Here is a 124,961-nt window from a genome sequence, read left to right as displayed (position 1 = left end):
GGGCATCAGGGAACTAAAATGGACGGGAATGGAATGGGCAAATTCAGTTCATATCTACTACTGTGGGCAAGAATCCCGTAAAAGAAATGGAGTGGCCCTCACAGTCAACAAAAGAGTGGCGAAAGCTGTACTGGGATGCAATCTCAAAAATGATAGAATGATCTCGATACGAATCCAAGGCAGACCTTTTAACATCACAGTAATCCAAGTTTATGCACCAACCACTGGTGCTGAAGAAACTGAAATTGACCAATTCTATGAAGACTTACAACACCTTCTAGAAATGACACCAAAGAAGGATGTTCTTCTCATTATAGGGGATTGGAATGCTAAAGTAGGGAGGCAAGAGATAAAAGGAACAACTGGCAAGTTTGGCCTTGGAGATCAAAACGAAGCAGGGCAAAGGCTAATAGAGTTCTGTCAAGAGAACAAGCTGGTCATCACAAACACGCTTTTCCAACAACACAAGAGACGACTCTACAGATGGACATCACCAGATGGGCAGCATCGAAATCAGATTGATTATATTCTCTGCAGCCAAAGATGGAGAAGCTCTATACAGTCAGCAAAAACAAGACCTGGAGCTGACTGTGGCTCAGATCATCAGCTTCTTATAGCAAAATTCAAGCTTAAACTGAAGAAAGTAGGAAAAACCACTGGGCCGGTAAGATACAATCTAAGTCAAATCCCTTATGAATACACAGTGGAAGTGAGGAACAGGTTTAAGGATTTAGATTTGGTGGACAGAGTGCCTGAAGAACTATGGATGGAGGCTCGTAACATTATACAGGAGGCAGCAACTAAAACCATCCCAATTAAAAGGAAATGCAAGAAAGCAAAGTGGCTGTCCAACGAGGCCTTACAAACAGCGGGGGAGAGAAGGCAAGCAAAATGCGAGGGAGATAGTGAAAGATACAGGAAATTGAATGCAGATTTCCAAAAAATAGCAAGGAGAGACAAGGCGGCCTTCTTAAACGAGCAATGCAAAGTAATAGAGGAAAGCAATAGAATGGGAAGAACCAGAGATCTGTTCAAGAAAATTGGAGATATGAAAGGAACATTTTGTACAAAGATTTCCATAATAAAGGACAAAAGTGGAAAGGACCTAACAGAAGCAGAAGACATCAAGAAGAGGTGGCAAGAATGCACAGAGGAATTATACCAGAAAGAAATGGATGTCTCGTACACCCCAGGTAGTGTGGTTGCTGACCTTGAGCCAGACATCCTGGAGAGTGAAGTCAAATGGGCCTTAGAAAGCACTGCAAATAACAAGGCCAGTGGAAGTGATGATATTCCAGCTGAACTATTTAAAATTTTAAACAATGATGCTGTTAAGGTGCTACACTCAATATGCCAGCAAGTTTGGAAAACTCAGCAGTGGCCAGAGGATTGGAGAAGATCAGTCTACATCCCAATCCCAAAGAAGGGCAGTGCCAAAGAATGCTCCAACTACCGCACAATTGCACTCATTTCACACGCTAGCAAGGTTATGCTTAAAATTTTACAAGGAAGGCTCAAGCAGTATATGGACCGAGAACTCCCAGAAGTGCAAGCTGGATTTAGAAGAGGCAGAGGAACCAGAGACCAAATTGCAAACATGCGCTGGATTGTGGAGAAAGTTAGAGAGTTCCAGAAAGACATCTACTTCTGCTTCATTGACTATGCAAAAGCCTCTGACTGCGCCGACCACAGCAAACTATGGCAAGTTCTTAAAGAAATGGGAGTGCCTGATCACCTCATCTGTCTCCTGAGAAATCTCTATGTGGGACAAGAAGCTACAGTTAGAACTGGATATGGAACAACTGATTGGTTCAAAATTGGGAAAGGAGTACGACAAGGCTGTATTTTGTCTCCCTGCTTATTTAACTTATATGCAGAATTCATCATGCGAAAGGCTGGGCTGGATGAATCCCAAGCCGGAAGTAAGAATGCCGGAAGAAATATCAACAACCTCAGATATGCAGATGACACAACCTTGATAGCAGAAAGTGAGGAGGAATTAAAGAACCTTTTAATGAGGGTGAAAGAGGAGAGCGCAAAATATGGTCTGAAGCTCAACATCAAAAAAACGAAGATCATGGCCACTGGGCCCATCACCTCCTGGCAAATAGAAGGGGAAGAAATGGAGGCAGTGAGAGATTTTACTTTCTTGGGCTCCATGATCACTGCAGATGGTGACAGCAGCCACAAAATTAAAAGACGCCTGCTCCTTGGGAGAAAGGCAATGGCAAACCTAGACAGCATCTTAAAAAGTAGAGACATCACCTTGCCAACAAAGGTCCGTATAGTTCAAGCTATGGTTTTCCCAGCAGTGGTGTATGGAAGTGAGAGCTGGACCATAAAGAAGGCTGATCGCCGAAGAATTGATGCTTTTGAATTATAGTGCTGGAGGAAACTCTTTAGAGTCCCATGGTTTGCAAGAAGATCAAATCTATCCACTCTGAAGGAAATCAGCCCTGAGTGCTCACTGGAAGGACAGATCCTGAAGCTGAAGCTCCAAGACTTTGGCCTCCTCATGAGAAGAGAAGACTCCCTGATGTTGGGAAAGATGGAGGGCGCAAGGAGAAGGGGACGACAGAGGGCGAGATGGTGGGACATGTTCTCGAAGCTACCAGCATGAGTTTGACCAAACTGCGGGAGGCAGTGGAAGACAGGAGGGCCTGGTGTGCTCTGGTACAGGGGGTCACAAAGAGGCGGACATGACTAAACAACAACAATAATAAAATGTTACACCGTTCTCTTTACAACTAGGACCTCAGTGGGGCTCTTGATGTTCTGATCCCCTATTTTAGTTCTCTTTTCCCAAAGCATGTGAAAGACCTAGAGGAGAGACGTGAAGTCTCATATTGATTCTAGCTCAACTCAATCTTTCACAAAACATCATCTGCCCTTCTGGGGTCAGATAAGGATGGAAGCTGTCGGCAATATACACATCACAGCTTTACACAGTGCAGGAGGGTGGACTGAGGGTTACAAAATGCAGGCATACAAAAATCACGCCTAATACATTCTATCTAAAATGTTAAATGCAATTAATACTTGGACACTTCGAACAAAATCAAAATCTATAATATTTAGATTTAGAGCCAGTGTGGTGTAGTGGTGAAGTGCGGTAGTCTCGTAATCTGGTGAACCAGGTTCGCTTCCCTCCTCCTCCACCTGCAGCTGCTGGGTGACCTTGGGCCAGTCACACTTCTTTGAAGTCTCTCAGCCCCACTCACCTCACAGAGTGTTTGTTGTGGGGGAGGAAGGGACAGGAGAATGTCAGCCGCTTTGAGACTCCTTAAAGGGAGTGAAAGGCGGGATATCAAATCCAAACTCTTCTTCTTCTTCTTCTTAATCTTCAATCAGCTATCACAATTTTTACACCAAGTCCTTCCTAGGAAAGTTCAGCATGGACAGCAACCTCATCAGTGTCGCCCAATCACTCTTATCCCTCTCCCCAGGCATGATGTGAAGAAGCTATTGAAGGAATGAATAAATCCTAATTTGCAGCAACCACCAGCCATAGCAATAAAATAACAATACGATATACAAAGAATAAAAATAAAAAGTCAGTTATATAAAATACATTTCAGGGTTTTGAGTCAAGAGTCAAACGGTGGATCTTATTTAGTTGCCCCAGATGAAAACCTTGCAACCTTTGCTGTCACCTGCTCATCTTGATCTGTCAAGAGAACGGACACTGTGAAGAAGATATTAAAAACCTTGGCCAAGGACTTGCAAGTCCCAGCTCTGGGTACGTAGTAGGAATTGCTATTGGGCACCAGATGTGGCAAAGAACCCGGCTGCAAACCTCACCCTCATATTATTTAAAGTCTCCTAAAATTAAATCTGTATACAGCCACTACTACAGTTTGCCGCCAATGTGAATTATTTGATGGGAAGCAAGACAGGCCCTGTGAGTGAAGCTCTTTCCACATTCCAAGCACTGAAATCACTTTCCCCAGCTGTGAATTTTTGATGGATTTTGAGTTTGGCCTTCTCAGTGAATCTCTTTTCATATTCCAAGCACTGATACGGTTTCTCCCCTGTATGAATTATCCAATGGGAAGTGAGATGGGCACTCTGAGTGAAGTTCTTTCCACATTCGAAGCACTGATAGGGCTTTTCTCCTGAATGAATTCTTTGATGGAAAGCGGGAGATGTACTCTGATTGAAGCTCTTTCCACTGATATGGTTTCTCCCCTTGTATTAATTGTTTGATGGACGGTGAGCTGGATTTTGGTTCTGAAGTTCTTTCCACATTCCAAGCACTGATATGGTTTCTCCCCTGTATGAATTATATGATGGAAAGTGAGACATGCACTCGGATTGAAGCTCTGTCCACTGATAAGGTATCTCCCCTCTATGAATTTGCAGATGGGAAGTGAAACTGTCCTTTCTTCTGAAGTTCTTGCCACACTCTTGGCACTCAAAGGATTCCTCCCCTCTGTGAATTCTTTGATGGACGGTGACCTGGCTTTTGGTTCTGAAGCTCTTTCCACATTCTGAGCACTGATAGGGTTTCTCCCCACTATGAATTCTGTGATGGGGATTGAGTTGGCTGCTGCGACTGAAGCTCTTTCCACATTCCAAACACTGATATGGTTTCTCCCCTGTATGAATTTGCAGATGAAAAGTGAAGCTGTCCTTCCGACTGAAGCTCTTGTCACACTCTTGGCATTGATAGGGTTTCTCTCCTGTATGAATTCTTTGATGGCCCATGAGGTGATGCCGTTGAACAAAGCTCTTTCCACATTCTAAGCATTGATATGGTTTTTCCCCTGTATGAATTCTCTGATGGACAGTAAACTTGCTTTTGCTAACGAAGCTCTTTCCACATTCCAAGCACAGATGGGGTTTCTCCCCTGTGTGAATTCTCTGATGGTCAGTGAGCTGGGGTCTTTCAATGAAGCTCTTTCCACATTCCAAGCATTGATATGGTTTCTCCCCTGAATGAATTCTCTGATGGTCATTCAGCTGGCGTCTTTCAATGAAGCTCTTTCCACATTCCAAGCACTGATAGGGTTTCTCCCCTGTATGAATTCTCTGATGGATTGTGAGATGGGTGCTCTGAGTAAATTTCTTTCCACATTCCAAGCACTGGTAGGGTTTCTCCCCTGTATGAATTCTTTGATGGACAGTGAGCTGGCCTTTTTGACTGAAGCTCTTTCCACATTCCAAGCAATGATATGGTGTCTCCCCTGTATGAATTCTCTGATGTCTAGTGAAAAGGTCCTTTCGACTGAAGCTCTTTCCACATTCCAAGCACCGATATGGTTTTTCCCCTGTATGATTTCTTTGATGGAAAGTGAAACTGTCCTTTCGATTGAAGCTCTTTCCACATTCCAAGCACTGATAGGTATTATTCCAGATGGGATTAATTTGATGGAAAGTGGAATGAGAGCTCTGACTGAAGCTCTCTCCGCACTCTGAATATGGATATGGCTCCTCCACTGTGTGGATTTCGATGTGGTCTCCCTCACTCTTCATTTCCAATTCATCACCACCTGAAACTGAGAGACAAACAGATTAGAGCCTCAGGAATAAATGCAGCCCCAACTAACGGAGTAATGCCAATTAAAGCTTGTGACAAAGAAAGAACTGAAGGGAATTATATAGTAACAGTAATAGTAATAGTAATTTTATTATTTACACCCCACCCATCTGGCTGGCTTTCCCCACTCACTCTGGGCATCTTAGAGCATATATAAAAGCATAGTAAAACATCAAGAATTAAAAACTTCCTGATACAGGGCTGCCTTCTGTCTTCTAATATTTGTGTCCTTGACATCTGAATGGGGGGGGGGGGTCCACAGCTTCCATCAAGATGGGAGGTCTTCCTACAGGTTCACTGCCTGAGATTCAAAAAGCCTGGCTCTTTTCTGGGATGGATTTTATTAGGCCCAACCATGGAAACTTTGCCAACTCCAATGCCAATCCTATCTTTGGTCAACCAAAGACAGAAAGAAGCAAGAACAGAAACAAAAACCCTGACAGAACCCACTTCTACTTCCCAAACCATTCTGAAGCCTACATTTAAGAAGGCCTGGGCAGTTCAGAGGAGCCTGTCCATGTTTCGCAAAGGCAGAATAGAAGGAAGAGTATTCACAGGGGAAACAATCAGTAGCTATTCATCCAAGGTTTGCTGTGGGAGTGTTAGCATCCCAGGTGCTGTGGGTGGCGCTGTTGAGCCCCATCAAAATATCAGAGGTTCATCACATAGAGAGATTGAATTACAAAGCAGAAAAGATGATCCAATAGGGAGCCTTACCGAGTGAGTCCAAGATCGCACGATTCTCCTCCATGACTTCCTTATGGAGAGCTCTCTGGTCAGGATCCAGCAACACCCACTCCTCGTCTGTGATATAGACAGCTACATCTTCAAAGCACACTGGACCCTAACAGAAAAAGAAAAAGGTTGTCCTCTTAGACCTAATAAAAGTGATCTGTTACACTTTACTCTGTTGTTTTCTGCCTCTTAATTGCTGTTCTGTTTTAATGGGTTTGTTTTGCTGCACATTTTGATTATGGGTGCATATTTTAATGTCTTAATATCTTCCATTCCTGGGTAAGGTGATTGAGAGAGCAGTTGCTGAACAGCTTGGCAGGTTTCTGGATGAAACATCGGCTCTGGATCCATTCCAGTCCGGCTTCCGTGCTGGTCATGGGACCGAGACGGCTCTGGTCGCCCTGACAGATGATCTCCGCGGGAAGCTGGATCGAGGCGGGTTGGGGCTGCTGATTCTTCTAGACCTGTCAGCAGCCTTCGACATGGTCGATCACGAACTCCTGGACCACTGCCTTGCCGACGTGGGGATCCAGGGCACAGTCCTTCAATGGCTGCGCTCGTTTCTCTCTGGTCGGGGACAGAGGGTGGCGCTTGGGGGGGAATTGTCATCGCGCCACTCCTTGGTGTGTGGAGTGCCTCAGGGTGCAATACTCTCCCCGATGCTTTTCAACATCTTTATGTGCCCCCTCGCCCAGCTTGTCCAGAGTTTTTGGCTGGGTTGCCATCAGTATGCCGAAGACACCCAACTCTATCTGTTGATGGATGGCCATCCTGACTCGGCCCCAGACACACTGACCAGATGTTTGCAAGCTGTGGCTGGATAGTTACGTGGGAGCTGGTTGAAGTTGAATCCTTCAAAGACAGAGGACCTCTGGCTGGGACGGGACGATATGGGATTGAGGGGGCAACTCCCATCTCTTGTGGGGGTGCAATTAGTGCCAGCACCGTCCGTTAAGAGTTTGGGTGTAATCTTTGATAGCTCCCTCTCCATGGAGGCGCAGATAGCAGCTATAACAAAGGTGGCATTTTTTCATCTCCGCCAAGCTAAGCAGTTGGCTCCTTACCTCTCTCGCCCTGACCTAGCCACTGTGATCCACGCGACGGTCACCTCCAGACTGGATTATTGTAACTCACTCTACGTGGGGCTGCCCTTGAGACTGACCCAGAAACTCCAGCGGGTGTAGAATGCTGCAGCGAGACTCCTTACAGGGTCCTCGCTGCGGGATCACATTCACCCGGTGCTATACCAGCTGCACTGGCTCCCGGTGGAGTACAGGATCAGGTTTAAGGTGCTGGTTGTAACCTTTAAAGCCCTACACGGCCTAGGACCCACATACCTACAGGACCGCCTCTCCTGGTATGTCCCACAGAGGAACTTACGGTCTTCAAATAAAAACATCTTGAAGGTCCCAGGCCACAGAGAGGTTAGGCTGGCCTCAACTAGAGCCAGGGCTTTCTCGGCCGCGGCTCCAATCTGGTGGAACGCTCTGTCACAAGAGACTAGGGCCCTGCGGGATTTGACATCTTTCCGCAGGGCCTGCAAGACAGAGCTGTTCCACCAGGAACTTGGTCAGGGCGCAGCCTGACTCCCTCCTTTGGCAATCTTTACAGAACTTAAGTTCATGGTTGCCATCAATTTGATTTATATTAATTTTTATAATGAAATGTTTTTAGAATGTTGCACTATTTTATTGTTGTTAGCCACCCTGAGCCCGGCTTCGGCTGGGGAGGGCGGGATATAATTAAAATTTATTATTATAAAATTTATTATTAATGGAATCCTTTTATTGTTTATTTTAATGATGAACATAAAGAACCTGGTCTTCTCCAGATCATGGTTTTCCTGTTTGCCACATGGAAGGATCCCTTCTCTCCTCTCCCTGTTTTTGGTTCTGGGGGGTGGGGGGAGAGAGAGACCTCCAGGTGCCCCCCAGCCAACTTCAGGATCACATGGGAGCATGTGAGGAGAGGGGGGAAAGCCCCATTGTGTGAATGATGACGTGAAGCCTGGCCACTGTTTGGTATAGTGCACAATCTGCTTAGAAGTCTATGTCAGGGAACTGCCATCGGAACAGGGGCAGGAAACAGAGGGGCAGTTGTGTTACAGGGAGCCTCCGAAAATCTTGCGAAGCAGTTCCTCCTCCGGTGATGAGGAAAGCCCCACCCCCAGTGGGGAAGAGGGGAAAGGACCAGAGGATGCTGGTGGGAGCCTGAACATCACTCCTGGCCAAGCCGGCCAGGAGGGAAGCACGCCCCTTCTGTCACCCACCCTGCGCAGAAGTCTAGAGCGCAAAGAGGGAAGGAAAAGGCTGGGCGTAACGAGGCTTTTATGCTGGGGAAGGTCCAGGAAGCAAGCACTCCCGGATTCTGCCAGCTATTGAGGCAGACATGAGTTTTGGGGCTCTGCACTGTAAATAGTTTTGCACCTAAATAAAACCTGTAAAAGACAGGTCGGAGTCCTGCCTGGTTACTCGTGAGCAACCACCTGTGCCATCTGACAGTCTATTTTAGCCTTCAATCTAGAAATAAAACCTCAGTAGTTAATAAATAAAATTAGTGACCTTCAGAAGGTGAGGTGGCACTTCCTTGTTCTCAGCACATGAACCTCCCTGAATGGTGTTTCATCGTTTGCACCCCGAGCAACTCTGGCTGCCTCACCCACTGTAGGTGGAGTTAACTCTTTATTAGAAGAAGCCTAATGAGCACAGGAACACTTCTTGTAGGTCTTGCCTCCATGAAGGTGTTTCAGGGGCTGAAGGTCCCTGCCTTCCCCCAACTGCCAAACTCCCCTCCTCTCCAGGGCTCTTCCCTTGCAATCTGAGACGGCTCCTCCCGCTCTTGGCTCTCCGAGTTGTGGGAGACAAGCAGGGAGGGGAGCTTGTCACAGGAGGGTAGGGAGACTCCCATGCCTCTGCAACAACCAGAGCCCTCTCTGCCTCTCTCCTCCCACCCCCTGCTTCCGCTTCTGGCTCTGAGTCTGGGCTGCTCTCTGCCACAGACTCCCTCTGCTCACTAAGCCCTGTTGCCTCTTCAGCGTCAGACACCTTCTCCTCCCAGTCTCCTTCCTTTTCTCATCATTATCCCCCACCCCACCCCTCCCCTGGCCCTGAGCCTTCGTTCCTTGGTGGTTCCTCCCACCATTCCTCTGTGTCCCTCAGTCCATGACATCCTCTCTCCCCACATGGCCCCTTCCTCCTACCTGATCTGGGTCCACAGGGGCAGCTTCCCCTCCGCCACCAAGAAAAGATGGACAAGCAGGTCTTGCTGGCCTCGTTCCGTCTCCTGCGAGAGAAGAAGGTAAGTGGGAAGCCAAGAGCGCATGCTTCACTCAGAAGGAAAACTACAGGTGCGCCTTCAAACAAGTAGGAGTTGCCACCTAAATGTGGACGTTTCTACCCATTTCACATACTAGAGTGCAAAAATACACAAACCCTGGGCTCTTGGTCCCCTGTGACCTCCTCCCAAAGATTAGAAGAATTCACGGATTAGCTTCAAAATCCACAAAATGTGACCAAACAGAGAAAAAAATCCTTCCTCCTTACCCAGAGGCCTCACTCTGGCGTCCAACGGAGTCTTCTCTGCCTCAGAAGAATCAAGATCGATTTCTGCAAAAAGATCCTTCCTCTGAAAGAGCAAAAAGGATTCAAGAGAGAGTGGGGAGAAGGATTAGAAAAGGAGCAGCTGGTTAGTTAATGTTAGTTAAAAATTTAACAAAGGAAGAAATGATAGATCTAGAAAGAAGGACCGAAATTGTGGTAGCTAAGAAAGTGAAATATCTTGGGATCTGGGTTACAGCTAAGAACATAAATTTATACAAGGATAATTACGATGCCACCTGGAGGAGTATAAAGAAAGACATGGAAATTTGGGGGAGGATGAAACTCTCCTTTTGGGGGAGGATAGCTGTTGTTAAAATGAACATTCTGCCCAGAATGTTATTTTTATTCCAAACCATCCCCATACTTAAAGGCCTAAAACAATGTAAAGAGTGGCAGAGAGCCTTGGCAAAGTATATTTGGCAGGGGAAAAGGCCACGGATAAAAATGAAAATTTTGATAGACAAAAAAGAAAGAGGGGGTTTTTCTTTCCCGGACCTAAGTTTATACTGTGAAGCGGCTTGTATACTTTGGTTAAAAGATTGGATAAAACTAGAGAATAGAGAGCTACTGGACCTGGAAGGTTTTAATAATTGGTACGGATGGCATTCGTACCTTTGGTATGGGAGAGTGAAAGTCCACAAGAGTTTCTTAGACCATATTTTTAGGGGACCATTATACCAAGCATGGGAAAGGAACAAAAACCTCCTTGAAAGAAAGACCCCATGGTGGATTTCACCAATAGAGGTTTTAACGGTCAAGAAAATAAATATGGAGGAGATAACGCCACCTATGAAGAAATGCTAAGAAAAACAGACCAAGGGCCCAAACTTAGACCTTATGAAGAAATAAAAAATTTATTCACTGGTTGGCTGCAATACCACCAGGTGAATGATTTGTTAAAAGAGGATAAGAGGAAGGTGGGTTTTGATGATAAAAAATCTAAATTTAATATAGAAGTAATAGAAGGCAAAAACAAAACCCTGTCCAGAATCTATGATATACTATTAGAGTGGTACACAAAGGACGAGGAGGTGAAGGAGGCAATGATTAAATGGGCAATTGACTTTGGTTATAATATTGATTTCGAAAGGTGGATGGAAGTCTGGAATTGTAACATAAAGTTTACAGCATGTATGGCACTGAGAGAAAATATCTGGAAAATGCTATATAGATGGTACCACACCCCTGTGAAATTGGCCAAAATGTATAGATTAAAGGATAAGAAATGCTGGAAATGTGGCGAGGCGGAGGGTGACTTATATCATTTATGGTGGACATGTAAAAAGGTGAAAGGCTTTTGGGAATCAATTTATAATGAACTTAAAAAAATATTTAAGTATACTTTTCCCAAAAGGCCTGAAGCCTTCTTGTTGGGAATGATGGATAAAGAAATTAAAAAGGAAGATAGGATGATATTCCTCTACGCCACCACAGCAGCGAGAATTATGTTGGCACAATATTGGAAAGTGGAAACTATCCCCAACATAAAGGATTGGCAGATTAGAATGGTAAACTATGCTGAGCTTGACAAATTAACAGGTAAAATAAGAGATCAGGATGAACAGAAATTTCTGAAAAATTGGAGCAAATTTTGGAAATATATTGGAATAAATGTTTAAAGTGAACTGATGGGGTTAGAACTATACGACCAGCGAGTGAATTTAAGATTATAGATTGAAAATCAAATACGTAATGGAAGGAGATATTTGATACTTATCAAAAGGATGGAAGGAAGTTCAGATTGTGTGTTTTTCTTTTTTCGGGTGTTTTTTTTTTCTTGGTTTTTTTTGTAATTTTTTTCTGTATTTTCTTATATGTCTGTTTTTGTGTATAACTTCAATAAAAATGTATTAAAAAAAATAGAAAAGGAGCAGCTGACGCAAGCAATTTAGGGCTATCCAAAATCATTCCTCGGATGCTTTCCAAAAAAGGATGGACAAATTAGTAGAGCATTGGAGGATACTCTCCCTCATTTTTTGAGCCCCTTGAGCAGGGATCAGCAAATCTTTTCAGCAGGGGGCTGGTCCACTGTCCCTCCAAACTTGTGGGGGGCTAGACTATATTTTTTGGGGGGAAATGAACGAATTCCTATGCCCCACAAATAACCCAGAGATGCATTTTAAATAAAAGGACACATTCTACTCATATAAAAACACTCTGATTCCCAGACCACCCATGGGCCGGATTGGAACAGCAATTGGGCCAGATGTGGCCCCCGGGCCTTAGTTTGCTAACATATGCCCTTAGGAGTATCCAGAGGAAAGTCTCTCTCACCTGCTGCTCTGCCTGCTTCCTCTCCTCTGCCTGACTCAGGAGGAAACCTTCGGCCAGGGCCACCGCCTGGGAACTGGTCTCCGCTCCGCATTCCCTCACCCAGATCTCCATCTCCTCTGGAAGGACAGCCAGGAACTGCTCCAAGATCACCAGGTCCAGCATCTCAGCTTTCGTGTGCCTTTCTGGCTTCAGCCATTGATGGCAAAGGTGGTAGAACTGGCTGCAAACCTCTCGGGGTCCTTTGGCCTCCTGGGAGCAGAACTGCCTGAGCTGCTGGCTCTGCACCTCTGAGGAAGGGGTGTCCTCCTCACCCAGTTCCTTCTTCACAGAGTATTCCCAGAATCCCCCACTGTTCCTAGTTTCCAGGGCATGGCCTCTTCCTGCTTCAGGGCCAGCTGAGTCTTGCTCATCCATCTCTATTCTCTGGACACCTCCAGGAGATCGGAAGGAGTCCCTAGGTCTTCTGCCAAGTTCTGCCTGTCCTAATGAGAGGTGCCAGAGAATCCTGTAAAGCAAATGCATTCTTCTACTACAAGATTGATACACAGTCAGGAGAAGATAAATGTTCCCTGGGCAAGCATGGATGAGTGAATCACAGCCCAGACTCGGAGTTCAAGCACTATATTCCCATATTCTGAAGACAGACTTCTGGCTTTGTTTGGAAGGCAACTCTCTCCCCCTTCAGAAGCATGGCTGCCTCCCACTGGGGGGCCTGGAGCCATCGCTGGCCCTCTGCTCCTGCCTGAATGGGCCTCATCCTCTTCTCAATCCATCTCTTCCTCCTGTGGGAGGGAGTTCCATGGGTCTAACTGCACACTGCAAGATGGAAGGACTTTGTTTAGCACAGAGGCCAAGTTTTTATTTCTGCCTCCAGATGTTTCCATCTGGCTGCCACCTGGGCTGATTCCTCAGTCCCATCAGGGTTCCTCTACAGGCCCTTTTTTCCTGACTCAGTGACCCCTCCCCAAAGGAGCAAGTGGCCTCTTGAATGTGAAGGAAGAAGAAGGAGAAGGAGAAGAGGAGGAGGAGGAGGAGTTTGGATTTGATATCCTGCTTTATCACTCCCCTAAGGAGTCTCAAAGCAGCTAACATTCTCCTTTCCCTTCCTCCCCCACAACAAACACTCTGGGAGGTGAGTGGGGCTGAGAGACTTCAGAGAAGTGTGACTGGCCCAGGGTCACCCAGCAGCTGCATGTGGAGGAGCGGAGATGCGAACCCGGTTCCCCAGATTACAAGTCTGCCGCTCTTCACCACTACACCACACTGGCTCTTGCAGACCTCCTGCTACTTGCAGCCTCCCTGGCTTTGCAGACAGGAAGGGGGGCAGAACCTCTTAGCCCTGGCTTGGGGATCCCCTTGCAGGAGCTGAGCAGAATCCCCACGGATCCCCCCCTGCAGCCCTGGGACACCCCCCACCCCACTTCTCCCCACTGCACCCGAGGGCAGAAAAGAGAGGAAACTCACCAGATGCCAGAAGGGAAACTGAGGCAGCTCCTGCAGAGGAAATAAAAGTCACCCCCTTGCAAGGAGGAACCTTGGGAGGTGGGAGGAGCTTTTGCTCGTCCCCCCCCCTTATTTCCTGTCCTCTCTAGGAATGCAGCTCAGTTCCTTTTAACTCTTGCAAGGTGGAGCAAACCAAGCTCGCATTCTCTCTCTCTCTCTGGAATCACATGCATTGCATACATCCAGGGGGGTCTTTTTTGGGCACCCTCCCGGCTGGCCCCTCGAAAAGCGGAGCCCCAGCGAGCAGGAGGAGGAGGCAGCCAAGGGGGTGTAAGGGCACCTGGCTGGCAGCGGCTCCCCCCAAGGCAGGGCTGGGGACTCCCTCTGCCCTGCGCGCCTCTGAGCACACGCCGAGCGCGCCTGCCCCGGAGCAGGAGGGAGCCCGGCCAGGGATGCCCGCCGGCCCTGCGAGCCTCGCAGCAGCAGCAGCAGCCTCAGGCGCGCGTGCCCGGCAAGACGGTCCTGCGCTGGGGAGCTCCAGAGAGCCTGGATCGGGGCCGAGCTTCGCGCGCTCCCCCGCGGCACCCCATCCTCTGGGACACTACCCTAGAGGGTCTTCTCTGGGGACCCCTGGACCGGCCTCTGAGCTCTTCCTTCCCCTGGAAACAGAAACAGGAGGAGCAGGAAAGGCCCGGGGGGGGGGAGAGAGGGGCTCTGCAAGAAGCTCTCCCGACACCAGCCTGGCTTGACTTTGGCGTAAACTGCACCTTGAAAGGATTGGGACCCTCAAGAGAGAAATAAGGCAATGCGACCTTTACTCGGAGGTCGAGGGAGGCTCTTCACCCCCCGCCCCCATTTCATTCAGCCTTCCTCTCTTATGCTTCCTTCCTAATGAAGCTTTTTGCTACTTTCCAAAACAAAGTAACTCTTCTTGTGACTTGTAGAACCTCTAGGTAAATTTGTGTATAACTCTTTGTATCCCTGTGTAGAAACTTTCTTTCTCTGGTATCCTGTAGATGTCGCCATGTAACCTTGCTTCTCCCAATTTACAATCAGCGACGGAAATGAGAATGGGAACTTTGTACCTGGGATGCAACATTTTATTGAAGAAATGCAGCAAGATGCTATTCCCTTTCTAAACCCCTTCCTGCCCTTAGCTCTTCCTTTCTCTCCTTCCGTCTGTCTTTGAAGGCGCTAGAAGGGACAGATCCGCTTCCTCCCACGAAGAAATAAGTTCCCATCCCATCTCCAGCCCTATTGTTATTCTAAGAAATTGATGGTCATGTCACTAAAGATAATTTTCCACGGGATCTCTGTGGGTTGGGGAAATGAATTGACTTGCAACACTTCCATCCTTCTTGCACCCCACGCCCTTGCAGCTCCCCTAATCTTGCAAAATGAGGGATCCGTGGCATTTAGGACCCCCCACAATCCTAGGGGTGTAAGAAATCCAGACTTGCCTTGCATAGGGCCTCCTCTTCCTGCTTGTATAGGGAACCTGGTTGCAACAGAATAAAGGACCGTTGCATAAGTGCCTTTGCTTCGCTTCTGACTATTGAGGAGCCTGGTAAGGTCTCGTGAACCACCAACACATTTTTACAACAATTTCAACCCTTCACATCAATTGTTGCTTTGAACATGCTTCTCTCTGTGTGTCTGTATGTACACACTTTCTGTGTGTCTATATGTACACACCTGTGCAAGGAGTAGAGTGTTTGCTTAACTGCTCAACTTCGTAAATGAAGAAGAGGAGTACCCTGAAGCAAACAAACTTGTCCTGCTCTTGCTCCCAACACCCTTTGGCGCACGATGGACCAAGAACTCTGCTTCCTTGTGGAGACAATTCTTTCCCCTTGTCCCATTGTGAATGATCAAAGGAGGACAGCAGAAAGGGAATCCTTGACTTAGGCTTCTCACAGAGGAAAGAAAAATAAAAAGTATGTGAATTGCTCGTGTGATCAGAATTTGTTTCCATATCACCTGTCCATTACCTAGGCAAGGGAACACCTGAAGCAAGCTCAGAACCAAGAGAATGAGAGCAATCTCAATGTCTTGCAGGGACCCAGTTTATTCAAATAGAACAGCCTTCCTAACCAGTTGTTCAGTAGAACGGATAGTTCGAAAAGGCTGCCTGGAGGCACATTAGAAGGAAGCTTATATACACAGCACACAAAGACTCATAAAATGCCACAACGCTCTTCCACTTGAATCAAGAAAGGTCACAGGTCAAGGGACGTGTGGCTCAATGTGAATATTGACTCCTCTGAAAATACCTTGGGGTGTCCCAGAGTGCCCAGGTCATTTGGGTCTTCTATGTCTCACTTTGACACCATGCCCATGGCAACCAGGACTTCCATGGGACTCTTGACATTTCTATCCGCTATCTTACTTTCCTGTTCCCAAAACATGTCAAAGACCTTTGAGGAGAGATGTGAGTTCTCACATGGATGCTAGCGCAACACAGACCTCTTTCCCAAAACATCATCTGCCCTTCTAGGGTCTGATAAGGATGGAAGCTGTAGAAAATGTACACATCACAGGTTTACACAGAGCAGGAGGGTGGCATGAAGATTACAAAATGCAGGCATACAAAAATCAAGCCCAATGCATTCTATCAAAAAGGCTAAATGCAGTTCATACTAGGACACTTTGAACAGAATCAAAATCTATAATATTCAATCAATTATCAACATTTTCACACCAAGTCCTTCATAGGAAAGCTCGGCAGGTATAGCAACCTCATCAGTGTCACCCAATCACTCTTATCACTCTCCCAAGTCTCCCACGTGAAGAAGCTATTGAAGGAATGAATAAATCATAATTTGGGTCAGCCACCAGCCATAGCAATAAAACAATATGATATACAAAAAATAAAAATAAAAAGTCAGTTATATAACATATTTTTAAGGGTTTTGAGTAAATAATCAAACGTTGGATCTTATTCTAATTGCCCCAGCTAAAAACCTTGCAACCTTGGCTCATCTTGATCTGCCAAGAGAAAGGACACTGTGAAGAAGGTATTAAAAACCTTGGCCAAGGACTTGCAAGTCACAGCTCTGGGTACGTAGTAGGAATTACTATGGGGCACCAGATGTGGCAAAGAACCCGGCTGCAATCCTCTCTAAAGTCTCCTAAAATTAAATCTGTATACAGCCACGACTATAGATTGCCCCCAATGTGAGTTCATTGATGGGAAGCGAGACGGGCCCTGTGGCTGAAGCTCCTTCCACATTCCAAGCACTGAAATCGTTTCCCCCCACTGTGAATTCTCTGATGGATTGTGAGTTTGGCCTTTGCAATGAATCTCTTTCCACATTCCAAGCAATGATAGCGTTTGTCTCCTGCATGAATTCTTTGATGGACAGTGAGCTGGCTTCTCTCAATGAAGCTCTTTCCACATTCTGAGCACTGATAGGGTTTCTCCCCTGATGAATTCTGTGATGGGTTGTGAGGCTGGTGCGCCGGGTGAATTTCTTTCCACATTCCAAGCATTGATATGGCTTCTCCCCCGAATGAATTCTCTGATGGTCAGTGAGCGTGCGTCTATCAGTGAAGCTCTTTCCACATTCCAAGCACTGATAGGGTTTCTCCCCTGTATGAATTCTGTGATGGACAGTGAGCTGGCGTCTGTCAATGAAGCCCTTTCCACATTCTGAGCACTGATAACGTCTCTCCCCTGTATGAATTCTGTGATGGGTTGTGAGATTAGCTCTCTGAGTGAATTTCTTTCCACATTCCAAGCACTGATAGGGTTTCTCCCCTGTATGAATTCTGTAATGGACCGTGAGCTGGCGTCTGTCAATGAATCTCTTTCCACATTCCAAGCACTGATAGGGTTTCTCCCCTGTATGAATTCTGTGATGGACAGTGAGCTGGCGTCTGTCAATTAATCTCTTTCCACATTCTAAGCACTGATAGCGTTTCTCCCCTGTATGAATTCTCTGATGGGTTGTGAGATGGGCACTCTGAGTGAATCTTTTCCCACATTCTGAGCACTGATATGGCTTCTCCCCTGTATGAATTCTCTGATGGACACTGAGAAGGCCTTTGTGAATGAAGCTCTTTCCACATTCCAAACACTGATGGCGTTTATTCTCAAGGGGATTTCTTTGATTTGAAGTGGAATGGGGGCTCTGACTGAAGATCTCTCCGTACTCTGAATATGGATATGACATCCCCACTGTTTGGCTTTTGTCGTGGTCTCCCTCATTCTCCTTCTCCAATTCATCATCACCTGCAACTAAGTGACAAACAGATTAGAAACTCAGGAAGCAATGGAGCCCCAAATTAGGGAGCAGTGCTAATTAATGCTTGTGACAGGGAAAGAACTGAAGGGAGTTAGATGTGAGGTCTTTTTCCAGGGTTCACTGCCTGAGGTTCAAAAAGCCTGCTTATTTTCTGGGACGGATTTTGTTTGGCCCAATCATGGGATCTGTGCCATCTCCAATGTCACTCGTCTCTTTAGTCAGCCAAGGACAGAAAGAAGAAGAAGAGAAACAAAACATCTGAGAGAAGCCACTTCAACTTCCTGAATCACTTCGAAGATACATTTAAGAAGGCCTGGGCAGTTTAGAGAACTCTGGAAAAAATATGGGGGGGGATCTTATCTGCCCTGAAGGATCTTCAGATGAGCACACCCCCCCCCCCGCTCAGCACATTGCACCTCTGGTGGCGCTGCCCCTATGAGGGGATGAGAGGAGCCTGAGGGGCAAGGAGAGCGGTCACCTCCTCCTGTGCATCTGGCCAGATGTTTCCCAGCCCTGCTGGACCCTTGGCTGCTTTCCTGAGGCCCTTCCTCTGCTTCTGCCCCCGTGAAGGGGCCCTGATGGGAGGCTGTGGGGGCTGCAGACAGGCCAGCCCTTCAAGAGCAAAAGGAGGGCCATCTTGGAGGGGGGTAGGCAAGATGATGGTGATTTTATTATTTATATGCCAGTCATCTGGCTGAGTTTCATGCTTTGAAAAGGCAGAACTGGAGGAAGAATATTCACAGGGAGATCAATCAATAGCCATCCCTCCAAGGTTTGCTGTGGGAGTGTTAACATCCCAGGTGCTGTGGGTGGCGCTGTTGAGCCCCATCAAAATATCAGAGGTTCGTCACATAGAGAGATGTCTTGCAATACAAAACAGATAGGATGATCCAATAGGGAGCCTTACCGAGAGAGTCCAAGATCCCACGATTCTCCTCCATGACTTCCTTATGGAGAGCTCTCTGGTCAGGATCCAGCAACGCCCACTCCTTGTCTGTGAAATGGACAGCCACATCTTCAAAGCACACTGGACCCTAACAGAAAAAGGTTGTCCTCTTAGACAATATCAAGGTCAAGAGTTACACTTTCATCTGTTGTCTTCTGCCTCTTAATTGATGTTATGTTTTAATGGGATTCTTTATCTGCACATTTCATTATGGATACATCCCCGTTTTCCACATGGAAGGACCCAATTCTTCTGTCCCTCTGTGCTGTTCTTGCCGGGTGGAGAGGACCCTCCTGATGCCCTCTAGACAACTTCAAAGTGCGCAGGGGGGGGCAACGACAGGAGGATGAGAGGGGGAAAGCCCCATTGTGTGACTGATGGGGTCCCCCCCTCTTCAGGCCTCTCCCAAGGCAATCTGAGGCTGCTCCTCCAGCTTCAATGCTGTCCAGGGTTGTAAAGACTGCGGAGAGAATACTTGGGTGCACTCTTCCCACCTTGGATCAAATCTACGCTTCCAGGTGCCATAAGAAAGCTGCAGAGATAGCGCAGGATAGTGCGCACCCTGGAAATTATCTCTTTCAGCTTCTGCCTTCTGGAAGAAGGTACAGGGTTATAAAGACTAGGACTAGTCGTCTGAGAAACAGTTTCTACCCAAATGCGATTTTGGTTTTAAATGCAGTGGAAGGAGTCTCTATGGGAGTATATTGTATTTAAAAATGGGGTACCAGAGTTTCTAGGGGGCTAACCAGGCTGGGATAGCTGGGATAGCAGGCTTGTTGGCTTTTGAATGTCTGTTGTAGATTTTTTCAATTTCATTGTTCTGTAGGGGACAATGACAATAAAGATTATTGTATTCATTGATCTCTGGGTTGTGGAGGACCAGCAGGGAGGAGAGCTTGTCACAAGAGGACTAGGAGACCCTTAATCTTCTTCACCAGCTGGATTCCTCTCTGCTTCTCGGTCTCCCGCATCTCACTCCCCTGCCTCCACTTCTGCCTCGGAGTCTGGACTGCTCTCTGCCACAGACTCCATCTGCTCACTAAGACTTGTTGCTTCTTCAGCTACCGACACCTTCTCCTCCCAGTCCCCTTTTCTCCCTCTAACCTCTCATCATCGTCCCCCCACCCCTCCCCTGGCCCTGAGCCTTCGTTCCTTGGCGGTTCCTCCCACCATTCCTCTGTGTCCCCCAGCCCATGGCATCCTCTCTCCCCACATGGCCCCTTCCTCCTACCTGCTCTGGGTTCCCAGCTGCGGCTTCTCCTCCGCCACCAAGAAAAGATGGACAAGCAGGTCTTGCTGGCATCGTTCCGTCTCCTGCGAGAGAAGAAGGTAAGTGGGAAGCGAAGAGCGCATGCTTCACTCCGAAGGAAAACTACAGGTGCGCCTTCAAACAATCTCTACGTTTGTACCCATTTGACATACTAGTTGTGCAAAAACACATCTCCCTTTCTCTGGGCTCTTGGTCCTCTTTGAATTCTCCAACAAGATGAAAAGAAATCACAGATTAGTTTCAGAATCCACATAATGTGAGCAGACAGAGAAAAAACTCCTTCCTCCTTACCCAGAGGCCTCTCTCTGGAGTCCAAGGGGGTCTTCTCTGCCTCAGAGGAATCCGGACCTATTTCCGCTAACAGATCCTTCCCCTGAAAGAGCAACAAGGATTCAAAAAAAGTAGATTAGAAATGGAATGGCTTAGGACACAAATAATTTAGGGCTGTCCGATATCATTCCTCAGATGCTTTCCAAAAAAGGATGGGCAAATTAGTAGAGAATTGGGGAATACTCTCCCTCCTCTTTGGAGCCCCTTGGGAATATCCAGAGGAAAGTCTCTCTCACCTGCTGCTCTGCCTGCTTCCTCTCCTCTGCCTGACTCAGGAGGAAACCTTCGGCCAGGGCCACCGCCTGGGAACTGGTCTCCGCTCCGCATTCCCTCACCCAGATCTCCATCTCCAGAGGAAGGACAACCAGGAACTGCTCCAAGATCACCAGGTCCAGCATCTCAGCTTTCGTGTGTCTTTCCGGCTTCAACCATTGATGACAAAGTTGGTAGAGTCGGCTGCAAACCTCTCGGGGTCCTTTGGCCTCCTGGTAGCAAAACTGCCTGAGCTGCTGGTTCTGCACCTTTGAGCAAAGGGTTTCCTCCTCACCCAGTTCCTTCTTCACAGAGTTTCCCCAGAATTCCCCACTGCTCCCATGTTGGATGGCATGGCCTCTTCCTGCTTCAGGGCCAGCTGAGTCTTGCTCATCCATCTCTGTTCTCTGGACACCTCCAGGAGATCTGAAGGAGTCCCTAGGTCTTCTGCCAAGTTCTTCCTGTCCTAATGAGAGGTTTTGGCAAATCCTAAAAAGCAAATACATTTTTCTGATATAAAATTGATACACAGTAAGGAGGAGAAGAACAGGTGGCAAGAATGCACAGAGGAATTATACCAGAAAGAAATGGATGTCTCGTACATCCACACTGGCGAGAGCCAGTGTGGTGTAGTGGTTAAGAGCGGTAGTCTTGTAATCTGGTGAACCGGGTTTGCGTCTCCGCTCCTCCACATGCAGCTGCTGGGTGACCTTGGGCCAGTCACACTTCTCTGAAGTCTCTCAGCCCCACTCACCTCACAGAGTGTTTGTTGTGGGGGAGGAAGGGAAAGGAGAATGTGAGCCGCTTTGAGACTCCTGAAGGGGAGTGAAAGGCGGGATATCAAATCCAAACTCTTCTTCTTCTTCTTCTCGTACACCCCAGGTAGTGGGGTTGCTGACCTTGAGCCAGACATCCTGGAGAGTGAAGTCAAATGGGCCTTAGAAAGCACTGCTAATAACAAGGCCAGTGGAAGTGATGATATTCCAGCTGAACTATTTAAAATTTTAAACAATGATGCTGTTAAGGTGCTACACTCAATATGCCAGCAAGTTTGGAAAACTCAGCAGTGGCCAGAGGATTGGAGAAGATCAGTCTACATCCCAATCCCAAAGAAGGGCAGTGCCAAAGAATGCTCCAACTACCACACAATTGCACTCATTTCACACGCTAGCAAGGTTATGCTTAGAATTCTACAAGGAAGGCTCAAGCAGTATGTGGACCGAGAACTCCCAGAAGTACAAGCTGGATTTAGAAGAGGCAGAGGAACCAGAGACCAAATTGCAAACATGCGCTGGATTATGGAGAAAGCTAGAGAGTTCCAGAAAGACATCTACTTCTGCTTCATTGACTATGCAAAAGCCTTTGACTGTGTCAACCACAGCAAACTATGGCAAGTTCTTAAAGAAATGGGAGTGCCAGATCACCTCACCTGTCTCCTGAGAAATCTCTATGTGGGACAAGAAGCTACAGTTAGAACTGGACATGGAACAACTGATTGGTTCAAAATTGGGAAAGGAGTATGGCAAGGCTGTATATTGTCTCCCTGGTTATTTAACTTATATGCAGAATTCATCATGCGAAAGGCTGGGCTGGATGAATCCCAAGCCGGAAGTAAGATTGCCGGAAGAAATATCAACAACCTCAGATATGCAGATGACACAACCTTGATAGCAGAAAGTGAGGAGGAATTAAAGAACCTTTTAATGAGGGTGAAAGAGGAGAGCGCAAAATATGGTCTGAAGCTCAACATCAAAAAAACGAAGATCATGGCCACTGGTCCCATCACCTCCTGGCAAATAGAAGGGGAAGAAATGGAGGCAGTGAGAGATTTTACTTTTGGGGGCTCCATGATCACTGCAGATGGTGACAGCAGCCACGAAATTAAAAGACGCCTGCTCCTTGGGAGAAAGGCGATGGCACATATAGAAGCATTTTTAAAAAAAGAAACATCACCTTGCCAACAAAGGTCCGTATAGTTAAAGCCATGGTTTTCCCAGTAGTGATGTATGGAAGTGACAGCTGGACCATCAAGAAGGCTGATCGCCGAAGAATGGATGCTTTTGAATTCTGGTGCTGGAGGAAACTCTTGAGAGTCCCATGGACTGCAAGAAGATCCAACCTCTCCATTCTGAAGGAAATCAGCCCTGAGTGCTCACTGGAAGGACAGATCCTGAAGCTGAGACTCCAAGACTTTGGCCACCTCATGAGAAGAGAAGACTCCCTGGAAAAGACCCTGATGTTGGGGAAGTTGCGGGGCACAAGGAGGAGGGGGCGACAGAGGGCGAGATGGTGGGACAGTGTTCTTGAAGCTACCAGCATGAGTTTGACCAAACTGCGGGAGGTGGTGGAAGACAGGAGTGCCTGGCGTGCTCTTCACAGGGGGTCATGAAGAGGCGGACACGACTAAACAACAAAGGAGGAGAAAAGGGTTCCCTGGGCAAGCATGGAGAAGTATTTGCGGGAATCACAGGCCAGACTCAGAGTTTCTTTTTTTAAACAGAAAGAATGAAGTCAGAATTGACAAGTGAGTCATTTGTACCGATTGTAGTTTGGACTCAAGGCAAGAGTGCGGGTCCCTCCCCCCCCCCCAAATGCCAGGGCACATTTCTTTCCAGCGCCTCTCTCCTTTCCCAGAACTTGGAATCTCAAGACAGACTACTGGGGTGGGGTCCCTTTTTCCTTTGTTCTGAGGGCCAGATCCTGACCTGACCAAAGGACAGCTCTCGAAAGCAGGAAAAGTAGGACTGCCCTTCATTCTGTGATTGTAAGTGGCTTTAAGTTCTTTTCAGTATTGTGTTTTAATGTTGTAATCTGCTTTGGGAACTGAGGGTGAAAATGGGGTGGGGATGATGGTGAAGGTGTTACATAGCTTAACCCCCCCCAGCCCCACTTGCTTGGAGGTTCTTTGGCATCCACCTGGTCCCTCAGGTGGCCTCAGGAACTAGCAGTGCCCACTTGAAGCTCCAGCCACCGTCCCTTTGGCACAGAGAGGATGTGGCCATGGGGCTTCCTGCTCTGGATCCCATGGGATGGTTGCAAGGTCCTCTGGGTGGAACTGCCCTGGAAGACGCCTCAGAAACTGGCCCCTAATGGATGGGCCCACCCATCCATTTATCCCACCCTTTTCTCCAATCCATGGGTCTGCCCCTCCTCATTGAGTCCCCACAAATATCCTTGGGAACACATTTATGTCATTTAAATATTGATCCAGAGCAGAACTCTCACATATAGTTAGCAGAGTAAAAAGTCAAACACATTGCAGGATTCCCAAAAAATAGATCAGAGGCAATTATATATTTCATCCAGCAGAGCTTTACTGCTAGCCAAGGCAAACGAGCATAATGGTCACAAATGCAACACATCCAGGATTGGCACTGTCCAGTTGCAGCAGACCTAATTTTAACTCCCCCCGCCCCCTCCCTGGCCGCCCTGGGACTTGCCCCCTTCTCCCCCTGCGCCCTATGGGGAAGGGAGGGGAGACTTACAAGATCCCAAAGGTACCACCGACGCAGCTCTTGCAGAGGAGACGAAAACCTCCCCCTGGAAGAGAGGAAAGGGGGGGGCGGGAGGGGGCCTCGTCCCCCCCCTTATTTCCTGTCCTCTCTAGGAATCCAGCTCAGTTCCTTTTAACCCTTGGCGAGCCGCGCTCCCCCCTCCCTCTGCAAAGCAGGAGCCCCGGGCATCGCAGACTCCAGGAGGGACTTATTTTGACAGCCCTCTGGTCTGGCTTCTCAGCTGTTCCCTCCCTTGGAAAGGGAAGCAGGAGCAACAGGGTTAAAGAAAATAATCGGGTTTACGGGCCTTACATCGCTCCCCCCCCCCCCAGTTATCTAGGGGCAGCAAAAGAAGGAGACTCCAGCCAAGCTGAAGAAGGAAAATAGCGGTCAGCAGACCTGATCTTTGTTTGTTGCAAGGAAGGTTCAAAGGTGACAAAGAGGAAGAACCCCCAGCAAGGGGTGAAAGGGATTTTCCCACAATGCATCCCTCCCACCATCCCCAAAGCGTCATGACCTCTTGGATCCCCTTCGAAGCTTGAAGCATGGGTACCCCCAACAAAAATTTAAAAATTTGGCTATGTAATTTGGAACTGATGTGATTTGGAATTAATGTGATTTGATGGGCCTGTTAATAAAAATTATTTTTTTAAAAAAACAAAACGTCATGTCCTCGTCATAAGAGAGGAGTGGCTGTCATGCAGAAAGGAGAAAGTGCCCCCCCTCATCCCAGCTCCCCCCGCCTTGGAAGGAGCTGCTTCCCCAAAGAGCAAGAACGGGATTCCCACCTCCTCCCAGTCGCGACGCCGTCCTGCGCTTCTCCCCTGGAAGGATCCGGATTTCTGCCTGGGGTGTGGGCTGCCTCCTGGGGCGAAGCTGGATTCCCCCTAAGGGCAAAGGACCTTCTGCTGGAGGGAGGGAGGGAGGGAGGGAGGGGAGCCCTGGATTCCTGTTTCTGCCTTGAATCTGCAGAGCAAACATTGTATCCGCTGCTGCTACATTTTGGAGCGCGCTTCTTCCCTCTTTCTGCTCTCGGTTTCTTGCGCTCAAGGCGTCGCGCAAAAGAGCCGAGCTCTCCTGGCGGATCGCGCGCTCCAGACACGGGGCTGCTGCTTCCTGACTTCGGATTGGCTGCCTGTCACCTTTGGACGATGCCCGTTGGTCAGCGATGGTTCTTCCTGATGTTTCACGGAGGGGTTTCGGGACTCCATTGAAGGGTTCACAAGCCTCTTCGCTGTAGAAGGGGGAGGGGGGTTTCTATGGGTGGGGGCCACTCAGGCTCATCATCTTGTGTGGGTGAATGGGATTTGGGGTGTTTGGATGGCCTCTTAGTCCCCGGCTCTACCAACAGCTTGCGGGGTGAAAGGCCCAGAGGGGTCGCCTGAGGTCCCCCCCCCCACCACAACAAGGCTGCTTTCTTGTCCTGCAAGGGGCCAGGAGTGTCTCTGCAAGGCCGTCCTCCGGGTGGTCCTTCTCCTCCTTTATTTCAACCCCTCACTTGTGAGGCCCCTCCCAATCCCCCACCCTCAGGACTAGAAAATGGAAGAGTGTTAAACAAAATTGAGTAAAGCCAAAGATGATGACGGGGATTGAAAATTCTGCAATTCACAATTTATCCTCTAAAGGAGATAAGACGTTATTGTTCGATTCCATGGTGATTTTAAAAAATGCATAATATTAACACTGAAAAACTTTTGCAATACAGTAACTGAACTTTGTAAACCTTTTGTGGAATAAGCATTAATTTTTAGGAAAATGAAGTTGTAATGTTATTCTTAAAAAAAAACACATTGAGTTTACAAATTATATTGCCTGGGAAGTGTAAATAATATGACCATGATTACCTGACAGTGTGGCACTTTTAGAATCTACTTTATGTTGTCATTAAAAAGTCAGTTTTAAAATGCATATTAAGAAGTAAACTACAACCATCAAATACAGTAAGGCTAAAATGTTTCCCCCCTAGCCTTCCTCATAGCAAAATCATCCAAAACTTCATCAAAATTTGTTTGTCCAGGTTTGTCACTTTCAATTCACAGAATGCTCAGTGTGGACAACCTCTCTTGAGACATTGTGGCCCTTATTTCATTTTTAATTCTTTTGAGTCTTGAAAAACTCCTCTCTCCTGAGCAGTTAGTGACCATCAGCTCTGGATCCATTCCAGTCCGGCTTCCGCGCTGGTCATGGGACCGAGACGGCTCTGGTCGCCCTAACAGATGATCTCCGCAGGCAGCTAGATCGAGGCGGGTCGGGGCTGCTGATTCTTCTAGACCTGTCAGCAGCCTTCGACATGGTCGATCACGAACTCCTGGACCACCGCCTTGCCAACGTGGGGATCCAGGGCACAGTCCTTCAATGGCTGCGCTCGTTTCTCTCTGGTCGGGGACAGAGGGTGGCGCTTGGGGGGGGGGAAATTGTCTTTTTTTAAAAAAAAATACATAATTTTTATTGTTTTAAATCATAACAAACAAAAAAGAACAGCAATTTACACCTTGTTATCACAAATTTCTTTCTCCGTTTCACCTTCCTCCTAGAAGCCAAAGGGATCACCGATGAAGAAGACGCCAAGAAGAGGGCAATATTCTTCAGCATCTGCGGAGAGGAGACGTTTGAAATCGCCCAGGCTCTCCTTGCACCTGAAGACGTCGCTACTGTTCCATACAAAACAATAATGGAACAGCTGAAGGGGCACTTTTTGCCACAGCCCTCAGTGGTGGCTCGTCGAAATGCCTTCTACGCAAAGCGGCAAGCCCCTGGGGAAACCATAACTGGGTTTGTGACCTCTCTCCGCCAAGCTGCCCGGTTCTGCAACTTCTCAGAGCTGGAGAACATGCTTCGTGACCGCCTCGTCGGTGGCCTGAAGGATGAGAAGCTGCAACAACGCCTCTACGCTAAGAAGGACCTAACGTTCCAGGTCGCTCTGGAGGAGGCCCTGGCAACGGAAGCTGCCGAGAGGTCGACGCAAGAGGCACGGCCGAGCCAGCCGTCCCAACCGAGGGTCCACCACGAAGACCTCACCGATGACTCAGGATCCGACAGGGAGGAGGTGCACCGAGTACAGCAGCGCACTCAAGCAGCCCACATACCACAGCTGCCTCGACGAGAAGGAGGGAACTGCGCAAGCTGTGGAGAAAGTCACAAGAGGAGGACCTGCCGTTTCCACAACGCAGAGTGCAGGCAGTGCAGAAAATTGGGACACATCGCCCGGGTGTGTCGGGCTCGGCCCACCCGACGCCAGGCATCAGATGACCAATCCAAGAGCCCCAGGTCCCAACGCACCAAGGCAACTCGACGGAGCTCACGGACTTCCAGGTATACCAGTTGCCCCACCCCAACGTAGAGAAACTTTATGTAGAGGTACGGATAGAGGGGGCCCCATGCCGCATGGAGCTTGACACGGGTTCAACTCTATCCATAATCTCGGCAAGGACCTTAAGGAAACTGTGTCCTACTGGGGGTCCCAAACTCAAGCCGGCCCCATTCACCCTCCGGGACTTCCACAAACGTAAGGTCCCCACAATGGGGGTGGGGACCTTCAGGGTGCAATACAGAAGGCGGACGCGGCAACTGGACTTGCTTGTGGTCAAAGGCCCCTACATTAGCTTACTGGGATTGGCATGGTTTGGACCACTGGGGCTAGCCGTCACCAGGGTGAAGCACATGAGCTTACAAGTGGACGTGGACGCCATATGCAAGGAATTTCCAGGGGTTTTCGATGGGAAATTGGGACAGTATACGGGCCCCCCCATTGCTCTACAACTTGACCCCGCAGTACGACCGGTCAGGCTCAAGGCCCGCCGGGTCCCGTTCGCCCTGAAACCCCGTATAGATGAGGAATTGGACCGACTCGTGGAGCAAGGAGTGCTGGAGCAGGTGCCTAATGCCCTCTGGGAAACCCCAATCGTCACACCCGTCAAGCCTAATGGTTCGGTCCGCATCTGCGCAGACTACAAATGTACCATAAACAAGGCCCTCACGGCCCATGCATACCCAGTGCCAGTGGTCAGCCATGTCCTTGCCACCCTGGCTGGGTCGAAAATTTTTGGCAAGCTGGACTTGGCCCAAGCATACCAACAGCTGCCAGTAGATGAGGCCACAGCAGAGGCACAGACGATTGTGATGCACAGAGGAGCGTTCAGGGTAAAGCAGCTGCAATTCGGTGTCAGCGTGGCACCAGGCATATTCCAGAATCTAATGGACTCTCTCCTTAAAGGGATTCCTGGTGTCACCCCCTTCTTCGATGATGTGTTGATTGCCGGGCCCACACCAGAGGAGTTTGAAGACCGCCTCCGCACCATTCTGCACCGTTTCCAGACGGCGGGTCTCAAGGTGAAGCGGGAAAAATGTCTACTAGGAGTGCCTCAAGTGGACTTTCTGGGATTTATGGTGGACGCAGAAGGGGTCCACCCGACTGGGGACAAGGTATGGGCCATTTGTGATGCCCCAGCGCCCAAGAACAAGACTGAACTTCGGGCCTTCTTGGGACTATTGAACTTTTACCATTCCTTCCTTCCCCACAAGGCGGCGGTAGCAGAGCCCCTACACAGACTCCTGGACAAGCGGGCCCCTTGGGTGTGGGGCCAGCGGCAGGAGGCCGCATTCCAGGCAGTCAAGGACTTGCTTGTCTCAAACTCGGTCTTGGCACACTTCGACGAGAGGCTGCCAGTGGTGCTAGCATGCGACGCCTCGCCCTATGGCATCGGCGCTGTCCTGGGACACCAACTCCCGGATGGAAGAGAGGTACCGGTGGCATACTTTTCCCAGACACTCAACGAAACCGAGCGGAACTACTCGCAAATCGACAAGGAGGGTCTGGCAATCGTGAAGGGAGTAAAAAAATTCCATGATTTCTTGTACGGGCGGCCCTTCACCGTGGTGACTGACCACAAGCCGTTGCTTGGCTTGTTTGCCCCCGAAAAGCAGACCCCCCAAGTGCTGTCTCCTCGCGTCCTCAGGTGGTCAATTTTCCTTGCCAGCTACCAGTATGCACTGATTCACCGCCCTGGGAAGGCGATGGGCCATGCGGACGCCCTCAGCAGGCTACCACTACCGGAAACAGGCCCCGACCCAGCACCTGCACAAGAGGTTATGAGCCTGGAGCTGCTTCCCGACCACCCCATTCAGGCACAAGAAGTTGCACACCATTCCAAGAAAGATAGGGTCATCTCCCGGGTCCTGGACTGGGTGTGGAGGGGATGGCCCAGCAGCAGCCCCGGGCCAGAATTCGCCGGCTACACAACCCGCAAACATGAACTGTCAGCCCACAAGGGGTGCCTGTTATGGGCAAGCAGGGTCGTTGTTCCCCAGTCCCTCCGCAAAAGGGTCCTCACAGCCCTACACGAGACACACCCAGGGGTAGTAAGAATGAAGGCCCTTGCCAGGAGTTATGTGTGGTGGCCGGGGATCGACGGAGAGATAGAGGCCTGGGTCAAACACTGCCAGGCCTGCCAAGAATCCCGCCCAGATCCCCCAAGGGCCCCAGTCCAGTCCTGGGAGTCCGCCCGAGCACCATGGTCACGCCTGCATGTGGACTTCGCTGGCCCCTTTCAAGGGAAAACATTCTTCATAGTGGTGGACTCCTACACCAAATGGCTGGAAGTCGCACTGGTAGCGTCCACTTCTACGTCCGCAGCCATCCGGGTACTACGCAGGCTGTTTGCAACCCACGGGCTCCCTGACACTCTCGTCTCAGACAACGGGACTGCATTTACGTCAGGAGAATTTCAAGCCTTCACAGTGCAGAACACCATCCGCCACATCCGTTCGGCGCCATTCCACCCGGCCACCAATGGCCAAGCAGAACGCATGGTGCGGACCACCAAGGACACCCTTCGCCGCATGATGCAAGGGGATTGGGAGTACCACCTTGCCACATTCCTTCTAGCACAGCACAGCACCCCCAGCTCAACGACTGGCCGGAGCCCCGCTGAACTACTAATGGGTCGGCGCCTTGCAATCAGATTGGACCGCGTTCACCCCGATAGAGCTCAGGATGAGGTAGTGGTGGGGGAAGGCAGGAACCCCCGGACCTTTGTGGTCCAGGACCCAGTGTACGCAAAGAATTTTGGGGCAGGCCCTGCATGGGTACCCGCCACAGTCACCAGGGTCACTGGCCCCGTGTCGTATGAGGTGCTAACAGATGGGGGGCAATGCTGGCGCCGCCACTGCGACCAGATACGGCGACGATTCCCGGGAGAAAACCAGGAGGAGGAGGACAGGTCAAGGGAGTCCCAAGGGAAGAGTGGGGCAGTGAGGCCCATAGAGCAGCAGGGGCAAGCAGGAGAGGCAGAATCAGAACCGGAACCACGACTGAGCGAGTCGGTTGCGCCAGACCAAACAGCCCCATCACAGCCAGCATCCTTGGAACACGAGCCAGAACCTGAACCCCGGACCAGGGAACACCCCAGGCCGCAACGCACACGTAGGCCGCCGGCATACCTTGAGGACTATGAATGCGACCTCCCGGGCAGGACTGGAACTTAGAGGGGAGGGGTGTTATGTACTGAGTTGAATAGGATCCAAACTGATTGGTCCTAGAACAATAGGCTCCAAAAGGCAGCAGTCTGATTGGTCCTAGAACAATGCGGCAGTATGATTGGTTAGCAGGAACCACCCAATCATGCTCCAGATAGAAGTGAATCCACAACCTGATTGGCTTACAGTAGAATTCCGGAATTAGCCAATCATGTGCAGCCCATTGTGTAAATAATGTATATAAGGCAGATACTTTGAGGGGACTTTCATTCATTCCTCCTCACCACTATGAGCTGAATAAAGAGCATGAAATCACTTTGCGACTCTGAGTATATTTCACATATATTCCCAGTGAGCCATATATTTATCAGGAAATTCTTACATTTGGTATCGTACAGCAAAGGCCCTTTGAATAGATACGAAGAAACTGTGATGAAGTGTTTTGTGGGGACAAATCACAAAAGTGATTGTGCTGATTTTGGTAATGAGTTGCATATGCATAATATCTGCTGGAGGGACAACCCGCCCCAACCTATACATAAATTCCTGCAACAAAAGCAAAAACAGATGCATTCTTCTACTACCAGATTGATAGACAGTCAGGAGAAGAGAAATGTTCCCTGGGCAAGCATGGATGAGTGAATCACAGCCCAGACTCGGAGTTCAAGCACCATATTCCCATATTCTGAAGACAGACTTCTGGCTTTGTTTGGAAGGCAACTCTCTCCCCCTTCAGAAGCATGGCTGCCTCCCACTGGGGGGCCTGGAGCCATCGCTGGCCCTCTGCTCCTGCCTGAATGGGCCTCATCCTCTTCTCAAGCCATCTCTTCCTCCTGTGGGAGGGAGTTCCATGGGTCTAACTGCACACTGTGAGATGGACGGACTTTCTTTAGCACAGAGGCCAAGTTTTTATTTCTGCCTCCAGATGTTTCCATCTGGCTGCCACCTGAGCTAAGGAACATGGCTGATTCTTCAGTCCCATCAGGGTTCCTTTGCAGGCCCTTTTTTTCCTGACTCAGGGACCCCTCCCCAAAGGAGCAAGACAAGAGTTGCAGACCTCCTGCTACTTGCAGCCTCCCTGGCTTTGCAGAGAGGAAGGGGGGCAGAACCTCTTAGCCCTGGCTTGGGGATCCCCTTGCAGGAGCTGAGCAGAATCCCCATGGATCCGTCCCCTGCAGCCCTGGGACACCCCGCCCCACTTCTCCCCACTGCACCCTAGGGCAGAAAAGAGAGGAAACTCACCGGATGCCAGAAGGGAAACTGAGGCAGCTCCTGCAGGAGACCAAAGGCCCCTCCCCCTCTTGCCCGGAGGACCTGTTTCTGCCCCTCTGCAGCCCAGTTCTTTTTAACCCTTGCAAGGTGGAGCAAACCAAGCTCACATTCTCTCTCTCTGAGGCTGTTCCAGGAGGAGCCACGTGCATCATGGACATCCAGAAATGAACCCGAACAAGGCAGGAGAGCTCAGTGGGTAGAGCACGAGTCTCTTTGATCTCAGGCCCCTGGGTTCAAGCCCCAGGCTGGGCAGAAGATTCCTGCCTGGCTGGGGATGGGCTAGATGACTTTGGGGGTCCCTCATCATGACTCCCTGGCCCTCATGGCTGTTCTTCTGAGCCCTTGCAAAGCGAAGCTCTCCCTTCTCTCTCAGGAGCCAGGGCCCCAGAGGGGTCTTCTTGGGGGGACCCTCCCCTGCAGCCCTGGGACCCCCCCATCTCCCCAAGGCGACTCACCGGATCCCAGAAGGCGACCCAAGGCAGCATTGTGGAGCAGAGAGACAAAAGCCTGGATGGGGGCGGAGCTTGTGCTCTGGGGAGCCTCCTCCCTTTATTCCTCTCTAGGAAGCCAGCTGGGTGCCACTTAACCCTTTTGCTGGTCCCTCTTTCCCTGCGGGGACCTTGGGAGCCTGGCAAGCTTCTCCCTCCGTGGGGAACAGATTTCTGTACATCTCAAGAGCAACAAGAGTGCATTCCTTCCCACCCTTTGCTTGAGAAGCCAGAGAAAAACTCTGCAAGTGTTTGGCTCCAGGGTCCTTGGAGAGAGAGCTGGTTCCGACTCTCTGAGCAAAGAGGAAGGAAAAGGGGGTCTTGCAAGACCCCCTTTTCTAGGGGTGGGGGAGAGGGATTGGGCTCCCAGGTCAAGAGAGCACCTTGTATCCTGGCACTGAAAAGACACCCTCCCGACACACACACACACACACTTGGTGGCATCTCCTTTCGGGCAAGGGTCAAAACATAGTTCCAACTTGAAAACCACCTCCCCTCAAGGGGCTTTGGACTACAACTCCCAACCGGGCCTGCCAGCAGAAGGCAGGGGGGATGGAAACAGCCGTCCAAAAGGTCCGGCCAGCTCCAGAGGCGACCCAAGGCTGCTCTCCAACGGGCGCTGCTCCAGGCATCTGAGTTGCCCAGTTCAAGGGAGCTGGCGGGACTAAGAACCGGGGTTCCTGAATCGCAGGGGTTGGACTAGATGAGCCTGGAGTGTCCTCTTCCCGGATTCCTCATCTGGCTGCCAATGCCACGGCTGGAATGTCTCCCAAAAACTGCCCCCCCTTTCACAAGGAGGTCTTCCCCCCCCCCCCGTGTCTTAAACTACCCTTTGGCTGGCAACAATCTCCAATCTCCTTGCTGGACAATCCCAGCCAAAGATGCATTAGATTCTCTGAAATCTACTCAGGAGTCCTGTAGTGATTTCATGCTCTTTGTTGCAGCTTGTAAAACAGTGATTTAATTGCACCCCCCCCCCAACCTCAGGCTTTTATATACATTATTTACACAATCAGTCCTGTCTGATTGGCTGATTCTGCTTCCCTCCTGGAGCCTGATTGGTCTTTTCCTGCAGGCCAATCAGTTGTTGCAGTCTAGGGTCCTACTTGCCTTTTGTTTTAGGCTCCAAGCTTAGTACATAACCCCCCTCCCCTCTACGTTTCCGTTGCACCCAGAAGGTTAGCATTCGTAGTTGTTATGGTCTTGGGTGTCTCTCGGTAGGGGTTCCTGGTTCTGGCTCTTGTTCCAGGGCTGCCGGTTGTGACGGGGTCGTTGGGTTGGACGCCGCTGGTCCACTCGGTGGTGGTTCTGGTTCCTGTGGCTGCTTGGCCTCGGTCACTTCTGGACTTCCTAGTTATGCCTCCCTTACCCGCTCCTCCTTCTCTATGGGCCTCACCCTTCTGCTATCCCCTTGGGATTCCTCTCTCCAGCCCTCCTTGCAGTTTTTCCCCAGGAATCATCCGGAAGTTCAATAGTCCCAAGAAGGCTTGGAGTTCTGCCTTACCCTTAGGTGCAGGGGCATCGCAAATAGTCCTCACCTTGTCCCCGATCAGGTGGACTCTTAGATCCCGCCAGGGTGGCGAGGACATGGCTGACCATTGGCACCGGGTATGCATGAGCCATAAGGGCCTTGTTACATTTGTAGTCTGCTCTGCGCAGGTGTGGACTGAGCCATTGGGCTTGACGGGTGTGATGATTGGGGTTTCTCAAGGGCATTAGGCTAGAGCACTCCTTGCTCCACAAGCCGGTCTAATTCCTCGTCAATGCGGGGTTTTAAAGGTGAACGGGACCTGGTGGGCCTTGAACCTGATGAGTCGTATGGCAGGGTCTAGTTGTAGGCCAATGGGGTGGGCAGTATATCACCCCAATGCCCCATCAAAAACCTCTGAAAACACTTTGCACATGGCGTCCACTTCCACATGGGAGCTGCTGCGGTTTACCTCAGTGATGGCTAGCCCCAGGGGCCCAAACCATGCCAATCCCAGTAAGCTAACATAGCGCCCCTTGACCACAATCAAGTCCAACCGCCACTTCCGCCCTCGATATTGTACACTGAAGGTTCCCACCCCCATCGTGGGGACCTTGCATTTATGGAAGTCTCCCGGAGGGTGAATGGGGCTGGCCAAACTTGGAGCTGCCACTGAGACACAATTCCTTAATGTCCATGCCAAAATTATGGACAGGGTTGAGCCTGTAACAAGCTCCATGCGGCATGGGGCTGCCTCTATCTGTGCCTCGATGTAAATTGTTTCTGCATTTATTTTATTTTTTAATAACAATTTTATTTTATTTATACAACAAGAAAAACAAACAAACAAACAAAAATACCAAATTACACACAAATTACAAAAATAACCATAGACACATAATTTTCTTAGCAAACAATAAAACATCTATTGGTCTTAACACTAAAGACCCAACCTCCTGTCTATTCCAAATTTCAAATTCATATTACTTATTGCCAATACACATTTTTTTCATAATTAAACTTATTCTCAATAAATCTAATTTCTTATATCTACCTTACAACTATTACTGAAGTTCCTCGAATGCTGCAACAGAATTTAAACTACTATATTTATTTTTCAGATATTCTTTGAAAACCTCCCATTTAGAAACAAATTCCTGTTTTGATTTATTCTTTTTTCTGATAAACCATCTAATTCAGCATATTCTGTCAGCTTTTGGATCCAATCTTGTATAGAGGGGATTTCATTACTCTTCCATTTTGCTGCAATCAAAACTCTTGCTGCCGCCATCGCATATAAAAAGATACCCTTCCTCTTTTGGGGAATATCCAAATCTGTTATTCCCAGGAGGTAGGCCTCTGGTTTTTTATTGAAAGAGATCTTTAGCATTTTTTGCAGTTCTGCATGTATACTCTCCCAGAATACCTGTATTTTCCTACATAACCACCACATATGGTAGAATGTTCCTGAGTCTCCACATCTCCAACAATTACTTGACACGTTTTTATACATTTTTGAAAGTTTCCATGGTGTTAGATACCATCGGTGTTGCATTTTTTGAAAGTTTTCTCTAATCGTGTAACAATTTGTGAATTTCCAATTGTTCTTCCCTAAATTTTCCCATTGTTGCCATGGTTATTGAATGGCCAAAATCCTGGGACCACCTCACCATTGCCACTGTTACCTCCTCCTCTTTGACTGTCCAGTCAAGGAGGAGTCGGTAAGTTTTGGAAAGAGTTTTTCTTTTAGAATTTACAAGATCAGATTCAAATTGGGAAGTTTCTGTTGAGAACCCCTTTTGTTTGTCAGATTTAAAATTTTCAAATAGCTAATGGTATTGGAACCAGTCTGAAATGTGTTCTCTTATTTCCTCAAAGTTTTTAAATTTTATTTGGCTATCTTCATTTTTTAGAAGTATTTTATATGTTGGCCAGCTTTCCTGAGTATTTTTCCGTTTTACTGCTATGGCTTCTACTGGAGAAGTCCACCACGGGACTTTAGGCTCCATCAGGTCTTTATATTTTTCCCATAAGGCAAAGAGTGACTTTGTTATTATATGGTTGGTAAATTTTTTATGAATTTTCGCTTTTCCATATATTAGGTAGGCATGCCATCCCCAACGGTTGTCAAAACCTTCCAGGTCCAAGAGGTCCGGATCCTGCAGCGTGCACCAATCTTTTAGCCAGGTGAAACAGGCTGCCTCATAGTAAAGTTTTAGGTCAGGTAGGGAAAAGCCTCCTCTCTCTTTTATGTCTATTAAGATCAGGTGTTTAATCCTAGGTTTCTTCCCTTCCCACAGGAATTTGGAAATTTCTCTTTGCCATATCTTGAGACAACCTGCTTCACCCAGTATTGGGATCATTTGAAATAAAAAGATTAATTTTGGAAGCACATTCATCTTTATAATGGAAATCCTACCCAGAAATGTTAATTTTAGTTTACTCCAGGTTACCAAGTTTTTTCTAATCTCTAACCAAGTTTTGGTATAATTATCCTGAAATAATTATGTTCTTGGGGGTGATCCAAATACCCAAGTATTTCGCTTTTGAAGAGATTTTCAGGCCCAATATTTTTTCTAAGTCCTTTTCTTCTGTGGTTACATTTTTAACAAGCATTTTTGTTTTTGTTATATTCAGCTTAAAGCCTGCCACTTCTCCAAATTCTTTAATCAATTCCAGCACTCTTTTCAGACTTTCTTTAGGGTTTTCAGTCATAACAAGTAAATCGTCCGCAAAAGCTTTAATTTTATATGTTTTGTTTCCCAGAGTGATGCCTTTAACAAGCTGATCCTTTCTTATTTGATTGTTCAAGACTTCCATCACCAAGATAAATATCAGTGGTGACAGTGGGCAGCCCTTTCTGGTTCCCTTGTTTATTTTGCACTCCTCAGTAATTCTTCCGTTGATGATCAATTTTGCATATTGTTCCGAATAGATGGCATTTATTCCTTTACAAATATTTTCTCCCAGTCCGATTTCTTCCATTAATTTTTTCATAAACTTCCAGGACACATTGTCAAAAGCCTTTTCAGCGTTCACCAACATAATAGCTGCTGGTTTATCAATTTTAATATCCAAATATTCTAATACATTAATCACACATCTAATATTGGATTGCATAAATCGTCCGGGAAGAAATCCGGTTTGATCTTCATGAATTATCTCTTTCAGCACCATTTTTAATCTATTTGCAAGAATGTCTGCGAATATCTTGTAATCGTTATTTAGCAGTGCAATGGGTCTGTAATTGGCCATGTTTGTGGCATCTGTTCCCTGTTTGTGGATAAGAGTAATAAAGCTGTCCTTCCAGGTTTTCGGTAGCTTTCCATTTGCCAGAATATTATTCATTAGGTCTTTCAAGGGAAGAAATAATGCTTGTTCTAACTTTTTATAGTAATTAGCTGGGAGACCATCTGGGCCTGGTGTCTTTCCTAATTCTGATCTCTGTATAGCTTGCTGCACCTCCATAGCTGTTATTGGTGAATTCAAGATTGCAGTTTTTTCCTTAGGTATTATTGGTAGTTTATTTTTGCCCAAATAATCAATTATTTTTTCTAGAGTCTCTGGACCTTCTTTATATAGTTTTCCAAAAAAACTAGCAAAGTTTTTACTAATTTCCTTCGGTTCTTGAATCCATTTGTCTTCAATTTTAACTTTATTGATAATTCTATCTTCCTTTTTCTTCTTTAATTGCTAGGCCAGAAGTTTGCCAGGTTTATTTGCAAACTCAAAATTTCTATGTCTCAACCATTTTATCTTCCATTCTATCTCTTCATTTATTAGAATGCATTATAATGAGGCAACTGGTATACCTGACAGTCTGTTATCTTCGTCGAGTTGCCTTGGTGTGTCAGACCACAGGGCCTGGGACTCTTGGGTCGGCCATCTTGTTCAAGGCTTTGGGTAGGGCAGGCACGGCACATCAGGGCGATGTGTCCCACTTTTCTGCATTGTCGGCATTCTGCATTGCGGAAATGGCAAGTCCTCTGCTCGTGGCTCCCCACAACTTGCGCAGTTCCCGTCTTCCGGATGAGGCTGCCGTGGTGGGCTTGCAGCTTATGTGCGCTGCTGCACTCAGTGCACGTCCTCCCGGTCAGATTCTGAGTTGTGTGAGAGTTCTGAGGGTTTCTCCCTTTTATGTATTTTGTGATGGGCTGTGAGACTTTCGCTTCTGTTGAAGCTCTTTCCAGATTCCAGACACTGATAAGGTTTTCCCTGTGTGAATTCTTTGATGGGATATGACGCTTACTTTCCAGGTGAAGCTCTTTCCACATTCCAGGCACTGACAGGATTCTCCCCTGTATGATTCCTTTGATGGGAAGTGAGATGGTGGCTCTGACTGAAGCTCTTTCCACATTCCAGGCACTGATAGGATTTTTCCCCTGTATGAATTCTACGATGGGAAGTGAGATCATGGCTGTGACTGAAGCAGTGATATGGTTTCTCGCCTGTATGAATCCTTTGATGGGAAGTGAGATGGGAGCTCTTACTGAAGCTCTTTCCACATTCCAGACACTTATAGGGGTTTTCCCCTGAATGAATACTTTGATGGGATGTGAAGCTTATTTTCCAGGTGAAGCTCTTTCCACATTCCACGCACTGATAGAGTTCTCCCCTTTATGAATCCTTTGATGGGAAGTGAGATGGGAGCCCTGACTGAAGCTCTTTCCACATTCCACGCACTGATAGGGTTTCTCCCCTGTATGAATCCTTTGATGGGAAGTGAGATGGGCGCTCTGAATGAAGCTCTTTCCACATTCAATGCACTGATAGGGTTTCTCCCCTGTATGAATCCTTTGATGGGAAGTGAGATGGTCCCTCCGATTGAAGCTCTTTCCACACACCATGCACTGATAGGGTTTTCCCTCTGTATGCATTCTTTGATGGGAAGTGAGATCGTGGCTGTGACTGAAGCTCTTTCCACACTCCAAGCAGTGATATGGTTTCTCCCCTGTATGAATTCTACGATGGGAAGTGAGATCGGAGCTCTTCCTGAAGCTCTTTCCACATTCCACGCACTGATAGGGTTTCTCCCCTGTATGAATCCTTTGATGGGAAGTGAGTTCAGACCTTGTCCTAAAGCTCTTTCCACATTCCAAGCACTGATAGGGTTTTTCCCCTGTATGAATCCTTTGATGGGAAGTGAGATGGGCCCTCTGATTGAAGCTCTTTCCACATTCCAGGCACTGATAGGGTTTCTCCCCTGTATGAATCCTTTGATGGGAAGTGAGATGGGCACTCCGACTGAAGCTCTTTCCACATTCCAGGCACTTATAGGGTTTTTCCCCTGTATGAATTCTACGATGGGAAGTGAGATCATGGCTGTTACTGAAGCAGTGATATGGTTTCTCCCCTGTATGAATTTTACGATGGCAAGTGAGATTGTAGCTTTGACTGAAGCTCTTTCCACATTCCACGCACTGATAGGGTTTCTCCCCTGTATGAATCCTTTGATGGGAAGTGAGATGGGAGCTCTGACTGAAGCTCTTTCCACATTCCACGCACTGATAGGGTTTCTCCCCTGTATGAATCCTTTGATGGAAAGTGAGATGGGCACTCCGATTGAAGCTCTTTCCACATTCCACGCACTGATATGGTTTTTCCCCTGTATGAATTCTACGATGGGAAGTGAGATCGTGCCTGTGACTGAAGCTCTTTCCACACTCCAAGCAGTGATATGGTTTCTCCCCTGTATGAATTCTACGATGGGAAGTGAGATGGGAGCTCTGACTGAAGCTCTTTCCACATTCCAAGCACTGATAGGGTTTCTCCCCTGTATGAATCCTTTGATGGGAAGTGAGATCGGCACGCCGAATGAAGCTCTTTCTACATTCCACGCACTGAAAGGGTTTCTCCCCTGTATGAATTCTTTGATGGTAAGTGAGATGGGCACTCCGAGTGAAGCTCTTTCCACATTCCACACACTGATACGGTTGTTCCCCTGTATGAATTCTACAATGGGAAGTGAGATCGTGGCTGTGACTGAAGCAGTGATAGGGTTTATCCCTTGTATGAATTATGTGATGGGAAGTGGAATGGGAGCTCTGAGTGAAGCTCTCTCCACAGTCTGAATCCTGATATGGCTCCTCCACTCTGTGGATTTCGTCGTGGTCTCCCTTGTTCTTTATTTCCAATTCATCCCCACCTGAAACTAAGAGGGAAACGGATTAGAGTCTCGGGAAGAAGTGCAGTCCCAAATTATGGAACAATGCTAATTAATGCTTGGGACAGGGGAAGAACTGAAGGGAGTTAGATGTTATAATGTTCCTTTTGTTCTGTAAAAATGTCTAGTTTTGTATACAAATCAAGTTGAATATTATGTTTTCTCTCTCTAGTTTTGAAAAGTACAGCTAAACCTGGTAATGTCATTTTGTTCAAATTTAAATATGGATCTGTACTATATTCATAAATAAAATGTACTTTTTTATTATTTAAAGTTGGCCAAAGCGGGAAAGTTCCCTGTCCAAAATGAAGATATACAGTGGTACCTCGGGTTACATATGCTTCAGGTTACATACGCTTCAGGTTACAGACTCTGCTAACCCAGAACTAATGCTTCAGTTTAAGAGCTTCAGTATTATTATTATTATTATTCAAGTTTCCTTACACTGGTTTCTCAGGTTACATACGCTTCAGGTTACAGACTCCGCTAACCTAGAAATAGCACCTCAGGTTAAGAACTTTGCTTCAGGATGAGAACAGAAATCGTGCTTTGGCAGGGGGCCTTCTCGGTAGGGGAACCCACCCTATGGAACGCCCGCCCCCATCAGATGTCAAGGAAATAACTATGCAACTTTTAGAGGACTTCTGAAGGCACCTCTGTATTGGGAAGTTTTTAATGTTTGATGTTGGTAAAAATAATAAAATTATCATTATTGTTACTACAGGGTTCACTGCCTGAGATTCAAAAAGCCTGGCTCTGTTTTGGGATGGAGTTTGTTTGGTTCAGTCGTGGAATCTGTGCCATCTCCAATGTCAAGCGACTCTTTGGTCAACCAGAGAGAGACAGAAGCAAGAACAAAGCAGGAAACGTGACTGAAGCTACTTCAACATCCCAAATCACTCTGAAGCCTACATTGAAGAAGGCCTGGGCAGTTCAGACAGCCTGATCATGGTTTTAAACGACAGAACTGGAGGAAGAATATTCACAGGGAAAACAATCAACAGCCATGCCTCCAAGGTTTGCTGTGGGAGTGTTAACATCCCAGGTGCTGTGGGTGGCGCTGTTGAGCCCCATCGAACTATCAGAGGTTCGTCACATAGAGAGATGTCTTGCATTACAAAACAGATAGGATGATCCAATAGGGAGCCTTACCGAGAGAGTCCAAGATCCCACGATTCTCCTCCATGACTTCCTTATGGAGAGCTCTCTGGTCAGGATCCAGCAACGCCCACTCCTCGTCTGTGAAATGGACAGCCACATCTTCAAAGCACACTGGACCCTAACAGAACAGGAAAAAGGCTGTCCTCTTAGAGAACATTCACTTGGCTCTGTTGTTTTCTACAGCGGCCAGACCCCTCTCTGCCTTCCTCATCCCTCCTCTCTCCTGCTGCAGATTCTGCCTCGGAGTCTGGGCTGCTCTCTGCCACAGACTCCCTCTGCTCCCTGAGCCCTCTTCCCTCTCCAGCTTCAGACCCCTCCTCCTCCTCCCAGTCGGCTCCCTCTTCTCTGGCTCCTCCCACCATTCCTCTGCATCCAACTGTGTCCAGCCAGTCTGCATCCCAGCGCTCCTTCCCCACAAGGCTCCTTCCCCCTACCTGATCTGGGTCCACAGCTGCTGCCTCCCCTCCACCACCATGAAAAGATGAGGGAGCAGGTCTTGGTGGCATCATTCCGTCACCTGGGAGAGACAAAGGTAAGTGGAAACCGTGAGCGCCTGCTTCTCTCAGAGGTGAAACAGTGCATCTCTAGGTGCAGATGGAGCTTCGTCCAAGTCTCCCCTGCTAGCTTCCGGTTCCGCTCTGCTTTAATGGAGGCAGCGGGAGATCATTGGCAAAGGAAAAACAAGGACGATTGAGGGTAATTCTCCTTGCAAGTTGCCCCCAGGGACAGGGGGGAACGGGCTTCACTCCCAGTTTGTCTCGGTACCAGGTTCCGGCTCTGGCATGGATTGCGGGAGGCAGGGAGGCGCTGAGTGCAAAAGCCCTTCACCTGCCAAAAACCCTCGTTTGCTGCCATTAAGAAGCAGAGGTTCTCCTGTCAATTAGAGCTCAATGTGGACTAATGTACAGGCGTTGCTGGAAGAGATGAGATCATAAACTGCGGAACTGAACCAGCTGCAAGGTCTTTAAGGTTTGAATTTGGGAATAAACTTCATTTGGTGCAAAAGACAGTGGGTGGGGGGAGGGGAGTCTATGGCTTCTTTATATAAAGTTTTCTTCTCTGCATTAATGATTTGGCAGCCTACCATTGAATACTAGTTCAAAATATCTATGTACAGGTGAGCAGGGATGAAACTGGATTGCAGATATGAAATATAACATCAAATGGAACTGTGTGTGTAAAAACAAAAAGGAAAAAGGGAGGGAAGCTCTATTTTGCAAAATGTTTACGATGGAAAATTAGAGCTGACTCTTCCCCATCCTTTATTATATACAGACTGAACTGATTAATGCTAAAAGGACTTGGAATTTAATTTAATTGGATAAATGCGCATTTATCTAAGGCCAGACAGCGGGATGTAAGGAATCTGAAAGTTGTGAGGGAGCTGATAAGGTTCATTACTGAGTCATTTGGAATTCTGACAGATCCCTCTCTTTCCCAGGTTTAGAAGAAAAATGGCTAAAAGAGGTTATTCATTCGGACATTTTGATTTTTGCAGCTGCTGTTAAAGTTGCCAAACAACGAAGCACAGGACAGAGCGATGGAGAATTTCTGAAACCACAATGGGATATTAGCTCCGCCCAAGGAATAATGGAGAAGAGCAACAACCAGGAAAAGATAGACAGAACATTTTACAAGGATGGGGGAAAACATCACGAACATCACGAAAACGGGGGAGAAAACACTCCTTCCTCCTTACCCAGAGGCCTCACTCTGGCGTCCAGCGGAGTCTTCTCTGCCTCAGAAGAATCAAGACCCATTTCTGCCAAAAGATCCTTCCTCTGAAAGAGCAACAAGGATTCAAAACAGAGAATGGGGAGAGGGGTTAGAGAAGGAATGGCAGAGGCAAGCGCTTTCGGGAAACAGAGGTGAAAGCTGCTTCCTGCTTCTGCTAGACTGGTGTCTGGGGTTGGCTGCCAGGACCATGAAACATTGGTCCTCAAGGATCTTCCCTGGCTCCCAGAACGTTTCCCAGCACAATTCAAAGTGTTGGCCTCAAAGGCCCACTATACCCAAAGGAGCGTCTCCATGAACTGAGGTCCAGTTCCGAGGGTCTTCTGCTGATTCCCTCACTGTGGTAAGTGAAGTTACAGGGAACCAGGCAGAAGACCTTCTCCACAGTGGCCCCCACCCTGGGGAATGCCCTCCCATCAGGCGATAAGGAGATAAAAAACTGCATAACTTTTAGAAGACATTTGATGTCTTCTTATGCTTTTATATGTGCTGGAAGGCACCCAGCCACATGGGTGTGGTATGAAGAAGAAGAAGAAGAAGAAGAAGAAGAAGAAGAAGAAGAAGAAGAAGAAGAAGAAGAAGAAGAAGAAGAAGAAGAAGATCTCTTCCTAGATGCTTTCCAAAAAGCATTTGTTATCTGGATGGAATTGTGAACTGGAAGGGACAGCCCTCCTGGAAAAGACACTTTAGGGCTATCCAATATCATTCCTTGGATGCTTTCCAAAAAAGGATGGGCCATTAGGAAATGATTTTGGAAAACTCTCCCTCCTCTTTGGAGCCCCTTGGGAATATCCAGAGGAAAGTCTCTCTCACCTGCTGCTCTGCCTGCTTCCTCTCCTCTGCCTGACTCAGGAGGAAACCTTCGGCCAGGGCCACCGCCTGGGAAGTGGTCTCCGCTCCGCATTCCCTCACCCAGATCTCCATCTCCAGAGGAAGGACAGCCAGGAACTGCTCCAAGATCACCAGGTCCAGCATCTCAGCTTTCGTGTGCCTTTCTGGCTTCAGCCACTGATGGTCAAGGTGGTAGAACTGGCTGCAAACCTCTCGGGGTCCTTTGGCCTCCTGGGAGCAGAACTGCCTGAGCTGCTGGCTCTGCACCTCTAAGCAAGGGGTGTCCTCCTCACCCAGAATCCTCTGCACGGAGTTTTCCCAGAATTCCCCACTGTTCCCCGTTTCCAGGGCGTGGCCTCTTCCTGCTTCAGGGCCAGCTGAGTCTTGCTCATCCATCTGGGCTCCCAGGAAGTCTCCAAGAGATCGGAAGGAGCCCCTTGGTCCTCTGCCAAGTTCTGTGGGTACTAATGCAAGGTGCAGCAAATCGTATGAATCAAACACACTATTCTATTGTAAGATGAAGAGGAGAAGAATGTTTCCTGAGGAAGCGTGGCTGAGTCTTGCTAGGAACCAGGGCTGGATTGCACCACAGCTCAGACCCCAAGCTGTTTGGGGTGGAAAAGGGGGAGGGAGAAGTCATAACTGTGAGTGACAAGTGAGTGTAATCTGGAGCCAAGGCAAGGTCCCTCCCCACCCCACTTCATAGTCCAGAGCTTCGCCCCAACCCAACCATATCTTCTTGGGTGGCTTGGTGAGCAGCAGGGCTCATGTCTAGCTCCAGCCACCGTCCCTTGGGGACTTCCTGCTCTGGATCCGAGGGGACGGTGGCAAGGCCCACTGGGTGGAGCTGCCCTGGAAGACGCCTCAGAAACTGGACTTTCAGTCAAATAAAGAACTGTTGTTGTTGTTGTTTAGTCGTGTCCGCCTCTTCGTGACCCCCTGGACCAGAGCACGCCAGGCCCTCCTGTCATTCACTGCCTCCCGCAGTTTAGTCAAACAAAGAATTAGGGAGGGGAAATGGCCGACATACAGAGATTTATGAAGAGAAAGAGAAGGGAAGCTTCATGGTCTTTCCCTCCTAATATCCTTCTCCCTCATAATAATGTCCCTCTTAACATACTTCTCCCTCATAATAATGTCCCTCCTAATGTCCTTCTCCCTCACAATTCTGTCCCTCCTAATGTCCTTCTCCCTCACAATTCTGTCCCTCCTAATATCCTTCTCCCTCATAATAATGTCCCTCCGAATGTCCTTCTCCCTCCTCGCTGTCTTCCAGTCCCACCTCCCTGTCCAGGGCCTGAGGTCCCTCTGGCTCCCTCCCGGACCCCCAGCCTCCCTTCCCTCCCCTTCCCGCCTCTCGGGGCAGGGAGTTCCGCAGGCTTCCCCCGAGAGGAGACCCACCAGAGCCCGGCAGGCGAGGGCGAGGCCGGAAGGGACGTCAGAGGGGGGAGGAGCGGCTCGCCTTCCTTTCCTGTCCTCTCTAGGAAGCCAGCTCGGCGCCCCTTAACCCTTCTCTCTCCCGCGGAGCCGTCCGGGGCGTCGCGCAGGCGCAGAGCTGCTCCCTCGGAGGGGAAGAGGCCGCACCTGGGCCCGCCCGCAATGGGGGAGAGGACGCGTGTGCGTGGGAAGGGGGAACCCGTGTCCGGGAGGAGGAGCCCGTCTCTGCCCGGGGCTGCGAAGGGGCCTCTGGGCGGGGGAGAGGGGGGTCTTGGGGGGGCAGATGGGGGACCCGGGGGTGTCTCTTCTCCGGGGGGGGGAGTCTCTCTTGGGGGCCCCTGGGCGGGTCTGGGGGCTGCGGGGCAGAGAGCCCTGTCCCAGCCAGAGGGGGTCCCGGGGGGGCTGGAGGGGGAGACATTGCCAGACATGGCTGGGGGGGGGCCATTCTGTGTTGTCCCATCTGCTGCTTTGTGTCTGTATTTCAGCCCTCAATATCCTGTGTTCTTCTGCCTTGGAAGCAGCGCAGGAGCAGCCAAGGGGGTTTTCCTAGGAAGCCTTTTATTCCCCCTCCGGTGACATTGTGTGTTCTGAACACGCTGGCATTCTTACACCCCCAAAATTCCTGCATTCAGTAAGTGTTAGAATTTGGCTTAGACTTGGGTTGCCAGACCTGCGTTTATTACACTGTGTGCTAGACACTTCCAATCCTCTGGAATCAGCATGTCTTCACAGCTCCTTCAACCAGGCAAGTTTGCCATGCAGTGAGAGGCCGGGGTCATGGGCTGTTCAGAGAAGAAAGGGACTTGGTAGGAGAGGCAAAGGTGAGAGGGCCCTCTTCCTCCGCAGGTGAAGGAAGGTGAGCTGCAGAGCTTAGGAGTTATGGGATGGAGAAGCGGAGCAGCAGGCAGAGCAGGATGGTTGAGGTCTGCTGGAATCCACCAGATTTTTTTAAAAATTGTCAAAATGTCTCTGGCCAGACGTTCTGGAGGAGACATAGCTGGGGGTGGAAGACTTGCTTTCCTCTTCTCTTCTCCTGCCCCCCCTCAGCAAAACATCTCACAGCTTCTCTAGCCTACCTATAGTAGGAGTATTGAAAGTGAGAGTCCTCACAACCTGCCCAGCCTCCCAGAGAAGGGCAACCAAGGAGATGAGGACTCTGTGACGGCAGGTTGCTCTTGCTCCTTGTCCGCCTTCCAAAATGAAGAACAGAATCCTCAAGTTGGAAGGGACCCCAAGGTCCATCTAGGCCAGGGGAGGCAGCCTGAGGAGGCGATTGGGCCACATCCGGCCCCCGGGAATCAGCATGTTTTTACATGAGTAGAACGTGTCCTGTTACTTAAAATGCATCTCGGGGTTCTTTGTGGGGCATAGGAATTCGTTCATTCCCCCCCCCCCAAAATATAGTCCGGCCCCCCACAAGGTCTGAGGGACGGTGGACCGGCCCCCGGCTGGCAAAACTTGCTGACCCCGGATCTAGGGCTGTTTTTAAATGTCCCAACACTGCCTGGCTCTGGTCCCTCCAAATGCTCTTGTCTGGCTGGTCTTTCTTCACCCAGTCATGTCAAGGAGCAGCATGGGGGCTAAAAGGAGGAATAAATGGAGGACAATATCCCACTCCCCCCAGAAAAGCTCTTCTTTCTCTTTTTGTGGAGGGTCCAGGCCCCTCTTGAAGGACCTTTGCCTTGCTCCAATCAGGATAAATATTTCCACCCCTTGGGAAGGGACCGAAATATTTGACTTGCCTCATTTTGAAAATGCATTCTGAAGCTTGGACCATTAGGCCTGCACACCATCACCTTTTACATACTTTACATTTGCTGAGGTAAAATGTCCACCCCCAACATTGCTTGCGGCAGTTCTGCCCTCGCCTTAATCTCCTCCATTTTTAACGGAAACATCTCTTTTTCATGGGCCATCTTGGCCTCTCTCTCTCTCTCTCTCTCTCTCTCTCTCTCTCTCTCTCTCTCTCTCTCTCTCTCTCCCTGTATCTCTGCTAGATGAAGGGCAGCAGCCATTCTGGCCTCTTCTCTTTCTTTCTCTGCTTCAACCTTAGGCAATTCCAATCTTAGCCTCATCATCTCTAATTCAATATATTAGGATTCTCCTCAGACGCAGCAGCTGGGTCATCCTGAGTCTCTTTGGCTTGGCGCTTGCTGGTCATTTTCTGACAGGATTTTTTTCTCTTTTTAATCAAAGAACTTCCCTCCTTTATTAAACTGGTTGTTCTGTGTCTCTGTGTGGGATTTTACTTGGTATCACGGCTCTTTTCCCCCCGGCACCCTTGGGCCTGGCCTTCAGGGTTGTCGTTTTGAGACCCCACTTCCTCCCTGGGTTACTTTTTCTGAGTATTACTGCTCCCCCTGAGTCTCCTTTGATTTCATCTCCCAAGGTAGAGACTTCAGTTACTGTTTTCAGCCTAAATGAGCAGGAACCTCTTGAAAACCTTGCTCTAAACTGATGAGCTGTTGGAGCTCATCTAACTTTCCTCAGCACCCAGTTTTCCTCATGAATGTTTAAGTCTGCCAGTCCGCTCAAAACTAAATAGGATCTGTGTGGGTTTTAACTTCCTATCCCACCTCTGCCCCCTATTAATATGCGACGACGCAAGGGCTCTTTTCCCCCCGGCAGCCTTGGGCCCGTTCTCTCTCTTAAATATAGTGCACCCTCCTCACAGAACACAATTCCCACAAATGCCCTCCAACTACCTCAGACTATCTTGTGGGAGACTCGCGTGAGGTCGTCGTCATTTAGTCATTTGGTCGTGTCCGCCTCTTTGTGACCCCCTGGACCAGAGCACGCCAGGCACTCCTGTCTTCCACTGCCTCCCGCAGTTTGGTCAAACTCATGCTGGTAGCTTCGAGAACACTGTCCCACCATTTTGTCCTCTGTCGTCCCCTTCTCCTTGTGCCCTCCATCTTTCCCAACATCAGGGTCTTTTCCAGGGAGTCTTCTCTTCTCATGAGGTGGCCAAAGTCTTGGAGTCTCAGCTTCACGATTTGTTCTTTGCGTGAGGTAAAACTTACTACAGTTGTTTCACACTTAAGACTTTGGCTCTTAACAAGGTGGCACTTTCTGCCAGTTACCCTACTCCCGAGGTACTCCAGGCAAAAGACCCAAGGGATCTCTGGTTTGGGAGTCTTCTCTTTCTAGAAGGATCTCTCCCCTCCTGACTGGGACGAGAGCTCAGCAGCCGGTCTCTTTCCAGCTCCTCCTTCTCCTGGCTCAGCCTCCCAGTTCATTCCTGGCCTGATTTACTCTCCCAGGACACCACACACTGTCCTTCCCACTACGCTCAGAGACTCCTTTCTCTAGCTGGTGGTCTTTTCCTCAGAGTGGATGTTTCCACCCAGAACCAGCTCCTCTCACTCCCCATCTTCCCCACCTCCCTCCAGAGCTCCTAGACATGGGGGGAACTGGGCCCAGGTCTCCCTCCTCCAGCTCCAGGGCTCTTAGTCTGTCCGTTAAACCACACGGGGTGTCTTTGGGTGTAGGATATTCTCCTAGGTGCCCCAACCTGCCACTTCCCCTGAGCTTCTTGCAGCCTGATGCCAACAAACAGGCGTGTGTGTCCTGTTTGTTGGCAAGTAAAGCAACACCCTCCCTGGTCGAATGGAGGGTCTCACCTCTGGAATGGTGGAAATGACCATCCAGCCATGTAGCTGGTCAGGGGCCCAGGCCCCTCCTGAATCTTCTGAGGGTCTCAGGATGGGTGATGAATTTCGGGGAATTGGATTGGCAGGCAGTGCCCCAGCGCATCATAAAGCCCTCGGAAGCCACTCCTGAGAGGACCTGTTCTCCTCCCCAGCCTCCCTTTGATTCCATGGGCCTTTCAGAGTCTCTCTAGGACACATGGCTCACAACAAGGCCAGCTTGTCTTCCCACTGTTCCTGTTAGTGAGGAGAAAATGCTTGTGCTGAGAAGGGTGTGAAGTGAAGAGAGATTCATATCTGAAGTGATCTGAAAGGGACTTCACTGCCCTCAAACATCCCCCCTATTGGATGGAAGGAGTTTGGAGTGGGCTTGACAAAACCTTGTATAGTTGAAGGGAAAAGGGACAAGAATGGTCCCTCCTCCAAAACGGAAACCACCACTGCTTGTGGACGCTTGCGATGGGTGAAGCTGTCCATTTCCATTTCTTGGTTTTGCAATGTGATTTATCATTTAATGTTCTTTGCATTTAAAAAGTAGGACCATAGATTTACAATGTTTGCTTCTGACCAGCTCGGCCTTTCGCTCTTGCCCCCTCAGGGCTTGAAGGGATGTTTAAACATGAGCAGGAGGAGGGCAGCGCCATCCATGTTGTGCATTGGGCTTTTGTACATCAGCCCAGGGGGAGGTTCCAGCGCTTGTTCCGGAGGCTGCGCAATTGCATCCGGAAGGAAGATGATCCATGCAACTTCCTGCGCTGCAGGCCAGGTAAGCTAGGCATATGGGGCGGGGGGTGGGGGCAAGATGACGACTATTTCGTGACTTTCAAGAATAGGAATTTTCCACACCTTTGTCGACAGAATTTTCTGCCATAACTATTCACACTTGGGTTAATACATCAAGACTCAGTAAGTGGTGAATAGGTATAAAATATACTTCTAAAGGCAAAGGAAACAGCAAAACACAGAGAAATGTAAACAATGGCTTTTCAAACAAATAATACTATATACATCTTTAAACAACACTTTTCAGAAGGGTAAACATGGTAATGTCCAGAGTTAAGTGTGATGAAAGAAACACACGTAAAACTCACCTCATGTCCCACGGCAGAAGGAATGGCCCACATGGGAAAGAGCCAACCCAGACCCCCAATCGTCAAAGAGTCTTTCTGATAATGGCCAGCCGGCAGGGAAAGACTTCAGTGCTAGGAGGTCCTTGGAGGAGCCCTGCTTCCTCTCTCTCCCATTCAGGCAGCTGGACAGAACTGAGCAGTGCTTTGGAGTCACAAGACTCTGTCTACATTCCACACATTCCATACTGTTGGAAGTCTCACGGGAGACGGATTCCTGTTCCTTTGTTCCTTTGTTGTTCAGTTGCTCTCTGCTCTCACAGAGAGAGGATGTATTTTTCTGTCTGCGTAGCTAGATAATAAAACTCCTAGCAATGTAGCCCAAACCTCTCGTCTCTTCCCTGTACTGGAAACTCTGCTGAATGGGGAATGTGCCTGGAGCCTTATCGGATGCTCAGGTCGTCAATCACGTGGAGGCGATTCCGGAAGATGAGCTTTATCAGCTCGGTCAAACGGAGATCCCGAGAGGAACTACCAGGGAAGAAGTTCCATTGAACTCAGTGCAATGAGTTCTGGGCAGACCTGCAGAATTCTCCTGTTCTAGGATTCCACGACACCCCAGATCACTCTCTGTATCTGGGAAGGGACTGCAGCAGAGCTGTACTCTCACTGAGGGGGGAAGAGGAGATAAGAAGAGCAAGCGTTCTCTTGGCTAAAAACCAAACACCCCAGAAGGAGCAGGAAAGGCCCAGAGGGGGAGAGGCTCTGCAAGGACATCTCCCTGGCGGGCCTTTTCCTCACCAGGCTCTCCGGGCACCAAATAGGCTTTCATTTTGATGCCAAGGACGCCCTGAAAGGACTTAGACCAGTCATGATGTGAAGGAGCCATTGAAGGAATAAATCATAACTTGGGTCAGCCACCAGCCATAGCAATAAAAAAAAAAATACAACATACAAAGAAAAAATAAAAATCAAAAGTCAGTTATATAAAATACTTTTAAGGGTTCTGAGTCAAGAGTCAAATGGTGGATCTTATTCTAATTGCCCCAGCTAAAAACCTGTGAAGAAGGTATTAAACACCTTGGCCGAGGACTTGCAAGTCACGGTTCTGGGTACGTAGTAGGAATTCCTATTGGGCACCAGATGTGGCAAAGAACCCGGCTGCAAACCTCACCCTCATATTATTTAAAGTCTCCTAAAATTAAATCTGTATAAAGCCACTACTACAGTTTGCCTCCAATGTGAATTCTTGATGGGAAGCATATATAGAGCTCACAATAAATATGCTGCACTGAAGAACCTGGAACTGTAGCATTTCTGCGAAAGCGCGGCAAAGATTTCGCGACAAGGAGGACCCTCCTGAAGCCCTATAGACATCTCCAAGGTGCGCAGGGGAATGAGAGGGGGAAAGCCCCATTGTGGGACTGATGGGGTGAATCCTGGCCACTCTTTGGTATGGGGTGTGAACTGCTTAGAAGCCTATTTGAGCCTTCAACCCTCCTTCCTTGGCGGTTCCTCCCACCATTCCTCTGTGTCCCCCAGTCCATGACATCCTCTCTCCCCACATGGCCCCTGCTCTGGGTCCACAGGGGCAGCTTCCCCTCCGCCACCAAGAAAAGATGGACAAGCAGGTCTTGCTGGCATCGTTCCGTCTCCTGCGAGAGAAGAAGGTAAGTGGGAAGCAAAGAGCGCATGCGTCACTCAGAAGGAAAACTACAGGTGCGCCTTCAAACGAGTAGGAGTTGCCACGTAAATGTGGACATTTCTACCCATTTCACATATTAGTTGTGGAAAAATACATCTCCCTTTCTCTGGGCTCTTGGTCCTCTGTGAATGGGATGGGGAATGGTTCCGACTCTCTGATCAAAGAGGAAGGAAAAGGGGGTCCTGCAAGGAGAGGATGAGGGGAAGACCCCCTTTTCTAGGGGTGGGGGAGAGGGATTGGGCTCCCAGGTCAAGAGAGCACCTTGTATCCTGGCACTGAAAAGACACCCTCCCGACACACACACACTTGGTGGCATCTCCTTTCGGCCAAGGGTCAAAACATAGTTCCAACTTGAAAACCACCTCCCCTCAAGGGGCTTTGGACTACAACTCCCAACCGGGCCTGCCAGCAGAAGGCAGGGGGGATGGAAACAGCCGTCCAAAAGGTCCGGCCAGCTCCAGAGGCGACCCAAGGCTGCTCTCCAACGGGCGCTGCTCCAGACATCTGAGTTGCCCAGTTCAAGGGAGCTGGCGGGACTAAGAACCGGGGTTCCTGAATCGCAGGGGTTGGACTAGATGAGCCTGGAGTGTCCTCTTCCCGGATTCCTCATCTGGCTGCCAATGCCACGGCTGGAATGTCTCCCAAAACTCCCCCCCTTTCACAAGGAGCTCTCCCCCCCCCCCCCGTGTCTTAAACTACCCTTTGACTGGCAACCATCTCCAATCTCCTTGGTGGACAATCCCAGCCAAAGATGCATTAGATTCTCTGAAATCTACTCAGGAGTCCTGTAGTGATTTCATGCTCTTTATTGCAGCTTGTAAAACAGTGATTTAATTGCCCCCAAACCTCAGGCTGTTATATACATTATTTACACAATTAGTCCCGTCTTATTAGTTGATTCTGCTTCCCTCCTGGAGCCTGATTGGTCTTTTCCTGCAGGCCAAGCAGTTGTTGCATTCTAGGATCCTACTTACCAATTGTTCTAGGATCCAAGCTTAGTACATAACTTTCTCCTTCCTCCGTGTCCCCAATTCTTAAATAGGCTTTATTTCAAAACAGGGTGGGGGGTAGAGATGGCTTAGAGAGGGAAAGAAGCTAAATTTTCACCGCTCAGAACCTGGAAACGGGCTGCCATTAAGATTGTTGTATTTTGGAGCGTGCATTGACTGTGAATAGACCGTTTGCTGACAGCCAGTGAAACAAGAGTGATACATTGTTTTAACCATCCTCTTCTGACCTCAAAAAGGAGCAAAAGGAGTAAGAGTAACTGAGTAATAGTAACTGAGACTTGATACTAAATCTAACGGTGCAACTGTGTTTTAAAAAGTGACATTTTGGGCTAACATAACATAATTAGTAACTATTTCCCTCTAGAGGAGGTTTCTGAAATTGCTACAAGGGTTGGAATTTTCCAATTCTAAGATAAGACTCTGGGACTGCGGAATTGACCTTGAAGTGTTTAAGCGTTATGGCAGATGGAAAAGAAAAAATAGACCCGCCAATCCAAGACAAAACAACAAGGTCTGGGAAGTCTTGGCAGCGAAGAGCCTCTACATCTGGTCCTCCTGCCCCATCTGCGGCTGTATCAACGCACTCTAAATCAAAAGGAATGATATCAGAAGAGACCTTAGCGCTTGCATTAAGTAAGATAAATGAATCATTGGAACAAATGAATAAAAAATTAGACCAGAACTCACAAAGTATAAATAGTTTGGGACAAAAAGTTAATACAAATACAGAAGCTATTGAGAAACTGATACAGGAGTCTAATTCGACTCGACAGATCGCAGAGGAAGCTAAGGGAAAAGTTGTTGCCGTGGAGGCAAAGGTAACTCAATTGGAAACAGAGAGAGTTCCAGACCTACAGAAGCAACTTGAGGACCACAAGTTGGCGCTTTCTATGACTGAGCTCAAGGAAAACAGATAAATTTGAGAATTAGAGCTGTACCTGAACTGGAAAAGGACTCTTTGTTAGAGTTCCTTATGCAGGAATTTGCAGACTGCTGGGATTTGGACTTGGAAAAAGAGGAGTTCAGGATTGTGAGGGCCTTTAGACTTGGAAGAGGAGGGAAGAAGAAGAAGAACAGAATAAGAGACTGCTTGATTACCCTCCGATCTAAAGAAGAGAGAGATAGAATTTTGGGCTGGCACTACGAGAAGACTTTGGTAATACAACAGTCTAGAGTGGAAATATTTAAAGATATCCCAAAACATCTTTTGGACCTTAGATCCAATTTTGGAGATTTGGTTGCCCTGCTGAGAAGGAACAAAATCATCTTCAGGTGGGAATTTCCTCAAGGCCTATCCTTCAGCTTTAAAGGAAGGAAAATTTAAAAAAAAGATCAGCAGAAGATAAAATAAAGTTTCTGATTAAATACGAAGAAGATCTGCAGAAGGGAATCGGAAAAGAGCCAACAGCATTGGACAGAAGATCATCAGATAGAGGACCAGAGCAAAGAGTATTGGAGAGATCACCAAACAGGGGAACATTTGATATATCGACATTATCCTTTGGACTGGACCCCCAGTGAACGTGCCATCATCATTACCAACAGAAGAGGAGCAAGCATTGGGTGCACTTGGGGGGGAATCAAAGTAACCACATGATGGCGCTGCAGGTCTTGAGTTGGAATGTGAATGGACTGAACTCCCCGGAAAAAAGGCGGAGAGTATTTCATTTACTGAAAAAAGAGCATTTGGACTTGATTTGTTTACAAGAAACACATGTGACAAGGCTACACAGGAAGATATTGTATAATAAAAGATTAGGCCAATAATATATCTCATCAGATAAAGTTAAAAAAAGAGGAGTGGTCCTCTATGCAAAGGAGAACCTATCACCAAAATTTATATTTAAAGATGATCAAGGAAGATACGTTGCAATTGAAATTCAAACACAAGGAGAAAAATTCTTGATAGTAGGTATTTATGCACCAAATGAAGGAAAACCGGATTTTTTTAAGAAGTTACATGAGACTGTGATGGACTATATGGATTACAATATGATTTTGATGGGAGATATGAATGGGGTAGTGTCTACAAATATGGATAAGGCACAGAGACAGGTAGTCACCAAGGATGGAAGATTACCAAAAACTTTCTTTGATATGACTGAAAATATGGATTTAGTCGATATCTGGAGAACAAAGAACCCCCTGGGAAGAAAGGGAACCTTCTTCTCTGAGGCTAAAATGACATGGACAAGAATTGACCAAATTTGGGTAACCAGAGGACTGGCTCCGAAGACTAGTAAAGTGGAAATCTGCCCCAAGACCTGCTCCGACCATAATGCCGTGAAGATGGAAATGAAATTGACGCCAATTGGTTCCTTTAGATGGAGGATGAATGATACTTTGTTTAGGAATGAAGAATTCACTAAGAAGGCCCAAAAAACTTTGAGAGACTATTTTGAGATAAATATGAACACTACTGTGGAAAAAAGAGTAATATGGGATGGAAGCAAAGCGGTCATGAGAGGATTTTTGATACAACAGAATGCAATTAAGAAGAGAATTCAAAATGAAAAAAAGACAAAATCCTGGAAAAAATAAAGGAAGGAGAGAAGAAATTGAGGGTGAAACCAAAGTCGCAGGAGATTTTGAAAGAGATAAAAGTTATATCAAGTACAATATATGAAAATGATGAATCAGGAAATAGAATGGAAGATTAAACAGATGAGACAAAAGACATTTGAATCGGCAAATAAGTGTGGAAAACTGTTGGCTTGGCAAATAATAAAAAGACAAAAACTTAATACTATTACAAATTTAGAAGTGGAAGGAAAGACTATACAGAATCCAGTGGAAATTAGAAGGTGCTTCCAGAGGTATTTCAAAAAAACTATATACACAGGAGATGCAGAAAGAAATGGACATTGCTAAATTTTTGAAAATGAATGGACTACAAAAAATTTCCCAGGAAAATAAGTTAATGCTGAATTACAAAATAACGGAACAGGAAGTAGAAGGGGCCATTCAGAACATGCAATTGGGTAAATCTCCAGGACCGGATGGACTGACTTCAAGATACTACAGATCTCTGAAAGAATGGTTAACACAACCCTTAAAGGAAGTCTGCAATGAAATATTGGAAGGGGGAAAAAGCACCAGAGTCGTGGAAGGAAGCGTACATCACACTTATACCGAAAACAGAGACTGAAAAGACACAGCTTAAGAACTACCGCCCCATAGCACTGCTTAATGTGGATTATAAGATTTTTGCAGATATTTTGGCTAGAAGATTAAAAAAGGTGTTAGCAGAAGAAATTCACAAAGATCAAGCGGGTTTTCTCCCGGGCAGAGACTTGTCTGACAATACGAGGAATATAATTAATATCTTAGAAAAACTACAAGTGAAGATCAATACTAAAGCAGTTTTAATATTTGTGGATGCGGAGAAAGCCTTTGACAACATTTCTTGGAGTTTCATGAAGAAGAATTTACTGGGGATGGGGGTTGGTCAAGGTTTTGGAAATGGTATAGGTGCAATTTATTCAGAACAGAAGGCTAAATTAATTGTTAATAATGTAGCGACAGAAGAATTTAAGATTGAGAAAGGAACACGACAAGGTTGCCCAATCTCTCCTTTGCTTTTTATATCGGTCCTGGAGGTTCTGCTAAATATGATTAGAAAGGACCAATTGGTAAAAGGTATACAAGTGTGAGCCAAACAGTACAATCTGAAAGCATTTGCTGACGATTTGGTATTGACTTTACAGGAGCCAGAATCTAGTACTAAAAGAGTATTAGAACTGATTCAAGAATTTGGTCAGGTAGCAGGTTTTAAGTTGAAGAAGATGAAAACCAAGGTTTTAGAGAAAAATCTAACTGAGATTGAGAGAGATAAGTTTCAGAAGGAGACAGGATTAACATTGGTTAAGAAAGTGAAATATTTAGGGGTTAACATGACTGCTAAGAACATGAATTTATTTAAGGATAACTATGAAAAATGTTGGACTGAAGTGAAAAAGGATTTAGAAATATGGTCAAATTTGAAGTTATCGTTGTTAGGCCGAATTGCTGTGATAAAAATGAATGTATTGCTAAGAATGCTGTTTTTGTTTCAAACATTGCAAATTTTGGACAAAATGGACTGCTTCAAGAAGTGGCAGAGAGATATCTCTAGATTTGTCTGGCAGGGCAAGAAGCCTCGTATACAATTTAAGATATTAACTGACGCTAAAGAAAGAGGTGGATTTGCCCTGCCAGACCTCAAACTTTATTATGAATCAGCCGCTTTTTGTTGGCTGAGAGAATGGATGCTTCTTGAAAACACTGATGTGTTGGATTTGGAAGGTTTTAACAATGTATTTGGTTGGCATGCATATCTGTGGTATGATAGGGTTAAAGCACACAAAGCGTTTAAAAACCATATTGTCAGGAAAGCACTATGTAATGTCTGGATAAGATATAAAAACTTGTTAGAAAATAAAACCCCGAGATGGCTGTCATCAATGGAAGCAAAGGCTCAGAAAAAACTCAATATGGAGGCCAAATGGCCGAAGTATTGGGAAATTCTGGAACAAGAGGGAGACAGATTAAAACTGCAGAGTTTTGAAAAACTAAAAAACAGAGTGCGAGACTGGCTCCACTATTATCAAATAATGGAGACATATAATTTGGATAAAAAACTAGGCTTTCAGGTGGAAAAATCAAAACTGGAAACAGAATTGCTAGACCCTAAAAGGGGGATTTATTCACATTGGTTTTCTACGCAAAAGCCACCACCCCTGGCTGTGAGGAGAGTGGCGCCTCCTCCATGAATTCCTCTTCCACTCCCAGCCACTCCGCTCAAACCTTTGCTAAAATCCTGCTCTCCTCCCTCCCCTCCGTCTCAGAGGCTGGGCTTTCTGTCTCATCTCAAGAACCGCCAAAGCACCCGCAGTTGCCTCTTATCTTCTACCCAAACCGTCCACATCAATCCTAAGCGTCTCCTGTTCTGATTTCCATTTTTTGTCTTCTTTTCCAGCTTTTCAGACTTCTCCTCCCTTCCTTTCATGGAGATATCTAGTGCTTCTGTTTTCTTTGTCAGTGTCTCTACTTTAGTGGTCAAATTAGTCACCATTTAATGATTTTTATCAATTCGGGCTAACACAGGCCTGGTGTTAACTGTTTTTGAACTGCCATATTCAAAATCTCCCTCTCCCTTGTTCTCAAAGCAGCTTATTTTCCAACAGCACCTTATCAGTTTGTCAAGGTCACAGAATAACTCTTTCCCAAGATCCTGTTTCCTGCATTCCTCCCTTTTTCAGGGAGCTCTAAGTCCTTTTAAGAGCTCCAATTGTGTTAAGAACTTTAAAAATGAGACCAAACTTTCATAAATCCCTCCGATCACACTCTTGGCACTGAAATAGTTTCTACTCTGTGTGAATTCTCTGATGGGAAATGAGATTGTTGCTTTGACTGAAGCTCTTTCCACATTCCACACACTGATATGGTTTCTCCCCTGTATGGATTTTGTGATGGGCTGTGAGACTTTCTTTCCTGGTGAAGCTCTTTCCACATTCCAGACACTGATAGGGTTTCTCCCCTGTATGAATTCTTTGATGGGAATTGAAGCTTATTTTCCAGGTGAAGCTCTTTCCACATTCCAGGCACTGATAGGGTTTCTCCTTTGTATGAATTCTACGATGGTAAGTGAAACTGCTCTTTTGACTGAAGCTCTTTCCACATTCCAGGCACTGATAAGGTTTCTCCCCTGTATGAATCCTTTGATGGGAAAGGAGTGGGGAGATCTGACTGAAGCTTTTTCCACATTCCAGGCACTGATAGGGTTTCTCCCCTGTATGAATCCTTTGATGGGAAGTGAGATAGGAACTCCGAGTGAAGCTCTTTCCACATTCCACACACTGAAAGGGTTTCTCCCCTGTATGAATTCTTTGATGTAAAGTGAAACTGTGCTTTCTAATGAAGCTCTTTCCACATTCCAGGCACTGAAAGGGTTTCTCCCCTGTATGAATGCTTTGATGGGAAGCGAGTTCGGAGCGCATCCTGAAGCTTTTTCCACACTCCAAGCAGAGATATGGTTTTTCCCTTGTATGAATTCTATGATGGCAAGTGAGAGTGTAGCTGCGACTGAAGCTCTTTCCACACTCCAAGCATTGATATGGTTTCTCCCCTGTATGAATTCTACGATGTGAAGTGAGATTGGCACTCCGACTGAAGCTCTTTCCACATTCCACGCACTGATAGGGTTTCTCCCCTGTATGAATCCTTTGATGGGAAAGGAGTTGGGAGCTCTGACTGAAGCTCTTTCCACATTCCACGCACTGAAAGGGTTTCTCCCCTGTATGAATTCTTTGATGTGAAGTGAAATTGTGCTTTCTAATGAAGCACTTTCCACATTCCACGCACTGAAAGGGTTTCTCCCCTGTATTAATTCTTTGATGGGAAGCGAGTTCGGAGCGCATCCTGAAGCTTTTTCCACACTCCAAGCAGAGATATGGTTTTTCCTTTGTATGAATTCTACGATGGCAAGTGAGATTGTAGCTGTGACTGAAGCTCTTTCCACACTCCAAGCATTGATATGGTTTCTCCCCTGTATGAATTCTACAATGGGAAGTGAGATTGTACCTGTGACTGAAGCTCTTTCCACATTCCACGCAATGATAGGGTTTCTCCCCTGTATGAATCCTTTGATGGGAAGTGAGTTCAAAGCTCGTCCTGAAGCTCTTTCCACATTCTACGCACTGAAAGGGCTTCTCTCCTGTATGAATTCTACGATGGGAAGTAAGATCTTGGTTGTGACTGAAGTTCTTTCCACATTCCACACACTGATAGGGTTTCTCCCCTGTATGAATCCTTTGATGGGAAGTGAGATTGGCACTCCGAGTGAAGCTCTTTCCACATTCCACGCACTGAAAGGGTTTCTCCCCTGTATGAAGTCTTTGATGGGAGGTGAGAGAGGAGCTAGCAGTGAAGCTCTTTCCACACTCCAAGCAGTGATAGGGTTTCTCCCCTGTATGAAGTCTTTGATGGGAGGTGAGAGAGGAGCTAGCAGTGAAGCTCTTTCCACACTCCAAGCAGTGATAGGGTTTCTCCCCTGTATGAATTCTTTGATGGGAAGTGAGCTTGGCCCTCTGATTGAAGCTCTTTCCACATTCCAAGCACTGATAGGGTTTCTCCCCTGTATGAATCCTTTGATGGGAAGTGAGCTTGGCCCTGTGATTGAAACTCTTTCCACATTCTACACACAGATAGGGTTTCTCCCCTGTATGAAACCTTTGATGGGAAGACAGCTTGGCCCTCTGATTGAAGTTCTTTCCACATTCCAAGCACTGATAGTGTTTCTTCTCAAGGGGATTTCTTTGATGGGAAGTGGCATGGGAGCTCTGACTGAAGCTCTCTCCACAGTCTGAATCCTGATATGGATCCTCTACAGTGTGGATTTCGTTGTAGTCTCCCTTGTTCTTCATTTCCAATTCATCACCACCTGAAACTAAGAGGCAAACGGATTAGAGTCTCGGGAAGAAGTGAAGTCCCAAATTATGGAACAATGCTAATTAATACTTGGGACAGGGGAAGAACCGAAGGGAGTTAGATGTTACAATGTTCCTTTTGTTCTGTAAAAATGTATAGTTTCGTATACAAATCAAGCTGAATACTATATGTTTTCTCTCTCTAGTTTTTAAAAGTACAGCTTAACCTGGTAACGTCATTTTGTTCAAATTTAAATATGGATCTGTACTATCTTCATAAATAAAATGTGCTTTTATTATTACCATATTTTGCGCTCTATTGGACGCACCGGACCACAGGACGTACCTTGTTTTTAGAGGGGGAAATCAAGGGGGAAAATATTATTCCCCCCCCAGCCCCAAAGAGCCACAGACAGGATGCGCACAGCCTGTCTGCTTCTCCTAGGGCTGCTCGGGGCTGCGGGGGAAGCCCGGGTTCCCCCCCCCCAGTCCCAAAGAGCAAAGAAACAAAGACAGTGAGCGGGATCCCTAGCCGTGCAACCTCTTCAGCCAGGAGCTAAACCTCTCCAGCGCGGCTAAAGAAGAAGACAAGGCAGAAAGCACGATCCATCCCGCTCGCTGCCTTGGCCTCCTCTTTAGCCTTGCGCAGCATCTTTAGCCTTGTGCAATGGGATGGATCGCGCCCGCTGTCCACCGGGGCTGGACTAGATGGCTCCTGGGGTTCCCTTCCAACCCCACAATTCTATGACCTCGGAAGGTGTTGGGGGTCTCCACCACTGGAGGCTGTTAAGCAGCTGCTGGGGGACCATCTGCCTGGCGTTCTTTAGCTGTGATTCCTACATTGTGAGGGGGCTGGGCTAGATGACCCTCGGGTGGCCCTCCCAACTCTATACAGTCCTACAATTCTGCGGCAGGAGATCCACAGCCACTTCACACAATGCCCACTCCCAATTTGCATCGGAGAGACATGTTGCTTCAGTGTCTAGGTAGGTACCCCCCTACCTGCCACTCTTCCCCCACCCCACTTAAGCCGAGGGAATACCTGCCCAGAAAAGCTCCCAGGTGAGGCAAGGGTTAAGATCTACCTCTGGTAAATGGCTTTGTATCCCCCCTCTTTCCCTTTTCTCTTCCTCTTCTATGCTATTTCCTTCTTTTGTGTTTTGTTTAATCTGTTTTTATTGTATACTAAAATAAAAGCTGCAAAGTTTCCTTTTTTATAATATCCCCCCCTCCAAACTAAAACGTTAGATAAAAACACTGATCCAGAGGAAAAGAAGGGGGTGGAGAAAGGACGGAAAAAGAAAAAGAGGTAGAGATAGAGAGATTTTTAAAAAGTTGGCTTCTTTAGCCTCGCACAGCCTCCCGCAGCTGGAGAGGCGCGCAAGGCTTTTCCCCAGGAGGGAGAAGGGACTGACTGGCCTCCTGGGGAAAAGCCCGCAAGAAGCTTGTGTGTGGCTCTTGGGGGCTTTTCACATAGAGAGATGTCTTGCATTACAAAACAGATAGGATGAGCCAATAGGGAGCCTTACCAAGAGAGTCCAAGATCCCACGATTCTCCTCCATGACTTCCTTATGGAGAGCTCTCTGGTCAGGATCCAGCAACGCCCACTCCTCATCTGTGAGTTGGACAGCCACATCTTCAAAGCACACTGGACCCTAACAGAACAGGAAAAAGGCTGTCCTCTTAGAGAACATTCCCTTGGCTCTGTTGTTTTCTACAGCGGCCAGACCGCTCTCTGCCTTCCTCATCCCTCCTCTCTCCTGCTGCAGCTTCTGCCTCGGAGTCTGGGCTGCTCTCTGCCACAGACTCCCTCTGCTCCCTGAGCCCTCTTCCCTCTCCAGCTTCAGACCCCTCCTCCTCCTCCTCCTCCCAGTCGGCTCCCTCTTCTCTGGCTCCTCCCACCACTCCTCTGCATCCAACTGCATCCAGCCAGTCTGCATCCCAGCGCTCCTTCCCCACAAGGCTCCTTCCCCCTACCTGATCTGGGTCCACAGCTGCTGCCTCCCCTCCACCACCATGAAAAGATGAGGGAGCAGGTCTTGGTGGCATCATTCCGTCACCTGGGAGAGACAAAGGTAAGTGGGAAACTGTAAGTGCATCTCTCAGTACAGATGGGGCTTCGTTCAAGTCTCCCCTGCTAGCTTCCGGTTCCGCTCTGCTTTAATGGAGGCAGCGGGAGATCATTGGCAAAGGAAAAACAAGGACGATTGAGGGTAATTCTCCTTGCAAGTTGCCCCCAGGGACAGGGGGGAACGGGCTTCACTCCCAGTTTGTCTCGGTACCAGGTTCCGGCTCTGGCATGGATTGCGGGAGGCAGGGAGGCGCTGAGTGCAAAAGCCCTTCACCTGCCAAAAACCCTCGTTCGCTGCCATTAAGAAGCAGAGGTTCTCCTGTCAATTAGAGTTCAATGTGGACTAATGTACAGGCGTTGCTGGAAGAGATGAGATCATAAACTGCGGAACTGAACCAGCTGCAAGGTCTTTAAGGTTTGAATTTGGGAATAAACTTCATTTGGTGCAAAAGACAGTGGGTGGGGGGAGGGGAGTCTATGGCTTCTTTATATAAAGTTTTCTTCTCTGCATTAATGATTTGGCAGCCTACCATTGAATACTAGTTCAAAATATCTATGTACAGGTGAGCAGGGATGAAACTGGACTGCAGATATGGAATATAACATCAAATGGAACTGTGCGTGGGGGGGGAAAGGAAAAAGGGAGGGAAGCTATTTTGCAAAATGTTTACGATGGAAAATTAGAGCTGACTCTTCCCCATCCTTTATTATATACAGACTGAACTGAATAATGCTAAAAGGACTTGGAATTTAATTTAATTGGATAAATGCGCATTTATCTAAGGCCAGACAGCAGGATGTAAGGAATCTGAAAGTTGTGTAGGAGCTGATAAGGTTCACTACTGATTCATTTGCAATTCTGACAGATCCCTCTCTTTCCCAGGCGGAGAAGAAAAATGGGAAAAACTGATTATCTATTGGGATAGTGTGATTTTTGCAGTTGCTGTTAAAGTTGCCAAACAATGAAGCACAGGACAGAGCGATGGAGAATTTCTGAAACCACAATGGGATATTAGCTCCAACCAAGGAATGATGGAGAACAGCAACAACCAGGAAAAGATAAAATATTTTACAAGGACAGGAAAAAACATCACGAACAGAAAGATTGCCGCACATGGGAAGAGTAAGGATACAGCTGGAGTGCCTCACTTGCTGCTGCTGCACTGTGAGTGTTGGGGAAGGCCGCTCCCTCCTCAGGTAATTCCACCTGGCCTAGGGGGCGGGGCCCAGACTCACCTACGCCACAGCTTTAAGGACACTGGTGCTGCTGCAGCAAATGTTTATTAATCCGGGAAGATTGTTCTTTCAGGGCTCTACCACCCCCATCGATCCCCGGCATTGAATATGTTGGCCTAGTGTGGGGCTCCGAGGTGAGCTTGGCTGTCTGGCTGGTGTACCGGCAACCTAGCGCACCAGCAGCCACCCTGTCAGGCCTATTGGAGGCGGTGGCCAGCTGGGCCTTGGAGTTCTCTAACCTTTTGGTGTTGGGGGACTTCAACATCCATGCTGATGCCACTCCCTCCTCACAGTCTCTGGACCTGGTGTCTTCCATGGCGACACTAGGGCTCTCCCAGTTTGTTTCGGGCCCCACACATCAAGCAGGCCACACTCTGGATTTGATCTTTGGCGTCGGTATAGATGTGATCATGTATCCTTCGATGAAAGTGCCATGGTCTGATCACTACGCACTGAAAGCCAGGATTGATTTCCCACCCCCACCCTGCTTAGATGGCGAGCCGATTTGGGCTCACCCGCAGAGGCTGATGGACCCTGAAAGATTCTGCCAAGCCTTGCGGGACCTTGCTCCCCCGGCGACTCATTGACTGAGCTTGTTGAGGGCTGGAATATCCAGCTCCTGGCAGCCATCGATGAGATCGCACCTAAGCACCCTCTGCGACCCCGCAGAAACCGGGCTCCCTGGTTTACCGAGGAGCTCCGGAAAATGAAGCGGGACCTCAGACGGATAGAGCGAGTATGGCGGGGTGCCCGTGACGGAGCCTCAAGAACATCTTATAGGGTTTTTATGAAAACCTATGAGATGGCAGTGAAGGCCGCGAAGAAGTCCTACTTCTCGGCCTCCATTGCATCCGCTAGCTCTCGCCCGGCGCAATTATTTAGTATAATTAGGTCTTTAACGTCCCTTGAAGGACAGCCAAATTTAAATAACAATTTGACACACAGCTGTGAGGCATTTGCAAGCTTTTTTGCGGAGAAGGTCTTGTTGCTCTGCCATGACCTCCCTGCCAATTTGGATACAATAAAGGAACTGGAGGCCCCTCGACTGTCCTCGGGTCCAGTATTGGACCACTTTGACCGGATATCCCCAGCCAACATGGACAGACTCCTCCGAGCTGGAAAGCCCACCACCTGTCCTCTCGACCCGTGCCCGTTTTGGCTGATTAGAGCGTGTCCAGATGAAGTGCGGGCCCCCCTAGGGGGATATCATCAATTTGTCCCTTGGCACCTGGATATTCCCAGGGGAACTGAAGGAGGCAGTGGTGCGCCCGCTCTTAAAAACATCATTAGATCCCTTAGATCTATCCAATTACCGCCCGGTTTCGAATCTTCCATTCCTGGGTAAGGTGATTGAGAGAGCGGTTGCTGAACAGCTTGGCAGGTTTCTGGATGAAACATCGGCTCTGGATCCATTCCAGTCCGGCTTCCGTGCTGGTCATGGGACCGAGACGGCTCTGGTCGCCCTGACAGATGATCTCTGCGGGAAGCTGGATCGAGGCGGGTCGGGGCTGCTGATTCTTCTAGACCTGTCAACAGCCTTTGACATGGTCGATCACGAACTCCTGGACCACTGCCTTGCCGACGTGGGGATCCAGGGCACAGTCCTTCAATGGCTGCGCTCGTTTCTCTCTGGTCGGGGACAGAGGGTGGCGCTTGGGGGGGAACTGTCATCGCGTCACTCCTTGGTGTGTGGAGTGCCTCAGGGTGCAATACTCTCCCCGATGCTTTTCAACATCTTTATGCGCCCCCTCGCCCAGCTTGTCCGGAGTTTTGGGCTGGGCTGCCACCAGTATGCTGATGACACCCAACTATCTGTTGATGGATGGCCATCCTGACTCGGCCCCAGACACACTGATCAGATGTTTGGAAGCTGTGGCTGGATGGTTACATGGGAGCCGGTTGAAGTTAAATCCTTCGAAGACAGAGGTCCTCTGGCTGGGACGGGACGATATGGGATTGAGGGGGCAACTCCCATCTTTTGCGGGGGTGCAGTTAATGCCAGCACCGTCCGTTAAGAGTTTGGGTGTAATCTTCGATACCTCCCTCTCTATGGAGGAGCAGATTACAGCTATAACAAAGGCGGCATTTTTTCATCTCCGACAAGCTAAGCAGTTGGCTCCTTACCTCTCTCGCCCTGACCTAGCCACTGTGATCCACGCGACGGTCACCTCCAGACTGGATTATTGTAACTCGCTGTACGTGGGGCTGCCCTTGAGACTGACCCAGAAACTCCAGTGGGTGCAGAATGCCGCGGCGAGACTCCTTATGGGGTCTTCACTGAGAGATCACATTCATACGGTACTATACCAGCTGCACTGGCTCCCGGTGGAGTACAGGATCAGGTTTAAGGTGCTGGTTTTAACCTTTAAAGCCCTATACGGCCTAGGACCCTCGTACCTACGGGACCGCCTCTCCTGGTATGCCCCACAGAGGAACTTACAGTCTGCAAATAAAAACATCTTGAAGGTCCCAGGCCACAGAGAGGTTAGGCTGGTCTCAACTAGAGCCAGGGCTTTCTCGGCTGCGGCTCCAATCTGGTGGAACGCTCTGTCACAAGAGACTAGGGCCCCGCGGGACCTGACATCTTTCCGCAGGGCCTGCAAGACAGAGCTGTTCCGCCTGGCCTTTGGTCAGGGCGCAGCCTGACTCCCTTCTCTGGCAATCAGCACAGAATTTTGCTTAACGGTTGCCATCAATTTGATTTTAATTAATTTTTAGAATGAGATGTTTTTAGAATGTTGGATTATTTGATTGTTGTTAGCTGCCCTGAGCCCGGATTCGGCTGGGGAGGGTGGGATATAAATAAAAATTGTTATTATTATTATTATTAGTGAGAGATTTTACTTTCTTGGGCTCCATGATCACTGCAGATGGTGACAGCAGTCACGAAATTAAAAGACGCCTGCTTTTTGGGAGAAAAGCAAAGACAAACATATATAGCATCTTAAAAAGCAGAGACATCACCTTGCCAACAAAGGTCCTTATAGTAAAAGCTCTGGTTTTCCCAGGAGTGACGCATGGAAGTGAGAGCTGGACCATAAAGAAGGCTGATCGCCAAAGAATTGGTGCTTTTGAATTCTGGTGCTGGAGGAGACTCTTGAGAGTCCCATGGACTGCAAGAAGATCCAACCTCTCCATTCTGAAGGAAATCAGCCCTGAGTGCTCACTGGAAGGACAGAGCCTAAAGCTGAGACTCCAGTACTTTGGCCACCTCCTGAGAAGAGAAGACTCCCTGGAAAAGACCCTGATGTTGGGAAAGATGGAGGGCACAAGGAGAAGGGGACGACAGAGGACGAGATGGTGGGATAGTGTTCTTGAAGGTGCCAGCATGAGTTTGACCAAACTGCGGGAGGCAGTGGAAGAAAGGGGTGCCTGGCGTGCTCTGGTCCAGGGGGTCACGAAGAGGCGGACACGACTAAACGACTAAACAACAACAAATATTATTTGATGTTTCAATACGAATGGAAGTCATTAATACTGCAGCTGTTGTATAAAGGATTGTTATCTTGACAGGAGTGTAATTGAAATTAATAAGATTCTGGAATGCAGAAATCAAGAAAATCATCAAACCATCAGTTTTAGCATGTGTGGGGGAAATATATTATATAATTTGGTATCTTAAAAATTGGTATTGCTAATTGTATTGTAATTTTGCATTGTAATAATAATAATAATAATAATAATAATAGTAATATTAATAATTTATTATTTGTACCCCGCCCATCTGGCTGGGTTTCTCCAGCCACTCTGGGCGGCTTCCAACAAAGATGAAAGATACACTAAATTGTCACATATTAAAAACTTCTCTGAACAGGGCTGCCTTCAGATGTCTTCTGAATGTCAGGTAGATGTTTATCGCTTTGACATCTGATGGGAGGGCGTTCCACAGGGTGGGCACCACTACCAAGAAGGCCCTCTGCCTTGTTCCCTGTAACTTGGCCTCTCGCAGTGAGGGAACCGCCAGAAGGCCCTTGGAGCTGGACCTCAGTGTCCGGGCAGAACGATGGGGGAGGAGACGCTCCTTCAGATATACTGGACCGAGGCCGTTTAGGGCTTTAAAGGTCAACACCAACACTTTGAATTGTGCTCGGAAACATACTGGGAGCCAATTTAGGTCTTTCAAGACCGGTGTTATATGGTCTCGGCGGCCGCTCCCAGTCACCAGTCTAGCTGCCACATTCTGGATTAGTTGTAGTTTCTGGGTCACCTTCAAAGGTAGCCCCACATAGAGCGCATTGCAGTAGACCAAGCGGGAGATAACCAGAGCATGTACCACTCTGGCAAGACAGTCCGCAGGCAGATAGGGTCTTATCCTGCGTACCAGATAGAGCTGGTAAACAGCTGCCCTGGATACAGATTTGACCTGTGCCTCCATGGACAGCTCTGAGTCCAAAATGACTCCCAGGCTGTGCACCTGGTCCTTCAGGGGCACAGTTACCCCATTCAGGACCAGGGAATACTCCACACCTGCCCGCCTCCTGTCCCCCAAAAACAGTACTTCTGTTTGTCAGGATTCAATCTCAATCTGTTAGCCGCCATCCATCCTCCAACTGCCTCCAGACACTCACACAGGACCGTCACCGCCTTCACTGGTTCTGATTTAAAAGAGAGGTAGAGCTGGGTATCATCTGCATACTGATGAACACCCAGCCCAAACCCCCTGATGATCTCTCCCAGCGGCTGCATGTAAATGTTGAAAAGCATGGGGGAGAGGACAGAACCCTGAGGCACCCCACAAGTGAGCGGCCAGGGGTCTGAACACTCATCCCCCACCACCACTTTCTGAACACGGCCCAGGAGGAAGGAGCGGAACCACTGTATGACAGTGCCCCCAGCCCCTCAAGACAGTCCAGAAGGATGTTATGGTCGATGGTATCAAACGCCGCTGAGAGATCCAGCAGAACTAGGAAACAGCTCTCACCTTTGTCCCGCCGGAGATCATCAACCAGTGCGACCAAGGCAGTTTCAGTCCCATGATGAGGCCTGAATCCCAACTGGAAGGGATCCAAATGGTCCGCTTCTTCCAGGCGTGCCTGGAGTTGTTCAGCAACCACTCGCTCAATTACCTTGCCCAAGAATGGAAGATTTGAGACTGGGCGATAGTTGGCCATCGTGGCCACATCTAAAGATGGTTTTTTAAGAAGCGGTTTAATAACCGCCTCTTTCACCGGGTCTGGGAAGGCTCCCTCACGGAGGGAAGCATTCACCACCCCACGAAGCCCATCGCCCAGTCCTTCCCGGCTAGCTTTTATAAGCCAGGATGGGCAAGGATCCAGGAGACAGGTGGTTGGTTTCACTCGTCCAAGCAGCCTGTCCACATCCTCGGAGGTAACAGATTGGAATTGATCCCACACAACTTGACTAGACAGGACTCTAGCACTCTCCCGCCCTGGCCCTGCTCCCACGGTGGAGTCTACTTCTTCCCGAATCTGAGCAATTTTATCTGCAAAAAACTTTGCAAAATCATTGCAGGAGATCATGTGGCCCGTACTGGGCCCCGATGTTGCAGGTGGTTCCGCTAAATTGTGAACGACCTGAAAAAGTCTCCTGCTGCTGTTTTCTGCAGATGCAATAGAGGCAGTGAAGAAAGTCTTCTTCGCCGTCGCTATTGCCACTTGGTAGGCTCGGCGTTGAGCTCTAACCTGTGTCCGGTCAGATTCGGAATGAGTTATCCGCCACCGGCGCTCTAGCCGTCTCAACGATTGTTTCAGTGCCCTCAGATCCGTGGAAAACCACGGGGCTCTCCGGGCTCCATGCAAACGGAGAGGGCACTTCGGAGCCAAACAGTCAATAGCCCTGGTTAACTCCACATTCCAGCGAGCCACCAGGGAATCGGCTGAAAGGCCATCAACATGGGATAAAGCATCCCCTACCACTCTCTGGAAACCATTTGGATCCATTAAGTGGCGGGGGCGGACCATCCGAATCGGTCCCTCCTCCCTGCAGAGGGGATGGATCACAGAGAAGTCCAGTTGCACCAGGAAGTGATCTGACCATGGCACTTCTTTCGTTTCGCTTTTACTTAGTGTCAGATCACCAACATCCATAGAGGTAAACAGCAGGTCCAAGGCATGTCCAGTGGGTTGGGCCAGACTTATTCAGGGACAGCCCCATGGAGGCCATGCTTTCCACGAAGTCCCGAGCGGCCCCTTGTAAGGTCGTGTCGGCATGGATGTTAAAATCCCCTAGGACAACCAAGCTAGGTGTTTCCAGGAGAACATCCGCCACGACCTGAAGCAGCTCGGGCAGGGAATCCTTGGTGCAGCGGGGAGGTCGGTACACCAAAAGGAATCCTGTACTGCCCCTATTGCCCAACTTCCAGAACATGCACTCAGAAAACTGGGTCTTCCCAATAGGACGCCTGGTGCAAACTAATGACTTCCTAAAAATCACTGCAACCCCCCCTCCCCGCCCACATGACCTGGGTTGCTGTGCGTAAGAGAAACCTGGTGGACAAGCAGCGGCAAGGACAGGCCCATCTGCTTCATCCAACCAAGTCTCTGTTACACATGCCAGGTCAAGTCCTCCATCCATGATCAAGTCATGGATGGCAGTGGTCTTATGAATCATTGACCTGGCATTGCATAGCAGCACCTTCAGGTCATGTGGGTATCCCTTGCTGATTCTAGTATCCATCCGGTCAGGACCAGACCCGGAGGCAGGAATAGTCCTCAGACAACGACTAAACCTGCCTCCTCTGTAATGACATGGTCTGGTCTCCCCCCCCCCCCCCGAGCGCTGGGCTCCAGGAGTCTTCCCCCAAAAGATGTAAAGAACTCAGAGATTAGTTTCAAAAACAAGAGAATGTGCCAAATGGGGGAGAAAACACTCCTTCCTCCTTACCCAGAGGCCTCACTCTAGCGTCCAAGGGAGTCTTCTCTGCCTCAGAAGAATCAAGACCCATTTCTGCCCAAAGATCCTTCCTCTGAAAGAGCAACAAGGATTCAAAACAGAGAATGGGGAGAAGGGTTAGAGAAGGAACGGCAGAGGCAAGCGCTTTCGGGGGACAGAGGTGAAAGCTGCTTCCTGCTTCTGCTAGACTGGTGTCTGGGGTTGGCTGCCAGAATCATGAAACATTGGTCCTCAAGGATCTTCACTGGCTCCCAGAACATTTCCCAGCACAATTCAAAGTGTTGGCCTGAAAGGCCCACTATACCCAAAGGAGCGTCTCCATGAAATGAGGTCCAGTTCCGAGGGTCTTCTGCTGATTCCCTCACTGTGGTAAGTGAAGTTACAGGGAACCAGGGAGAAGAAAACCCTCCCATCAGGTGAGAAGGAGATCAGAAAATGCATAACTTTTAGAAGACATCTGATGTCTTCTTCTGCTTTTATATGTGCTGGAAGGCACCCAGCCACATGGGTGTGGTATTAATAAGAAGAAGAAGGAGGAGGAGGAGGAGGAGGAGAGGAAGAAGGAGAAGATCTGTTCCTAGATGCTTTCCAAAAAAGGAGGGGCCATTAGGAAATGATTTGGGAATACTCTCCCTCCTCTTTGGAGCCCCTTGGGAGTATCCAGAGGAAAGTGCCCTACCTGAGTGGAGTGCCCTACCTGGGTGGATGGAGCAGCCAAGTAATTTCATTGTCCCCGAGAGGGGGCAATGACAATAAAGATATTATTATTATTATTATTATTATTATTATTATTATTATTAAGTCTCTCTCACCTGCTGCTCTGCCTGCTTCCTCTCCTCTGCCTGACTCAGGAGGAAACCTTCGGCCAGAGCCACCGCCTGGGAACTGGTCTCTGCTCCGCATTCCCTCACCCAGATCTCCATCTCCAGGGGAAGGACAGCCAGGAACTGCTCCAAGATCACCAGGTCCAGCATCTCAGCTTTCGTGTGCCTTTCCGGCTTCAGCCACTGATGGTCAAGATGGTAGAACTGGCTGCAAACCTCTCGGGGTCCTTTGGCCTCCTGGGAGCAGAACTGCCTGAGCTGCTGGCTCTGCACCTCTAAGCAAGGGGTGTCCTCCTCATCCAGGATCTTCTGCATGGATTTTTCCCAGAATCCCCCACTGCTCCCCGTTTCCATGGCATGGCCTCTTCCTGCTTCAGGGCCAGCTGAGTCTTGCTCATCCATCTGGGCTCTCCGGAAGTCTCCAAGAGATCAGAAGGAGCCCCTTGGTCCTCTGCAAAGTTCTAGTGCAAAGTGCAGCAAATCCTATGAATCAAACACACTAATCTATTGTAAGATCAATACACAGCCAAGAGAAGAAGAATGTTCCCTGAGGAAGCATGGATGAGTCTTCCTAGGAACCAGGGCTGGATTGCCACCGTCCCTGTTGTTGTTTAGTCATTTAGTGGTGTCCGCCTCTTCGTGACCCCCAGGACCAGAGCACGCCAGGCACTCCTGTCTTCCACTGCCTCCCGCAGTTTAGTCAAACAAATAAAGAATTAGGGAGGGAAATGCCCTACATACAGAGATTTATGAATAGAGAGAGAAGCTAAAGCGTTCGCAAGGAGGACGGTTTGTAAGCAGAGGTATTCCTGTCCTTCTCCCTCATGTCCCTCTTAATATCCTTCCCCCTCAGAATATTGTCCCTCGTAATGTCCTTCTCTGTCCTAACTGTCCAGGGCCTGAGGTCCCTCTGGCTCCCTCCCGGACCCCCAGCCTCTCTTCCCTCCCCTTCCCGCCTCCCGGGGCAGGGAGTTCCGCAGGCTTCCCCCGAGAGGAGACCCACCAGAGCCCGGCAGGCGAAGGCGAGGCCGCTCTGGCCCAGGAGACCCTCTGGCCGGAAGGGACGTCGGAGGGGGAGGAGCGGCCCGTTTTCCTTTCCTGTCCTCTCTAGGAAGCCAGCTCGGGGGCTCTTAACCCTTGGCGAGCCGGGCGCGCCCCGCTCATCCTTCTCTCTCCCTGCCGAGGAGCCCGGGGCGTCAAGCGGGCGGAGAGGAGGAGGCAGGGAAGAAGCAGGACTGGGCGCGTGTGCGTGTGAAGTATCTTTGGCTTGGCGCTTGCTGGTCATTTTCTGACAGGATTTTTTTCTCTTTTTAATCAAAGAACTTCCCTCCTCTATTAAACTGGTTGTTCTGTGTCTCTGGGTACGTTTCTGTGTGGGATTTTACTTGGTATCACGGCTCTTTTCCCCCCGGCACCCTTGGGCCCGCCCTTCAGGGTTGTCGTTTTGAGACCCCACTTCCTCCCTGGGTTACTTTTTCTGAGTATTACTGCTCCCCCTGAGTCTCCTTTGATTTCATCTCCCAAGGTAGAGACTTCAGTTACTGTTTTCAGCCTAAATGAGCAGGATCCTCTTGAAAACCTTGCTCTGAACTGATGAGCTGTTGGAGCTCATCTAACTTTCCTCCCGTCTGTCCAGAGCTTGGTCAGTTCGGCTGCCCAGTTGGGCCGAAGTCTCTCCTGGTTTCCTTTTAATTTCACGAAAGGCTTTTTGGCTTTGTTCTGCAGTCAGTCCAAAGCGCACTTTCACTCTCTCTTGAAATGTGAGGGAATCGGAGGTTTCATCCTCTCTGAGACCTGAGTATATTTCACTCAAAATTCCACATATCTGTGGGCGTAAGGGCAGCACCCAGTTTTCCTCATGAATGTTTAAGTCTGCCAGTCCGCTCACAACTAAATAGGATCTGTGTGGGTTTTAACTTCCTATCCCACCTCTGCCCCCAATTAATATGTGACGACGCAAGGGCTCTTTTCCCCCCGGCAGCCTTGGGCCTGTTCTCTCTCTTAAATATAGTGCACCCTCCTCACAGAACACAATTCCCACAAATGCCCTCCAACTACCTCAGATTATCTTGTGGGAGACTTGGGTGAGGTAAAACTCACTAATTGGGAGTCTCAGGAAGGATTTCTTCAAATAAGCATTAACGATTTTATTTAACAAGGAAGTTTATGACACGAGTGGATAAAACATAGGATATTTCAGTTTACAATGTTATTTCCCTTCAAGGTTTTCTCAGTTGTTTCACACTTAAGACTTTTGCCCCTGTATGAATTCTTTGATGGACAGGAAGCTGGCGGCTGTCACTGAAGCTCTTTCCACATTCCTAGCAGTGATAAGGTTTCTCCCCTGTATGAATTCTGTGATGGGAAGTGAAACTGTCCTTTCGACTGAAGCTTTTTCCACATTCCAAGCACTGACGGGTTTTCTTCTCAATGGGATTTCTTTGATTTGAAGTGGAATGGGGGCTCTGACTGAAGCTCTCTCCGTACTCTGAATATGACTTCCCCACTGTTTGGCTTTTGTCGCGGTCTCCCTCATTCTCCTTCTCCAATTCATCATCACCTGCAACTAAGTGACAAACAGATTAGAGCCTCAGGAAGCAATGGAGCCCCAAATTATGGAGCAGTGCTAATTAATGCTTGTGACAGGGAAAGAACTGAAGGGAGTTAGATGTGAGGTCTTCCTCCAGGGTTCACTGCCTGAGGTTCAAAAAGCCTGCTTATTTTCTGGGATGGATTTTGTTTGGCCCAATCTTGGGATCTGTGCCATCTCCAATGTCACTCGTCTCTTTAGTCAGCCAAGGACAGAATGAAGAAGAACAGAAACAAAACATCTTACAGAAGCCACTTCAACTTCCTGAATCACTTTGAAGATACATTTAAGAAGGCCTGGGCAGTTTACAGGAGCCTGAAAAAAATATGGGGGGGGTGTCTTATCTGCCCTGGAGGATCTTCCCCCCTGCTCAGCACCTTGCACCTCTGGTGACCCTGCCCCTATGAGTGGATGGGGGCTGCTGATGGATGGAGTCTGAGGGGGAAGGAGAGCAGTCAGCGCCCCTCCTCCTCCTTCTGTGCATCTGACCAGAGCCATGCCTGCTTTCCTGAGGCCTTTCCTCTGCTTCTGCCCCCATGAAGGTTCCCTGATGGGAGGCTGTGGGGGCTGCAGACAGGCCAGCCCTTCAAGAGCAAAAGGGGGCCATCTTGGAGGGGGGGTAGGCATAATATTAAACCTTTCTGAGAGCGTCCGAGATCCCCCAATTCTCCTCCATGACTTCCTTATGGAGGGCTCTCTGGTCAGGATCCAGCAATGCCCAGTCCACATCTGTGAAATGGACAGCCACATCTTCAAAGCACACTGGACCCTAAAAGAAAAAGGTTGTCCTCTTAGAGAACATAAAGGCGAACTGTTACACTTTGTTATTTTCTGCCTCTTCATTGATGTTCTGTATTAATTGGATTCTTTTCCTGCACATTTTATGGATGCATATTTTGATGTGTTAATGGAATTATTCATTGTGTATTTTAATGAGGGGCATTAAGAAGCTGGTGTTCTTCAAATCATTCTTCAAATCCTGTGCACAAACATTCCCGTTTTCCACATGGAAGGATCCCTTCTTCTGTCCCTCTGTGCTGTTCTTGCCGCGTGAGGAGTGTTGGGATCCCAGAATGCTGTGTGAGATAGTAAGTCTGCAGGCTTGAGTCTGCCAGCTGATGCAACCGGCTGATGCAATTGGCCTGCAATTCTTTCTATGCAAGTGCAGGGTCAGAATGCTGTCAGTTGATTGGCTGTCCTTGGTTTAAAAGGGAAACCTGTCCAGCAGTAAAGGTGGTGGTGCAGAGGAGTGTGGTCAGAGAGAGAGAGAGAGAGAGAGAGAGAGAGAGAGAGAGTCTTCCTCTTTGCCTTAAGGTGCAGCCAGGTACTCCGTTTGACTGTATGAACTGCTCCTGTATTATAGCCTGTAGATATTTGTATATATAGAGCTCACAATAAATATACTGCACTGACGAACCTGGAACTCTAAGCATTTCTGCTAAAGCGCCGCAAAGATTTCCCCATTGTGGGACTGATGGGGTGAATCCTGGCCACTCTTTGGTATGGTGTGTGAACTGCTTAGGCAATTTGAGCCTTCAACCCTCCTTCCTTGGCAGTTCCTCCCACCATTCCTCTGTGTCCCCCAGTCCATGACATCCTCTCTCCCCACATGGCCCCTGCTCTGGGTCCACAGGGGCAGCTTCCCCTCCGCCACCAAGAAAAGATGGACAAGCAGGTCTTGCTGGCCTCGTTCCATCTCCTGCAAGAGAAGAAGGTAAGTGGGAAGCCAAGAGCACATGCTTGACTCCAAAGGAAAACTACAGGCGCGCCTTCAACCAAGTAGGAGTTGCCACCTAAATGTGGACGTTTGCACCCATTTGACATACTAGTTGTGCAAAAATACATCTCCCTTTCTCTGGGTTCTTGGTCCCCTGTGAATTCTCCGATAAGATGAAAAGAAATCACAGATTAGTTTCAAAATCCACAGCTTGTGAGCAGACGGAGAAAGAACTCCTTCCTCCTTACCCAGAGGCCTCTCTCTGGAGTCCAAGGGAGTCTTTTCTATCTCTGAGGAATCCGGACCTATTTCTGCTAACAGATCCTTCCCCTGAAAGAGCAACAAGGATTCAGGGGGGCTGCTAGGGGCGCCTTGGAAGATGGCGGATAATAACATCTATCCAGCCCGCAAGAGGCAATTTGAGGCAGATTATGGGGAGTAAATCAGTCTCCGTCTCTCCAGGGAATGGAAAGACACAATTTTCACCCGCGGTTACCATAAATCACCCCCGAGTTCGGAAGAAGGAGGGGGTGCAAGGCACTGGGTGCACAACCCTCAGCGGGTCTCGGCACTCCTCCGAAGCTGCTTCCAGGAGCGAAACTAGTTGCGTTACTTAAAAGGAAAAATCTGGAGAAAGCTAACACACATGCTTCGAGAGAGACAGGAGGTTTTATCTGCTAATAATTTGGCCACTGAAAGGAAGAAGATTGAGACGGAAGATTACATCAAAGCACTACAGACATGCTGGTATGTGGAAGCCAACGGAACGGAAAGGGGGGGAATGACTTTTTATTTCTTGCTGTATGTGATTACCTAATAACCCTCCCCCTCAGAAGATTCGTCACAGTAACCAATTGACAAATGGGGTTAAAAATGAGCTGTGTGGGGGGAAATAATATGAATTCAAAGGTTTTATTCTGTGAAGGACTTGGGGGGGGGGAAGGCTCTATCTGTGACGCAGCAAGAATTGAGATTTGATACAGAAGGACAGACATCTGTTGCAGGGATTTTGGTCTTAGGGAGGGTGAGCCGAAGATTTGTTATCTGGATGGAATTGTGAACTGGAAGGGACAGCCCTCCTGGAAAAGACACTTTAGGGCTATCCAATATCATTCCTTGGATGCTTTCCAAAAAAGGATGGGCCATTAGGAAATGATTTGGGAAAACTCTCCCTCCTCTTTGGAGCCCCTTGGGAATATCCAGAGGAAAGTCTCTCTCACCTGCTGCTCTGCCTGCTTCCTCTCCTCTGCCTGACTCAGGAGGAAACCTTCGGCCAGGGCCACCGCCTGGGAACTGGTCTCCGCTCCGCATTCCCTCACCCAGCTCTCCATCTCCAGGGGAAGGACAGCCAGGAACTGCTCCAAGATCACCAGGTCCAGCATCTCAGCTTTCGTGTGCCTTTCTGGCTTCAGCCACTGATGGTTAAGGTGGTAGAACTGGCTGCAAACCTCTCGGGGTCCTTTGGCCTCCTGGGAGCAGAACTGCCTGAGCTGCTGGCTCTGCACCTCTGAGCAAGGGGTGTCCTCCTCACCCAGGATCTTCTGCACGGAGTTTTCCCAGAATCCCCCACTGCTCCCATGTTGGGTTGCAAGGCCTCTTCCTGCTTCAGGGCCAGCTGAGTCTTGCTCATCCATCTCTGTTCTCTGGACACCTCCAGGAGATCGGAAGGAGTCCCCAGGTCTTCTGCCAAGTTCTGCCTGTCCTAATGAGAGGTGCCAGAGAATTCTGTAAAGCAAATGCATTCTTCTACTACCAGATTGATAGACAATCAGGAGAAGATAAATGTTCCCTGGGCCAGCATGGATGAGTCTGAATCACAGCCCAGACTCGGAGTTCAAGCACTATATTCCCATATTCTGAAGACAGACTTCTGGCTTTGTTCTGAGGGCAACTCTCTCCCCCTTCAGAAGCATGGCTGCCTCCCACTGGGGGGCCTGGAGCCATCGCTAGCCCTCTGCTCCTCCCTGAATGGGCCTCATCCTCTTCTCAAGCCATCTCTTCCTCCTGTGGCAGGGAGTTCCATGGGCCTAACTGCGCACTGGGAGATGGAAGGACTTTGTTTAGCAGAGGCCAAGTTTTTATTTCTGCCTCCAAATGCTTCCATCTGGCTGCCACCTGAGCTAAGGAACATGGCTGATTCTTCAGTCCCATCAGGGTTCCTTTGCAGGCCCTTTTCTTCCTGACTCAGTGACCCCTCCCCAAAGGAGCAAGACAAGAGTTGCAGACCTCCTGCTACTTGCAGCCTCCCTGGCTTTGCAGAGAGGAAGGGGGGCAGAACCTCTTAGCCCTGGCTTGGGGATCCCCTTGCAGGAGCTGAGCAGAATCCCCACAGATCCCCCCCCTGCAGCCCTGGGACACCTCGCCCCACTTCTCCTCACTGCACCCTAGGGCAGAAAAGAGAGGAAACTCACCAGATGCCAGAAGGGAAACTGAGGCAGCTCCTGCAGAGGAAACGAAAGCCCCCTCACCCTCTGGCAAGGCAGGAGAGCTCAGTGGGTAGAGCATGAGTCTCTTTGGATCTCAGACCCCTGGGTTCAAGCCCCAGGCTGGGCAGAAGATTCCTGCCTGGCTGGGGATGGGCTAGATGACTTTGGGGGTCCCTCATCATGACTCCCTGGCCCTCATGGCTGTTTTTCTGAGCCCTTGCAAAGCGGAGCTGGCCCTGCTCCCTTCTCTCTCTCAGGAGCCAGGGCCCCAGAGGGGTCTTCTTTGGGGGACCCTCCCCTGCAGCCCAGGGACCCCCCATCTCCCCAAGACCACTCACCGGATCCCAGAAGGCGCCCCCAGGCAGCACTTGCGGAGCAGAGAGACAAAAGCCCTGATGGGGGCGGAGCTTGTGCTCTGGGGAGCCTCCTCCCTTTATTCCTCTCTAGGAAGCCAGCTCGGCACCCCTTAACCCTTTTGCTGGTTCCTCTCTCCCTGCGGAGGAGCCCCGGGCATGGCCCAGGTGCAGAGCTGCTCTATCGGGTGACTTTGGGGGCCTGGCAAGCTTCTCCCTCCACGGGGAACAGATTTCTGTACATCTCAAGAGCAACAAGAATGTATTCCTCCCCCCCCCCCTTTGCTTGAGAAGTAAAACTCTGCAAGTGTTTGGCTCCAGGGTCCCTAGAGAGAGAGTTGCTTCCGACTTCCGGAGGCGGCGCAAAACGGCAATGGCGGTCCTCTTTACTCAGTGAAGAGGGGCTCCGCGAAAAAGGGTCCTCCGCTACGGCGAAGCGGAGACCCATCCAGATAAACCGCAGGCAGAGCGAGCCTGTGGCCGTGGGACTCGGCGGGTGCCAGAAGCCCCCCCAGAAGCGAGGAAGGGACCTCGTAAGAGGCTCCGGATCGTGAACGGGGGAGCGGCGCTGTGAGTTCATCGCTCTTTTCGCGGAAGTGAAGCCGCGCTGCTGTTGCTGATGAGCGCCGACCTTTCTTCTTGAAAAACATCGAGATTGGCTGCAATCTACCCGTGAGTAAGGGGTACCAAAGAACTGATTAAGGATTAGCTTAAATTTGTCTATTTCGGCTGAAAACGGGAGGCGAGTAACAGGAAGTCCGCCTTCCGGTCCTGCTAATCGGAGCAAAGCAAAGAACCCGATGCGGGCTGAAGCGTTAAAAAGAGATCTCGAAAGAAGTAAGAAGGGGCATTAATAGACTGTGTGTTTCTAGAAATTGAAAAAGAGTGAAGAAATAAATGTTTTGGTTCAGTGTGCTAGAGAATCTTCCTCCTATTGTGAAGAGATGTGGAATTGAAGGGGATAACCGAGTTATTGGACTGCCAGTGTTGCAAATGAGTACTGTCAGGCTGCTGAAACTTTTCTCTTAACATAAACTGTTGCATTGATGGATACACTATCGCTTTAATACTGTCATCGAAACCTCTCCGTTACCTTGTGGCACTAATTTGAAACAGAACTTTCTGAAATCCTCCTTTCTGAACTTGGGGATTTCAGTTGAAGTAGGAGCTTTGATGGTGGAAAAGAAACTTTCTTTCCTTTGAAAACCCCCCCTAGTGGATTTGCGGAGGCATAGTGGCCTGGGAACTGTATCTTATTGGGATTTTTTGTGGTTTAATTGTTTATACTCTGGACTTGCCTTTCTCATGGATTGAAAGACTATTTGACCTTGAACAGCAGCTGGGGAATGAGTGGCCCAGCGAAAACAAGAGCAGCTAAAGCTAAGGAAGCTTTAGCTGAGGAAGCTAAAGAAAAGAAAAAAGACAAGAGAGCTGGACAGCTTGTCCAAACAACCTTGATTCATCATCGTAGATCCTCGGTGCCAACTGTGTTGACGGCGCAGGAGGAGGAAGTTGAAACGCCTGCTACAGAAGAAATGGCAGCTGGAGGAACTGATCCAGTCCTGAAACAAATTTTGGAACAATTGGCACTTTTGAATAAGAAGGTGGACGATCAGTCATCTAAAATTGATAGAGCTACATCTACTATCAGCAAGTTAACAGATCAGGTTTCGCAGCACACTCAGGCTATTGAGAAACTGCAAGGAGCTACGGCGGAGAACTACAAATTAGCTGCGGAAGCCAATCAAAAAGCTGAGCAAGCGTGCAAGAAGGTGGAAGAGATCAAAGGGGAAGTAAGACCTCTGAAAAGACAGGTAGGAGAACAGCAAGCCTACCTGTCAATGGTGGAACTGAAAAGTAAGGAATGTAATCTTAGGCTGAGGGCTGTCCCAGAGTTGGAACAGGGCAACCTAGAGAAATTCTTGACGGAGCTGTTTTCTAAATTCTGGGGGGTTGAAGAAGATAAAGATTTCAAGATTGTGACGGCCTTCAGACTGGGAAGATCGGTTAAAAAAGATAAGTCCAGAGACTGTTTGGTTTGTTTGAGAACAAGAGAGGAAAGAGACAAGATATTAGGCCAACACTTTAAAAAATCCCTGGAAGTCGAAGGTAAAAGGGCAGAAATTTATAGAGACATTCCTAAATATTTGCTGGACCTTAGAGCCACATACACAGACTTGGCCAAATTGTTAAGATACAACGCAATCCCTTATAGGTGGGAATTTCCTCAAGGTCTGTCATTCACCTATAAAGGAAAGAAGGTAAGAATTAAAACACCAGAAGACCACCAGAAGTTCCTACACGACAACGAGGAGGACCTCCAAAAGAGAGCCGTAGATTCTTGGCCTCCACCACCGGGATTACCACCAGGATCCATACCATCTGGAGGCGGCCCGGCACCACAGCTTCCGGAAAAGGAAGACAAATTAGATACCCAACTGTGATACCCAAGAAGTAGACCGGGATGTCTCTACAGCTTCTTAGCTGGAATATAAATGGCGGGAATTCTCCAGAAAAACGCAGAAAAGTATTTCATATTTTGAAAAAAGAACAATTGGACATTATTTGCCTGCAAGAAACACATGTGACAAGACTCCATAGAAAAGTGCTAATTAATAAAAGGTTAGGCCAAGAATTTATTTCATCGGATAAAGTTAAGAAAAGAGGAGTGGTGATCTATGCAAAGGAGAACTTGTCCCCAAAATTTGTATTTAAAGACGAACAGGGCAGAATTTTGGCAATTGAAATCCAGACACAAGGAGAAAAGTTTTTAATTCTAGGAATCTACGCCCCAAATGATGGAAAATCGGAATTTTTTAAGAAGCTGCATGAGATTATGCTGGACTATTTGGACTATAACAACATTATCATGCTGGGAGATATGAACGGTGTCGCCTCAGTGAATATGGATAAGTCACAAAGTGCTAATATAACGAAAGATGGCAGACTTCCAAAAACCTTTTTTGAAATGACTGACAATTTGGATTTGATCGACATATGGAGGATCAAGAACCCTCTAGGGAAAGAAGGAACTTTCTTTTCTGAGGCCCATATGACATGGACGCGAATCGACCAAATATGGATAACTAGAGGGCTGGCACCTAAGACCAGAAAAGTGGAAATCTGCCCAAAAACCTGCTCCGACCACAACGCCTTGAGAATGGAATTGAGACTAAATACAACCGGATCGTTCAGATGGAGAATGAATGACGCCTTGTTAAGAGATCAGGAGATTGTTAAGAAGGCCCAAAAAGTTTTAAAGGACTATTTTGAAATAAACTTAAAGACAAATGTGGAAAAAAGAATAATCTGGGACGCAAGCAAAGCAGTGATAAGAGGGTTTCTAATACAACAGAACACGATTAAAAAAAGACTCTGGAATGAAAAGAAGGAGAAGATCTTGGAGAAAATAAGAGAAGGAGAGAGAAAACTGAGATCCAGGCCTAAATCAAAGGAAGTATTGAGAGAAGTGAAGTTTTTCCAGGCACAATATTCGAAACTGATAAATCAAGAGGTGGAATGGAAAATTAAACAAATGAAACAAAGATCCTTTGAATCTGCAAACAAATGTGGAAAATTGTTAGCCTGGCAGCTGAAAAAGAGACAAAAACTTAACACAGTTACAAATCTAGAGATTGAAGGGAGAATGGTTCAGAAACCCGATGAAATTAGAAGGTCCTTCCAGAGATATTTCAAAGAACTCTATTCTCAAAGGCCACAAAAAAGCTCAGAGGTGGACCAATTTGTTATAACTAATGGATTACAAAAAATACCCCAGGAAATGAGAGCAACCCTGAACTGTAATATCACAACCCAAGAAATTGAATGCGCCATTCAGAACCTCCAACTGGGCAAATCTCCGGGACCTGATGGGCTTACTTCCAAATATTATAAGGTACTGAAGGACTCATTGACACAACCATTGCTGGAAGTTTGCAACCAGATTATGGAGGGGAGGAAGGCACCGGAAACGTGGAAAGAAGCCTTCATCACGTTGATCCCAAAACTAGAATCTGAAAAAACTCAACTTAAAAACTACCGTCCTATCTCACTCCTAAATGTGGATTATAAAATTTTTGCAGACATTTTGGCAAGTAGGTTTAAGAAAGTCTTAAATGAAGTGATTCATAAGGACCAAGCAGGCTTTCTCCCTGGTAGGCATTTATTTGACAACACAAGAAACATCATTGACATTTTGGAGTTTTTACAGATTAATTCAAACACAAGAGCGGTGTTGATTTTTATTGATGCGGAGAAGGCCTTTGACAACATTTCTTGGCTGTTTATGAAGAAAAATTTGGAAAGGATGGGAGTAGGGCGGGGGTTTGAAAATGGAATAGAAGCAATTTATTCAGAACAAAAGGCCAAATTGATAGTAAACAACGTGGTGACAGAGGAGTTTAAAATTGAAAAAGGGACACGACAGGGGTGCCCTCTATCTCCTCTGTTGTTTATTTCAGTCCTGGAGGTGCTACTGAACATGATTAGAAATGACCGGTTGACACAGGGAATTGTGGTCGGAGAGAAACAATATAAACTGAAAGCTTTCGCAGACGACTTGGTATTAACATTACAGGAGCCAGCCTCTAGTACTAAAAGAGCGTTAGAATTAATTTCTGATTTTGGTCGGGTGGCGGGATTCAAGCTGAATAAACAAAAAACTAAAGTTTTAGCAAAAAATTTGACAACTACTGAAATAGAGGAGTTCAGAAAAGAAACAGAACTAAATGTGGTTAAAAAAGTAAAGTACCTAGGGGTGCACTTGACCTCCAAAAATTTGAATTTATTTAAGGACAACTATGAGAAATGTTGGTCAGAGATAAAAAGAGATCTGGAAACATGGTCAAGATTAAAACTTTCCTTGTTGGGCAGAATAGCTGCTATAAAGATGAATGTATTGCCGAAAATGCTATTTTTGTTTCAGTCCCTCCAGATCGTGGATAAGGTGGAATGTTTTGGAAAATGGCAGAGGGATTTATCTAAATTTGTCTGGCAGGGCAAAAAGCCCCGAATAAAGTTTAAAATACTAACAGATGCGAAAGAAAGAGGGGGGTTTGCCCTGCCGGACTTGAGGTTATATTATGAAGCTGCAGCCCTCTGCTGGTTGAAGGATTGGATCCTATTGGAGAACACCGACGTCCTTGACCTGGAGGGATTTGATAATGCTTTTGGGTGGCATGCATATTTGTGGTATGACAAGGTTAAAGTTCATAAATTGTTCAAAAACCATATTGTCAGAAGGGCAATTTTCATGGTCTGGTCAAAATACAAAGACTTATTGGAGAGTAAAACTCCGAGGTGGCTCTCACCGATGGAGGCCAAAGCACGTAAAAGACTCAATATGGAGGCCCACTGGCCTAAATATTGGGAAATAATTGAAAAAATTGGAGATAAATGGAGGTTACAGAGTATGGAAAAGTTAAAAAACAAGGTGCGAGATTGGTTGCATTATGCTCAAATCCAGGAAGTTTTTAAAGCAGACAAAAAAGTGGGTTTTCAGGAGGAAAAATCGAAACTAGAAACAGAGTTGCTTGAGCCAAAATCCAAGTTAATTTCGAGAATGTATAACTTGCTGCTTAAATGGAACACACAGGATGAGATTGTCAAATCCTCTATGATAAAGTGGGCACAGGACTTGGGGCATAACATTATGTTTGAAGACTGGGAAAGGTTATGGAACACCGGAATGAAATTCACGGCATGTACTGCCTTGAAGGAAAACATTATGAAAATGATATACCGGTGGTACATGACCCCAGTCAAGCTTGCAAAGATATATCACCTGTCCGATAATAAATGTTGGAAATGTAAGGAAGAGGAAGGGACATTTTTACACCTCTGGTGGACCTGCCCGAAAGTGAAGGCCTTCTGGGAAATGATACATAATGAACTAAAAAAGGTGCTGAGATTCACCTTACCTAAGAAACCGGAGGCCTTCCTTCTGGGCATGGTAGACCAGAGGATGGTCAAGAAAGATAGAACTTTCTTTATGTACGCTACTACAGCAGCGAGGATCCTGTTGGCAAAGCACTGGAAGACACAAAATCTACCCACATTGGAAGAATGGCAGACGCAGCTGATGGACTATATGGAGTTGGCTGAAATGACTGGCAGAATTCGAGACTCGGGAGAAGAAGAAACGGAGGAAGTTTGGAAAAATTTTAAGGACTATTTGAAAAAGCATTATAAGTTGTATGAATGTTAAAAAATGCTCCTTTCTAGGAAGGTATACCTTCAGTATCGGCAAATTTCTGAATTGATAAATAAGACACTATAAGACAGAAGTGAGGTAACGAAATATTTTTATTGTGTGGAAATTAAAAATTAATGCAATTGTATCGAAATGTTTACAACAGATAACACGATAAAATGGAAGATATATTGTTATGTATAAAACAAGTCAACAAATTGCTGAGGTTTTGGTTACACAGGGAATGCAGTGCCCGGGAGATGGGGGGAGTCCATTGGATTCATGGAAGTATGTATTTGAAAGTGGAAATTTGTTTATTAAAAACCTAATAAAATATTTATAAAAAAAAAAGAGAGAGAGTTGCTTCCGACTCTCTGAGGAAAGAGGAAGGAAAAGGGGGTCCTGCAAGGAGAGGATGAGGGGAAGACCCCCTTTTCTAGGGGTGGGGGAGAGGGATTGGGCTCCCAGGTCAAGAGAGCACCTTGTATCCTGGCACTGAAAAGACACCCTCCTGACACACACACACTTGGTGGCATCTCCTTTCGGCCAAGGGTCAAAACATAGTTCCAACTTGAGAACCACCTCCCCTCAATGGGCTTTGGACTACAACTCCCAACCGGGCCTGCCAGCAGAAGGCAGGGGGGATGGAAACAGCCGTCCAAAAGGTCCGGCCAGCTCCAGAGGCGACCCAAGGCTGCTCTCCAACGGGCGCTGCTCCAGGCACCTGAGTTGCCCAGTTCAAGGGAGCTGGCGGGACTAAGAACCGGGGTTCCTGAATCGCAGGGGTTGGACTAGATGAGCCTGGAGTGTCCTCTTCCCGGATTCCTCATCTGGCTGCCAATGCCACGGCTGGAATGTCTCCCTAAACTGCCCCCCCTTTCACAAGGTCTCTCCCCCCCCCCCCGTGTCTTAAACTACCCTTTGACTGGCAACCATCTCCAATCTCCTTGCTGGACAGTCTCAACCAAAGGTGCATTAGATTCTCTGAAATCTACTCAGGAGTCCTGTAGTGACTTCATGCTCTTTATTGCAGCTTGTAAAACAGTGATTTAATATCAACCCCCCCCCCCCAACTTCAGGCATTTATATACATTATTTACACAATCAGTCCCGTCTGATTGGCTGATTCTGCTTTCCTCAAAACAGGGTGGGGGGGTAGAGATGGCTTAGTCTTCCAAACAACCCTTTATCCATTAGTTAGTAGACAAGCTTCCCACTGCAAGGAGAGGAAAACAGACCCCTGAGCCCAGCCTGGCCCCCCACCAAATTCTGCCCGCATGCCTTGAGGCCCCAAGATGGGCGGAGGAAGGCCTGGGGGGCAGCTGCTGGCTGTGACTTTGATTGGGGCAGGGTGGGGGCACAGGGAGAGGGAGACAGGAAGACCGGCCAGGGGGTGGCACTGGGGGGATTTATTCACATTGGTTTTCTACCCAAAAACCACCACCCCTGGCTGTGAGGAGAGTGGCGCCTCCTCCATGAATTCCTCTTCCACTCCCAGCCACTCCGCTCAAACCTTTGCTAAAATCCTGCTCTCCTCCCTCCTCTCCGTCTCAGAGTTTGGGCTTTCTGTCTCATCTCAAGAACCGCCAAAGCGCCCGCAATTGCCTCTTATCTCCCACCCAAACCGTCCACATCAATCCTAAGCATCTCCTGTTCTGATTTCCATTTTTTGTCTTCTTTTCCAGCTTTTCAGACTTCTCCCTTCCTTTCATGGAGATATCTAGTGCTTCTGTTTTCTTTGTCAGTGTCTCTACTTTAGTGGTCAAATTGGTCTCCATTTCATTATTTTTATCAATTCGGGCTAATAGCTTCTCCAAATTTAACACTGGCCTGGTGTTAACTGGTTTTGAACTGCCATATTCAAAATCTCCCTCTCCCTTGTTCTCATAGCAGCCTATTTTCCAGCAGCACCTTATCAGTTTGTCAAGGTCACAGAATAACTCTTTCCTAAGACAAAACAAAAAAAATCCTTCCAGTAGCACCTTAAAGACCAACTAAGTTAGTTCTTGGTATGAGCTTTCGTGTGCATGAATACTTCTTCAGATACCTAAGAGAGGTCTGTTTCCTAAGAGATCCTGTTTCCTGCATTTTTCCAGCCCTCCCTCTTCCTTCTAGCCTGATACCAAACACAGATAAGCTGTTCAACATAAAATCCAATTTCTCAAATTAAGATTCGAATTAAACAAATAAACCAAATAATTACTTTAAGAGAGGAATCATAAAAAAGAAAAAAAGAATGTGTTCAAGAGGACAAAGCAATTTTGGTGTCCAGATAAGAGTGGTTGTCTTGCAGGAATCCAATTCTCTTTAAGTGGCTCAGAGTAGAAGAAATATTTTCCTTCAAAGAGAAACGTCCAAACCTGTCTTGATTTTAGCTTTTCCTGCCAGCTCTTTTAAGAGCTCCAATTCTATTTTTTAAAAGAGATTTTTAAAATGAGACCAGACTTTCATAAATCCCTCTGATCACACCCTTGGCATTTAAATGGTTTCTCCCCTGTAAGAATTCTCTGATGGGAAATGAGATTGTTGCTTTGACTGAAGCTCTTTCCACATTCCAGGCACTGATAGGGTTCCTGTGAGGAGAATCAGAACTTACATGGTTAAACAGTTCTGTGTGACATCTCACATTCTGAGGCGTGGTTTGGTTCACATACGGGAATCTTTCTTTGTGTGTGAGTTACTTTCGTTTTTGGCTGAGAGACGAGAGGATGTCCGCTCTCTCGCCCGGACTGATTTATGATGTTTTTCTTCTCATTAAAGACTGTTAGAGATTAGCAAGAAGCCTGCGTACAGTCTGATTTATTATACACACACAAGGCACCTTTTCTGCTGCTGCGGGACTCTGCTAAGAGCTGCAAAGAGAGCTCAAGTTTTACCTATCAGCACAGGCGTTCATTGGCACAGGGAGAAGCGTGCCGGGCGCCATTATATCTCAGCAGGTTATGGGCCAAGCCAAGCTGTGGAAGCTGTTGCCACGTCATGCCTGTGTGTGTAGGAGAAGCCGGCTGGAGCTCCTGCCTAACGTTTGAGGCAGCGAAGCTCACTGGGCAAGATGTCATCTTCAGGACCAGGTGCCAAGAGGAGCTGCTGGTTACGTGAGTAGGCTCAGCCCTGGGGGAGAAGATGGCAGATGGCCAGGAATCTTTCACTGTCCCTTTCGAGAAGTTAAATGGGAGCAACTGGGAAGAGTGGTCCAGGAAGTTGAAGGCCTAATTGGTAGCCAAGGGTCTGTGGGAGTTGACCCAAGGGCCCCCACAGCACGCTCCAGCTCCCGGAGCTGCTGCAGCGGTCGTTGCAGGTGCCTATACCTCACAGAGGAAGGACCAGAAAGCCCTAGGAGCTATCGTGCTCCGTTTGGAGGGCTCACAGCTACCTTTGGTGGAGGGTCTTGAGACTGCCCAGGAGGCCTACCAGGCACTAGAGAGAGTGCACCATAGTGCCCAGGCTGTTTGGCAGGAGCTGGAGAGGGTTTACCGAGAAACCACAGCGGAAGCCAAAAGCCACGTCCCCAAGAGGCAGTACAGCCTCACAGAGAGCTGCTGGCAAGGTTGGGGGGGACGCAGAGAAGACCAAAGGCAAGTTTGAAAAGTTTTCCACTGGTCATTTGTGTGATGAGGAAGAACGCCATCTCAGAGAGAGCCGAGCTGGCTCAGGGTGCCCTGCCAGTAGCAGTGGGGGGGGGGGGCAAGCCAGAAGGCATGGTTCTGGCTTTTTCCACTCGTCGTTACTTTGTCTGTGGGTCTGTTGAACACCTGCGTCGGTCCTGTCCGAGGAGAGCCAGAGAGGCCAGGCAGGATGTTTCTAAGGTCGCTTCCCATGGCAGTCAGCCAAGTCCTCGTGGCAGCCAGCCAGGTTTCCATGGCAGCCAGTCTAGGAGAGGCCAGCGTGGGAATGCGAAGAGAGGACGTGACAGAGGAAGTGAGAAGGACAGTTCTTCTTATCACCTTGCTGCCTCCATGGCAACGTTGAAGGACAACTCCAGTGACGGCAGCATGCTGCGTTGGGTCATCGACTCAGGAGCCAGCCACCATCTGATGCCATCTAGTGGCGAAATGTGGAACTGCAGGGCTGTTTCAACTGGGAGAACAGTCACTCTTGCTGATGACACACAGAGACAATTAACCACTGTTGTCAATGTGTTTGTTTCTTTTTTACAGGCAGAGCTGGAAGCCTACGTTGTGCCAGGAATGAAATGTTGTCTTTTATCTGTATCTGCTCTTGTAAAGGAGGGTTATGTATACACAGTGGAAGTGAGGTTTAAGGATTTAGATATGCTGGACAGAGTGCCTGAAGAACTATGGATGGAGGCTTGCAACATTATACAGGAGGCAGCAACGAAAACCATCCCAATGAAAAAGCAATGCAAGAAAGCAAAGTGGCTGTCCAACGAGGTCTTACAAATAGCGGGGGAGAGAAGGCAAGCAAAATGCGAGGGAGATAGTGAAAGATACAGGAAATTGAATGCAGATTTCCAAAAAATAGCAAGGAGAGACAAGGCGGCCTTCTTAAATGAGTAATGCAAAGAAATAGAGAAAAACAACAGAATGGGAAGAACCAGAGATCTGTTCAAGAAAATTGGAGATATGAAAGGAACATTTCGTACACATTACCATAATAAAGGACAAAAGTGGTAAGGAGCTAACAGATGCAGAAGACATCAAGAAGAGGTGGCAAAAATACACAGAGGAATTATACCAGAAACATATGGATGTCTCGTACACCCCAGGTAGAGGGGTTGCTGACCTTGAGCCAGACATCCTGGAGAGTGAAATCAAATGGGCCTTAGAAAGCACTGCAAATAACAAGGCAAGTGATGGTATTCTAGCTGAACTATTTAAAATTTTAAAAGATGATACTGTTAAGGTGTTACACTCAATATGCCAGCAAGTTTGGAAAACTCAGCAGTGGCCAGAGGATTGGAGATCAGTCTACATCCCAATCCCAAAGGGCAGTGCCAAAGAATGCTCCAACTACCGCACAATTGCACTCATTTTACACGCTAGCAAGGTTATGCTTAAAATTCTACAAGGAAGGCTCAAGCAGTATGCGGACCGAGAACTCCCAGAAGTGCAAGCTGGATTTAGAAGAGCCAGAGGAACCAGAGACCAAATTGCAAACATGCGCTGGATTATGGAGAAAGCTAGAGAGTTCCAGAAAGACATCTACTTCTGCTTCATTGACTATGCAAAAGCCTTTGACTGTGTTGACCGCAGCAAACTATGGCAAGTTCTTAAAGAAATGGGAGTGCCTGATCACCTCATCTGTCTCCTGAGAAATCTCTATGTAGGACAAGAAGCTAGTCAGAACTGGATATGGAACAACTGATTGGTTCAAAATTGGGAAAGGAGTACGACAAGGCTGTATATTGTCTCCCTGCTTATTTAACTTATATGCATAATTCATCATGCGAAAGGCTGAGCTGGATGAATCCCTAGCTGGAATTAAGATCGCTGGAAGAAATATCAACAACCTCAGATATGCAGATGACACAACCTTGATGGCAGAAAGTGAGGAGGAATTAAAGAACCTTTTATTGAGGGTGAAAGAGCAGAGCGCAAAATATGGTCTGAAGCTCAACATCAAAAAAACGAAGATCATGGCCACTGGTCCCAGCAGTGAGAGATTTTATTTTCTTGGGCTCCATGATCACTGCAGATGGTGACAGCAGCCACGAAATTAAAAGACGCCTGCTTCTTGGGAGAAAAGCAATGACAAACCTAGACAGCATCTTAAAAAGTAGAGACATCACCTTGCCAACAAAGGTCCGTATAGTAAAAACTATGGTTTTCCCAGTAGTGATGTATGGAAGTGAGAGCTGGACCATAAAGTAGGCTGATCGCCGAAGAATTGATGCTTTTGAATTATGGTGCTGGAGGAGACTCTTGAGTCCCATGGACTGCAAGAAGATCAAATGTATTGATTCTGAAGGAAATCAGCCCCGAGTGCTCACTGAAAGGACAGATCCTGAAGCTGAGGCTCCAATACTTTGGCCACCTCATGAGAAGAGAAGACTCCCTGGAAAAGACCCTGATGTTGGGAAAGATGGAGGGCACAAGGAGAAGGGGACGACAGAGGGCGAGATGGTTGGATGGTGTTCTCGAAGCTACCAGCATGAGTTTGACCAAACTGCGGAAGGCAGGGGAAGACAGAAGTCCCTGGCGTTCTCTGGTCCATGGGGTCACGAAGAGTCGGACACGACTGAACGACTAAACAACAACAAAAGGTTTGCTTTGAAAATGATGTCTGTTCTATTTCCAGGGGTGGGAAACAACTGGTCAGTGTTGCATGTCAGATCAGGCTCTATGTTCTGGAGACACCTCTGGAGGGTAAGGGGGATGCTGAGACAGCACAGGCGCAGTGTGCTAATGTTCCCACACAATTCATGTACTCATTTGTGGCACAGGAGAATGTCTCACAGCTGTTGGAAATATATCCAGAAGCTGCCAGAATGCACTGAGGGTTGCAAGATGAAGGCATGTAATACGTTCTTGGATTGTAGGGCTTGCAAAAGAGCGAAGGTAAAAAGGTGCAGTTATCCAAGATCGGAGAGGGTAACCACAAGGCCTTTTGAGCTTGTGCATACAGACCTTTGTGGACCCATGCCAGTGCCAAGTCTGGGCGGAGCCAGGTATGCGCTCATGCTGACAGATGATTTTTCGAGAAGCGGTTGGATCTTCTCGCTGAAACATAAAAGCGAGGCAGTGCGCTGATCAAAGGCTGGGTTGAAGCAGTGGAACTACAGTTTTCCACCAAGGCACAGAGCTTTCAGAGTGACCGAGGCGGAGAGTTCACCACGTCTGCTCTGCAGTTTCTTCCGCCAGAAGGGGATACGTCACAGATTGACGGTTGCTTTTTCTCCTCAGGGGAATGGCGTAGCGGAGCGCAAGAACAGAACGCTAGCAGAGGCAGCTGACGCTCTACTGTTTGACACTGGTTTGCCTCAGCGCTTTTGGGCCGAAGCTTGCAAAGAGAGCTCAAGTTTTACATATCAGCACGGGCGTCCATTGGCACAGGGAGAAGCGTGCTGGGTGCCATTATATCTCAGCAGCTCTCCCCTGTATGAATTCTTAGATGGGAAGTGAGTGTGGCACCTTTAATGAATCTCTTTCCACATTCCAAGCACTGATGCAGTTTCTCCCCTGTATGAATTCTTTGATGGGAAGTGAAACTGCAGTTTTGACTGAAGCTCTTTCCACATTCCACACACTGATTGGGTTCTCCCCTGTATGAATCCTTTGATGGGAAGTGAGATGGGCCCTCTGACTGAAGCTCTTTCCACATTCCAAGCACTGATAGGGTTTCTCCCCTGTATGAATCCTTTGATGGGAAGTGAGATGGGCACTCCGATTGAAGCTCTTTCCACATTCCAAGCACTGATAGGGTTTTCCCCCTGTATGAATTCTTTGATGTGAAGTGAAACTGTGCTTTCTAATGAAGCTCTTTCCACATTCCACGCACTGATAGGGTTTCTCCCCTGTATGAATTCTTTGATGGGCAGTGAGATGGGAGCCCTGACTGAAGCTCTTTCCACATTCCATGCACTGATATGGTTCCTCCCCTGTATGAATTCTACGGTGGGCAGTGAGATTGTACCTGTGACTGAAGCTCTTTCCACACTCCACGCACTGAAAGGGTTTCTCCCCTGTATGAATTCTACAATGGGAAGTGAAACTACGGTTTTGACTGAAGCTCTTTCCACATTCTATGCACTGATAGGGTTTTTCCCCTGTATGAATTCTACGATGGGAAGTGAGATCGTGGCTGTGACTGAAGCTCTTTCCACATTCCACGCACTGATAGGGTTTTTCCCCTGTATGAATTCTACGATGGGAAGTGAGATTGTGGCTGTGACTGAATCTCTTTCCACACTCCAAACAGTGATATGGTTTCTCCCCTGTATGAATTCTACAATGGGAAGTGAGATTGTGGCTGTGACTGAAGCTCTTTCCACATTCCAAGCACTGATACGGTTTCTCCCCTGTATGAATTCTTTGATGGAATATGAAACTGCGGTTTTGACTGAAGCTCTTTCCACATTCCACGCACTGATATGGTTTCTCCCCTGTATGAATCCTTTGATGGGAAGTGAGATGGGCCCTCTGTTTGAAGCTCTTTCCACATTCCAAGCACTGATAGGGTTTCTCCCCTGTATGAATCCTTTGATGGGAAGTGAGCTTGGCCCTGTGATTGAAACTCTTTCCACATTCCACACATGGATAGGGTTTCTCCCCTGTATGAATCCTTTGATGGGAAGACAGCTTGGCCCTCTGACTGAAGCTCTTTCCACATTCCAAGCACTGATAGGGTTTCTCCCCTGTATGAATCCTTTGATGGGAAGTGAGATGGGCGTTCCGATTGAAGCTCTTTCCACATTCCATGCACTGATAGGGTTTTTCCCCTGTATGAATTCTTTGATGGGCAGTGAGATGGGAGCCCTGACTGAAGCTCTTTCCACATTCCATGCACTGGTATGGTTGCTCCCCTGTATGAATTCTACGGTGGGCAGTGAGACTGTACCTTTGACTGAAGCTCTTTCCACATTCCAAGCACTGAAAGGGTTTCTCCCCTGTATGAATTCTTTGATGGGAGATAAGAGAGGAGCTATCAGTGAAGCTCTTTCCACATTCCACGCACTGATAGGGTTTCTCTCCTTTATGAATTCTACGATGGGAAGTGAGATCGTGGCTGTGACTGAAGCTCTTTCCACATTCTAAGCACTGATAGGGTTTCTCCCCTGTATGAATCCTTTGATGGGAAGTGAGATTGTGCTTGTGACTGAAGCTCTTTCCACACTCCAAGCAGTGATATGGTTTCTCCCCTGTATGAATTCTACGATGGGATGTGAGATGGGCACTCCGAGTGAAGTTCTTTCCACATTCCAAGCACTGATAGTGTTTCTTCTCAAGGGGATTTCTTTGTTGGGAAGTGGAATGTGAGCTCTGTCTGAAGCCCTCTCCACAGTCTGAATCCTGATATGGATCCTCTACAGTGTGGATTTCGTTGTAGTCTCCCTTGTTCTTCATTTCCAATTCATCACCACCTGAAACTAAGAGGCAAACGGATTAGAGTCTCGGGAAGAAGTGCAGTCCCAAATTATGGAACAATGCTCATTAATGCTTGGGACAGGGGAAGAACTGAAGGGAGTTAGATGTTATAATGTTCCTTTTGTTCTGTAAAAATGTCTAGTTTCGTATACAAATCAAGTTGAATATTATGTTTTCTCTCTCTAGTTTTTAAAAGTACAGCTTAACCTGGTAACGTCATTTTGTTCAAATTTAAATATGGATCTGTACTATCTTCATAAATAAAATGTGCTTTTATTATTATTTAAAGATGGCCAAAGCGGGAAATTTTCCTGTCCAAAATGAAGATATACAGTGGTACCTTGGGTTACATACGCTTCAGGTTACATACGCTTCAGGTTACATACGCTTCAGGTTACAGACTCTGCTAACCCAGAAATAATGCTTCAGTTTAAGGACTTTGCTTCAGGATAAGAGCAGAAATCATGCCCCGGCGGTGCGGTGACAGCAGGAGACCCCATTAGGTAAAGTGGTGCTTCAGGTTAAAAACAGTTTCAGGTTAAGAACGGACCTCCGGAACCAATTAAGTACTTAACCCGAGGTACTACTGTATTTAATATGCTACGTTGTTCAATATGCAGTAATAAATCTAAACAAATTGTAAGAGCTTGAGAAATATTTGGGAACATTTACTCTGGATTGGCTTGGTCATAGTCAGCTGCCTTGTGGTCAGCGATGTAAGAGTAGGGGAATAAAGATGGCAAACATGAACTTCTGTGTGCTGAAAAACACATTTTGTATATTGAACAAATGTGTGTAGCAGCTGCCAAATTTAAATTTCTTTAGTGGCTAAAAATTTAATGATGATGTGCATCACCTTAAACCAATTTGGATGTTTTTTTAAATTCTCGACATCACAGAATGCAGCAGAAACTTGTCATATCAGTATTATTATTATTATTATTATTATTATTATTATTATTATTATTATTAAAGTTTCCTTACACTGGTTTCTCAGGTTACATACGCTTCAGGTTACAGACTCCGCTAACCTAAAAATAGCACCTCAGGTTAAGAACTCTGCTTCAGGATGAGAACAGAAATCGTGCTTTGGCAGCGCAGCGGCAGCAGGAGGCCCCATGAGCTAAAGTGGTGCTTCAGGTTAAGAACAGTTTCAGGTTAAGAATGGACCTACAGAACAAATTAAGTTCTTAACCCGAAGTACCACTGTACTTACATGTTACATTATTGTGAGAAGTTACAGGGGACGAGGCAGGGGGCCTTCTCGGTAGGGGAACCCACCCTGTGGAACGCCCTCCCATCAGATGTCAAGGAAATAACTATGCAACTTTTAGAGGACTTCTGAAGGCACCTCAGTATTGGGAAATTTTTTAACGTTTGATGTTGGGTAAAAATAATAAAATTATCATTATTGTTACTACAGGGTTCACTGCCTGAGATTCAAAAAGCCTGGCTCTGTTTTGGGATGGAGTTTGTTTGGTTCAGTCGTGGAATCTGTGCCATCTCCAATGTCAAGCGACTCTTTGGTCAACCAGAGAGAGACAGAAGCAAGAACAAAGCAGGAAACTTGACAGAACCCACTTCTACTTCCCAAATCACTCTGAATCCTACATTGAAGAAGGCCTGGGCAGTTCAGACAGCCTGATCATGGTTTTAAAAGGCAGAACTGGAGGAAGAATATTCACAGGGAAAACAATCAATAGCCATCCCTCCAAGGTTTGCTGTGGGAGTGTTAACATCCCAGGTGCTGTGGGTGGCGCTGTTGAGCCCCATCAAAATATCAGAGGTTCGTCACATAGAGAGATGTCTTGCAATACAAAACAGATAGGATGATCCAATAGGGAGCCTTACCGAGAGAGTCCAAGATCCCACGATTCTCCTCCATGACCTCCTGATGCAGAGCTCTCTGGTCAGGATCCAGCAACGCCCACTCCTCGTCTGTGAAATGGACAGCCACATCTTCAAAGCACACTGGACCCTAACAGAACAGGAAAAAGGCTGTCCTCTTAGAGAACATTCACTTGGCTCTGTTGTTTTCTACAGCGGCCAGACCCCTCTCTGCCTTCCTCATCCCTCCTCTCTCCTGCTGCAGCTTCTGCCTCGGAGTCTGGGCTGCTCTCTGCCACAGACTCCCTCTGTTCCCTGAGCCCTCTTCCCTCTCCAGCTTCAGACCCCTCCTCCTCCTCCCAGTCGGCTCCCTCTTCTCTGGCTCCTCCCACTATTCCTCTGCGTCCAGGCAGTCTGCATCCCAGCGCTCCTTCCCCACAAGGCTCCTTCCCCCTACCTGATCTGGGTCCACAGCTGCTGCCTCCCCTCCACCACCATGAAAAGATGAAGGAGCAGGTCTTGGTGGCATCATTCCGTCACCTGGGAGAGACAAAGGTAAGTGGAAACCGTGAGCGCCTGCTTCTCTCAGAGGTGAAACGGTGCATCTCTAAGTGCAGATGGGGCTTGTCAAAGTCTCCCCTGCTAACTTCCGGTTCCGCTCTGCTTTAATGGAGGCAGCGGGAGATCGTTGGCAATGGAAAAACAAGGATGACTGAGGGTAATTCTCCTTGCAAGTTGCCCCCAGGGACAGGGGGGAATGGGCTTCACTCCCAGTTCGTCTCGGTACCAGGTTCCGGCTCCGGCATGGATTGCGAGAGGCAGGGAGGCGCTGAGTGCAAAAGCCCTTAGCCTGCCGAAAACCCTCCTTCTCCACCATTAAGAAGCAGAGGTTCTCCTGTCAATCAGAGCTCAATTTGGACTAATGTACAGGCATTGCTGAAAGAGATAATAAACTGTGGAATTGAACCAGCTGCAGTAAAAGCCTTTCCAGCTGAGTACATTTGGACATTTGTACCCATTTCATATAATAGTTGTGCAAAAATAGAGTTCCACGCCTCTGAGCTCTGGGCTCCAGGTGTCTTCCCCCAAAAGATGCAAAGAACTCACAGATTAGTTTCAAAACCAAGAGAATGTGACAAAACGGGGGAGAAAACACTCCTTCCTCCTTACCCAGAGGCCTCACTCTGGCGTCCAGCGGAGTCTTCTCTGCCTCAGAAGAATCAAGACCCATTTCTGCCCAAAGATCCTTCCTCTGAAAGAGCAACAAGGATTCAAAACAGAGAATGGGGAGAAGGGATAGAGAAGGAATGGCAGAGGCAAGCGCTTTTGGGGGATAGAGGTGAAAGCTGCTTCCTGCTTCTGCTAGACTGGTGTCTGGGGTTGGCTGCCAGGACCATGAAACATTGGTCCTCAAGGATCTTCACTGGCTCCCAGAACATTTCCCAGCACAATTCAAAGTGTTGGCCTCAAAGGCCCACTATACCCAAAGGAGCGTCTCCATGAACTGAGGTCCAGTTCCGAGGGTCTTCTGCTGATTCCCTCACTGTGGTAAGTGAAGTTACAGGGAACCAGGCAGAAGACCTTCTCCACAGTGGCCTCCACCCTGGGGAATGCCCTCCCTTCAGGCGATAAGGAGATAAGAAAATGCATAGCTTTTAGAAGACATCTGATGTCTTCTTATGCTTTTATATGTGCTGGAAGGCACCCAGCCACATGGGTGTCATAAATAATAATAATAATAATATGCTTTCCAAATGGGCCATTAGGAAATGATTTGGGAAAACTCTCCCTCCTCTTTGGAGCCCCTTGGGAGTATCCAGAGGAAAGTCTCTCTCACCTGCTGCTCTGCCTGCTTCCTCTCCTCTGCCTGACTCAGGAGGAAACCTTCGGCCAGGGCCACCGCCTGGGAACTGGTCTCCGCTCCGCATTCCCTCACCCAGATCTCCATCTCCAGAGGAAGGACAGCCAGGAACTGCTCCAAGATCACCAGGTCCAGCATCTCAGCTTTCGTGTGCCTTTCTGGCTTCAGCCACTGATGGTCAAGGTGGTAGAACTGGCTGCAAACCTCTCGGGGTCCTTTGGCCTCCTGGGAGCAGAACTGCCTGAGCTGCTGGCTCTGCACCTCTGAGCAAGGGGTGTCCTCCTCACCCAGTTCCTTCTTCACAGAGTTTCCCCAGAATTCCCCACTGTTCCCCGTTTCCATGGCATGGCCTCTTCCTGCTTCAGGGCCAGCTGAGTCTTGCTCATCCATCTGGGCTCCCAGGAAGTCTCCAAGAGATCGGAAGGAGCCTCTTGGTCCTCTGCCAAGTTCTAATGGAAGGTGCAACAAATCCTACGTATCAATAACACTATTCTATTGTAAGATCAATACACAGCCAAGAAAAGAAGAATGTTCCCTGAGGAAGCGTGGGGAGAGGAGGAGGAGGGAGAAGTCATAACTGTGAGTGACAAGTGAGTGTAATCTGGAGCCAAGGCAGGGTCCCTCCCCACCCCACTTCATAGTCCAGAGCTTCGCCCCAACCCAACCATATCTTCTTGGGTGGCTTGGTGAGCAGCAGGGCCCATGTCCAGCTCCAGCCACCGTCCCTTGGGGACTTCCTGCTCTGGATCCGAGGGGACGGTGGCAAGGCCCTCTGGGTGGAACTGCCCTGGAAGACGCCTCAGAAACTGGACTTTGCATCAAATAAAGAATTAGGGAGGGGAAATGACTGACATAAGGAGATTTAGCAATAGAGAGAGAAGGGAAGCTTCCTGGTGTTTCCCTCTTAATATACTTCTCCCTCATAATAATGTCCCTCTTAATAATAATAATAATAATAATAATAATAATAATTTATTATTTATACCCCGCCCATCTGGCTGGGCCTTCCCAGCCACTCTGGGCGGCTTCCATAAAAACCAAAAATACAGTAAAATATCACACGTTAAAAACTTCCCTGAACAGGGCTGCCTTAAGATGTCTTCTGAATGTCAGGTAGTTGTTTATCGCTTTGACATCTGCTGGAAGGGCGTTCCACAGGGCGGGCGCCACTACCGAAAAGGCCCTCTGCCTGGTTCCCTGTAGATTTGCTTCTCGCAATGAGGGAACCGCCAGAAGGCCCTCGGCGCTGGACCTCAGCGTCCGGGCAGAATGATGGGGGTGGAGACGCTCCTTCAGGTATACTGGACCGAGGCCGTTAATATCCTTCTCCCTCACAATTATGTCCCTCCGAATGTCCTTCTCCCTCATGTCCCTCTTAATATACTTCTCCCTCATGTCCCTTGTAATATACTTCTCCCTCCTAATAATGTCCCTCTTAATATCCTTCTCCCTCACAATTATGTCCCTCCGAATGTCCTTCTCCCTCATGTCCCTCTTAATATACTTCTCCCTCATGTCCCTCTTAATATACTTCTCCCTCCTAATAATGTCCCTCTTAATATACTTCTCCCTCATGTCCCTCCTAATGTCCTTCTCCCTCACAATTCTGTCCCTCCGAATGTCCTTCTCCCTCACAATTATGTCCCTCTTAATATCCTTCTCCCTCATAATAATGTCCCTCCGAATGTCCTTCTCCCTCCTCGCTGTCTTCCAGTCCCACCTCCCTGTCCAGGGCCTGAGGTCCCTCTGGCTCCCTCCCGGACCCCCAGCCTCTCTTCCCTCCCCTTCCCGCCTCCCGGGGCAGGGAGTTCCGCAGGCTTCTCCCGAGAGGAGACCCACCAGAGCCCGGCAGGCGAGGGCGAGGCCGGAAGGGACGTCAGAGGGGGGGGGGGAGGAGCGGCCCGCCTTCCTTTCCTGTCCTCTCTAGGAAGCCAGCTCGGCGCCCCTTAACCCTTCTCTCTCCCGCGGAGCCGTCCGGGGCGTCGCGCAGGCGCAGAGCTGCTCCCTCGGAGGGGAAGAGGCCGCACCTGGGCCCGCCCGCAATGGGGGAGAGGACGCGTGTGCGTGGGAAGGGGGAACCCGTGTCCGGGAGGAGGAGCCCGTCTCTGCCCGGGGCTGCGAAGGGGCCTCTGGGCGGGGGAGAGGGGGGTCTTTGGGGGGCCAGATGGAGGACCCGGGGGTATATCTTCTCGGGGGGGGGGAGTCTCTCTTGGGGGCCCCTGGGCGGGTCTGGGGGCTGCGGGGCAGAGAGCCCTGTCCCAGCAAGAGGGGGTCCCGGGGGGGCTGGAGGGGGAGACATTGCCAGACATGGCTGGGGGGGGCCATTCTGTGTTGTCCCATCTGCTGCTTTGTGTCTGTATTTCAGCCCTCAATATCCTGTGTTCTTCTGCCTTGGAAGCAGCACAGGAGCAGCCAAGGGGGTTTTCCTAGGAAGCCTTTTATTCCCCCTCCGGTGACATTGTTATAAGTTGGTGGGTGCCCAAGCCCCGTAAAATACCTCAATTTCATAAATGTTGGAATTGGATTTGGACTTGGGTTGCCAACACCGGGTGCCAGACCCGTGTGGATTAAACGGTGTGTTGGACGCTCCTCATCCTCTGGAATCAGCGTGTCTTCACAGCTCCTTCAACCAGGCAAGGAAGGACGCCTGGATCCAGAATTGGCCCCCACAGTCACTGAGGGCCTCATGGTTGAAACCGTGTTTAGGGAAGACAGTCTTACTCGGCTACGAGGGACGCCAGAGAAGAAGGGTTGCCATGTGTCCTCTTTTCCCAGGACACGTCCTCTTTTTCAGGGGCAAAATTTCTGTCCAGGTGGATTTTTCTGTCCAAATGTCTCTGGCCAGACGTTCTGGAGGAGACATAGCTGGGGGTGGAAGACTTGCTTTCCTCTTCTCTTCTCCTGCCCCCCCTCAGCAAAACATCTCACAGCTTCTCTAGCCTACCTATAGTAGGAGTATTGAAAGTGAGAGTCCTCACAACCTGCCCAGCCTCCCAGAGAAGGGCAACCAAGGAGATGAGGACTCTGTGACGGCAGGTTGCTCTTGCTCCTTGTCCGCCTTCCAAAATGAAGAAGAGAATCCTCAAGTTGGAAGGGACCCCAAGGTCCATCTAGGCCAGGGGAGGCAGCCTGAGGAGGCGATTGGGCCACATCCGGCCCCCGGGAATCAGCGTGTTTTTACATGAGTAGAACGTGTCCTGTTACTTAAAATGCATCTCGGGGTTCTTTGTGGGGCATAGGAATTCGTTCATTCCCCCCCCCCAAAATATAGTCCGGCCCCCCACAAGGTCTGAGGGACGGTGGACCGGCCCCCGGCTGGCAAAGCTTGCTGACCCCGGATCTAGGGCTGTTTTTAAATGTCCCAACGCTGCCTGGCTCTGGTCCCTCCAAATGCTCTTGTCTGGCTGGTCTTTCTTCACCCAGTCATGTCAAGGAGCAGCATGGGGGCTAAAAGGAGGAATAAATGGAGGACAATATCCCACTCCCCCCAGAAAAGCTCTTCTTTCTCTTTTTGTGGAGGGTCTAGGCCTGGCTTTTTGAAGCTTTGACCATTAGGCCTGCACACCATCACCTTTTATAGTGGTACCTCAGGTTAAGTACTTAATTTGTTCTGGAGGTCCGTTCGTAATCTGAAACTGTTCTTAACCTGAGGTACCACTTTAGCTAATGGGGCCTCCCGCTGCCGCCGGAGATCGATTTCTGTTCTCATCCTGAAGCAAAGTTCTAAACCCGAGGTACTATTTCTGGCTTAGCGGAGTCTGTAACCTGAAGCGTCTGTAACCCGAGGTACCACTGTACATACTTTACATTTGCTGAGGTAAAATCTCCACCCCCCAACATTGCTTGCGGCAGTTCTGCCCTCGCCTGAATCTCCTCCATTTTTAAAGGAAGCATCTCTTTTTCATGGGCCATCTTGGCCTCCCTGTCTCTTTCTTCTTGGGCTCATCTCTCTCTCTCTCAGCCTGTATCTCTGCTAGATGAAGGGCAGCAGCCATTTTGGCCTCTTCTCTTTCTTTCTCTGCTTCAACCTTAGACAATTCCAATCTTAGCCTCATCATCTCTAACTCAATATATTAGGATTCTCCTCAGACGCAGCAGCTGGGTCATCCTGAGTCTCTTTGGCTTGGCGCTTGCTGGTCATTTTCTGACAGGAATTTTTTCTCTTTTTAATCAAAGAACTTCACTCCTTTATTAAACTGGTTGTTCTGTGTCTCTGTGTGGGATTTTACTTGGTATCACGGCTCTTTTCCCCCCGGCACCCTTGGGCCCGCCCTTCAGGGTTGTCGTTTTGAGACCCCACTTCCTCCCTGGGTTCCTTTTTCTGGAAGGGACTGAGCATTACTGCTCCCCCTGAGTCTGTGGAGAGACATGTTTTGTTGCAGCTGGGACAGATGAAGGAGTCTGGTCGTGTTGCTGCAGATGCACTTAACCTCAAGGTCATGGCTTTGAGCCCCACATTGGGCAAAATATTCTCCCATTGCAAGGGGTTGGGCTAGATGACCCTCTTGGTCCCTTCCAACTCTACAATTCTGGGATTGATGTAGCATCTCTTCACACAAGAGACTCAAGCTACGTTTTCTATAGCCACCCTACTAGCCCCATTGCTTTCTTTTATGGATCCAATGGCATTTAGATGCAACTGGAACTTTTGCTGTTGTTAAAGCACTTAAATCTTGATGGCTAAAATGACATATAGAATTCGAGACCAAAAAGGTACAAAGTTTGAAGAAGAGTGGGGTAAATTTGTGGTATATATAAGAAATAACTGTAGAAGTTTAAAAACGACGGCAGGGTTAACATAAATCCTGTGATGTGTATAGAAGGTCAATAAGAATCTACAAGAGAAGATATGTTTTAAGAAAACCGACGCAGGGAAGGAAGGAAGTTGCAGCGTGAAGATACGCAATGTAAATAAGATGACACAAAATGTTGATTGTAAAAGATTGTTTTGTTGTCTGTGGAATTTTTTTTTTTAAAAAAATGCATTAAAAAAAAAATAAATCTTGATGGTCTTTCATTTCAGGTATGGCACTGTATGCCAAAAAGTTGTTTATGGTGTTGAAAGAGATCGATGATACTGTGTCGGAGGGGGAGAGGGGCTCAGGGCTCTATGAATGTCACAACATGCAGGGCTATCCATAAACAGTGTTTATGGAAGACAATCTTACTCGTCTACGAGGGATCGCCAAAGAAAAAGAAGAAGATTCCTGCGCCACCTCCCTGTCAAAAATTCTGATATGTGTACATTAACTTGATGAAGGTAGCTGGATGATGAAGGCAGGATTACAAAGGAATAGGCAAATAATAATAATACTAATAATATAATAATAATAGTAATAATAATTTATTATTTATACCCCACCCATCTGGCTGGGTCTCCCCAGCAACTCTGGGCAGCTTCCAACAAAATATTAAAATACAGTAGTCCATCAAACATTAAAAGCTTCCCTAAACAGGGCTGCCTTTAGATGTCTTCTAAAAGTTTGGTAGTTGTTTTTCTCTTTGACATCTGGTGGGAGGGCATTCCACAGGGCGGGAGCCACTACCGAGAAGGCCCTCTGCCTGGTTCCCTGTAACTTGGTTTCTCACAGCGAGGGAACCGTCAGAAGGCCCTCGGCGCTGGACCTCAATGTCCGGGCAGAACGATGGGGGTGGAGACACTCCTTCAGGTATATTGGACCGAGGCCGTTTAGGGCTTTAAAGGTCAGCACCAACACTTTGAATTGTGCTAGGAAACGTACTGGGAGCCAGTGTAGGTCTTTCAAGACTGATGTTATATGGTCTCGGCGGCTACTCCCAGTCACCACTCTGGCTGCCGCATTCTGGATTAATTGTGGTTTCCAGGTCACCTTCAAAGGTAGCCCCACGTAAAGCGCATTGCAGTAGTCCAAGCGAGAGATAACCAGAGCATGCACCACTGGTGAGACAGTCTGTGGGCAGATAGGGTCTCAGCCTACGTACCAGATGGAGCTGGTAAACAGCTGCCTCGGACACAGAATTGACCTGTGCCTCCATGGACAGCTGTGAGTCCAAAATGACTCCCAGGCTGTGCACCTGGTCCTTCAGGGGCACAATTGCCCCATTCAGGACCAGGGAGTCCTCCACACCAGCCCGCCCCCTGTCCCCCCAAAACAGTACTTCTGTCTTGTCAGGATTCAACCTCAATCTGTTAGCTGTCATCCTTCCTCCAACCGCCTCCAGACACTCACACAGGACCTTCACCGCCTTCACTGGTTCTGATTTGAAAGAGAGGAAGAGGTGCGTGTCATCCGCATACTGATGAACATCCAGTCCAAACCCCCTGATGATCTCTTCCAGCAGCTTTATGTAGATGTTAAAAAGCATGGGAGAGAGGACAGAACCCTGAGGCACCCCACAAATGAGAGCCCAGGGGTCTGAACACTCATCCCCCAACACCACTTTCTGGACATGGCCCAGGAGAAAGGAGCGGAACCACTGTATAATGGTGCCCCCAGCTCCCAGCCCCTCAAGACGCTCCAGAAGGATATTATGGTCGATGGTATCAAACGCCGCTGAGAGATCCAGCAGAACTAGGACACAGCTCTCACCTTTGTCCCTAGCCCGCCGGAGATCATCGACCAGTGCGACCAAGGCAGTTTCAGTCCCATGATGAGGCCTGAATCCCGACTGGAAGGGATCCATATGGTCCGCTTCTTCCAGGCGTGCCTGGAGTTGTTCAGCAACCACTCGCTCAATTACCTTGCCCAAGGTAATTGGAAGATTTGAGACTGGGCGATAATTGGCCATCGTGGCCGCATCTAAAGATGGTTTTTTAAGAAGCGGTTTAATGACCGCCTCTTTCAGCGGGTCTGGGAAGGCTCCCTCACGGAGGGAAGCATTCACCACCCCACGAAGCCCATCGCCCAGTCCTTCCCGGCTCGCTTATATTAGCCAGGATGGGCAAGGATCCAGGAGACAGGTGGTTGGCTTCACTTGTCCAAGCAGCCTGTCCACATCCTCGGAGGTAACCAATTGGCTTCACATAGCAGGTAAACCTTCCTTGACAGCTTCTGGACATATGTGTAGGCTTTTCCCAGGAATCTTACATCTGAAAAGGCAGCACTTGCCAAATAAATCTACTCTCTTCCAAGGAAAAGACCTGCTTTCTCAGTAAAGTGTGAATGCTGTCAGTGGGCCAAAAATCCCTATTTCAGTAAGCTTTGGGACCTGTAGAGAGGTGTAGTAAGCAGGACACTATGATCTCTTTTCCAGACGGGCCACATAAAACCAGGTGTTAGGTAGGTGAAGGCTACACATGCTTCCATTTCCTTCTGACTTTAGGGGTGCTCAAGAAACTGTTGAGGTTTAATCCCTGAATCAAATGCAGGTGGCTCGCAGTTGGATGCTACCAGGATACTGATAGCACTGCACCTAAACTTCACACTACATTACCGAGAAGTTTGTTTGTTTCGTAGATAAGATCCTTTCTCGTAAATCTGATTAATCCTTAGTGAATTCAGCAGATCTACGGCTCATGCACCTTACCCCAAACATCTTTGGCAATCCCTCGTAGCCACATAAGATTGTCTTCCATAAACACGGCCTTAACAGTGAGTCTGTAAGTGACTGTGGAGGCCAGTTCTGGATCCACACGTCTTTCCACAGTGGGGACATTGGTTTCCGTGCGGGAGTTGATCACGGTGTGGATTTGCCAAGTGTGCCTTCCTCTTAGCACATTTCTACCTTCCGTCCTGAGTTCGAGTGTTTTCAAAGCCCATGACACCTTTGACGAAGGCTGTTCTCCAACTGGAGCACTCGCAGGCCAGTGTTTCCCAATTGTTGGTGTTTATACTACTTTTTAAAGATTTGCCTTGAGAGAGTCTTTAAACCTCTTTTGTTGACCACCAGCATTATGCTTTCCATTTTTAAGTTCGGAATAGAGTAGTTGCTTTGGAAGATGATCGTCAGGCATCTGCACAACATGACCAGTCCAACGAAGTTGATGTTGAAGAATCATTGCTTCAACACTGGTGAACCTTGCTTCTTCCAGTACATTGGTATTACTTCACCTGTCTTCCCAAGTGACGTGTAGAATTTTTCGGAGACCCTGTTGATGGATATTCTGAGAAGCTGGAGATGGCGTTTGTAAGTGGTCCATGTTTCACAAGCATACAGTAAGGTTGGTAGTACAATAGCTTTGTAAACAAGCATTTTGGTTTCCCTGTGAATGTCCCAGTCCTCAAACACTCTGCCCTTCAGTCAACCCCCAACACACACACACATGCCTGCATGCTCTTAGCTGACCCACCACTCATTCCTCCGTTGACCCTGATATAAGCTGGAGAAAAGGGACATTCTAGGAAGCATCAATGGTCATCTCTGCTGCTCCAACTGCCACTCCCTGTTTGGTTCCTGTACTTCAGAAGTTACGTGGACAGCCACCTAGGTAAGAATTCAAGAGGTTGTCCGTTGCCTCGCACTGAGTCCAGGCCTGCAGGTCCATCTGGCTCAACATCACCTTCAAAGACCAGCTGGGGGTGGCTCTCTCGGGTTTCGGACAGACACCTTTTGCCAGCCCTATCTGGAGATGCGCAGGATTGAACCTGGCAGGCAACACGCGTGCTCTGCTGCCCCGACTTGTGGCCAAGAGGGAGGGTCTCCTAGGAGGGGATGAAGGGGGTGCGAGGAAGCAGCTGGAACATCTGGTGGGTGGTGCGGTGGGGGAAAAGGAAAAGGTTGACCATGTCTTTCCTGAGGCCGAAACTCAGAGACGAGATGCAGAAAAGCAAAGCAAACAGGAATTGCCAGTTTATTCCATGCTCAAGCCTAGACGTCCAGCTACTAACGATCTGGAAAGCTAGCAAAAAAAAGGACAGGACCCCAAACAAAGGGATCCAAGGATTTTTATACCCATTTTAAAACAGGCAGATTTTTACTTGCAGGAGGAGCTACCTGTCTTCCTTGTACTAACGACAATTCTGGCTAGATCTCATTTCTTTTCCAGCTGTCTCAAGTTCACGCATAGGCAAACTCGGCCCTACAGATGTGTTGAGACTACAACTCCCATCATCCCTAGCTAACAGGACCAGTGGTCAGGGATGATGAGATTTGTAGTCTCAAAACATCTGAAGAGCCGAGTTTGGCTATGCCTGCTCTAGTTCCTACTACTCGGCCAGCATGGCATCGTTTGTTCTGCCTAAACGTGTGTGGCCTTGAGCTCCTTATGGCGACTGGTTCATTGTTCTGCACACATCAGCAGTGAAGGATGACGCATCACACACGCATGCCCACACGGACCTGAGCACATTGCCACCTCCAGCTTTTACATGCCATTCAGCTCAGCCATTTTTATTCATTTATCTTATCCGTTTTATAGGATGTCTGAGATCTTTTTTAAAACAACAACCACCACCACCTCTAAGCATTGCGAAAAGTAAAAGCCATAAAAATCACAGGACTAGAAGGCAAATAAAGCAAAAATGCATACAGGCAACTAACTCCCTGCTTACACGCACTCAAGCCATGTGTGACTGCATCGCCACGAACCTGGAAGAGGCATGAATATTGGCAAAAACAGCCCTAAAAGAGCACAAAAAGGGCACGAAAACAGCCTCTAGCCTTTGCACCAACCTTTGAGGCCTGGGGAGGGTTGGAGTTTGAGCGAGGAGGTTTGGAGAGAGCAATTGTGGTAGAGTTAGATGGGGTTTTCAATTTTTGTAAGGTTTTTTTTCAAGGGAGTCCAGTGGCTTAGAGGGCATTTGCAGGTTTTCTCTTTTTTTTAAAGAATATTTTTTTTATTAACCGACCAATCACATCAAATCAAACCAAATTACATAAATTCCAAATTACATAAATTCCAAATTACACAGCCGAATTTTAAATTTTTGTTGGGGATACCCATATTACAAGTTCCGAAGGGGATCCAATCAACTTCTTGCTTCTTACTGCTGTTTTAATGTCCACCAATCTAACCTTATGATGTTCACAGTACTATCCAGTCCTTTCTTATTGTTTTTCCACATCTCTTGTTGTTATTTTCATATATTTTTCCTTTCTTTTTGTGACCTCTGATAATCTCCGCAAGCTGGTTAGAACAGTTTGTAATCCTGCGTGGATATTATTTATTTTATCCAGTAGCCATATCCAGACGTTTTCCATATAACATCACTTCCATACATCAAAACAGTCTTAGCGTCATTAATCTTCACCAATCTGCCTCCTTTCTCAAAACCTCTGAGGAGATTCACTAGGAATGCAGTCTGAAAACAAGTCCGTTCTTCCTCCCGGCTATAAATCCTTTGGCAAGATGACGACTCTGAATTAATTGCTGCGCCATTCCAAAAGCTCTTATTGCTTCTTGATCTCCATAAAGCATACTTTTGGTTAAAGTTTATCTCCACACAGACCTTAATCATCCTGCTTGGGTCAGTTCAAGCGACGGTTCTAATGAGGAGGGGTTCTTGTAAATCACATAGAAGGAAAGTAAAAAAGGTTCCCTCCCCCATTCAGTCCCGTTGTCAACATACCCAGCCTTTGGTGTATCTTCATCATAAAATATTCCTGTTGCTCCAACCCGTCGTCTTCTTTCGCAGAGGTCACTTAAATTAGCAGACTTCACTCCCCTTCTTCACTTGAAATATGTGCATTTGCTTCTTTTGTAATTAATTATTCCAAATTGCTGCAACTAGTGCGCGATCAGAGACAGCGTCCAGGAGAGCCGAGGTCCACACGGGGGCATTCTGCCTAGGGTCCTCACCCCCTTCTTTCGAATTAGGGGGTGATTTATGGGCGCAGCAGGCAAGGGCAGTGTTCCCCATTTCCTTGGGGCAACAAGGGAGGCTGCCTACTCCCATATCAGCCTCTTAATTACCCCGTGTGGGTCGGAGAGATGGTATTGTCGGCCATCTTCCAATGCGCCCCCTAGTGGCCCCTCGTTTGCAGGTTTTCTCAATGGTGTTTCCGATATACGCGATTTCACTTAAAGGTGCGGTGCCTCAGAACGCAACCTCCACTGGAATCTGAAAATTTATGGGAACTATTTGTTAATAGGCACCTAAAACCTGCCACAGTTGCCAGCCCAAAAGCAAATATGGCTAGGAAGCCGTGGTGGTAGCCGTGGCACAGGGAGTTGAGTAGTTGGCTTGTGCCTCCTTCATCTCAGTGTTGCCCTCCTAGCATTCAGCAGGGAGGAAGATGGGGGCAAACCAGAATTAGCTGGCTGTTCCTGCGCCATCTTCGGTTCTGGTGCCACTTCTGTTGACCTCTCTGACCGCCACTCTACCAGTGCCAAGCGGTGGGGACAGGACTCTACTCATTATCCTACCCTTCTTTGGCAGAGTTAAACAGCCTGTGGATTGGGGACTTTTTAAACGCCACAATGATGAGTAAGCCCATCTACATTTCACTCCAGCAGAAGGGAGAGGCACCTCCGGATAAAGAAAATCGGGGTGTGTAAGGCAGTTTCCAAATCAGCGTCTTAGATTTCAGTTCTCTTCTCCGGTTCTACTTGCTGCTGGTCCTCATAAAGGTAAAGGTAAAGGTACCCCTGCCCTGACGGGCCAGTCGTGTCCGACTCTGGGGTTGCGTGCTCATCTCGCTCTAGAGGCCGTGAGCCGGCGCTGTCCGCAGACACTTCCGGGTCACGTGGCCAGCGTGACGAAGCTGCTCTGGCGAACCACCAGAGCAGCACACGGAAACGCCGTTTACCTTCCCGCTATAAAGCGGTCCCTATTTATCTACTTGCACTTAAGGGTGCTTTAGAACTGCTAGGTGGGCAGGAGCTGGGACCGAATGACGGGAGCTCACCCCGCCGCGGGTATTCAAACCGCCGACCATGTGATCGGCAACTCCTAGGCACTGAGGTTTTACCCACAGTGCCACCCGCGTCCCTGGTTGGTCCTTATAGTCTGGTGAAATTTTTTTTAAAAAATTAATCATTTTGATTTCCTTCTATTTTTTTTGCAGAGGAACCAGGAACAAATGAAACCATTTACTGCCAAGCCTTAGCTGAGACTCTGCACCATATTGCCCTGCCTGTGACAGTGGGACTCTACGCACCCTGGGGGAGAGGCAAGAAAAAGCTCTTGTGTGAAATTGAGGGTAAGGACCACCATCCCTCAAACATGAGTCATCACAGATGAAAGAGAGAGTTCAGAGCGTATTTAATTATACAACAGCGAGAGGGTCGTTCACTGTCTACCAGCTCCACCTGTCTCACTATCTCTGGCTTGGACTACTGCATGCGCTCTGTGTGGGGCTACCTTTGAAGGTAACCCAGAAACTACAATTAATCCAGAATGTGGCAGCTAGACTGGTGATTGGGAGTGCCTGCCGAGACCACATAACACCGGTCTTGAAAGATCCACACTGGCTCCCAGTATGTTTCCAATCACAATTCAGAGTGTTGGTGCTGACCTTGAAAGCCCTAAATGGCCTTGGTCCAGTATATCTGAAGGAGCGTCTCCACCTCCATCTTTCTGCCTGGACACTGAGCTCCAGCGCCGAGGGCCTTCTGGCAGTTCCCTTGCTGCGAGAAGCGAAGTTACAGGAACCAGGCAGAGGGCCTTCTCGGTGGTGTCGCCTGTCTGTGGAACATTCTCCCATCAGATGCCAAAGAAATAAACAACTATCTGACGTTTAGAAGACATCTGAAGGCAGCCCTGTTTAGGGAAGTTTTTAATGACTGATGTTTTAATGTATTTTTAACCTTCTGTTGGAAGCCACCCAGAGTGGCTGGGGAAACACAGCCAGATGGGCGGGGAATAAATTATTATCATTATTATCATTATTATCATTATTATCATTATTATCATTATTATCATTATTATCATTATTACCATTATTACCATTATTATCATCATCATCATTTGGGCAGTCCCAGTGCCCAAGACAGCTTTCCCCAACCTAGTGCCCTCCATATGTTTTTGGACTAAAACTCCCATCAGCCCCAGGCAGTCCAAAACACACAGAGGGCACCAGATTGGCACAGGCTGCTGTAGATTTCCAAGCAAGACCTGCTGACTGCCAGAGGCCCTGCTGCCCTCTGAGATGCAGGGACTCTGTGATGCCAGTGGAGCATCCATTTCCCCAAACAGCCATGGCAGGACTGGGGTGCAGCACTAGAATGGGTCCTCATTGCCATGCAACCTGGCCAACCATTATGAGAGATTACGGTAGCAGTGTGTTGTGCATGGGGTCTTAGGGGAGGGGTAGCACCTCTGGTGGGGGGTACATCATGCTCCTTCTGGAGTAGTTTGTCCACCTTGGTCCCCAAGAGCTTCCTGGAACTGGCCCACGGTCGTTCTGTGGATCGGCATGGGGATTCCATCCTTTTCCCCCATGGCACCATTTTTCCTCTCGCCGCGGGCACCAACTTCCGGGGTCTTGTTGTCTGGGCAGCCCAGGACCTCCAGACACACTGCCCGGGTTTGTGCCCTGGGAGGTCATTTCAGTGCTGCTTCACCCCCGGAGGTGCACTCCAATGTCTCTTGAGACAGGAGGGTGCCCACTGGGATATCCAAGACATCTTTCCTGAATTGTCTAGTCCTCTGTACTTGCAGGGATGCAAGGAAAGGCATGCAGACTGGGTCAGGAGGGCTGCAGCTCAGGGTCAGAGCAGGAGGACCCTGAGGTCAATCCCCAGAAGCTCTAGGTAGGGCTGGGAGAGAAAAGATTCATTGAGGAGGATCTGTTCAGGCGGACCTCGTCTCCCGAGAGCATGGTCTGCAGCAGCATGCTGATGAATTGGGAACTGGTGTGAGCACAAGGCATAAGAACCCAGTTACAGGTAGGTAGCCATGTTGGTCTGCCGTAGTCGAAAGAAAATTTGAAAATTTAATTTTTTAAAAAAATTTCCTTCCAGTAGCACCTTAGAGACCAGCTAAGTTTGTTATTGGTACGAGCTTTCGTGTGCATGCACACTTCTTCAGATACCATAGCATGCACATGAAAGCTCGTACCAATAACAAACTTAGTTGGTCTCTAAGGTGCTACTGGAAGGAATTATTTTTTTTTTAATATAAATTATTTCATAAGAACCTAAGCAGAGTCTGCTGGATCAGAGCAACGCCCATCTAGTCCAGCGAGTTCCATAGTTTAACTATGTGCCGCGTGAAGGAGGACTTTCATTTATTCTGTCTGGAATCTTCTCATGCGATGCTCTCCATTGCAGATCACATGCGCTGGCGAAGCAAACAAAACGGAACCAAAGCTGCAAGGACCACGTACTCCCTGCTTTCGTTCCTCTGGCACATCATCTTTGCGCACCCCCTTCTGCGCTCAGCAAAGAATGAAGGCATCCACTATATTTTCATCAACTTCAACGCCTGGGAATACGCAGGATGCGATCATACCTGGGCCGGCATCGTCACAACACTGCTGGATGAAATCGAAGGCAATTACAGGATCCCGTTCAGCACTTTTCAGTCCTTTGGTGTGAAATTCAAGGAAGAGCCAGTTATGCGGAAAAAGAAATGGGCTTTGAAAGGATGGAGCAAGCTCTTCTGGTTTGGCCTCTTGTGTCTGCTCCTTGGATTGTTTCTGAGCATGGTGCTGACGAGGCTGAAATCGGGCGGCGGTTTATGGGAAAGCGTGGCATACACAACAACAGTAGTGCTGGGCGCATCCACTCTGCCTTTTATGCGCTGCACGAGAAACATTTTATTCACCCTGAAAAAGAAACTCCAGGCGAAAATGAACGCCAAGGACCAGCTGGGCTTCATGCACTTTGTGAAGGAAGAGGTGAAAACAATCACTCATTTCCTACAATTCATGGCGTTCGAGGAGGACCGAGAGATCCGGGTGGTTCTGAAGATCATCAATTTAGACCTCTGCACTCCGGACAAAGTGGTGGCCGTCCTAGACGCCATCAAAATCCTCCTTTCAGATGAAGACGCTCCTTATATCACCATCTTGGTTGCTGACCCAGGAATCCTGGTGGACAGCATTCAGTCGTCAAAGACCACCTGCAGCAATGGCTACTTGTACTTAAATCGAATCATCTCTCTCCCCTTCTCCCTGCCCCGGATGAGCTGCAAGGGCAAGAGGCAGATGCTCGCAGGGATTCTGAACGGTAAAAGGAAACGGGGGCAGGATTCTGCTACTAATCCGGAAACATGGGCTCACAAGCAAAACAGCAAAGGGGTCAAAGAAGCCACGGGCTTGTTGGCCACAGAGGAAGTCCAGCACATCTTCCAAGACCTGAGCCATGAGAATTTTGAAGACTACGTCCCAGGAAATTTTGTCCAAATGAACCGGGTCGTCAACACAGTGCTGACCATTAGGTCCATGCTTGACCTAGGATATAAGCCCCAATCCGGACTGAATGTCAGTAGGGAAGATGGCAGGTTGGTGACCAAAGAGGTGGTCGATTGGGTTATCCTTGCCCATTTTTGGCCTTGCCGCCTGAGCTGGATTTTGCAGTGTGCAGAAGACGAGCAGCAGGAGGAAAAGCTCATTGAAAGCCGGGCCAGGGGCTCACAGCTGAAGCAAGGCCATGGGAGAGGTGAAGGAGGAGATCTGCAGGACAAAGCATCCGAAAGAGACAGCAAGGCCTTGTTGCCGTTTTATGAGGACAATGCTTTGGAGCTGGACAAGATTAAGAACGATGTCAGAAAACTTTTAGAGCTCGATGGGGACCCTGACCTTTTCCGAACCTTCTTGCAGAAGAGCCATTTTACGGTGGGGCGGGCCAGGTATTTTTCCAACTTCCTCATCAATTTAGACTTCTCTCTGAAGAGGCAGTTTGAGTTGCAGCGGGGCCTGAATCACATAGTCCGGAGGAAAAACAGGGAGGGCGAGTCACTGTCTGCAGAGAAAAGTGCTGGGTTGGAAGGTGAAGGATAACTCCAGAGCTGCTCATTGCGGCAGAAAGATAATAATAATTTTTAAAAGGATCCTAGACACCCTTCATGAGCCTAGCGCCCCTCAGATGTTTCGGACTACAACGCTGAGATGAATTCAACCATATTTCACTGCAGATATTGGGTGTGTGTGTGTGGTTTTTTAAAAAAGCCTGCATGGGACAGGAAGAGAGGAATGAAGTATGCTGTATATGATATGCATTTGGGACAGATACCAATCTCACCCCCAAATTAAATTATGTCTTATGAAAACATTAGATTATTTTGTCTGTCATAATTTACTCTGGTCATTTCATGGGTTTGGACCATTTTCGCCACCGCCACCGTCTCATTCTACAGCCCCCAGAATCCCAGCTCTTGAGCCTCTTTTTCAGTGTTACACAAAAACCACAGTCTGACTTTGGCGTCTCTCCCATACACCCAGGTTCACAGATGTGTCACCTTGCCCTTTTTTAAAAAGCCATCCAAGTTTGTGGCCATCACTCCCGCTTGTGGGGTCAAATGCCATAGTTTATTTATGTATTTTATGCAGTGCTTTTCTTCTGGGGGGACACAGGGCTACGCATTCCCCTAAACATTTTGTGGATCTAAGTTTGGCCTAATTGAGGGAAAATATTTCAATATGAGTAGGAAAACAAGAGTACCCCTAAACATTTTTTAAAGGAAAAAAAGCACTGATTTAATGTATATACTGCCTAGTTTTAACCCCCCCCAAAAAAAACCCCACCCTCAAAGCCATTCACTTTGTGAATCACATTCTTTTGCTTATCCTGAATCTTCCAACTGATTAAATAGATTGTGTCTTATGCAGATTATGGGTAAATAAATCACACCAGTGACCTGAGGATTTCAGGCAGAGTTGCTGAACTTTTATTTCTGGAGTTAGGGACCACAGCGCTTCCTTTCTATAAAAAATAAATAAATGTTGAAGTGGCTGTATCAAGTCCATCTCTTGCTCCAGATTCCAGTAGCAATTTCCAGCACGCCTCAGGTGCACAGAACCTGGTTGAGCTGGTTATTTTCCCTGGAAAAGTTCAGGGACCAGGTGCTTCCTCTCGGGGTGTTCTCTTGCACGCCTAAGTAGGTCTTCTTTTCGAACATCACCATGGGAGACGATGTCGAAGGGGCCTGAGAGGGCCCTGACCCAAGGAAATACGCACTGAAGGCCACCCACTCCCCGAGACCCATGCCAAGAACATCTCTGATTTCGTTCCTGTTGCTGTAGGCCAGGGCGCGTCCATTCAGATGGTGCTGCCTCAACCTCTCCTTGTACCGCTGGGAATTTTCCTCTTTCAAGCCAAGATGGTCCATCTGGAAAAGAACAAAAAGCAGAGTTGGCAACTCACAATCACGTCCCTCAGCACTGTCCCACACAAAGGGAAGGCAAGGTGAAGTTTTTCTGTTTAGGGGCCATATTCCCTGTTGGGCAACCTTCCAAAGGTCACATGACTATGGTGGGTGGGGCCAGAGGCAATAAGTGGGCAGGGCAACCAATGTAAATTTCATGCAAATAAGCTAGTGTCTCCATCCAGGCAGGTATAATCAGAGTTGAAGGCCAAATCCCAGCCAGGGAAAAACAGCTGAGGTACAAAACAAGGGATACTTCTCTAGAGTGTATTCCTAGTGGTGGGTTGGGATAGATCTGCGGGACATTACTGCAGTCAAAGCAGCAACCCATGTTTTGCCAGGCAGGCGCATGAAAGGAATGAGGCTCACAGAGCTTTCCTGTGAAATTTGCAAGAGAGAACTCTGTGGCATCGCTTCCTTTGTTTGCCTTGGCAGGAAGCCCTAACACTAGATACTTCCTTCCTGCTTGGGCAGCCGCCTCTTTCCTCAACCTGCTTCCAAGCTGACCCTGGACAAGGCAGTGATTTCCTACCTCCTTGCAGACCTCGTCCACCGATAGCCCCAGCAGAACGCATCTGGAGAGGCCGTGGCCCTTCTTGGTGCTTCGCTTCAGGCTGCGGCTGCCCCGGAGCAGCTCCATGTGCCTCTTCAAGGAGGAGTCCAGGTTGACCGTGTAAGGCAGGAAGAAGCTGGCGTCCTTCACCTGGAACCTGTGGCACAGGAAGCTGTGGAAGAGCTCGGGGTCCCCGTCCAGCTCCAAGAGCTTCTCCAGCTGGCCCTTGAGCATGTCGAGCTCGTCCATGTACTTCTCGTACACCTCCCACAGGAAGTGGTGGGGAGCCAGCTGGCAGCCTTGGCCCAGGCCCAGCCGGCCCACCTGCTCATCGTCCTCAATGCACTGCAAGATCCAGCTCAGCCGGCAAGGCCACTGGCTGGCCAGGAGCACCCAGGAGGCCACCTTGCGTGGGCACAGCTTCTCCCGGGGGACCTCCGTCGCCATGAGACGCACAGTGACGGAGATGGTGTTGATGATCCGTCTCATCTGCACCATGTTGTCCGTCATGTACTCCTTCATGCTGTCGTCCAGCAGGACCTCAAAGGCCTCCTGGATCAGGTCTTTGGCTTTGAAGCCTTTCTTGCACCTTTTTTTGGGAGGCGCTTCCAGTCTGGGACTCACGACAACCAGAGGCACCCGGCTGCCATCGGCATGTCGCTCAGGGGCCTTCCAGCCAGCAGAATCGTAACACAAGGGCGACCCAGCATTCAGCCTCCTCTGGTTTTCCTGCGGAAAGTCCACTTCTCCCTCCTCGTCCTCCGGGCTTTTCTCCTGCTCCTCCCTGAAGTCAACGGCAGACTTCACCAGCTGCATCTTGGTGTGGGTGTCCATCTTGGGGACCGAGAACGGGAGGGTGATGATGCGGTTCAAGAACTCGTAGCCGTTGTTGGCCATGCCTTTCATGTACAAGGAGTTCTCCACGCAGTCCACGATCACGCTGGGGTCGGCCACCAGGATGGAGACGAAGGGTGCCTCGTAGTCCGAGAGGAGGATGTTCATGGCGTCGAGGACGCCCACCACTTTGTCGGGGCTGCAGTTGTCCAAGCTGGTGATCTCCAGCACCACCCTGAGCTTCCTCCGCTGGAAGATCTCCATGAACTTCAGAAACTTGGCAATGATCTTCACCTCCCTCTTGACGTTGCTCATGAAGCCCAGCTGGGCGCTGAGGTCCGTTCGGTTCATCTGCCTCTCCAGCTGGGCCTTCTGGGTGACAATGACGTTCCGTACCACCATGATAGCCATCCGGACGGATGCCGCAGCCGTGATCCCAACCGCCGTGGCCCCAAGGCCCTCGACAACAGCAATGGCGTCCCCGGAAGCGTTGCCAGTGGGGATGCCGAAAACAAAGATGAGGGCCCCGACCCCGACAGCCACGACCGCCACCAAGAGGATGGCAGCCCACAGCGGCAGGCAGAGGTACTTCTTGCTGATCCACTCCTGGCTCAGAGGGGCCTCGATAAGGCCGCACTTCCTGCCCACAGCTCTGTAGACGCTCACGGGAACAAGGCCAAAGTGACTCTCGATGCCGTCGCACAGGGCAGTGATCAGACCTGCCCAGAGCTGGTCACTCCCGGCGTATTCCCAGGCGCTGAAATGAATGAAGATGTGCTGGACGTTTTTCCTTTGCCGGTGCTGCAGCGTCAGGACGGGGTGGTAGAAGATCATGAGGAAGACGACGGAGACCAGATCCCACCCAGAAGTCCCTCGCTGTTTCAGTCCGGTCCGCTGGAATTCCTGCTGGTCTTTTTTCCGTGACTGAAGACGCATGTATTCTAGAGGGAAAGGAAGAGAGCCAGACCAGAAACTGAGTCTACTGTACCCCAGCCCACCAGGGTCTGTCCTGGTTTCTGTTGATCATACAATACTTTGATTAACTACCCAAAGTTTAAGATCCCCTCTGGAGTCCTCACTCCATGTGTGACCTCCAAGTGAATTGAGGTACATGGCAACAAAGGAGAGGGCCTTCTTGGTGGTGGCACCTCGGATTTGGAATAGCCTTCTCAGAGAGACTCGCCTGACGCCTGCTCTATGGTAAAACCCAATTTTCATTTAAAAGGTTTTAAACTGGGATTAGACCATTTTTTGGAGGGTAAGGCAGAGAATTGCAGGTGGGGAAAGTGCTAGAGCACTTGTGCCCTTGGGCTTTCTCTTGAGGCATCTGGCTTTCCACTGTGAGAACAAGATGCTGGACTTGAGTCTGACGCAGCTGCAGGGCGGCTTGTATCTTCCCATTCTGCAAGGCCTCTTACACGTCATGCTTGAATAAACTGTATACTCTCACCTTTGGTGTGATTTCAAGCTCATCTGTAAATTGTTTCGTTGCTTTATTTTCTGAGAGTTACATGCTATTTATTTAAAACTTTATTCTCTGCAGTGGTACCTCAGCTTAAGTACTTAATTCGTTCCCGAGGTCCGTTCTTAACCTGAAACTGTTCTTAACCTGAAGCACCACTTTAGCTAATGGGGCCTCCTGCTGCTGCCGCGGCGCCGGAGCACAATTTCTGTTCTCATCCTGAAGCAAAGTTCTTAACCTGAAGCACTATTTCAGGGTTAGCGGAGTCTGTAACCTGAAGCGTCTGTAACCTGAAGCGTATGTAACCCGAGGTACCACTGTAAATGGTTTCCATCTCTCTAAGCAGTGTGTTTTGCCTCCACTAGGGGAAAGCGAGAACAGTGAGAAAGCTACTTGGTGCAGCAAATAAATGAAATCCAAGCATTGCACCAGTGAAACTCAAATTCTACATCAAGACAAACACTTACTTTGCAGGGGCATCTCTGGAAATGGAGATAAACACGTTTTGCTCTCCTGACACATAGCCCTTGATAGCCCTGCCCTCCACAGTATTTAACTCATCCCCCACCTGCATAAAGCCACTCCTGCTCTTCTTAGCCATCGCCTCATCCAGCATGAATGAGTTCCACAGGCTACACTTGCATTCTGTGAACAAGCACCAAAGGCAGATTTAGGGCAGTGTGAACAAAGCAGTCGCACCAAGCATACAGCCGTGGGGGCTGCCTTCTCAAAGCCCAGCGAGCAGTTCCCTAGCTTTGGGGGGGGGGAGGCGTGAGGGTCTGACTGGGTCCTAGAACACATAAGTAGCAGTCAAGTACAACATTCCTTGTTTTCCTAGAGTGGACATGCGGGGGAAACATTTGGTCCAACCAGTCGAAAACTTCCTGTTTCCTCCTGGTTGGGACATACTTCCTTTGCATGTGACTAGAGGTGGGCGTGACCTTACCTGTCCAGGTAACAAAAGGGACAAGCCATGCAGCACTCTCTCTCTCTTTGACTCCCTTCATCCTTGGAGCAGCTTTTTAGCAAGAAATGCTCTGTTGCCTTCCAGCCAACAGAGGACACTGGGGTTATCCCCATATGGGATAGATCCACATGTATATCCTTTGTAACTAAGTCTGCCTTCAGGGATCCAACTGTGAACTGAAGATACTGTGAGTAAACTTCTTTTATTGACTTTAAATAAGATTGTCATGTGTTTATTCTTTTAAGAGGGATATAATGGAACTTAAACGTAAAGTTAAAGGACCCCTGACAGTTAAGTCCCGTCATGGACAACTCTGGGATTGCAGCACTCATCTTGCTTTACCGGCCAAGGAAGCCAACGTTTGTCCGCAGACAGTTTTTCCAGGTCATGTGGCCAGCATGACTAAGCCGCTTCTGGCGAACCAGAGCAGTGCACAGAAATGCCATTTACCTTCCCGCCAGAGCGGTACCTATTTATCTACTTGCACTTTGATGTGCTTTCGAACTGCGAGGTTGGCAGGAGCCATAGCTGTCAACTTTCCCCTTTTTTAAAGGAAAATTCCCTTATTCTGAATAGGATTCCTCTCAAGAAAAGGGAAAAGTTGACAGCTATGGCAGGAGCTGGTAAGGGAACTTACCAGGAACCTAATAGTAAGAGGCTCAGACAAGCCTGCAACCAGCTATCCAGTGTGCGTTTAAAAGGGGAATGTGGAACTCTGCTAAGTAAAGGAACTTGCTAGCGCAAGTTAGGAAGGATATTAATATACTATATACCCTCTCCTGCCTCCCTGAACATTCCCACAAGCACTTACTGGGCTTCGGGAAGGAGAAAGGAAGGCTCTAGGACCCTGCCAGAGCCTCACACCACCTTCCTAAAGCCGGCACCAGGAGAGGTTGGATTATTACCAAGGTCCGCCCTTTGTGAGCCCTTCCTTTCATGGGTCTTCACCTTACGAGCGAGAGCTCACCTCGGATCCTGTCCAGGAGGAAGGCTTTGCAGTGCCCCCACGGTGCATAAAACCCAACCGTCACTGGGGAGGCCACGCAGTAGAGGGCCTTGGCTAAGGAGAAGCAGTAGGCGTCGTCTTTGTTCTGGAACTCTGCAAAAGGAAGAGCAGGGAGCAGCCAAAAGGCAAATCCCACATCAGATGCCCCTGGCCACTGCGAGAATCAGCGGCGGCTGGTCCTTTAGGGTGAACGGGGACCCTGGCCCACCCACCTCAGGGTGCCTTCAGCCAGCCCCAGCTGCCGGCTTTCAGTTTGCAACTAACGCAGTCGGTGGCCCTGGCTGTCAACCTCCTTCCTCCTCCGTAGACCAGGTGGAACTCAACAGAGGTGGATGCGGACAAAACTAGTATTCCTTGGCTCCACCTGTCCTTGGCTGTGGCTCCACCTGCTCTTTGGGCTCCCTGCTTTCCGACCTTCCAGGCCCAATGGGCTCATGGAGGGGGTTTGAAGCGCATAAACATCAGGGGACACGCAGGTCCCCTTTTCCTTGCTGCACTCCCTTGGGGGAAACTTGCTGGCATCCATCTGTCTCAAGAGACAATGGAGTGCGCTTCCGGGGGTGAAGTCAAACGGCTGTGTTAGCATCCTCCCCGGGGTGCAAGCTTGGGCATGGTGTAGGGAGGTGGTGGGCTGCCCAGAAGACAAGGCCAAAGGCCCCCTCGGCCAAAGGAAAGCAGAGCAAGACATTTGGCACCAGCTTGGCTGCAGGAGTTGCTGGGAGGAGGTGTAAAGGTAAAGGGACCCCTGACCATTAGGTCCAGTCACGGACGACTCTGGGGTTGCGGCGCTCATCTCACTTTATTGGCCGAGGGAGCCGGCGTACAGCTTCTGGGTCATGTGGCCAGCAGGACTAAGCCGCTTCTGGCGAACCAGAGCAGCGCATGGAAACGCCGTTTACCTTCCCGCCGGAGCGGTCCCTATTTATCTACTTGCACTTTGACGTGCTTTTAAACTGCTAGGTTGGCAGGAGCTGGGACTGAGCAATGGGAGCTCACCCCGTCGTGGGGATTCGAACCGCCAACCTTCTGATCGGCAAGTCCAAGAGGCTCAGTGGTTTAGACCACAGCACTACCTGCGTCTTGGAAGGAGGCATACAAGGCACCATCCAACCGCCTTAGGGACTCCGGATTTGTGTAGGGTTTGCTCCTGAGCCTTTTCTTCTCCTGAAGCTGTTCCGCAAGGCAGCAGAGGTATCCTTCTCTTAGCTGGGCTCCCTTCCCAGGTGGCCGAACCCCCTCTGCCCCCCACATCCCTCTGCAGCAAGTGCAGAAACCCAGGGGGAAACTCATGTACCCTTTAAGGAAGTGGGGAGATGTGGCTGACACAAAAGGGGGCACACCAGCCAATATGACTAGCACTGAATTCCACCTAGCCGAGAGGCAAGGCCTGTGAGGACCAAGTGATCCTCTCTCCCTCCCTCTCCTTTCTTGGCAACTGGTGTTATGTGGGGAAGTGATGTTCAATACCCCTGAAGACATCTACACAGCAGCGGACATCCTTCTTCACGGAATGGCTTACTCACTTGGGCTATGATCCTGAGATAATAACCTCTGAATCCTTCGGGTAAGTACACCCATCCTAAAGCCAAATTATTCCTCTTACCTCTGGTCAGGGAGAGCATCGCTTTTGTCAGCCACGGGGTATTAAAAGGGCTGAAGATCCACAGCTGCTGGTTGCTAAGAAGAGGGAGAAAATGTGGAGGCTTTTCAAACTATCCCTGGGCCTGGGAATAAATATCTGCAAAAGTTTGCCTCTGGAAGGTTGGCAGCCCATCACGTGCAAATAGATGGAAGAAAGGTGTCAAGACTGTTTCCCATCAGAAAATGAGGATTAAGACTTCATCCTCTGTACAGTGGAGATCCTCAGTGCATAGCATTGGAGAGCTGGTTTTTCTTCTTCTTCTACGGGACAGCCTCTCCTGGTCTGCCCCGCAGAGGACCTTAAGGTCCACGAATAACCATAGTTTAGAGGTCCCGGGCCCTAAGGAAGTCAGACTATCCTCCCCCAGGGCCAGGGCCTTCTCAGTGATGGCTCCAACCTGGTGGAATGCTCTGTCCCATGAGACCAGGGCCCTGCAGTATTTAACCTCCTTCCGTCGGGCCTGTAAGACAGAGCTATTCCGCCTGGCCTTTAACTTGAATTCAGCTTGATCTTTTATTTCCCTTTTCTTCCCTCCCTTTCCCCTTTTATGAAGATCACCCACTCTGAGACCCCACAGCTAATTCTCCCCTGGCCTCCTCGCTGGCCCAAATAGAACCACTTCAGCCAGCTAGCCCTGGGGATTATCTAATGCTTATTTCCCCTAAACTGATTTTTGAATTTTATTGTTATTCATGTTTGTATGTTGTATTTTATTCTGCTTTTCTAATTGTTTTAAATTTGCTGTTAGCCGCTCTGAGCTTGGTTTTTGAACTGGGAAGGGTGAGGAATAAATAAATTATTGTTGTTGTTGTTGTTCAGTTGATCTTCCTTTGGCCCCCATTCCTGCACAACTGCATCTCATAAGAAATGGACACTCCAACCCGATCTTTGCCTACTCCTACTTTCGAGTATGGCTCCCATCAGCGAGCGCAGTCATGTGATGCTGGTGTTGATGGGAGCACAGCCAGGGTGACTGGGGCAGATGTGCGTTGCAGCTCCAGAACATCTGCAAGGCGCCAGGTTAGGAAAGGCCGGCCTACAGCCCTCTCCAGCTTCCTCTGCTCTGGAATTCTCAGCTGACGACGGACAAGTCAAATCTGTAACCTGAAGCAGCCTGGAAGTGATAGCACTGCTTTCTGGATGGCACCGCTTCAAGCTACAGAAGCCGCTTGGCACCCAGTCTGGTAATAAAACTATTCCAGATATGTAGAAAGACCTACACTGCCCCCCAGTACGTTTCCGAGCACAATTCAAAGTGTTGGTGCTGACCTTGAAAGCCCTCAACCGCCTTCGCCCAGTATACCTGAAGGAGCGTCTCCACCCCCATCGTTCAGCCCGGACCCTGAGGTCCAGCTCCGAGGGCCTTCTGGCGGTTCCCTCATTGCGAGAAGCAAAGCTACAGGGAACCAGGCAGAGGGCCTTCTCGGTGGTGGCGCCCGCCCTGTGGAACGCTATCCCACCAGATGTCAAAGAAAAGAATAGGCTTTTAGAAGACATCTGAAGACAGCCCTATTTAGGGAAGCTTTTAATGTTTAACAGACCACTGTTTTTAATACTTTGTTGGAAGCTGCCCATATGGGCGGGGTATAAATAATTATTATTATTATTATTATTATTATTATGATGTAACCAGTGTTCCGGAGAAGAAGGGGAAGGAAGCCTTTCCCTTAGCAATCTGCTTGGGGTCGTATTTTTCTCCCCTGAGCCAGCACGCAAACACGCAGAGCTTCACAAGCCCAGCTTACAGGTGGCTGTTTCTGACACAAGGGACACGACATGAGCTCGCAAGCTTTTCCGCCTGGCTGCAGCAGAAAGGGGGGAGGGCGAGATGAGGAGGTCTCCTCCATCGGCTGCCTCATTTGCCTTCTCCCCTCCCAGAACCTCCTCCCACCCGTGTCTGCTCCACCTGGCCATTTTAACAATTATGTAATCAGCAAGGATTCCACTCGCTTTCCTCCACCCCCCCTCCGGCCTTCCTTTCTCCCCTCCGTAATGTATCTATTAGCTTCAGGGGCGCCAGCTTGTGTGTGCTGGACCCCCCTATATTTTGGTGGGCGGGGCTACCCCCCAAAAAGTTCCAAAAGTGTGGAGGGGAAGCCCTTATTTTAAACTGTAAACACCCTTTAGGGAGTTGGCAGAAGAGGGACACATCAAAAGGTCGCAGGTAGGTAGTTGGCAAGTGAACAACACCTCTCCCTCTCTTTTCCCGTAATCGCACAGCCTACGCCGCGCAGGTGACCCATTAACAAAACCTGTTCCCCAACATTAACAGCATAAATGGCTCGAAGGTGACCGTGGGCAGAAAATATTCTAAACTAAGAATCACTTCTGAGATTGCGTGAGCCATGCTGGTGAGCAGTAAACCCTAAGCGAATGCAAGGTTTATAGGCACAGCCAGCCGCCACTCAGCCCAAAGGGGTGTATTTGCAGAAGGATGATTCAGAGAGCCAAAGTTCAAGAACAGGATCCTTCTCCCTCGCCAGCAAAGCACCAGCACCCAGAGAAGGCAAGGGCAGGTGGTCTACTTACGTGCAGGAAGCGCGCAGAAACTTCAGCACCCCGTTCCGGTTGCGGCAGGCCTCCTCTGCCAGCGCGAACTTTGCCTTCCTCCTTTTCAGAAAGGCTTATCAATTCCCATTACGCCTTTATAGACTTAAGGTGGTGAATTTCTCAGGCGAGGTGAGCTGAGCTCGCGCCGTCTGTAACTTTGGATGGGTGAGGGGTGGGTTATACCTGAAGGAGCGTCTCCACCCTGGGATCCAGCTCCGAGGATTTTCTGGGGGTTCCCTCACTGTGAGAAGCGAGGTTACAGGGGACCAGGCAGAGGGCCTTCTCGGTGGTGGCACCCAACCTGTGGAACGCCCTCCTTTCAGATGTCAAGGAAATAAACAACTATCCGACTTTTCGATGACATCTGAAGGCAGCCTTGTTTAGGGAAGTTTTTAATATTTGATGTTTTATCGCTTTTTTATTAATAATAATACTCTGTTGGGAGCCGCTCAGAGTGGGTAGGGAAACATAGCCAGATGGGTGGGGTATAAATAATAAATTTTTATTATACAAAGACTTGGGGGAAGTGGAAAGCTGGTGAGTGAGGCTGCAGAAGTCGGGGATCATGAATATTACAGTGTCCAAACTAGGACTTGGGAGACCAAGGTTCTGATCCCCACTTGGCCATGAAGCTCATTGGGGGACCTTGGGCCCATCACCGCCACTTAACCTACCTAAGAAATAATGAGACCCATGCATGCCTGCCTGGCCCCCTTGACAGAGGGATATAAAACAAATACATTGCTTTGGCATTGCAGCAATGAAGTCATCGCCCCAGGGCGCAGGCCTGTGCGGTGTGCATGGAGGTCCTGGCCTGCCGAGAAACGAGCCTGCGCCCTTCTGCATCCAAGGAGGGCGTTCTGCCGCTAAGCATCTTCCCCAATGAATTGCCTTAAATTATCTTAGGACCCAAACCCATTTTTGGTGGTCCCCACCCCTCCTGACCCCAGGACCCCCACGTTGTTCAGGAGAGCCCAGCAGTCCAGAGAGGCTCCATCAGAATGTGAGCAGCTGCACGGCAGTTGCAAGGAGAGAGAAGGAACTGCAATTGTCATTTCCACGAACTGCCCTTTCATCTATTTATCTTAGGACCCAAGCCTAAGTCTTTAAGGTGCTGTGGGCCTCCTTGTGAAATCTACCACCCATGTTCCCAAAATTAAAAACAAAAATGCACACAAAGGTAAAGCAGTTTTATTTCAGCTGCTGTGTGATCAACAGTAGTGTTTAGAAACACATTTTTAACACACTACCATTTCCCTTTCTTTCGTTTTGCAGGGCCGGGAGGGAGGGAGGGAAGAGCTTTTCCCAACTTGCCGCTATCTGACGGTAGCACTTGAGGAACGATGAAACGTTAAACGGTATCCCAATAACGATAATCCATTTTCAGTATCTAAACATCGGACCATTCAAACATCCAGGGGTGATGTGCAGTCAGAAATAAGGAATAAGACGATGCCCTTTGTCTCATTTTGTCTCTTCAGTTAACACCATGAATATTAAGTGGAGAAGCAGTAGCTTAAAGGCTTCAAGCTGCCAAACTTGACTCTCCCTTAAAATGCAGATTATTTCCCTAAGCAGGACCTCCGGTCTCTGTTACAGACAAGAGGCCCTCTACGGTCACCTTCTACAAAAACCCTAAGGCTATACAGTCAAACCTCTTCTTGCGTCCGCCTCTGCTTGAGTCCATTTCGCCCAATGTCCGCGGCAAACCCGGAAGTAACCAGCAGGTTTGCCGCCGTTCGCACATGCGCAGAAGCAGGCAATCGCCGCCCGCGCATGCGCACAACGGCAT

At 48.3% G+C, this 124,961-nt stretch overlaps 7 protein-coding genes across 14 annotated transcripts; 1 reads left to right on the top strand and 6 right to left on the bottom strand.

The window, feature by feature from the left end:
* Window positions 1–3,342: 3,342 nt before the first annotated feature.
* LOC309375986 (uncharacterized protein) lies at window positions 3,343–31,861 on the bottom strand. Its single transcript, XM_081922096.1, has 6 exons — window positions 31,846–31,861; window positions 12,148–12,652; window positions 9,817–9,898; window positions 9,474–9,556; window positions 6,257–6,383; window positions 3,343–5,498 (listed from the first exon to the last, which is right to left on the bottom strand). Exons 2-6 carry the CDS (start codon window positions 12,559–12,561, stop codon window positions 4,195–4,197), a joined length of 2,010 nt encoding a protein of 669 aa, XP_081778222.1. The 5' UTR covers window positions 12,562–12,652; window positions 31,846–31,861; the 3' UTR covers window positions 3,343–4,194.
* On the bottom strand, window positions 18,774–20,824 carry LOC309376220 (zinc finger and SCAN domain-containing protein 32-like). Its single transcript, XM_081922493.1, has 3 exons — window positions 20,620–20,824; window positions 20,345–20,426; window positions 18,774–18,871 (listed from the first exon to the last, which is right to left on the bottom strand). Exons 1-3 carry the CDS (start codon window positions 20,779–20,781, stop codon window positions 18,855–18,857), a joined length of 261 nt encoding a protein of 86 aa, XP_081778619.1. The 5' UTR covers window positions 20,782–20,824; the 3' UTR covers window positions 18,774–18,854.
* On the bottom strand, window positions 20,834–98,803 carry LOC309376014 (uncharacterized protein). 4 transcript variants are annotated; one of them, XM_081922151.1, is made up of 7 exons: window positions 98,309–98,800; window positions 97,653–97,930; window positions 76,507–76,988; window positions 70,147–70,228; window positions 61,974–62,056; window positions 61,525–61,651; window positions 20,834–21,124 (listed from the first exon to the last, which is right to left on the bottom strand). In XM_081922151.1, exons 1-7 carry the CDS (start codon window positions 98,653–98,655, stop codon window positions 21,102–21,104), a joined length of 1,422 nt encoding a protein of 473 aa, XP_081778277.1. In that variant the 5' UTR covers window positions 98,656–98,800; the 3' UTR covers window positions 20,834–21,101. The 4 variants fall into 4 exon arrangements, with proteins under 4 accessions (XP_081778277.1, XP_081778278.1, XP_081778276.1 ...); XM_081922152.1 differs by lacking the exons at window positions 20,834–21,124; window positions 61,525–61,651; window positions 61,974–62,056; window positions 70,147–70,228 and adding exons at window positions 73,556–74,331; window positions 75,179–75,268; window positions 75,535–75,616 and having other exon boundaries at window positions 98,309–98,798; XM_081922150.1 differs by lacking the exons at window positions 20,834–21,124; window positions 61,525–61,651; window positions 61,974–62,056; window positions 70,147–70,228 and adding exons at window positions 73,556–74,331; window positions 75,179–75,268 and having other exon boundaries at window positions 98,309–98,803.
* Window positions 37,318–72,045, bottom strand: LOC309375963 (uncharacterized protein). Its single transcript, XM_081922021.1, has 7 exons — window positions 71,983–72,045; window positions 43,703–44,184; window positions 42,855–42,936; window positions 41,590–41,672; window positions 41,147–41,273; window positions 38,348–39,982; window positions 37,318–38,031 (listed from the first exon to the last, which is right to left on the bottom strand). The coding sequence occupies exons 2-6, from the start codon at window positions 44,114–44,116 to the stop codon at window positions 38,394–38,396; spliced, it is 2,295 nt and encodes a 764-aa protein (XP_081778147.1). The 5' UTR covers window positions 44,117–44,184; window positions 71,983–72,045; the 3' UTR covers window positions 37,318–38,031; window positions 38,348–38,393.
* LOC309375830 (uncharacterized protein) lies at window positions 91,323–97,612 on the bottom strand (the record flags this gene model as incomplete). The annotated part of the gene is made up of 5 exons (XM_081921747.1): window positions 96,964–97,612; window positions 96,297–96,378; window positions 95,584–95,666; window positions 95,151–95,277; window positions 91,323–93,295 (listed from the first exon to the last, which is right to left on the bottom strand). The coding sequence occupies exons 1-5, from the start codon at window positions 97,375–97,377 to the stop codon at window positions 91,323–91,325; spliced, it is 2,679 nt and encodes an 892-aa protein (XP_081777873.1). The 5' UTR covers window positions 97,378–97,612.
* Window positions 98,804–103,989: 5,186 nt separating the features above from the next.
* LOC309375999 (NTPase KAP family P-loop domain-containing protein 1-like) lies at window positions 103,990–112,988 on the top strand. Of its 5 annotated transcripts, none has more exons than XM_081922116.1 (4): window positions 103,990–105,394; window positions 108,285–108,395; window positions 108,913–109,047; window positions 111,119–112,988. In XM_081922116.1, exons 2-4 carry the CDS (start codon window positions 108,326–108,328, stop codon window positions 112,789–112,791), a joined length of 1,878 nt encoding a protein of 625 aa, XP_081778242.1. In that variant the 5' UTR covers window positions 103,990–105,394; window positions 108,285–108,325; the 3' UTR covers window positions 112,792–112,988. The 5 variants fall into 5 exon arrangements, with proteins under 5 accessions (XP_081778242.1, XP_081778243.1, XP_081778246.1 ...); XM_081922117.1 differs by having other exon boundaries at window positions 108,285–108,475; XM_081922120.1 differs by lacking the exon at window positions 108,285–108,395.
* A 667-nt stretch (window positions 112,989–113,655) lies between these two features.
* On the bottom strand, window positions 113,656–123,226 carry LOC309375966 (NTPase KAP family P-loop domain-containing protein 1-like). Its single transcript, XM_081922024.1, has 5 exons — window positions 123,149–123,226; window positions 120,581–120,654; window positions 118,939–119,070; window positions 114,688–116,483; window positions 113,656–114,119 (listed from the first exon to the last, which is right to left on the bottom strand). The coding sequence occupies exons 2-5, from the start codon at window positions 120,597–120,599 to the stop codon at window positions 113,796–113,798; spliced, it is 2,271 nt and encodes a 756-aa protein (XP_081778150.1). The 5' UTR covers window positions 120,600–120,654; window positions 123,149–123,226; the 3' UTR covers window positions 113,656–113,795.
* Between the last annotated feature and the right edge of the window lie 1,735 nt (window positions 123,227–124,961).

This window comes from Podarcis melisellensis (assembly GCF_964234715.1).
Source record: "Podarcis melisellensis genome assembly, chromosome: 8".
NCBI classification, from domain to species: Eukaryota; Metazoa; Chordata; class Lepidosauria; order Squamata; family Lacertidae; genus Podarcis; species Podarcis melisellensis.
Note: the sequence above shows the minus strand (reverse complement) of the source record. Positions and strands in the feature narration are given on the sequence as shown.

What these genes read in the sequence shown, in the direction of transcription:
- LOC309375986 (XM_081922096.1), bottom strand. Translation starts at nt 12,561, where the DNA reads ATGGATGAGCAAGACTCAGCTGGCCCTGAAGCAGGAAGAGGCCATGCC. An exon ending in GGAAGCAGGCAGAGCAGCAG is followed by an intron (nt 9,899 to 12,147) that starts GTGAGAGAGACT and finishes TTGCTCTTTCAG; the next exon opens with AGGAAGGATCTTTTTGCAGA. An exon ending in TGCGATCTTGGACTCACTCG is followed by an intron (nt 5,499 to 6,256) that starts GTAAGGCTCCCT and finishes TTTGTCTCTCAG; the next exon opens with TTTCAGGTGGTGATGAATTG.
- LOC309376220 (XM_081922493.1), bottom strand. Translation starts at nt 20,781, where the DNA reads ATGCTGGACCTGGTGATCTTGGAGCAGTTCCTGGTTGTCCTTCCTCTG. An exon ending in GGAAGCAGGCAGAGCAGCAG is followed by an intron (nt 20,427 to 20,619) that starts GTGAGAGAGACT and finishes TTGCTCTTTCAG; the next exon opens with GGGAAGGATCTGTTAGCGGA.
- LOC309375963 (XM_081922021.1), bottom strand. Translation starts at nt 44,116, where the DNA reads ATGGATGAGCAAGACTCAGCTGGCCCTGAAGCAGGAAGAGGCCACGCC. An exon ending in GGAAGCAGGCAGAGCAGCAG is followed by an intron (nt 42,937 to 43,702) that starts GTGAGAGAGACT and finishes TTGCTCTTTCAG; the next exon opens with AGGAAGGATCTTTTGGCAGA. An exon ending in CAGCTGTGGACCCAGATCAG is followed by an intron (nt 41,274 to 41,589) that starts GTAGGGGGAAGG and finishes CTGTTCTGTTAG; the next exon opens with GGTCCAGTGTGCTTTGAAGA.
- LOC309376014 (XM_081922150.1), bottom strand. Translation starts at nt 98,655, where the DNA reads ATGAGGGAGAAGGATATTAAGAGGGACATAATTGTGAGGGAGAAGGAC. An exon ending in ATAATTGTGAGGGAGAAGGA is followed by an intron (nt 97,931 to 98,308) that starts TATTAACGGCCT and finishes TATTATTATTAT; the next exon opens with TATTAAGAGGGACATTATTA. An exon ending in AAGCCACCCAAGAAGATATG is followed by an intron (nt 76,989 to 97,652) that starts GTTGGGTTGGGG and finishes ACCTCTCATTAG; the next exon opens with GACAGGCAGAACTTGGCAGA.
- LOC309375999 (XM_081922116.1), top strand. Translation starts at nt 108,326, where the DNA reads ATGATGAGTAAGCCCATCTACATTTCACTCCAGCAGAAGGGAGAGGCA. An exon ending in TCCGGATAAAGAAAATCGGG is followed by an intron (nt 108,396 to 108,912) that starts GTGTGTAAGGCA and finishes TTTTTTTTGCAG; the next exon opens with AGGAACCAGGAACAAATGAA. An exon ending in GCTCTTGTGTGAAATTGAGG is followed by an intron (nt 109,048 to 111,118) that starts GTAAGGACCACC and finishes TCTCCATTGCAG; the next exon opens with ATCACATGCGCTGGCGAAGC.
- LOC309375966 (XM_081922024.1), bottom strand. An exon ending in CCTCCTGGACAGGATCCGAG is followed by an intron (nt 116,484 to 118,938) that starts GTGAGCTCTCGC and finishes CTTTCCCTCTAG; the next exon opens with AATACATGCGTCTTCAGTCA. An exon ending in TGGACGAGGTCTGCAAGGAG is followed by an intron (nt 114,120 to 114,687) that starts GTAGGAAATCAC and finishes GTTCTTTTCCAG; the next exon opens with ATGGACCATCTTGGCTTGAA.